Genomic DNA, 144179 nt, shown 5'->3' with positions numbered 1-144179 from the left:
TCCCTGTGTGTCTCCTTGTGCTCTTCTCCCCTTCCTCCTAATCCCCATGAGTACCCTTGTGCCTGTCTCCTTTGTCCTCTTGTCCTTGTGTCTCTTGTCCCCATGTGTCCCCTTGTGTCTATCTTCCTTGCCCACTAGTCCCCGTGTGTCCTCGTGTGTCAGTCATCCTTGCCCACTAGTCCCCATGTGTCCCCTTGTGTCGGTCTCCCTTGCCCACTAGTCCCCGTGTGTCCCCTTGTGTCAGTCTCCCTTGCAAACTAGTCCCCGTGTGTCCCCTTGTGTCTTGTCTCCTTGTGTCAGTCACCCTGGCCCACTAGTCAAGGGTGTCTCTGTGTTAATCTCCCTTGTCCCCTTGTGTCAGTCTCCCTTGCCCATAAGTCCCCTTGTGCCCTTCTCCCCTGCCTCCTTGCCCCGTATGTCTCTTTGTGCCTGTCTTCCTTGCTCCCTAGCCCCCCCGTGTCACCCTTGTGCCTGTCTCCCCTAGCCCCCTTGTGTCCTCCCTTGCTCCCTAGTCACGGTTTGACCCATGTCTTTCTCACTGCCCCTGTATGGGGCTGCATTACACTATGAGGGGGCTGCATTATGTTCTATGGGGGTTACATTATATTTATGGCATGGCTGCATTATACCTTTGTCGGGTGGCTGCATTATACTCTGTGGGGTGGCTGCATTATACTATATGGGGGCTGCGTTATACTGTATCAAGTACTATGGGGAATACATTATACTATATGAAGAACTATGGGGTGCATTATACTATGGGGAGTGAATTGTACTACATGGATGACTATGGCGGTGCATTATATTATATCGAGGACTGAGGAGTGTATTACACTATTTGGAGGACTGAGGAGTGTATTTTAATATATGGAGGACTATGAGGAGTGTATTATACTATATGGAGGACTGAGGAGTGTATAATACTATATGGAGGACTGAGGAGTGTATAATACTTTATGGAGGACTGAGGAAGGTATTATACTATATGAAGCACTATAAGACAAGTATTATACTATATGGAGGACTGAGGAGTGTACTATACTATATAAAGGACTGTGGAGTGTGTTTTAATATATGGATCAGTATGATTAGTGTATTATACTATATGGAGGATTGAGCAGTGTATTTTAATTTATGAAGGACTATGAGGAGTGTATTATACTATATGGAGGACTGAGGAGTGTATAATACTATATGGAGGACTGAGGAGGGTATTATACTTTATGGAGCACTATGAGGCAAGTATTATACTATATGGAGGACTGAGCAGTGTATTTTAATATATGGAGGACTATAGGGAGTGTATTATACTACTGTATATGGAGGACTATGGGTAGTGTATAATATATGGAGGACTGAGAAGTGTATATTAATAAATGGAGGACTATATGGAGTGTATAATAGTATATGGATGACTATGGGGAGTGTAATATGCTATATGGAGGGCAATGGGGAGTGTATTATACTATACTAGATGGTGGCCTGATATAGCACAGGCTACGTACTATATTGCACAGTGACGTAGTATATAACACAACCGACGTAGTATATAACAGCTACGTAGTATGTAACACAACGTACGTAGTATATAGCAGAGCTATGTAGTATATAACACAGCCACGTAGTATATAACATAGCCACGTAGTGTATTGCACTGCTACGTAGTGTATTGCACAGGCACTGTTTTGAATTCTGCTTTTGGGCTCCCTCCGGTGGTTGTAGGTGGTAATGCAGTTGTCTCTGGGCTGCAGTCCTGGACAGGTGTTTCTGCTAATTGCAGTTCTGACTGGGGTATTTAGGTGTGCAGGACTCATTAGTCCTTGCCAGTTGTCAATGTTTCTTGGGAAGTGTTGGAGCTCTGTCTGGCTTCTCCTGTTTAGCTGCCAATTCAGCAAAGATAAGTGTCTGTTTCTTTTTCTTTGGCACACAACCTGTGTGCTTGTTTTTTGTTTGTATTCCTGCTCTGAGTGTAGGAGTCTCTGGAGTTGCAGATATACGTTCCACGTCTTTAGTTAGATGGAGGAATTTTTTGTATAATCTGCCGTGGATATTTTTGGAAGGGTTTTAATACTGACCGCACAGCACGCTGTCCTATCCTTTCCTATTTTAGCTAGAGTGGCCCCTTGTGCTAAATCCTGTTTTCTGCCTGTGTTTGTCTTTCCTCTCCTACTCACAGCCAATATTTGTGGGGGGCTGCCTATCCTTTGGGGTTCTGCTCTAGGCAAGGTAGTATTCCTATTTCTATCTATAGGGGTATCTAGTCCTCCGGCTGTGACGAGGTGTCTAGGGTTTGTTAGGTACACCCCACGGCTACTTCTAGTTGCGGTGTTAAGATCAGGATTTGCGGTCAGTATAGTTACCACCTACTCCAGTGAAAGTTTTCTTGCTGCTCCAAGGTCACCGGATCATAACAAGGCACGTAGTATATTCGTCAGCCACGTAGTATAGCAGAGCCACGTAGTATATAACATAGCCACGTCGTATATCGTAGTATATTGCACTGCCACGTAGTATATAACAGAGCCACGTAGTATATTGCACAGTCGACGTAGTATATAACAGAACCGACACAGCCACATAGTATATTGCACAGCTACATAGTATATAGCACAGAGCACGTAGTATATTGGACAGTCACGTTGTACATTGCACAGTCATGTTGTATATTGCCCAGCTACATCGTGTATAGCACAGAGATGTAGTATATAACAGAGCCCACGCAGTATGTAACACAGCCCACGTAGTATATAGCAATGTGGGCACTATATGCATGGTCAAAAAAGACTTAAAATAAAAAAAAAACATATACTCACCTTCCGAAGACATCTTAAAGTCCTGGCGCCTGTGTGCGGTGCACGCGGCAGCTTCCTGTCCCAGGGTTGGTATGAGCGCAGGACCTGTGATGACGTCGCGGCCACATGACCGTAGCGTCATGGCAGGTCCTTCTCGCATGGCATCCTTGGCACCGGAACCTGCTGCTTGCACTGCCGAGGACAGCAGGCGATGTCGGAGGGTGAGAATAACCTTATTTTATTATTATTATTATTTGTAACATTAGATCATTTTACTAAAAAGTTGGTCACACAGGGTTAATAGCTGCGTTAACGGAGTGCATTACATCGCGGTCCGTTAACTCTGGCATTAACCCTGTGTGAGCGCTCAGCGCTGACTGCAGGGCAGTAAAGCAGCGGCCATTTCGCTGCCAGACTATGGCCGTCGCTGATTGGTCGTGGCAGTGGTCGTGGGCTTTTTGCCACGACCAATCAGCGACTTGGATTTCCATGACAGACAGAGGCCGCGACCAATGAATATCCGTGACAGAAAGACAGACAGACCGATGGAAGTGACCTTTAGACAATTCTATAGTAGATGGAGGACTATGGGGCACATTATATTATATGGAGGACTAACTAATAGCTACTAGACCTGTCTTTATTTTATTTATTTTTTTAAATACTGAAGTCTATTCGAAGTGGATGGTCATCTGGTAACTCGCGTGTTAATAGGTCATTTATTGAAGCTTTAAGCTGGTCATCCCCACCACAGGAGATTTCATTCACAGCACAGAAAAGTTTTTATTTCTAGAGTTTTTTTTTTCACATTTCAACTAGAATAAAATATGTGTCAGTGCAGTGTGTAATGAAAAAGTCTGTCATTAAGTGCCATATCCAATAGAAAAGAAAAAATGATCTAATAATAGGCGCTGTGACTGAGCGTGACCAATGTCAATGGAGGAACATGAGATCTGGTTTGAACAATACACAGCCAGTGTGTAATGTCAGTGCCAGTGTAGCTGCACGATTCCCCTTCGTTCTCCCGACAGGGGCACCGATAATCTCACTCACTCTTCTTTGGTCACCTCTGCATCTGCTTTCTCCCAGGACTTGTGCGCAGCGTTCAGATTTCCTGGAAGTATGCTTAGGGCATGAGCGCACTCTCCACTTCTGTAAGGATCAGCGTGTGCACTTCTGAAATGTCCCCAGCCAATAGCTAGGAGACATCAGATACTTAAGGTAAGCTCTAGTGATGAGCGAATATACTCATTACTCGAGATTTCTCGAGCACGCTTGAGTGTCCTCCAAGTATTTTTTAGTGCTCGGAGATTTAGTTTTCAGCGCTACAGCTGAATGATTTACATCTGTTAGCCAGCATAAGTACATGTGGGGATTCCCTTGCAATAGCAATTCCCTTGCCTATACTTAGTTGTGATCATGATTTTCCGTCTCCATTTTTGTACCTTTACCCTCTCCTGTCCAGTCTGAATCTGCACCTGCGATTATTTACCTGAATTCACCTTGTGTTCTTGATCCTGCCCTGTCTGTACCTTTTCCGGTATCTTCTCACCAGCCAGCCGAACAGTTAACCATTTCCTGGCTAGCCTGAGTCTTTGAGTCCATCCCTGGTTCCCTGCCCCTTTGGGGTCAGCTGCTTCGGCTGTGTGTATTGTCTTGGTGTAGCACCTGGCGCCCATCTGTGGCTCAAATCTAACCACACCCTCAGGGACTCTAGTGAAGAACCAGGTGGTTGCTTAGTTGTACACATCCAGGCTCTCCACAGTCTGTGGCACAGTGGTTCCACAACCACCAATCGTGACAGTTTACTCGGGCCATGGAACTGCTGACTACAATACTCCTCTGGTCCTGGAGTTATTTCTGGAGATGACCCGCCAAAGAGATCAGCAGGATAAAATCCTGTCTTATATGCAGACAGTAAACATTCGCTTAGATGCTCTGATGTCGGCTGATGGAACTGTTCCAGTCCAAGCTGCGGCAACCTCAGCAGTGAATATTCAGTCAGGAAGTCATGCACCTCGCCTTTCTGCACCACCACGTTTTGATGGGGATCCAAAGCAATGCCAAGGGTTTATCAACCAGTATTCGCTGCGCTTTGAACTGCCAGCTCACCAGTTCCCCTCTGGTCTGAAGAAAGTAGCCTTCTTAATGTCCCATCTTGGAAGAGAGGCTGTGGCATGGCTCAATCCCTTACCTGCAGGCCTTCCAAGGGGCATTCGGCAAAGTGTTTGATAAGCCAGTTCATGTCACCTTTGCTGCATCCTCCCTCCTAAAACGGCTCCAGGCAAGTCTGACTGTAAGCCAATATGCCTTGAGGTTCTGCACCCTTGTTTCTAAACTTGGCTGGACAAATGAGGTGCTGGAAGACACCTTCTGAGAGGGATTATCCAGAAGGATCAAGGATGAACTGATAGGTCGAGATATTATCGCTACTCTGGGTGACCTAATTTTCCTGGCTATCCATATCGATCTCAGGTTCCAGGAGCATGCCAGAAAGAAAGTACATGAGAGAAAACTGCTTCATCTGGCTACGTCCTTCCTGAGGCCACTCATTCTCCAGCTTTCTGCGGCCACAGTCTGTCCTGAGTCTATGCAGGTTGACCACATAAAGCTGGCAGAGCAATGACAATAGATCAATCGATCCAAAGCTTTGTGCTTCTACCATGGTAGCATGCATGGGACACTTCATCCTCTCTTGTTCCAAGAAGTAAAAAAACTCCCCAACCCAGGGTTGGTAGGAGAGGCTACCTTGGGCAAGAGTAATTCATCAGGAGGCAACAGAAAGAACCAGATAATCCCTAGATGCAGGCATCCTGATAAATGGATATCAGGATGCCTGCATCTAGGGATTATCTGGTTCTTTCTGTTGTCTCCTGATGAAACGTGTTACGGGGAAACGCGTCAAGGCTTTGGCTATCGGCTGGAAGCTAAGTTCCTTTGGGCTAACACCCTTTTATGTTTACAAGGCTGCCATTGTTTGTAGTTTTGGTGTGAGCTATGATGGGTTATTTATCATGATTTGAACCAGGTTATTTATTGTATGACCATCTTGTTTCAATATTTCCCCTCTGTCTATGATATTTGGAGTCCTTTCTACAGGTTCTATGTATTTATGTAGCAGTTATTTTAGCCAATACTGTTTAGGATTCTTTATGGCAATACGCCACTGCATTATTAGCTATTGTGTATTTTTTTGATATTAGCAATATATGCATGGGGAATGTTATTTCCGTACTAAACCCTTTTGTTAATAATTAAGCACTTTCTTTTCATCTCTTTTTTTTTGCTTATTGTTTTCCCACCTTCAGTGTTGCAGGTACTAACAGGGCTAGTTGGGGTCAGCCGCCGCGGAGTTGGGGCACCAAAATCGCTTCCATCAGGGTGCCAACCTCCACTGTTAGGAAGGGATAGCAGTAAAGTGTAGGGATATCGCTAGGCTATTGGTACGGTTTAGATCTATTCGGGATTCGGGATTAGGTATTTTTAATATTTATTTAATACAATTAATTTTTAAGGGATTACATGTCACACAGTTTAATATATTTTCCCTGTTTTTGTGGTATATATTTTTTTTGTCGGATCATGTGAAATGGCCCTTGATATATTGAGTACTTGGTAGGAGTCCTACGTCTTCTAAACTGTCCAGGGTCCTAGCTATTCTTAATATGACCCTGCTCAGCATGCTATTACCCAAGAACGCTCTGTGCTTAACAAAGGACTATATTTTTACCCCACCTCTAATTCTAAAGAATTTGGTTTGTTTCTTCACCTCCACTGAGTGACCAGAAAATTAACTTTAAAAAGACACTACTAATGCGAGTAAGAATACCTCCAGCAATATCACATCTAATCCCATATATTTATAATAGGACATAAATGCCTCTTATACTCATACAGATGTAAAACCTAAATGCTCTTTTTACCTCATTGAATAATAGGGTCACTGCATCTCGACGTTTCATAGCCTGGTAGAGGAAGATCTACTGTATGAAAAGACAGTATCCATCTGCCACCAACATAATGATAGCTTCACCCATAATGGAAGAAATTATATTAGAAACTTAAGTGAAAATCACAACATTGTTATTAGAGCAGCCGTCAAGGAGGGGGGGAATTTATTATTTAAGATAGTAAAGACTATTGTGATGCAGTGACCCATGTTACAGCCAGGGGGCACTGTATGTGCTCCTTAGGATACGTATGGAGGCGTATCTATAATGGTGATAATGAGTCAGTGTCCGGCATGATTGTAAATGGCCGGTATGTGTCACAGAGGGAGTCTGCGCTGTAAGCCTGTAATGTTGTTGTTCTGGGACCTGTAGTCCCACAAGTATTTGTATAGTTTCTAAAGGGAGGCTTGCAGGGTTAGCTGGAGAGCTGGGCGGGACTGGCTAACCGCACACACCACCCATCTATTGGAGTGGTTACAGCTACATAATGTGACCAGGGTTTGGGTCACATGTTCAGAGTGTGTGGACCAGAATGGTCAGTGTGTAAAGTCCTGTGTTGGAATGTCCTGGAGTGGACTGGATTCCTGGAAGCATATGGTGAGACCATGGACTGAAGGCTTGTGTGTGGGAAGTGCCTGGGACTGGACTTCCTGAATAGCGCACGGAGGGGCCTTACATGCAGAGCCTGGGACGGCTACTGTGTTGGGGAATCTACAGTTCCTACTGCTGGTCTGGACTATCTGAGGTGCCCTGGTCACAAGGATGGTGATCCCAGTGAGGCAGCTTTCCCCTGGGAACCAGGACTCACAGGAGTCAATGTGTGGAGCTGGAGCTCCTGTAAGGTAACTCCAGATAAAGAGGGTTACGGGCAGAGAAGTATCTAACATTGGAACAGACTGTCGGTGGTTAATGTGTTCTGTTGATGTAAATAATGAACTGTTCATGGTGCGGTTTATGATGTTTCATAAACCAGATAGGCGTGGTTTCTCACAAAAACAGTCTGAGTGCTTTAATCCCGTTGCCAAGCAAATGTCCCCAACCCACTCAGGTAGCACTATCTCACACTATATACGGGAAGCTTTACGTAATCTCTGACAGAATACTACTTACCATTGCATCATGGTCCAACCCCTTTCATAGTCAAACAATTGCATCAAATTATCAACGTATAACATTCATCTTGAATAAAAATGAAGTGGACTATTTATTCCAACATTATTTCCTCCAACATTAACACTTTGTCCCACTCAGACAGACCTATTATTAGAGGGATCCAATCACCAATTGAGAATTTATCCAAATACAGATAAAGAGTGCTCTCAGGGGGAGACACAAAATAGGAATCTTGTGGGTGTGATACCTTTTAATGGCTAACAAAAAATATAGTGAATGATTTTACAAAGCAATCTTTCGAGACTGCTTACGTCTCTTCAAAGGATAGTCCAAATACAGAAACATGTTTTATCCTCACCCATTTTTTTTAGGGATTCCACACAGTTAATCACAGAGCTCCAAAATCACTCCTGCACTGAAGATTCCAACAAATTATTTTCCTACAGTGTAAAGGAACCGCTATGGGGTTAAAGGGTGTTGGGGTTTATCTGGAGCCTGCCAGTTGGATTTGCTTGTGCCAAGTTTGTGCAAGATAGTCTGTTTGAGCCTGTGGCCTCAAACAGATGTTACCCCAGGCTCTCATATTTTAAGATTAGAACAGGAATGTGGCGCCCCAGGGTCATGGTCGTCACAGTGGCATTGCTTTTCCCACAGGGAGAGAGATGTCACGCTTGGAAGCGATGAAGGATGTCTTTCACCAGGTAATCACATACACACAACACGTTCACACTCCAGGCCAGAAGGAGCTATAAACCTGGTTTAGGGTGAACTCCCCTATAAATACATTCTGGTCTGGAGGGAAAGGGAGATATTTCAGTCAGACTGTCAGAGGACAGGAAAGAGAGCAGACAGACATAGAGTGTCAGAAGCTCTGAAGGGGCCATGTAGTCTGAGGTACTACAGCTGGAGAAAAAAAGAACTTAGAAAAAACGAACAACTTGTGGAAAGTGTGCAGGAGAGAAAAGGCACAGGAGAGTGATACCAGCGGAGCAGACCAGTGAATTAGCTACCTCCCTGGCTGGCGCAGATTCCGGTAGCCGGAAGACCGTGGCCGTGCTGAACTCTAAGTAGCATAGATGAAACCCGCAGGACAGCTAAACTTCAAGTTACCTGTCCGCCTTTACATCCAGGAGACACAGTGATACTTATAGGGCTCGGGTCGTGATAGAGGCCCTATAAAAAGGCCTGCTTCACCTGTCATACGGGTTGTGTCCTAACCATTATGGGAGACAGAGAGGAACTGTGAGGACCTTATCAGAAGCCATAGGCAGTAAGGGACTATAACACCACCACGCTTTGAAGAAGGCTTTCATCTCCACCTGGTGAAGGGGACTCTGGATTCGCTTCCAAGCTAGCTGGATCCTGCCTGTCCTGTGATGTTGTGCCCTGGACTGCGGTTGCCTGAAGCTTCAGTAAACCAGGTAAAGAGACTGCAAACCTGTGTCCTCATTCTTCACTGCACTTCTCACCATCTTCACTTACTCCCCGGGAGCCCTGAGGACATACTTCACCTGTGGGAAGTTATACCATCTAGCTGCCATACCATCACCCCAGAGGACTCCTTTAAGCAGCGTCGGTCCCTACTGACCAAATACCACAGGTGGCATCATGAACATAAACTTTATTCAATATCCCTTTTACATGGGCGCTCAGGGCCACGGACCGGGTCACCCCTGTGACATGTCCCCTTAAGTACTGGACCTAGTACTGAGTATCCCACGGCCCTGGCGGGCGACTCATTTTTGGCATCACAAACAGGATGAACCAACCCTTGGAAGTGGGTCATGCGCGCCTTAGAGACTGTGCTTAAAGGGACTCTGTCAGCTGAAATTGGCTGAAAATGTCCCGGAACACAGCGAAATACTTCCGGGACATAGTGCGTGGGTGCATGCTCAGTAATCCTTTTCAGCTTTGCCCGCAGTAGGGCAAAGCATACTGCTCGTGCACCACCGAAGACTGCATGGCGCACACTGGGACACTGGGAAGATAAAGGGTAGTATGCCCTGCACGTTCATAAATGTGCTCCAAAGGTGACCAGGTGGCCTGTACGTGACCCTGAGCCACAGTGCGCAGCTGTGCTTCGCTCACCAACATCCTTATCTGGCAAGGTAACATCCACACCTGCCCTCAACAGAGCACCAGTCACCTTGTGTTCAAAAGCCACTCAAACTGAAATTGAACAAAATTCAAGGAGCACCCATGAGCATTGATGAACTCTATGTTGTACCTGGTATACCTCCAAATGTGCAGGTACTACCATGGAAAAAGAAGAACTAAATCAGTAAAGATAATGTGACTATGGACTGTTGTAGAAGTTTGAAAGTTTTGTTTAACCTGGCCAGGTTTCCGTTACCCGTTCAGTTATTTGTTTCAAAGAACTGTAGAATCATGAACTGAGCATGATCAACACTTTACTGTATATAGTTGGCACTTCTTAAGGTGATTTCTACTGGTTTTACATAGAACTCTTAAAGGGACTGTTTCAAATGTTGCCTTAACGTTCATATTTGTTTCCAGAAACCTGAAGAAAAACCCATTTGGCGCAGCAGAACCTCGGGACTGGATACATGCCTTGTAGCCCGCCCAAAAACCACGTTGGGGGTTCATGACGGGTCCCTCGCATCGTTGCTGTTAACTGATTGACTTGAATATTAATTGCATATTAAATGCAGAGGAAAGAATAATAGAGTGTAAAGTGACTTGAAAAATGTTTGCACCCTTAAAGGGAATGTTCACTTGTTCCACTTTATTGAAGTGATAATGTTTGGTAGTATTCAAGATACCGTATATACTCGAGTATAAGCCGACCCGAGTATAAGCCGACCCCCCCTAATTTTGCCACAAAAAACTGGGAAAACTTAATGACTCGAGTATAAGCCTAGGGTGTGAAATGCAGCTGCTACCGGTAAATGTCAAAAGTAAAAATAGATACCAATAAAAGTAAAATTAATTGAGACATCAGTAGGTTAAGTGTTTTTGAATATCCATATTGAATCAGGAGCCCCATATAATGCTCCATAAAGTTTATGATGGCCCCATAAGATGTTCCATATTAAAATATGCCCCATGTAATCCTGCATAAGGGTTAATAAAGCCCCCATTAGATGCTCCATAGACACATTTGCCCCATGTAATGCTGCACAAATGCTGATTATGGCCCCATAAGATGCTCTATAAAGATATTTGCCCCATATAATGCTGCACAAACCTTGATTATGGCCCTATAAGATGCTCCATACAGACACTTGCCCCATATACCGTAATGCTCCACAAACAATTATGGCCCCATACAGACTTTTGCCCTATATAGTGCTGCACAAACGTTATGGCCTCATATAGTGCTGCACAAACGTTATGGCCCCATAGATGCTCTATACAAAACACTTGCCCCATATAGTGCTGCACAAAATTTATGGCCCCATATAGTGCTGCACAAAATTTATGGCCCCATATAGTGCTGCAGAAAAGTTATGGCCCCATATAGTGCGCAGAAACGTTATGGCCCCATATAGTGCTGCACAAACGTTATGGCCCCATATAGTGCTGCACAAACGTTATGGCCCCATATAGTGCTGCACAAAAGTTATGGCCCCATATAGTGCTGCACAAACGTTATGGCCCCATATAGTGCTGCACAAACTTTATGGCCCCATAGATGCTCCATACAAAGCACTTGCCCCATATAGTGCTGCACAAACGTTATGGCCCCATATAGTGCTGCACAAACGTTATGGCCCCATATAGTGCTGCACAAACTTTATAGCCCCATATAGTGCTGCACAAACGTTATGGCCTCATATAGTGCTGCACAAACGTTATGGCCCCATATAGTGCTGCACAAACGTTATGGCCCCATATAGTGCTGCACAAATGTTATGGCCCCATAAATGCTCCACACAGACACTTGCCCTATTTCCTGTTGCTGCGATAAAAAAAATTACATACCTCTCCGTCGCTCAGGCCCCCCGGCACTTTCAATAGTCACCTGCTCCTCGTTCCGGCGCCACTCCATGTTCGGTGACGTGGTTAGTGCGTTCCCTCTGACCAGAGCGTCACTACTGAAGATGGAGCGGCGCCGGAATGAGGAAAGGTGACTATCGTGCAGCGCTCCCCTCCCCGTTATACTCACCTGGTCCTGGCGCTGTGCAGTCCCTGGTTCCCCGATGCCGCAGCTTCATCCTGTACTGAGCGGTCACCGTTACTGCTCATTACAGTAATGAATATGCGGCTCCACCTCTATGGGAGGTGGAGCCACATATTCATTACTGTAATGAGCGGTACAATGTGTTTTTTTTACTTTATAAAAAATAGTTACATAACAAGTTGTTATGTTTAGATTTACTAAATAGGATTTATGCTTTTTTTTTTTAAATAAATGTTTAACCCCCTTAACGACCGCCGATACGCCTTTTAACGGCGGCAGTTAAGGGTACTTAAACCACAGCGCCGTTAATTAACGGCGCTGTGGAAAAAGTAAATAGCGCCCCCAGAGTCTGATTTTCTCCGGGGTCTCGGCTGCCAGGGGTAGCCGAGACCCCAGAGAACATGATTCGAGTTTTTTTTACCGACCCCGCTTTTGTGATTGCCGGTAATTAACTGTTTACCGGCGATCGCAAAAAAAACAAAAATGCGATTTCCCTTTTAATTTCTCTGTCCTCCGATGTGATCGCACATCAGAGGACAGAAAAATGGGGTCCCAGATAGCCCCCCAATACTCACCTGTCTCCCCCAGTGCTCCTCGTGGCTCCCAATGGGCGCCGCCATCTTTTTCCGGAAAAAAAAATGGCGCAGTGCGCCCGCTGGCCGGCACCGGGAGCATCTTTGGGGTCTCGGCTGCCGGGTGTAGCCGAGACCCCAAAGAACATGATCGGGGTCGGTGTATCTGTTTTGTGATCGCCGGTAATTAACTGTTTACCGGCGATCGCAAAAAAAAAAAAAAAGTGTGTAATTCTCTGTCCTCTGTTGTGATCGCACATCAGAGGACAGAGAAATAGGGGGATTGGGAGACCCTATTATACTTACCGGTTTCCCTGGGTCCTCCTGCGTCTTCTCCTGTCCGCCGGCGTCTTCTTTGGGAAACAAAATGGCGGGCGCATGTGCAGTGCGCCCGCCATCTGCCGGCCGGCAGGAGAAAGCAGTTGGGGCTAAAATTAGGATTAGGGCTAGGGTTAGGGCTAAATTTAGGGTTAGGGTTGGGGCTAAATTTAGGGTTAGGCTTCTTTCACACTTGCGTCGGTACGGGGCCGTCGCTATGCGTCGGCCCGACATACCGACGCACGTTGTGAAAATTGTGCACAACATGGGCAGCGGATGCAGTTTTTCAACGCATCCGCTGCCCAATCTATGTCATGGGGAGGAGGGGGCGGAGTTATGGCCACGCATGCGCGGTCGGACATGGCGGACGCGATGTACAAAAACGTTACACTGAACGATTTTTTGTGTGGACGGTCCGCCAAAACACAACTGATCCAGTGCACGTCGCGATCCATCGGCATTGCAAGTCTATGGGCAAAGAACGCATCCTGCGGGCACATTTGCAGGATTTGTTTTTTGCCCAAAACGACGGATTGTGACTGATGCCAAACGACGCAAGTGTGAAAGTAGCCTTAGGGCTAGGGTTAGGGTTGGGGCTAAAGTTAGGGCTAGGGTTAAGGTTGGAGCTAAAGTTAGGGTTAGGGCTAAATTTAGGGTTAGGGCTAGGGTTGGGGCTAAAGTTAGGGCTAGGGTTGCGGCTAAAGTTAGGGTTAGAGTTGGGATTACGATTAGGGTTTGGATTAGGGTTGGCATTAGGGTTACGCTTGGGATTAGGTATAGGTTGGATTAGGGTTAAGGTTAGGGTTGGGATTAGGGGTGTATTGGGATTAGGGTTAGGTTTGAGGTTAGGGTTGAGATTAGGATTAGGGGTGTGTTGGATTTAGGGTTTTGATTAGGGTTATGGTTAGGGTTGACATTAGGGTTGTTTTGGGGTAAGGGTTGTGATTATCGTTAGGGTTGTGATTAGGATTATGGATCGGGTTGGGATTAGGGTTGGAGTTAGAATTGGGGGGGTTTCCACTGTATAGGTACATCAGGGGGTCTCCAAACACGACAGCCAATTTTGCGCTCAAAAAGTCAAATAGTGCTCCCTCCCTTCTGAGCTCTGCCGTGCGCCCAAACAGTGTATTACCCCCACATATGGGGCATCAGCATACTCGGGATAAATTGGACAACAACTTTAGTGGTCCAATTTCTCCTGTTACCCTTGTGAAAATAAAAACTTTGGGGCTACAAAAAAAATTTTGTGAAAAATTTTTTTATTTTATTTTCACGACTCTGCATTCTAAACTTCTATGAAGCACTTGGGCATTCAAAGTTCTCACCACACATCTAGATAAGTTCCATGGGGGTCTAGTTTCCAAAATGGTGTCACTTGTGGAGGGTTTCTACTGTTTAGGCACATCAGGGGCTCTCCAAACGCGACATGGCGTCCGATCTCAATTCCAGCCAATTCTACATTGAAAAAGTAAAACGGCACTCCTTCTCTTCCAAGCTCTGCGGTGCGCCCAAACAGTGGATTACCCCCACATATGGGGTATTGACGTACTCAGGAGAAATTGCAGAACAACTTTTGTGGTCTAATTTCTCCTGTTACCCTTGTGGAAATAAAAATTTGGGGGCAAAAAGATCATTTTTGTGTAAACAAATGCGATTTTTTTTATTTTCACGCCTCTACGTTATAAACTTCTGTGAAGCACTTGGGGGTTCAAAGTGCTCACCACACATCTAGATAAGTTCCTTAAGGGGTCTAGTTTCCAAAATGGTGTCACTTGTGGGGGGTTTCCACTGTTTAGGCACATCAGGGGCTCTCTAAACGTGTCATGGCGTCCGATCTCAATTCCAGCCAATTCTGCATTGAAAAAGTCAAACGGCGCTCCTTCACTTCCAAGCTCTGTGGTGCGCCCAAAAAGTGGTTTACCCCCACATATTGGGTATTGGCGTGTTCAGGAGAAATTGCATAACAAAATTTATGGTTACATTTCTGTTTTTACGCATATGAAAATAAAAATGTTTGCAAAAAAAAGTTAAATGTTCATTTTTTCCTTCCACATTGTTTCAGTTCCTGTGAAGCACGTAAAGGGTTAATAAACTTCTTGAATGTGGTTTTGAGCACCTTGAGGGGTGCCGTTTTTAGAATGGTGTCACACTTGGTTATTTTCTATCATATAGACCCCTCAAAATGACTTCAAATGTGATGTGGTCCCTAAAAAAACATGGTGTTGTAAAAATGAGAAATTGCTGGTCAACTTTTAACCCTTATAACTCCCTAACAAAAAAAAAAATTTTGTTTCCAAAATTGTGCTGATGTAAAGTAGACATGTGGGAAATGTTATTTATTAACTATTTTTCGTGACATATCTCTCTGATTTAAGGACATAAAAATACAAAGTTTGAAAATTGCAAAATTTTAAAAATTTTCGCCATATTTCTGTTTTTTTCATAAATAATCGCAAGAAATATCGAAGAAATGTTACCACCATCATGAAGTACAATATGTCACAAAAAAACAATCTCAGAATCAGCGGGATCCGTTAAAGCGTTCCAGAGTTATAACCTCAAAGGGACAGTGGTCAGAATTGTAAAAATTGGCTCGGTCATTAAGTACCAAATTGGCTCTGTCACTAAGTGGTTAAAGCAGCCACTGGGGGCTTCCAATTTTAATTTGCAGGTCTGTAAGGGTCGTTGGATGACACAGTCTGCAAATATAACCACAAAAGAAGAAAGGGGTATGCACAAGCACAAATGGGATCACCAAAACAATAGTAAAGTACAAAGGGTATAAATTTTATTGAGAACACCACACAACAATATTAAAAACACTTAAAAACCCCCACCACATGGGTGGAGGTAACGGGTCCACAATATTTATAACAGATAATATCAGAGAAATACACGGACAAGCCGACTTTGGTAAGCAATAATATCAGTTTCACATATTCACAGGTCATAAATGGGCTGATGTTTGACAAGAGTGTAACCAAAATATATTAAACAAATTGTAAACGCCCACCTCAACCTATACGCATAAATTGAACAACACACTATAGTCCCCTATATTTGGCATACCTAGAGAGGGTACATGCAACAAACTGGGTATAACATTTTGGACCAATACCTCAATAGGCAAAAACGAAAATCTGTATATACATTGCACAAAAGTAATCGGAAGCCAATATGCCCCTGACCCTGAGTTCAGGGCAAAAGCGGATGATCTTAGACAAAGATTCATCTCCAGGGGGTACCCTGATCGGGTGCTGAGGGAGGCTTACCATCATGCGAGCAGACAAAACAGGGGAGCACTCCTAACACCACAAGATTAGAATGTGGGGACAGATAAAAGAACAAGATTGGTATTTTGACAATTGGGGCACCAATTGTCAAACAAATCCTCAAGAAACACTGGGATGTCTTGAGAATGGATGGGGACATCAAAGACATTGTGGGAGAGGGACCACAAATTATGTACAGAAGATGTAAGACCTTGATTGGTGCAAAGCCACTTCAGCTCACCGAAAGGGGAGACCTGGCTGCCTAAAATACCTATGGGGTGCTTCAAATGCGGTGTCTGTGTGGCCAGTGAATCCTTCCAGGGGGAATGGAATTCTACAATGAGAACACACAAAAATGTATAGAATTAAGGAACTTATCAATTGTAAGACCAAGGGGGTCAAATATAGAGCTGAGTGTGAGTGCGGCATGACATACATAAGGAAGACCATTGGGAAAGTCAGTAGAGGGTGGGGGAAAACTTGGGGACAGTCGGAATAAGAGGGATACACTAATTTCGAAACATGTAAATGAATTTCACGGAGGAGATAATAATAATAATAATCTTTATTTTTATATAGCGCTAACATATTCCGCAGCGCTTTACAGTTTGCACACATTATCATCACTGTCCCCGATGGGGCTCACAATCTAGAACCCCTATCAGTATGTCTTTGGAATGTGGGAGGAAACCAGAGTGCCCGGAGGAAACCCACGCAAACACGGAGAGAACATACAAACTCTTTGCAGATGTTGTCCTGGGTGGGTTTAGAACCCAGGACCCCAGCGCTGCAAGGCTGCTGTGCTAACCACTGCGCCACCGTGCTGCCCGGGAGATGTGAGGGTAATACGTTTTATGGGCATTGATAAGGTCCAAACACCTATTAGGGGAGAAGACTATGATAAGATGTTATTACAGATGGAGGCGAGGTGGATATTTCAACTGGACACCTGCAATCCCCGGGTGTTGAACGAACAATTCAATTATACAGTCATGGCCAAAAGTATTGACACCCCTGTAATTCTGTCAGATAATACTCATTTTCTTCCTGAAAATGATTGCAAGCACAAATTATGTGGTATTATTATCTTCATTTAATTTGTCTTAAATGAAAAAAACACAAAAAGAATTGTCCTAAAGCCAAATTGGATATAATTCCACACCAAACATAAAAAAGGGGGTGGACAAAAGTATTGGCACTGTTGGAAAAATCATGTGATGCTTCTCTAATTTGTGTAATTAACAGCACCTGTAACTTACCTGTGGCACCTAACAGGTGTTGGCAATAACTAAATCACACTTGCAGCCAGTTGACATGGATTAAAGTTGACTCAACCTCTGTCCTGTGTCCTTGTGTGTACCACATTGAGCATGGAGAAAAGAAAGAAGACCAAAGAACTGTCTGAGGACTTGAGAAACCAAATTGTGAGGAAGCATGAGCAATCTCAAGGCTACAGGTCCATCTCCAAAGACCTGAATGTTCCTGTGTCTACCGTGCGCAGTGTCATCAAGAAATTTAAAGCCCATGGCACTGTGGCTAACCTCCCTAGATGTGGACAGAAAAGAAAAATTGACAAGAGATTTCAATGCAAGATTGTGCGGATGTTGGATAAAGAACCTTGACTAACATCCAAACAAGTTCAAGCTGCCCTGCAGTCCGAGGGTACAACAGTGTCACCCGTACTATCCGTCGGCGTCTGAATGAAAAGGGACTGTATGGTAGGAGACCCAGGAAGACCCCACTTCTTACCCCGAGACATAAAAAAGCCAGGCTGGAGTTTGCCAAAACTTACCTAAAAAAGCCTAAATCGTTTTGGAAGAATGTTCTCTGGTCAGATGAGGCAAAAGTAGAGCTTTTTGGGCAAAGGCATCAACATAGAGTTTACAGGAGAAAAAAAAGAGTAATTCAAAGAAAAGAACACGGTCCCTACAGTCAAACAAGGCAGCGGTTCCCTGATGTTTTGGGGTTGCTTTGCTGCCTCTGGCACTGGACTGCTTGACCATGTGCATGGCATTATGAAGTCTGAAGACTACCAACAAATTTTGCAGCATAATGTAGGGCCCAGTGTGAGAAAGCTGGGTCTCCCTCAGAGGTCATTGGTCTTCCAGGAGGACAATGACCCAAAACACACTTCAAAAAGCACTAGAAAATGGTTTGAGAGAAAGCACTGGAGACTTCTAAGGTGGCCAGCAATGAGTCCAGACCTGAATCCCATAGAACACCTGTGGAGAGATCTAAAAATGTCAGTTTGGAGAAGGCACCCTTCAAATATCAGGGACCTCGAGCAGTTTGCCAAAGAAGAATGGTCTAAAATTCCAGCAGAGCATTGTAAGAAACTCATTGATGGTTACCGGAAGTGGTTGGTCGCAGTTATTTTGGCTAAAGGTTGTGCAACCATGTATTAGGCTGAGGGTGCCAATACTTTTGTCTGTCCCATTTCTGGAGTTTTGTGTGAAATGATCAATGTTTTGCGTTTTGCTTCATTCTCTTTTGTGTTTTTTCATTTAAGACAAATTAAATGAAGATAATAATACCAAAGCATTTGTGATTGCAGTCATTTTCAGGAAGAAACTGAGTATTATCTATCCCCCTTTCTTTTTCCTTCCACTCTCGCTTCTCCCTTCCTTTCCTTTATTGGGAGGGTTCACCCGTCTCCTTGAGACTACATCTGTGCGGAGACTAATGATCATAATCAATGTTTGATTACCTGCCTTTGAATATACCGGTATTGTGTTTGGATATTTTTGTGGCTGGTGCTAAATTTAGGAGCCCACCAATGAAAACAGAACATGTTATATTGTCTATTATGACAGATTATGAATTATGAGGAATAGGATCATATACCGTTCCTCAATTTCTGTTCTCCTTGTCATAACCTAGAAAACCTCAGTTCTCTATTATGAGGCAAATTACTGACGAGTGTATGCATGGAACCCAGTGACTATATAATTTGGACTTTTAATGTTGCCTACATGGGTATTGACACGATGGTATGAATGAAGTGATTGATTCCTTCCTTTCTGCCCCTTTTAGTAATGGGAGGAGATGATTATGGTGACTAAAAAGAAGAACCGAGAGCATTGGGGTGACTGGACACTTCCAATCACCCTTATGACTTTTGGCACATTAACTATACTGGGCGCCACTACGGGGAGGTGATACCTTGGTGTGCATGATGTGAGAGATGGCATGTGAGAGATGGCTTGTGATAGGGGGAGATGGCGTGTGAGAAATGGCATATGACGGGGAGATGGCGTGTGAGAGATGGCATATGACAGGGGAGATGGCATGTGAGAGATGGCATATGACAGGGGAGATGGCATGTGAGAGATTGCATATGACAGGGAAAATAGCATGGGAGTCATGGCATATGACAGGGGAGATGGCGTGTGAGAAATGGCATATGATGGGGGAGATGGCATGTGAGAGATGGCATATGAGAGGGGGGAGATGTCATGGGAGAGATGGCATATGACGGGGGAGATGGTGTGAGAGATGGCATATGACGGTGAGATGGTGTGTGTGAGAGATGGCATATGAGAGGGGAGATGGCGTGTGAGAGATGGCATATGACGGGGAGATGGTGTGTGAGAGATGGCATATGACGGGGAGATGGCGTGTGAGAGATGGCATATGACGGGGGAGATAGCATGTGAGAGATAGCATATGATGGGGGAGATGGCGTGTGAGAGATGGAATATGACAGGGGGGAGATATCATGTGAGAGATGGCATATGACGCAGAGATGACGTGTGACAGATGGCATATGATGGGGAGATGGCATGTGAGAGATGGCATATGACGGGGAGATGGCGTGTGAGAGATGGCATATGACGGGGAGATGGCATGTGAGAGATGGCATATGATGGGGGAAATGGCGTGTGAGAGATGGCATATGACCGGGGAGATGGCATGTGAGAGATGGCATATTGGATGGTTTATGAGAGAGGGCAAATAGCATATGAAACTTTGATTATTAGAGATGGCATGTCACCGGGGAGAGAGAGATTGTGTAGGACACATGGCCTGGGAGAGATGGCGTATGAGACATGGTATGTGAAATTGCATGTAACAAGGGGGTGGCATGTGAGAGAGGGGAGAGATGTATTGTGAAAGACGGCATATGATGGGGAGATGGCATGTGAGACATGGCATATGAGAAATTAAATAATTATTTCAAATAAATGAGTTTAAATAATAATTCAAATAAATATTTTTTTTCAGTTGTGTGTGTGTTTTTGTTTTTTTTATTACTGGGTTAGTAATGGGGGTGTCTGATTCATAACCCCAGGGCTTTTTGACAGCTGTTATTTTGGACAATTCATAATTGTTATCAACCCTAACTACCATTAACTTGATTGCCACCACTCCAGGGCAATCAGGAGGAGCTGGGCATTGTGCCAAAATTGGAGCATCAAATGTGATGCACCAATTCGTTTACAATTGACTGCTGGTAGTTGTAGGATGTGAAAAACAGCAGCTAACTTAATAAAGAATGGTTAAGTCTATGTTTGGCTTACACAAACTACATGCCCTTCTGATTCATAACAAGGAAAAGAAACTGCACAGATTGCGCCTCAATTCAGGACTCTATGCAAACAGATACAAAACAAAGCCAAAACCTGACAACCTCGACAACCACTCCATTCCAGACACAAAAGCATCTAACTGTGTCATTAATCTCTCAGATTATAAACCCAACAAAGTGGGGCTGGCCGTGCTTTCCAGAGGACTCTCATTTGTCCTTCTAAGGCCCTGGATAAAACTGAACTCTGCAGTGATATGGAACATTTTTTCAGGAGACTGCATCTGAGGGAATATTTCAATGATACAGAAGATTCAGAACCCACCTGGACTGAAGGAAAAGGGATCCTAACAACAAAGAAGAGGTCAGACTGGACACCCCCACCTGGATGCAACCCTCATTTGGATAATTATATAGACTCCTTCAGAGATTTGATAAAATCCACCATCATAGATACTAACAGGAGACAAGCATCCAACATCAGTGCCCAGGAGAGAAAGGCCATACAGTCTCTGAAAACCAACAAAGAAATCATCATCATCAAACTTGCTGACAAGGGTGGTGCAATAGTCATGATGAACACATCAGACTATATGAAGGAAGCAAACAGACAACTTATGGACATACGCTACTACAAAAAATTGGAGTCGGATCCTACACAGGACTGTTACAAGGAACTAAACAAATTGGTATCTTGTCTGCCCGACGAATCCATAAGAGCCAATGACCTGATACCAGAAAGTCCAAGAACAGGGACATTCTACATGCTTCCCCAAATCCACAAATCTGGAAATCCAGGAAGACCAATTATTTCATGTGTGGGCACCCTTACTGAGCAGGTATCTGGATGGGTAGAGGGTATTCTTAAACCCCTGGTAAAAGATACACCCAGCTTCATTCAGGACACAACTGACCTATTGAATAAACTATCAGCAATAGGTCCTCTACCAGAAGGAACCATCCTGGCCACCATGGATGTGGAATCTTTGTACTCCAATATCCCACACCAGGATGGATTAAATGCCTGCAAATTCTTCCTGGAAAACACAGGGACTGATGCAAATTCTGTGGTGAAACTTATAAAATTCATCCTTATCCACAATTACTTTGAATTTGACAAGAAGATCTATCTACAGGAGACTGGCACAGCAATGGGAAGTAAAATGGCCCCACAGTATGCAAATCTTTTCATGGCCAAGCTGGAAAGCGACTTTTTGTCCTCATGTCCCATCAGGCCTCTGGCGTACTACTACTACAGTGATGACATTTTAATCATCTGGACGGAGTCTGAGCCGCAGCTAAAGACGTTCCAAGAACAGTATAATCAATTTCATCCTACCATCAACTTGACACTCAACTACTCCTGTACTGAAATTAACTTTTTGGACACCATCATTAAGCTGCAGAACAATAAAATAGAGACATCACTGTATCAGAAGCCAATCGACCGTCCAACATACCTTAAATGGGACAGTTTCCATCCAAAACACATAAAAAACTCCATTGTCTACAGCCAAGCCATCAGATACAATCATATATGTTCCAACCCAATGGATAGGGATGAACACCTTGGTCGCCTCAGAAAGACCTTTTTGAATCAGGGCTACCATCCAAGAATAATTGAAAACCAGATTACAAGAGCCACCAGAATATCAAGGAATCACCTGCTACATTACAAAGCTAATGAAGAAAACAACCGGGTACCTCTAGTAGTTACCTACAATCCAAATCTGGAGGTGCTAAGGGGAGCTGCACGGAAATTACAACCTTTACTACAAAAAGATGCCCGCTTACAATCCATTTTTCCAGACCCCCCACTACTGTGTTTTAGGCAGCCCCCAAATCTAAGAAGCATCATTGTCAAGAGCTCCCTGTCCTCTCCAACAGCTACAGGAACCTTTCCTTGCAATCAGAAAAAATGTAAAACCTGTCCATTTATAATGACGACTGACAAGATAAAGATCCCCAATTCACATCAGGACTACAAGATACCAGGTACTTCCAGCTGCGACACTTCTAATGTGGTGTACCTAATTATTTGTACTAAATGTCCAACTGGGGGTCTGTATGTGGGGGAGACAGGGCAAAAGCTTAGAACAAGAATGAATTCTCACCGCCACACAATAAGAGAAAAAAGAATGGATCTACCTGTGGCAATACATTTTTGTCTCCCAAATCATAACATTATGGACATGAAATTACTTTTGTTAAAAGGTAGCTTCAAATCTAAGAGAGACAGAAGATTATGGGAATATAAACTGATGACGACCTTTGACAGTCTTAGTGGAGGAATGAATGTGTCGCATTGATTTATGTCTTTTTACATCAACTAAGGAACTTGCCCCTCAGACTATGAGGGGTCATCACAACAGAACCAGAGCCCAATCAGAGGACAATAAAACATTCCTTATCTAAGAACTGGTCCAATATTTATGGACATAACTGTTTATCACTCGTGGTAATTCTGCTTCATGTCACCTGTCTTATCCATGTTTTTTTTTCTTTTCTGTGCTATGTTGTGCATAAATATGTGATTCTTCAGAATTTCTTTTAGTCTTTGCCTGATGAAGAGACCTGTGTAGTCTCGAAAGCTTGCAATTTGTTACCATCTTTTCAGTTAGCCATTAAAAGGTGTCAACCACTGAGGACTCTCAATTTTAAATATTTTACAAACCGTGTGAACATACGAACATGTTCGCCATAGATTAGAATGGATGTACATGTGTGGAATGCCCGCTAGGGCCATGGGGATCTCGGTACCGGGTCCGGTACTTAAGGGGACGTGTCACGGGGGCAACCCGGTCTGTGGCCCTGGGCGCCCATGTAAAAGGGATGTTGATTAAAGTTTATGTTCGTGACACCACCTGTGGCATTTGGTCAGTAGGGACCGACGCTGCTTAAAGGGGTCCTCTGGGGTGATGGTATGGTAGCTAGATGGTATAACTTCCCACAGGTGGAGTAGGTCTCCAGGGCTCCTGGTGTACAGGTGAAGATGGTGAATGGTGTGATGAAGAACAAGGACACAGGTTTGCAATGTCTTTACCTGATTTACTGTAGCTTCAGGCAACCGCAGTCCAAGGCACCGGACAACAGGTACAGGCAGGGTCCGGCAGCTTGGAGGCGACTCCAGAGTCCTCTCACCAGGTGGAGATCAAAGCCTTCCTAAAAGTGCAGTGGTGATGTGGTTCCTTACTGCCTAAGGCTTCAAATAAGGTCCTCACAGTTCCTCTCCCCCAGAAAGGTTAGGGCACAACCCATATGACAGGTGAACTGGGCCGTTTTACAGGGTCTCTATCATGACCCGGGCCCTATAATTGTCCCTGTGTCTCCTGGGTATCAATGCGGACAGGTGATGTACAATCCAGCTGTCCTGCCGGTATCTGCTATGCCACTATATAGTTCAGCATGGCCACGGTCTTCTGGCTACCAGAATCTGCACTAGCCATGGTGGTACCCACTTCTCAGCTCTGTTCCACTGGCGCTATTCTCCTGCGCTTCTCCCTCCTGCAATCTCTTCCACAATCTGTTCGTCTTTCTTAATCCTTTCAATGTTTGAGCTGCAGCACCACTGGCTGCATGGCTCCAAACACGTTCCTATCCCCAGACTGCTCCAGTCTGCTGTCAGGCACTCTCTGCTCCCTTGGTCTCTCTCGACCAACTCCTACCTAACTTCCACTCCAGCCAGAATATACGAGGGTAGCTCCCCTTAATCCGGGTTCAGAGCTCCCCCTTCTGGCCTGGAGTGTGAATTTGTTGTATGTGAGATTTACCTGGTGAAAGTTATCCTTCATCGCCTCCAAGCGTGACATCACTCTCCCCGTGGGGAAAGCAATGCCACTGTGACGGCTAGGACCCTCAGGCGTCACGTGTATCTCCAGCACATGTAAAAATTGTGATTACATGTACCAGACACACTGAATTTGTGGAGGAGGCCTCACATGTTGTGTCCCCCCTCCTAGCTGACATGATGTTTGCCTCCTTCCTAAATGACATGTGTCTCCTCCTAGCTGACATGTGGGCTCCCTTCTTAAATGACGTGTCCCTCCTCCTAGCTGACATGACGTGTCCCTCCTCTCATAGCTGACATGACGTGTCCCTCCTCCTAGCTGAAATGACAGATCCCTCCTCCTAGCTGATATGATGTGTAGCTCCTTCCTAAATAACATGTGCCTCCGCCTAGCTGACATGACGTGTACTTCCTTTCTAAATGCCATGTCCTTCCTCCTAGCTGACATGACATGTACCTCCTTCCTAAATGACATGTGCCTCCGCCTAACTGACATGACTTGTACCTCTCTTCTCCTTGAAGTCTTACACACCATAGTTGCATGTCTTCTTTCTACAGACCCATAAAGAATCAGAATGATCATTCAGAAATGATGTATGGACGGTAAAAAAGTAGTAGTATAATATGGATACATTATTTTTTATTAGCACTCAAACGGTGATCACACAACATTTATATTTATTGATATGTTCATACACTAAAACATTACAGAAAGAGAAACATAGGTTACTACATAGAAAAATGTTTTTGTTTTTTTCGTATAAAGGTATACAATTTCTGGAAATTCAAGTTCAACAATGGTTTTAGCTGTAAATAAGTGCCTCTCCTCCTAACTTACATTTTGCATGCCGCCTCCTAGATGTCACGACATGTGCCTCCTCCTAGCTGTCACGACATGTACTTCCTCCTAGCTGTAACGACATGTGCCTCCTCCTAGCTGTCACGACATGTGCCTCCTCCTACCTGACACGAGAAGTGCTTCCTCCTAGCTGACAAGAAATGTGTCTTCTCCTAGCTGATACATGCCTCCTCCTAAATGACACGACATGTGCCTCCTCCTAGCTGACACATGTGCTTCCTTTTAACTGACACGACATGTGCCTCCTCCTAGCTGAAATGACATGTGCCTCCTCCTAGCTGACATGACATGTGTCTCCTCCTAGCTGTCACGACGTGCCTCCTCCTAGCTGTCACGACATGTGCTTCCTCCTAGCTGTCATGACATGTGCCTCCTAGCTGACGCATGTGCTTCGTCCTAGCTGACATGACATGTGCCTCCTCCTAGCTGACACGACATGTGCCTCCTCCTAGCTGTCATGACATGTGCCTCCTCCTAGCTGACACGACATGTGCCTCCTCCTAACTGACTCGACATGTGCTTCCTCTTAACTTACACATGTGCTTTCTCCTGACACATGTGCCTCCTCCTAGTTGACACGACATGTGCCTCCTTCTAGCTGACACAACATGTGCCTTCTCCTAGCTGACACATGTGCCTCCTCCTAGCTGATACATGTGCCTCCATCTAAATGACACAACATGTACCTCCTCCTAGCTGACACGACATGTGCTTCCTCCTAACTGACACGACATGTGCTTTCTCTTAACTGACACAACATGTGCCTCCTCCTAGCTGACACGACATGTGCCTCCTCCTAGCTGACACGACATGTGCTTCCTCTTAACTGACACATGTGCCTCCTCCTAGCTGACACGACATGTGCCTCCTCCTACCTGTTACGACATGTGCCTCCTACTAGCTGTCCCGACATGTGCTTCCTCCTAGCTGTCATGACATGTGCCTCCTCCTAGGTGACCGGAGCCACGGTTCTCAAGCTCTCAGAAGGAACAATAAACCGAGGCTCTCCTTCCTCCTCAGATGACACAACAGAGCGAGAAAGGGCATCAGCTCGAATGTTCTTCTCCCCAGCGAGATAATGGAGGGTGAAGTGGAATCGGGAGAAGAATAAGGACCATCTGGCCTGGCGAGAATTTGCAAATATAGCAAATTTTTGTGGTCTGTGAAAACTTGAAAGGGAAAACGAGCCCCCTCCAAGAGATGTCTCCACTCTGTGAAAGCCAATTTCATCACTAGCAACTCCCTGTCCCCGATGGAATAATTCCTCTCCGCTGGTGTGAAGGTCTTGGAGAAGAAGAAGCACGGATGCTTCCGACCTTGAGCATCCTTTTGGAAGAGGACTGCTCCAGCACCAACGGAAGAGGCATCCACCTCCATTATAAACGGCTTATCGACATCGGGACGATGTAGGATGGGAGCGCAAGCAAAATGAGACTTAGTAGAAGAAAAGGCCCTGGAGACCTCTTCAGACCACACTTTGGGATTTGCTCCCTTCTTGGTGAGGGCTACCAAGGGAGCTACCAGAGTTGAGAAGTGGGGAATGAACTGGCGGTAATAATTAATGAACCCCATAAAGCGCTGCACCGCCTTAAGAGAATGGGGCTCTTGCCAGTCCATCACAGCCTGTAGTTTGGCAGGATCCATAGCCAATCCCTGGGCGGAGATGATATAGCCCAGGAACGGTAAAGACTCCTGCTCAAACATACACTTCTCCAACTTTGCATAAAGAGAGTTTGCCCGTAGGAGGTCGAAGACTCTGCCAACATCTCTCCGGTGGGAGTCAATATCTGGAGAAAAGATGAGAATATCATCCAGATAGACTACAACCGAGGTGGAAAGCATATCCCGGAAGATGTCGTTGACAAAGTCTTGGAAAACGGCTGGGGCATTACAGAGCCCGAAGGGCATCACCAGATACTCATAGTGCCCATCTCTGGTGTTAAACGCTGTTTTCCATTCGTCCCCCTCACGGATGCGAATCAGGTTGTAAGCACCCCGCAGATCTAGTTTGGTAAACACCCTTGCTCCCCGAAGCCTATCGAAAAGCTCAGATATCAAGGGCAAAGGATACTTGTTCTTAACGGTGATAGCGTTAAGACCCCTGTAGTCTATGCATGGACGTAGTTCCCCATTCTTCTTCTGCACGAAAAAGAACCCTGCCCCAGCAGGTGACACTGACTTCCTGATGAACCCTCTTGCCAGATTCTCTTGAATGTACTGAGACATTGCCTCCATCTCCGGGAGAGATAATGGATAGACTCGACCCCGGGGAGGCTCAGCACCAGGCAAGAGATCAATAGGACAGTCATAGGGGCGATGGGTCGGAAGGGTCTCCGCCGCCTTTTTGGAGAACACGTCTGCATATGACCAATATTGCTTGGGGAGAGAGGATAGATCTGCGGGTACCTCTGTAGTAGCAACCTGAACGCACTCTCGGTGACACCTACTCCCACATGATTCACCCCATCCCAGAATTCTGCCTGAGGACCACTCGATGTGAGGAGAGTGGTACCGTAACCAAGATATCCCCAACAGGACCTCATCAATCCCCTCAGGAATGATGAGCAGAGATATAATCTCCTGATGGGATGGTGACATGGACAGAGTAAAAGGGATGGTCTGATGTGTTATCTGTGCGGGCAGTGTCGACCCATTCACCACTCGTACCGTTACTGGTTGAGGTAGCATAACCAGGGGTATTGCGTGACGTTGGGCGAAGGCAGAAGACATAAAATTGCCCTCCGCCCCAGAATCCACGCAGAGGTCTACCGAGTGGGAGGATGAGCCTAATGTTATTGTCCCCTTAAAGGATAATTTGGAGGCAAACGTCGCCGTGTCTAGTGCACCTCCACCTACTACCACTAGACGCTGACGTTTCCTCGACCGCTGGAGACATCTGGTGGCAAGATGTCCTGACTGTTGGCAAACATGACAAACCTGGAGTGCACGAGTGGTCCGGGACTTAGATCCCGCTCGTGACACTACTATAGGCTCATGGGACTCAGGAGCCTGGACTGGAGATTCCAAAGGTTTGGCGAAGGTGGGAGCCAGCCGAAACCTCTGCCTACACTGGGCTCGCTCTAACCTCCGCTCGTGAAAACGGAGGTCAATACGAGTGGATACTGTTATTAATTCCTCCAGTGTGGCGGGAATCTCCCTAGTGGCCAGGGCGTCCTTAACGTGGTCAGCCAGCCCCCTCCAAAATATAGGAATAAGGGCCTTATCCGACCACTCCAGCTCAGATGCTAAGGTGCGGAAGTGGACGACAAACTGGCTGACCAAGGACGAGCCCTGAGTCAATGCCAACAGTTGGAGCGCCGTATCATGGGTGACACGAGGTCCTAAAAAGACCTGTTTCAGAGTGCTCAGGAATAACGGAGCACTCTGCACCACATGATCGCCACGCTCCCACAGCGGCATAGCCCACTGCAACGCCCTGTCTGACAATAAAGATACGATAAAGCCCACCTTAGCCCGCTCTGTAGGGAAACGAGAGGCCAGAAGCTCGAGATGTATTGAGCACTGACTCACGAAACCCCTACAGGACTTACTGTCACCAGAAAATTTCTCTGATAGCGGGAGGCGAGATAGCGTCGGTACAGGGGCGGCAGTGGACAAGGTAGCTGCAGCCACACTTGCAGCCTGAACAGCGACAGCAGTAACATCCACAGCCGAGGTTGAACGCTCAAGAGCCGCCAACCTTCCCTCCAGCTGCTGGATGTACCGCTGTGAACGCTTATCGTCCATCATTACTAGCCAGACCTTGGCGCTAGTATTATGTTAGGACTGGCGGAACGCACCAAGTATAAGGTGTAATGGTATTAGGTGCGTTCGCCGTCCGAGGTCCACCGTGCAGGTGAAAACCCTGCTGCTAGTAGAGACGGACGAGATGGCGGTACAATATGAATACACACTTGGGTTAACTTCACCCAGTGTGAAGGAAGCGAACCCTGTTGAGTCACAGGGCCGCGGTACCGCACCAAGAGAATTGTTGTGAGTTCTGTTTTTGGGCTCCCTCTGGTGGTTACTGATGGTACTGGGTGATTTGTGTTCTGTTGTCTCTGGTGTCCACCTGTTCTATTAGGATTTGGGAGTTTCCTATTTTAACCGGGCTTTCTTGTCATTTCCCCGCCGGCTATCAAGGTTATCAGAGTGTTTTGTTACCTCAGCTTCTGGCTTCAGTAATCTTCAGGACAAGCTAAGTTTTTTTATTTTCTTGTTCCACGTTTTGATTTATTTTTTGTCTTGTCCAGCTTGCATATAATTGTTTCTTTGCTGCTGGTTGCTCTAGTGGGCTGTAATTGCTCCTCATGTTCCATGAGTTGGAACATGAGTTCAAGTAATTACAGGATGGTTTTTTTGAAGGGTTTTTTTGCTGACCGCGCAGTTTACTTTTGTATCCTCTGCTATCTAGTTTTAGCGGGCCTCATTTTGCTGCATCTGATTTCATACTGTGTATGTGCCTTCCTCTCATTTCACCGTCATTATATGTGGGGGGCTGCTATTTCTGTGGGGTATTTCTCTGGAGGCAAGAGAGGTCTGTGTTTCTTCTAATAGGGGAAGTTAGATCTTCGGCTGGTGCGAGACGTCTAGGATCAACGTAGGCACGTTCCCCGGCTATTGTTATTTGTGTGTTCAGGTTTAGGGTCGCGGTCAGCTCAGGTTCCATCACCCTAGAGCTCGTTGGTGCTTGTCCTTTTGTGATTCCCTGCCATTGGAATCATGACAGTATAGCCGGCCAAAAATGTTTGGGCTGAAGTAGGAGGAAAAGTAGTCTGAGGAAGTTTTTTTTTCTCCTCTGAGGTTGCTACCTAGCCCTAATTGCAGCCTGGCTGATTTTTTTTTCTTCCTCTTAATCCTTGAATGGCTCTGACCTTAGCTGTTTATCATGGACGTCCAGAGTTTAGCTTCCAGCTTGAATAATCTTGCTGCTAAGGTTCAAAATATACAAGATTTTGTTGTACATGCTCCTATGTCTGAACCTAGAATTCCTATTCCAGAGTTCTTTGCTGGAGATAGATCTAGTTTTCTGAATTTTAGGAACAATTGCAAGCTGTTCCTTTCTTTGAAATCTCGCTCTTCTGGAGACCCTGCTCAGCAGGTTAAGATTATTATATCTTTCCTGCGGGGTGACCCTCAAAATTGGGCATTTGCATTGGCACCAGGGGATCCTGCGTTACTTAATGTGGATGCGTTTTTTCTGGCATTGGGTTTGCTCTATGAGGAACCTAACCAAGAGATTCAGGCTGAAAAAGCTTTATTAGCTCTCTCTCAGGGGCAAGATGAAGCAGAAATATATTGTCAAAAATTTCGGAAATGGTCAGTGCTTACTCAGTGGAATGAGTGCGCCCTGGCTGCAAAGTTCAGAGATGGCCTTTCTGAGGCCATTAAAGATGTTATGGTGGGGTTCCCTGCGCCTACGGGTCTGAATGAGTCTATGACTATGGCTATTCAGATTGATCGGCGTTTACGGGAGCGCAAACCTGTGCACCATTTGGCGGTGTCTTCTGAACAGGCACTTGAGACAATGCAATGTGATAGAGTTCAGTCTAGAAGTGAACGGCAAAACTATAGGCGGAAAAATGGGTTGTGCTTTTATTGTGGTGATTCAGCTCATGTTATATCAGCATGCTCTAAACGCACAAAAAAGGTTGATAAGTCTGTTACCATTAGTACGTTACAGTCTAAGTTCATTCTGTCTGTGACTCTGATTTGCTCATTATCATCCATTTCCGTCGATGCCTATGTAGATTCAGGCGCTGCCCTGAGTCTTATGGATTGGTCATTTGCCAAGCGATGTGGGTTTAGTCTTGAGCCTCTGGAAGTCCCTATTCCTTTGAAGGGAATTGACTCTACACCTTTAGCTATGAATAAACCTCAGTACTGGACACAAGTGACTATGCGTATGACTCCCGTTCATCAAGAGGTGATTCGCTTCCTGGTGTTGTATAATTAACATGATGTTCTAGTACTTGGTCTGCCATGGTTACAAACTCATAATCCAGTCCTTGACTGGAAAACAATGTCTGTGTTAAGCTGGGGATGTCAGGGGGTTCATGATGATGCACCTCCGATTTCTATCGCTTCATCTACTCCTTCTGAGGTTCCTGTATTTTTGTCGGATTATCGGGATGTTTTTGAGGAGCCTAAGCTCAGTTCGCTTCCTCCTCACAGGGATTGCGATTGTGCTATAGATTTAATTCCTGGTAGTAAATTTCCTAAAGGTCGTTTGTTCAATCTGTCAGTGCCAGAGCATACTGCTATGCGGGATTATGTTAAGGAGTCCTTGGAAAAGGGACATATCCGTCCATCTTCGTCCCCTTTGGGAGCAGGTTTTTTTTTTGTGGCCAAGAAAGATGGGTCCTTGAGACCTTGTATAGATTATCGTCTTTTGAATAAGATTACCGTAAAATATCAGTATCCTTTGCCTTTGTTGACTGATTTGTTTGCTCGCATTAAGGGGGCTAAATGGTTCACTAAGATTGATCTCCGGGGTGCGTATAATCTTATACGAATAAAGCAAGGTGATGAGTGGAAAACCGCATTTAATACGCCTGAGGGCCATTTTGAGTATTTGGTAATGCCTTTCGGACTTTCTAATGCTCCTTCAGTCTTCCAGTCCTTTATGCACGATATTTTCCGTGAATATCTGGATAAATTTATGATTGTGTATTTGGATGATATTTTGGTTTTTTCTGATGACTGGGAGTCTCATGTTCAGCAGGTCAGGAAGGTGTTTCAGGTCCTGCGGGCTAATTTCTTGTTTGTAAAGGACTCAAAGTGTCTCTTTGGAGTCCAGAAGATTTCTTTCTTGGGGTATATTTTTTCCCCTTCTACTATTGAGATGGATCCCGTCAAGGTTCGGGCTATTTGTGACTGGACGCAGCCTGCATCTCTTAAGAGTTTGCAGAAGTTCTTGGGCTTTGCTAATTTCTATCGTCGTTTTATAACTAATTTTTCTAGTGTTGTTAGCCTTTGACGGATTTGACTAAGAAGGGTGCTGATGTTGCTGATTGGTCTCCTGCGGCTGTGGAGGCCTTTCAGGAACTTAAACGCCGGTTTTCTTCTGCTCCTGTGTTGCGTCAGCCTGATGTTTCGCTTCCTTTCCAAGTTGAGGTTGATGCTTCCGAGATTGGAGCGGGGGCGGTTTTGTCACAGAGAAGCTCCGATTGCTCGGTGATGAAGCCATGTGCGTTCTTTTCTAGAAAATTTTCGCCCGCTGAGCGGAATTATGATGTGGGTAATCGGGAACTTTTGGCCATGAAGTGGGCATTTGAGGAGTGGCGTCATTGGCTGGAGGGTGCTAGACATCGTGTGGTGGTCTTGACTGATCACAAAAATCTGATTTACCTTGAGTCTGCCAGGCGTCTGAATCCTAGACAGGCTCGTTGGTCACTGTTTTTCTCTCGTTTCAATTTTGTGGTTTCATACCTGCCAGGTTCAAAGAATGTGAAGGCGGATGCTCTTTCTAGGAGTTTTGTGCCTGACTCCCCTGGAAATTCTGAGCCCACTGGTATCCTTAGGGATGGGGTGATTTTGTCGGCCGTCTTCCCAGACTTGCGACGTGCTTTGCAGGAGTTTCAGGCGGGTAAACCTGATCGTTGTCCGCCTGAGAGACTGTTTGTTCCGGATAGCTGGACCAGTAGAGTCATCTCTGAGGTCCATTCTTCTGCGTTGGCAGGTCATCCTGGAATATTTGGTACTAGAGACTTGGTGGCCAGGTCTTTTTGGTGGCCTTCCTTGTCTAGGGATGTGCGTTCTTTTGTGCAGTCTTGTGAGGTTTGTGCTCGGGCTAAGCCTTGCTGTTCTCGAGCCAGTGGATTGTTGTCACCTTTGCCTATCCCGAAGAGGCCTTGGACGCACATTTCCATGGACTTTATTTCGGATCTCCCTGTCTCTCAAAAAATGTCCGTCATCTGGGTTGTGTGTGACCGCTTTTCTAAAATGGTTCATCTTGTACCCTTGCCTAAGTTGCCTTCCTCCTCTGAGTTGGTCCCTCTGTTTTTCCAGAACGTGGTTCGTTTGCATGGGATTCCGGAGAACATCGTTTCTGACAGGGGATCCCAGTTTGTGTCTAGATTTTGGCGGACGTTCTGTGCTAAAATGGGCATTGATTTGTCCTTTTCGTCTGCATTCCACCCTCAGACGAATGGCCAGACGGAGCGAACTAATCAGACCTTGGAAACTTATTTGAGGTGTTTTGTTTCTGCTGATCAGGATGACTGGGTTACCTTTTTGCCGCTGGCCGAGTTTGCCCTTAATAATCGGGCTAGTTCTGCTACCTTGGTTTCTCCTTTCTTTTGTAATTCGGGGTTTCATCCTCGTTTTTCCTCTGGTCAGGTGGAGCCTTCTGATTGTCCTGGAGTGGACATGGTGGTGGATAGGTTGCATCAGATTTGGAGTCATGTGGTGGACAATTTGAAGTTGTCCCAGGAGAAGGCTCAGCAGTTTGCTAATCGCCGTCGCCACGTGGGTCCTCGACTTCGTGTTGGGGACTTGGTGTGGTTGTCTTCTCGTTTTGTTCCTATGAAGGTCTCTTCTCCTAAGTTCAAGCCTCGGTTCATCGGTCCTTATAGGATCTTGGAAATTCTTAACCCTGTGTTGTTTCGTTTGGATCTCCCGGCATCGTTTGCTATTCATAATGTGTTCCATCGGTCGTTGTTGCGGAGGTATGAGGTACCTGTTGTTCCTTCGCCTGAGCCTCCTGCTCCGGTGCTGGTGGAGGGAGAATTGGAGTATGTTGTGGAGAAGATCTTGGATTCTCGTGTTTCCAGACGGAAACTCCAATATTTGGTCAAGTGGAAGGGTTATGGTCAGGAGGATAATTCTTGGGTGGTTGCCTCTGATGTTCATGCTGATGATTTGGTCCGCGCTTTTCATAGGGCTCATCCTGGTCGCCCTGGTGGTTCTCGTGAGGGTTCGGTGACCCCTCCTCAAGGGGGGGGGTACTGTTGTGAGTTCTGTTTTTGGGCTCCCTCTGGTGGTTACTGATGGTACTGGGTGATTTGTGTTCTGTTGTCTCTGGTGTCCACCTGTTCTATTAGGATTTGGGAGTTTCCTATTTAACCGGGCTTTCTTGTCATTTCCCCGCCGGCTATCAAGGTTATCAGAGTGTTTTGTTACCTCAGCTTCTGGCTTCAGTAATCTTCAGGACAAGCTAAGTTTTTTGATTTTCTTGTTCCACGTTTTGATTTATTTTTTGTCTTGTCCAGCTTGCATATAATTGTTTCTTTGCTGCTGGTTGCTCTAGTGGGCTGTAATTGCTCCTCATGTTCCATGAGTTGGAACATGAGTTCAAGTAATTACAGGACGGTTTTTTTGAAGGGTTTTTTTGCTGACCGCGCAGTTTACTTTTGTATCCTCTGCTATCTAGTTTTAGCGGGCCTCATTTTGCTGCATCTGATTTCATACTGTGTATGTGCCTTCCTCTCATTTCACCGTCATTATATGTGGGGGGCTGCTATTTCTGTGGGGTATTTCTCTGGAGGCAAGAGAGGTCTGTGTTTCTTCTAATAGGGGAAGTTAGATCTTCGGCTGGTGCGACACGTCTAGGATCAACGTAGGCACGTTCCCCGGCTATTGTTATTTGTGTGTTCAGGTTTAGGGTCGCGGTCAGCTCAGGTTCCATCACCCTAGAGCTCGTTGGTGCTTGTCCTTTTGTGATTCCCTGCCATTGGAATCATGACAGAGAATATATTTAGAGGCACGAGAGTGCGTGCGGTGCCGCACTGGCGGACGCCACTAACCACCCAGGCTTGGGTTAGGAAAGCGCAGAGAAAGCGCACGGCGCCGCACTGGCGGTCACAGCAATAAGACGCTGTAATGTGTGTACTGTGCTGATTGGCCATTTTTATGCGCTAAACGCTCTCATTTTTCATATTTCTAGTGCAGTAATGCAGTTCAAATTTCGTATTTCAAGTTTGTATGTTCTAGCGCTGCAGTGTTCTGCCTTATTTATTTAACCATATACGAGTTGGCGACTCTAGGTTCAGCACCTGTTCACACTTAGTCTATGTTTGGATGTGCAGGTCAGGTTTTTGAAATGTATTCTCTAGCCTTCTGATCGTGCACTCCGCCTTCTAGCCACAGGTGTTTTAATTACAGCAGGTCCAATACCCCTCCATAGAGAGAGAGAGAATTTTAGTCTAGGCAGAGGTTTCACATGTACCCATTCAGATGGAGACGTTTATTCTCAGCGAGGTAAGGCAAGCGTAGGACCTGGTATAAGAGAGATGCCGTAAAGTGGCTACCAGGTACACATAAAATTGGCCATTTTTATGCGCTAAACGCTCTCATTTTTCATATTTCTAGTGCAGTAATGCAGTTCAAATTTCGTATTTCAAGTTTGTATGTTCTAGCGCTGCAGTGTGCTGCCTTATTTATTTAACCATACATGCTTTGCACACACATGTTGGTTAGGGAAAGTAAGTGCCCTGGGCCCGTATAGTGGTAAGTTGGCCACTAGATGGGGGCATTATAGAACATAGACATAGTGATAGGTATAGTTAGAATAGGAGGGGCATGATGGGATAAGTATAGTATAGCTTCCTGTTTTAGTCAGTTGGGGCCTGGGCGTCCGTGCAGCTCATAACGGGGCTGGCTAGCCCAGGACATTTTGTGCCCCATAACGTTCCTTAGGAAGGATTAGGCCCGGGAAAGATATCCAGGGGGCCAGAACTAGAGAGAGGAAGAACACAACAACAGCAGAATCAGCAGTGCAGCATTAGTGGGAGTGCAGCTACTGAAAAGAAGAAGGCTGAGCCATTTGGAAGCAAAGTGCACCAAGATGTGGTAGACGTTTGCGTGGGGCTCCATTCTCAGAACCGGGGTGAAATGGCAGGGAATGCCCCCACAAAAGGCAGAAATACTGAACAGTAAGGACACTGTGGAACCGTATAGTATGGACCGCCCTGAATGCAGGCTAAGCGACAGGCAAGGGACAGAGACACCGATGCCCGTTGCTGTAACAATGTTTACCTTGGATGACAAGTTGCTGAGTAAAGATATTGAAGTTGAAGTGAAACCGGACTGTGACTCTTTATTCTTGGAATCGTCTGCAGAGGTAACTGTACCATGTCTGGAAGGCCCTGATGGCAGAGAGAAGCAGCACCAAGGTACTTTAAAGGAAGGGGTCCAGGGAGTGATACAGGGTCTGATATTGGCCATGGCTACCACTTTAGCACCCCTTGGACTTTCCTTCACCATCTTTCACATATTTGTCCCCCCTCTCATATGCCATCTCTGTTCCCTGTTATATGCCACCTCTCACATGTCACATCTCATTGGCATATCTTTCTCCCCTCATATACCATCTCTCATATGCCATCTCCCCTTCTCATATGGCAGGTCTCTCTCCCCTCTCACATGCATGGACCTTCATTGCCGCAGCCCTGATTCTTACTAATGGATGACGTCACCCGCCCTGCTCCTCTCTCCGCTGATCCTCCGGTCCATGCTGCTCATACAGTGCACGCTGCTCCATTGTCCTCTCTGTTCCTCTCGTCCTCACAGCTCCATCGTCCACGCCACTTTCGCTGCTACTCTGGTTCTCGCTGCTACTCTGGTTCAGTATCATGTCTAGATTATAGTGCAGTCACAAACAAAATGCCGCTGCTCTGTGATTCTAGTTTTTAGTCTTCCGCCTCCTTTTTGGGTGTTGTTAAACACAAAAAAGGGGAGGGAAATCGTGATGTCAGCAGTGACTTCCTTTAATATTAGCTTCAACAATTCTTCTTCTGAGGTCTCCAGAAATTCTTTTGTTCGTGCCATGATACACTGCCACAAACATGTCTCGTGAAGATCAAACATTGGTCCTGGTTCTTTAAAAAGTAACTAAACTTTTGCAGCATTTTTCATATTTGCAGGATCTGAAAGTCTATGCTCTGTATTGACTCTGTACTGCGCTGTGTGATGTGCATTACTGTCTTCTGAGCTGCACACTGTTCGGGATACAATTAAGCAATTGGTGGGGGTTTCAAGACCTGTACCCCTCACCAATATGCAGTCAATTAAAGTGCCTACCAAATATTAAAAAACACAAAGTTCTTTTACTCAGACTCTAACCTCGTCTTCAAATCATCTGCTAATCCACAATGTTTGCATTCTTTTTTTTACTCATATACATGTAATATTGGATCATTTTCCTCATTAAATGATAATATGTTTGACCCATTTATTTTATTTGGTTCTTTCTATTTACTTTTTCAATTATTTATATAGTATGTAGTATTAGATCATATTTATGTAGAAATATAGAAAACTAGCTGAAGAGCCCGGCATTGCCTGGGCATAGTAAATATCTGTGGTTAGTTATAGCACATCACTTCTCTTATTTTCCCATCACGCCTCTCATTTTCCCCTTCACATCTTTCATTTTCTCCCTTACACCTCTCATTTTCCCCCTCACTCCTCTTATTTTCCCCCTCACTCCTCTCATTCCCCCCTCACTCCTCTCATTCCCCCCTAACACTTGTCATTTCGACCTCACATCTGTCATTTTCCAATCACTCCACTATTTTCCCTCACTCCTCTCATTTTGCACTCACACCTTTTCATTTTCACCTCACACCCCTCATTTTCACCTCACACCTCTAATTTTCCCCTCAGTATATACATGTTTTTCATCTCCCTTATATATAGTATACACCTGTATGTCATCTCCTGTATATAGTATATACCTGTATGTCATCTCCCCTGTAAATAGTATATACAGTTAGGGCCAGAAATATTTGGACAGTGACACAATTTTCGCGAGTTGGGCTCTGCATGCCACCACATTTGATTTGAAATGAAACCTCTACAACAGAATTCAAGTGCAGATTGTAACGTTTAATTTGAAGGGTTGAACAAAAATATCTGATAGAAAATGTAGGAATTGTACACATTTCTTTACAAACACTCCACATTTTAGGAGGTCAAAAGTAATTGGACAAATAAACATAACCCAAACAAAATATTTTTATTTTCAATATTTTGTTGCAAATCCTTTGGAGGCAATCACTGCCTTAAGTCTGGAACCCATGGACATCACCAAACGCTGGGTTTCCTCCTTCTTAATGCTTTGCCAGGCCTTTACAGCCGCAGCCTTCAGGTCTTGCTTGTTTGTACGTCTTTCCGTCTTAAGTCTGGATTTGAGCAAGTGAAATGCATGCTCAATTGGGTTTAGATCTGGAGATTGACTTGGCCATTGCAGAATGTTCCACTTTTTGGCACTCATGAACTCCTGGGTAGCTTTGGATGTATGCTTGGGGTCATTGTCCATCTGTACTATGAAGCACCGTCCAATCAACTTTGCAGCATTTGGCTGAATCTGGGCTGAAAGTATATCCCGGTACACTTCAGAATTCATCCGGCTACTCTTGTCTGCTCTTATGTCATCAATAAACACAAGTGACCCAGTGCCATTGAAAGCCATGCATGCCCATGCCATGACGTTGCCTCCACCATGTTTTACAGAGGATGTGGTGTGCCTTGGATCATGTGCCGTTCCCTTTCTTCTCCAAACTTTTTTCTTCCCATCATTCTGGTACAGGTTGATCTTTGTCTCATCTGTCCATAGAATACTTTTCCAGAACTGAGCTGGCTTCTTGAGGTGTTTTTCTGCAAATTTAACTCTGGCCTGTCTATTTTTGTTATTGATGAATGGTTTGCATCTAGATGTGAACCCTTTGTATTTACTGTCATGGAGTCTTCTCTTTACTGTTGACTTAGAGACAGATACACCTACTTCACTGAGAGTGTTCTGGACTTCAGTTGATGTTGTGAACGGGTTCTTCTTCACCAAATTAAGTATGCGGCGATCATCCACCACTGTTGTCATCCGTGGACGCCCAGGCCTTTTTGAGTTCCCAAGCTCACCAGTCAATTCCTTTTTTCTCAGAATGTACCCAACTGTTGATTTTGCTACTCCAAGCATGTCTGCTATCTCTCTGATGGATTTTTTCTTTTTTTTCAGCCTCAGGATGTTCTGCTTCACCTCAATTGAGAGTTCCTTTGACCGCATGTTGTCTGCTCACAGCAACAGCTTCCAAATGCAAAACCACACACCTGGAATCCACCCCTGACCTTTTAACTACTTCATTGATTACAGGTTAACGAGGGAGACGCCGTCAGAGTTAACTGCAGCCCTTAGAGTCCATTGTCCAATTACTTTTGGTCCCTTGAAAAAGAGGACGCTATGCATTACAGAGCTATGATTCCTAAACCCTTTCTCCGATTTGGATGTGGAAACTATCATATTGCAGCTGGGAGTGTGCACTTTCAGCCCATATTATATATATATAATTGTATTTCTGAACATGTTTTTGTAAACAGCTAAAATAACAAAACTTGTGTCACTGTCCAAATATTTCTGGCCCTAACTGTACCTGCTATATGTCATCTCCCCTGTATATAGTATATACCAGTGTGTCATCTCCTCCTGTATATAGTATATACCTGTAGGGTTGAGCGAAACGGGTCGAAATTTTTCAAAAGTCGCCGACTTTTGGCAAGGTCGGGTTTCATGAAACCCGACCCGACCCCAGTGTGGGGTCGGCCATGAAGTCGGCGATCTTTTGAATCTAGAATCGGAATTCCGATACCGATTCCCGATATGTTTAAGATATCGGGAATTGGTATCGGAATTCAGATTTAAGTGTAAAATAAAGAATTAAAATAAAAAATATCGCAATACTTACCCTCTGACGCGCCCTGGTACTAACCGGGAACCTTCCTTCCTTAGAATCAGCTTTCCAGGACCCTGCGGTGACGTCGCGGCTTGTGATTGGCCGCGCGGCCGCCCATGTGACCGCTCGTGCGGCCAATCACAAGCCGCGACGTCACCCGCGACGTCACCGAAGGTCCTGGAAGGGCTGATTCTTAGGAAGGAAGGCTGCCGGAAAGAAGCAGGGCGCGTCCGAGGGTGAGTATATTCCTATTAGGTGGGGTCGGCCATGAAGTCGGCGATCTTTTGAATCTAGAATCGGAATTCCGATACCGATTCCCGATATGTTTAAGATATCGGGAATTGGTATCGGAATTCAGATTTAAGTGTAAAATAAAGAATTAAAATAAAAAATATCGCAATACTTACCCTCTGACGCGCCCTGGTACTAACCGGGAACCTTCCTTCCTTAGAATCAGCTTTCCAGGACCCTGCGGTGACGTCGCGGTGACGTCGCGGCTTGTGATTGGCCGCGCGGCCGCCCATGTGACCGCTCGTGCGGCCAATCACAAGCCGCGACGTCACCGCAATGTCACCGCAGGGTCCTGGAAGGCTGATTCTAAGGAAGGAAGGTTCCCGGTTAGTAGTAGGGCGCGTCAGAGGGTAAGTATTGCGATATTTTTTATTTTAATTCTTTATTTTACACTAAAATATGGATCGCAGGGCCTGAAGGAGAGTTTCCGCTCCTTCAGACCCTGGGAACCATGGAAACCCAATGCACTGCATTGGGTTTCGAGTTTCGTCCGACCCCGACCCCGACTTTTTTATAGGATCGGCCGATTTCACTCGACCCGACTTCGGGTGAAACCCGACCCGATCCTATAAAAGTAAAGGTCGCTCAACTCTATATACCTGTGTGTCATCTCCCCTGTATATAGTATATATGTGTGTGTCATCTCCACCTGTATATAGTATATACCTGTATGTCATCTCCTCCTGTATATAGTATATACCTGTGTGTTATCTCCCCTGTATATAGTATATATGTTTGTGTCATCTCCCCTGTATATAGTATATACCTGTATGTCATCTCCTGTATATAATATATAGCTGCATGTCATCTCCTCCTGTATATAGTATATACGTGTATGTCATCTCCCCTGTATATAGTATATACTTGTATGTCATCTCCTCCTGTATATAATATATAGCTGCATGTCATCTCCTCCTGTATATAGTATATACCTGTATGTCATCTCCTCCTGTGTATAATATATAGCTGTATATCATCTCCCCTGTATATAGTATATACCTGTATGCCATCTCCTCCTGGCTGTCAATTTGCCTCCAACACTTTTCCTTTCACTTTTTCCCCATTATGTAGATAGGGGCAAAATTGTTTGGTGAATTGGAACACGCGGGGTTAAAATTTCGCCTCACAACATAGCCTATGACTCTCTCGGGGTCCAGATGTGTGACTGTGCAAAATTTTGAGGCTGTAGCTGCGACGGTGCAGATGCCAATCCCGGACATACACGCACACATACACACACACATTCAGCTTTATATATTAGATTCTGAAGGCTTCATAAAGTTACAAGACACACTGTGTATAGGTATTATTTGGGTTTTATTTGCTTTTCAATAAAGGAGGTTTCATGGTAATTGCATCCATTTCCTAATCATCAATTAGTTCACCAAATTACTTTTCAATTCTCATGTAGACATAAGAGTTTAATTAGAACCTGTTGCATTTTTTTTTTTCAAATCTAACAACTTTAAGAGGAGGTGACTTTTATTCTGGATATTAATATGTCTTTCTCCCTTGATGTGCAACAAAAAATATTTCCCAAAGTAAGGGAATGGAAATATTCTCTAGCCTGTGTGAATTTTTTGATGTAAAACAAGATGAGATTTCTGATTAAAACATTTTCCACATTCTGAACATGAAAATGGTTTCTCCCCTGTGTGAATTCTCACATGTGTAATAAGACATGATTTGGTATAAAAACATTTCTCACATTCTGGACATGAAAATAGTTTCTCTCCTGTGTGAATTCTGTTATGTGCAATGAGATGTGATTTCTGATTAAAACACTTCCCACATTCTGAACATGAAAATGGCTTTTCCCCTGTGTGGATTCTCAGATGTGTAACAAGACATGATTTGCTATAAAAACATTTCCCACATTGTAAACATGAAAATGGCCTTTCCCCTGTGTGAATTATCAGATGTTGAACGAGAATTGTTTTCTGTGTAAAACACTTCCCACATTCTGAACATGGAAATGGCTTCTCCCCTGTGTGAATTCTCAGATGTGTAACAAGATTTGCTTTCCGAATAAAACATTTTCCACATTCTGAACATGAAAAGGGCTTCTCCTTTACATGAATTCTCTGATGGTGAGCAAGATCAGATATGTTAGTGCAACATTTCCCACATTCTGAACATGAAAATGGCTTCTCCCCTGTGTGAATTCTCTGATGTGTAACAAGATTTGATTTCCGATTAAAATATTTTCCACATTCAGAACACGAAAACGGCTTCTCTCCTGTGTGAATTTTTTGATGTCGAACAAGGTCTGAATTCTGAATAAAACATTTTCCACATTCTGAACATGAAAATGGCTTCTCCCCTGTGTGAGTTCTCTGATGCGTGACGAGATGTGATTTCTCTATAAAACATCTCTCACAATCTGAACATGAAAATGGTTTCTCCCCTGTGTGACTTCGCTGATGTCTAACCAGTTCTGATTTAATACTGTAACATTTCCCACATTCTGAACAGAAAAATGGCTTCTCCCCTGTGTGAATTTTCTGATGTCTAACAAGTTCTGATTTCTGAGAAAAACATTTTCGACATTCTGGACATGAATATCGTTTCTTTCTTTTGCATGGGCTTTGATGTTCAAGATCCTTTCTGTGAGTTTTATTAGACTTAACAGATTTCAATGAATTAGAAGATAGAAGCTGTTGAAGCGAATCAGATGACAGATTTTTACTGCGATGGGCTGCAGGTTTAGCTATGGTAATTTCGTGACCTTCATATGTTCCTGGTGTGACACAATGATCAACTGTCAAAAATAAAAGTAAAGTTATTATCTTTTTTCAATAACATTTCCATCATATTGTATTACTTATAGTGTATTACAGATTTTATTACATTTCCATAAAAAAAATTAAATGCAAATGGTCAACTAAGGTTACGCGTTTAGTTTTTTATTTCTATGTTAAGCTTACTACTTTATAGGTTCATGTTTTAATACAATATAGAACTTGTTCCTAATATGTTAACCAAGAAACATATATTTGAAGTCACCAAAGGGTTAATTTTAAAACTTAATGTTTATTAGTTTATAAATAAAACCACTTTAAATTTTCAGGAATGGTTACTGGAATAAAATGCATAAATGCTAACAAAAGTAAAAAGAAGCAGCAAAGTATAAAAGAAAGATTTTTCTTCAACACCAATTTCAGGATTTCAGTAGCATGATTATGGAGTAATTTGAAAATTCAACAGTACACCCCAAACTCAAAACCAAAAATTATTATTCATAAATTACTGACAAAAATAATAATTTACCATATAAAGTTAGTCCTATAGTGTCACTGTGTGCTATTGTGGTGTTTGGCTGCTAGATGGCTGCAGCATACCATAATTCTAAAGTGTATGTGCATAGGAAAAAAAGGGCCCTGAGGTGTGTGTTAAATGACAAAATTTTAGAAAATGTTAAAAAACTAATCCCTGTACAGGCCACTATTATCCAGACGTTACTTTTTACCCTTTGCTCACTTCAAATATATGTTCCTGATTGACATTTTAGGAACAAGTCCTATGTTGTATTAATTTATAAAGGAAGTGCAGCCCACTGCGTATGGGCGGAGTACTAATTACGGACAACTTGTGATTAACCCCTTTCCGACATTGGGCGTAATTGTACAACTGACATGTGCATGGAACAGCCGCAGGTGGAATTGCGATCCACCTGCGGCTATTAACTAGTTAAATGCTGCTGTCAAACTCTGACAGTGGCATTGAACACGCAATTCCTGCCTGCACGCCGGAAATTCGCCCATTGGTGACATCCGTCACGCGATCACGGGTCACCAATGGGTTGGCATGGCAACCAGAGGTCTCCTAAAGACCTATATACAATCCCATATACAATCTCTTGCCCACTCGTGCCGCTTACACCTAAAGAACATCTCTAGAATCCACCCTTTTCTCACCATGGAAACAACAAAAACCCTCACTGTCGCCCTGATCCACTCCCGCCTGGACTACTGTAACGCTCTATTAATTGGCCTTCCCCTCACGCATCTTTCACCTCTCCAGTCCATCCTTAATGCAGCAGCCAGGGTTGTCCATCTGGCTAATCGTTACTCGGATGCATCCGCTCTTCGCCAGTCATTACACTGGCTGCCCATTCATTACAGGTGTGAGGTACCAAGGGGAGAAGTACTAGAAAACAGATATGTTTCTCCCCGGTTCATTTCCTATGTTTCCAGATATTAATTGTAAAGCTGTTTTCAATGTAATCCGGTCCTGGTTTCTTTAGTGATCAGCGTGAAAAGAACTGGTGCCTCCCCTCCACACGTACAACCCAGGTTTTGACTATTGACACTATTGACTGTTTGCAGCTGATATCATCAAGAGCTGCTGGACTCTCACTCTCATCTGCTGGTCTGGGAAGCAGATACAGTAAGACTGTATGAACTTCTTTGTTATTTACAGGTTTATTTCGGAGCTAGAATCTTGTTGTTAGTTAGTGGCCAGACGGCCTTAGACATTTTATTTCATGTTTGATAAGTGCAACATTGTATGACAAGTGTGCACAATAAAATACACCTGGATCTTACCTGTGTGGACTCCATAGCCACCTGCTTGGGCCAAAGCAAAAGTCCCTGCTGAATCCTATCTCCCACACAGGATACAATTCAAAGTACTTGTTCTCACCCACAAAGCTCTCCACAGTGCGGCACCCCCTTACATCTCCTCCCTCATTTCAGTCTATCGGCCTAACCGACCGCTGCGCTCTGCAAATGACTTTCGACTAACCTCTGCACTAATCCGTACCTCCCACTCCCGACTCCAAGACTTCTCCCGTGCTGCACCAATCCTCTGGAATGCTCTACCCCAAGATATTAGGACCATCCACAATTTGCATAGTTTTAGGCGCTCGCTCAAAACACATTTGTTCAGAGCAGCCTATCACGTTCCCCAATCAGTCATTTTATGTTTGTGTGTGTAGCCCATTCACTATCTCCATCTATCCCCCACCCCATGAAGATGGCTGGACCATAATTGTAAATACATCATTGTAAATACACACCTCTACCTTGTATCTTCCCCACCTCATTGTAGATTGTAAGCTCTCACGAGCAGGGTCGTTTTATTTTGCTTTAATTATTGTATTGTTAACGTTGTTACTTACGTCTGTTGTGTTTGATACTGTTAAACTGTAAAGCGCTGTGGAATATGTTGGCGCTATATAAATAAAGCTTATAATTATTATTATTTATTATATGGTTGTCACTGCCTGATTGCTATGAGCGCCACCAGGTGGTCGTCGCTCATAGTAAGTGAATAATTCTACTACATACAGGCAACCTGATCATGAAGGAGTTAAATACTCATGTTTTAATGTGCCTGTGAACAATCTTTTTTGTGACTTTTTCAGTGGAAAATCATTAATGTGCCTGTAAGTCAGTGTTATTATATGTCCATTTCACACACTCCCAGACCACTACATGCTTACATGCTTTACAGCAAAGAGCAGGGGCATACGAGAGAAGAGTCGTCATGTACAAGTAAAGTTATGACTTATGGGCAAGTGTGTACCTTTTTTTATTAATTTTTTTTTTAGCAAAATTAAAATAAGGCCTTTATATTTGACAAAAGCTGATGGAAACTTTGGCTTCCGTTACAATTCTGAAATGTATTTCTTTTCAGTTCAAAGACATATCAAAGACATTTCAAATAATCATTGCAACATGTCCAATAAAAAAGTCAAAGAATAGAATAGCATACGAGGAGCCACGCAGTGTGGATTAGACATAGAGCAACCTTCCTGGATGTTTTATGGGGCATTACCCCTTCTTTAAACATCCAGGTGTAAAGAAGGGGCCATGCTGACCTGGCCAAGGACTGGAGTCCTGCAAATTGATCCAACCATCTCTACCATTGAGCAAACAAGTAGACGCTGACTGAGAAGAACCTGTGACTTCTCTACATTTAGTGGTCACTACTCACCTGTGTGGCTATCTGTAGGAATCTCCTCTTTACACCGCTCATTCCCCCTCACATATGTCTCTGTAGTATTAATATGGGGCAGATCTTTACCCTGAAACAAATATTGCAAATGTCACAGACAGATGAAGACGTTTGGTCAAATGATTTCAAAGATAAAAAAGATCAAATATTTGCAACTCTCCTGTATCAATCAAATGTATTTTTTCCTTTTTCCAACCAGCAGTCTCCATAACCAGAAAATTGTGAGAAGATCCAGACAACATCTAATGTCTATGATCAGCTTTATCCTACATACATTTTTGTCTCCCAAATCATAACATTATGGACATGAAATTATTTGTGTTAAAAGGTAGCTTCAAACCGCAGAGAGACAGAAGAGTCTGGGAATATAAACTGATGACGACCTTTGACAGTCTCACTGCAGGAATGAATGTGTCGCACGGATTTATGTCTTTTTACATCAACTAAGGAACTTGCCTCTCAGACCATGTGGGGTCGCCACAACAGAGACCCTAATCACAGGACAATAAAAAAATCCTTATCTAAGAATTGGCCCAATATTTATGGACATAACTGTTTATCTCCCATGGTAATTCTGCTTCATGTCACCTGTCTTGCCCATGGTTTTCCCCTTTTTTTTTTCCCATGCCATGTTGTGCATAAATATGTGATTCTTCAGAATTTGTTTTAGTCTTTGCCTGATGAAGAGACCTGAGTAGTCTCGAAAGCTTGCAATTTGTTACCATCTTTTCAGTTAGCCATTAAAAGGTATCAACCACTGAGGACTCTCAATTCTAAATATTTTTCAGCTTTATCCTGTCATCCCCACCAATTATAAAATATACACTGAATGGCCACATCAGTACAGTGCTGTACTTGGAGGGACAGACATTGCATGTATATACCAGGTTTATATCTTCTTGTTCTTTGGTGCACCTTACATGTAATATTCTGGTACATCTATATATATATTTTTTCACTTATTCCCCATTGATTTTCACTTTGCTCAGCACGTTATATATCACTGTTTTTTTAGTACATAATTTTTTCTCATATATCTTGCTTCTGGCACATGGCATATATGTAAGATATAGGTATATACTGTATATCTGTCATTATATCTTGTTTTATAACCCATAGCTTGATTATTTGGCTCCTCACTGTATACGGGGCAGCACGGTGGTGCAGTGGTTAGTACTGCAGCCTTGCAGCGCTGGAGTCCTGGGTTCAAACCCCACCAAGGACAACATCTGCAAAGAGTTTGTATGTTCTCTCCGTGTTTGCGTGGGTTTCCTCCGGGTACTCCGGTTTCCTCCCACATTCCAAAGACATACTGATAGGGAATTTAGATTGTGAGCCCCAACGGGGACAGCGATGATAATGTGTGCAAACTGTAAAGCGCTACGGAATATGTTGGCGCTATATAAAAATAAAAAATAAATAAAAATAAAAAATATAGCATTTGCACATGTGTGATTTTATTAGTGCATGTATTGCATCATTTTTTTAGCACATTGTTTTTTTGCACAACACTCTTATATACATACCGTAGATACATGTATAGTTCTTACCACTGTCCAAGTCTTATATGATTTTCTCATTTTTTTGTCCGTCCGGTCATATTTTTTATTATATACTTTTTGATTAATTTGTCCAAGTAGAGGCACATTATGTAGCGCCATTTGCCATATAATAAATAAAGGCATTCTTTTATATATGCTTATACGTCTTGGTCTTAATTTTGATATTTTATATTTTATATACTGTATATTGTCTACCATATTTGACTTCCAATTTTGGTGATTTTGTTCACCTCAATTTGCTGTAATCCATGGTTATGGGTCTAATTTCCACAAAGGGAAGCTACAACCATGAAAAGGCTGGAGTCTCTAATAAACTGGACATAAAGTGCATAATACTGCTGGATGAAATAACACTGAACACAAACCCTTCATAGGCTCCTACAAATATGGTAATAGGGGAGATTTAATTACACATTTTTTCCATCTACCTGATGATCCTGAGGAACATTAGAGTTTTCTTGCTTACAGTCCTGTAAAAGAAGAGGACGGGGACATCTCTCTGGTGTTGTCGTCTTAATGGATAGAACTGGAGGAAACACATACAGGGACGGAATTCATTCTTTACATACAGATAATTATAGGCCGTGTGTATTTAGTCCTGTCTATTACCTGGTGATGTGAGGGGCTGGGGAACCTCCATCATGATGTCCTTGTACAGATCTTTGTGTCCTTCTAAATACTCCCACTCCTCCATGGAGAAATAGACGGTGACATCCTGACACCTTATAGGAACCTGACACATACAATGATACCGTCATCCCCGGTCCCTCCATAGCGTTACTGTATAATGTCCCAGCATTCCCAGCAGTGTCACCTCTCCAGTCAGCAGCTCAATCATCTTGTTGGTGAGTTCTAGGATCTTCTGGTCATTGATGTCCTTGTGTATCGGGGGGTGAGGTGGAGGCCCTGTGATTGGGCTCAGGGGTCTTCCCCATCCCTCAAACAAAGGGGCCTGACAGCGCTCACTAGAGGTCTTCTTCACTACTGTGTAATCCTGGTTATGGAGAGACACATTAATAAAGCTCACAACAGACATTCCCAGAATCCTCACCTCTCCAGTTCTGTCCATCTGATATTCCCGTCTACTATATAATTGTCTAAGGGTCACTTCCGTCTGTCTGTCTTTCTGTCACGGATATTCATTGGTCGCGGCCTCTGTCTATCATGAAAATCCAAGTCGCTAATTGGTCGCGGCAAAACAGCCACGACCAATCAGCGATGGGCACTGTCCGGCGGCAAAATGGCCGCTCCTTCCTCCCTGCAGTCAGTGCCCGCTCCATAATCCCCTCCAGTCAGCGTTCACACAGGGTTAGTGGCAGCGCTAACGGACTGCGTTATGCCGCGGTGTAACGCACTCCTTTAACGCTGCTATTAATCCAGTGTGACCAACTTTTTACTATTGATGCAGCCTATGCAGCATCAAAAGTAAAAAGATCTAATGTTAAAAATAATAAAAAAAATAAAAAATCGTTATATACTCACTGTCCGTCGGCCCCTCGGATCCAGAACAGGCCTTTCCCGCTCCTCGCGACGCTCCGGTGACCGCTCCATGCATTGCGATCTCGCGAGTTGATGACGTAGTGGTCTAGTGGACCGCAATGCACTCTTGAGACCGGAGCGCGCGAGGAGCGTCGGTAACCGCTTCGCCTGGATCCGGAGGCCAACGAAAGGTGAGTATATAACAATTTTTTATTTTAATTCTTTTTTTTAACAGGGATATGATGCCCACATTGCTATATACTACGTGGGCTGTGCAATATACTACATGGGCTATGCAATATACTACATGGGCTATGCAATATACTACGTGGGCTGGGCAATATACTACGTGGGCTGGGCAATATACTACGTGGGCTTGGCAATATACTACGTGGGCTGGGCAATATACTACGTGGGCTGGGCAATATACTACGTGGGCTGTACAATATACTACGTGGGATGTACAATATACTACGTGGGCTATGCAATATACTACGTGGGCTGTGTAATATACTACGTGGGCTGTGCAATATACTGCGTGGGCTGTGCAATGTACTACGTGGAATGTGCAATATACTACGTGGGCTGTGCAATGTACTATGTGGGCTGTGCAATGTACTACGTGGGCTGTGCAATGTACTATGTGGGCTGTGCAATGTACTACGTGGGCTGTGCAATATACTGCGTGGCTCTGCAATATACTACGTGGGCTGTGCAATATACTACGTTGGCTGTGCAATATACTACGTGGCTGTGTTATACACTACGTGGCCTGTGTTACACACTACGTGGCCTGTTTTATAGACTATGTGGCCTGTGTTATATACTGCATGCGTGGGCTGTTATATACTACGTGGCTGTGTTATATGCTATGTGGGCTGTTATACACTCCGTGGGCTGTGCTATATACTACGTGGCTGTGCTATTTACTACGTGGGCTGTTATATACTGCGTGGCCAGCCACGAACAATCAGCGACAGGTGCAGTCCGGCCGCAATTTGAACCACGCTTCGCTAATTGGTTGCGGCTGGCCAAATCCTGTGTATTCAATGTATTATTCTAAAATCTTCATAAATAAACTACATACATATTCTAGAATACCCGATGCGTTAGAATTGGGCTACCATCTAGTAGATAACAATGATTTAAAGTGACATTAGTAGAATCTCTCACCTTTCCAGTAAGCCGGAAGAGCATCTCTAGGGTGAGGTGTAATATCTTCTCCACCATCTTGTCCCTGTCCCTATTCATCCTTGTAGGGTCACTCAGGAGAATTCTCTTATATAGATCTCCACTAAGAGGATCTGATATTGTATGAACCTGAATAGGAAGAAAATGAGCCAAAATCATAAACAGTACCATATAAAAACACAACTATAAGACATAATAATGAGAAACAAACAGTAAAGGAACATTCTTCCTTGTAAGGACTAAAACAATATTTGGCTATAATGAGCATTTGATCAAACAGATATTACAGAATCAGACTAAGGTTCCAGGTAGCATTGGAGCAGGAGCTGAAAGGTACTGGTTATGTTATAATTACTATTTCTATTTTTTCTTCATGTCTATCTACAATTAAAAACAATGTATTTTAGACCACACACAGTAACAGGAAGTATTGTCCTTGGTGGCGACAGCTGAATATGTCGTTGATAGATTCAACTCCCAGAAAACTCATTTGTGTCTCTTTTACATATCCTGAATTCGGCATCACTAATACAGGAGGGGGCAGGAATAGGCGAAGTAAATGGAGGCCCCCCCATGACTGTGCTTGGTCATGGGCTCCAGTTTTAAATAAAAATAGCCGCATTGATTGGACAATAGTAGGGTGGGAGGGGTTATGAGAGGGAAGGTGGGGGCTATATAGGTAAAAAGTGCGGGAAACTGGGCACACTTTTAGCTGGCAGTTCAGGATTTTAGTGAGAGCAGCCATCCACACAGCCTTTCTCCCTACCTGAAAAGGCCTGGTGAGCGATCAGCCATGGAGTCGGTGGATACTTTGGTGGGGCGCTTGAGAGATGCAGCCAGGTCCAGAAGAGGAGGATGGCTGGAAGAGCAGCTGGTGGCGCTGCTCGGAGCAGCGGGAGCACCGGAGCCCAGCAGCAGAAGAGGCCGGCGCACGAGGCCTCCGCAGCGACTCTCACCTGAGGTGAGCACGCGCGGCCGGCGCAGGCCTAGGAGCCCCTCCCGGGACCCTGCGGAGGCCGGGTGCAGCGGTGCGGCGTCCCCCCGCTGTGCTCCCTCCGGCAGGAATCCTCCTTGCCGGCCGGTTGGTGTGGGGAGCAGGAGAGGTGCGCAGCGTGGAAGAGCGACGCCGTGAGTGAGGACGGCAGCAGCGCGGCCCACAGCTCCGATGACCAGGAGTGCAGCGGCGGCAAGTCCGGAGCGCAGCCGCATGACGTCCGGGGCGGCGGGTACCGGCGGTACGAATGAAGGTGCGGCGAGCGGCGGAAGATGGACGGCAGGAGAAAGGCCAGGCAGAGGGCGTGCAGGAGGTCGGATGACGGCGGATGCTGCGGTGCAGGCGGCATCTGAGCTGAGGACGGCGGGAGACGAGCCCAGGCCCGGAGGAGCGGCGGGCAGTGGGACCCCACTGTCTGGCAGGCGGAGTGGTCGGGAACCTGAGAGGGAACAGAGGTCGGCGGAGCAAGTACGGTCCAGGTCCGGGAGAAGGTCGGTCGAACGTGGAGCAGCTGATGCTCAGGTCCCCCCTGGTGACGTGGAGGCCAGGGGCGCGGGCCGGGAGCAGCACGATGGTGCCGAAGAATCGTGGTCGGACGGAGAACCTGATGCTGGGGATGATCGGCTGGATGCGGGACGCACGGCTGGCAGGGACACAGCACCTGCGCAGCTCGGTGAGTACCATGCTATTTCTGACTTGTCGCCCAGAGGGGCTTATGGTGAGGGGGTTAGAGGTGATCAGGCGCCGGGTGGGCGGGCGCCGGACATTGGGGGGAGCAGCGGGGCGTCGGAGCCTGCGCTGCGGGATGTATTGCTGAGCGTGTCGCAATTGCTGAGTAGTTTACAGAGTGGGGTAGTGAGGGAAGCGGGGGTATCACCGGCCAGGGCTTGGCTACCTGGGGCCGGGGCTTTGGGTTCGTCTACAATGGATTCGGAAAGTCTGTTAGTGGGCGAACAGTCGCCATCAGTGTCTGGAGTGTCTGTATCCATGCAAACGGAGAAGAATAAAGGGGATACGGTAAAGTTGGATGATAGAGCAAAAGGCGAGGTATATGTGTGCTTTGAGGGGCCGTTGGAGGCTCATTTAAAAAAGGAGGTAAAAGAAAAGATTTGGCGCGATGATTACGTGGAGATTTTTTCTTTGCTGCCATTAGAAAAGTTTAATCTTGATAAGGGAAAAAAGGACGATAGTAAGAAAGAGGAAGAAGAGAAGAGGAGGTGGCGACTTATACCACAGACGTTCATTAATTGGTTGCAAGCATTCGCTATACTAGCGAGCGTAATAGGTGAAAAGGCCCCGGAGAATTGTTCCGGTTTATTTTGTTATCTTGATGCGATAGGTGAAGCGCATCGTACTTATGGCGGACAGGCTTGGTTACGCTATGATGAACAGTTCAGGCAGAGGAAAGCGGTAAGGCCTGAAATACGCTGGGATCAAAAGGACATCGGTCTCTGGTTAAAAGTGATGGCTCCTAGCAGATACGGGCAGTCCTTTCATGGGGGCGGAAGTAGCTCCGGACAACAGGCGGGACATAGCGGTAGTGGTCAGGGGGGACAGGGATCTAAAGAAAAATCAGGAACGTGCTGGCAATTCAATGAGGGCCAGTGTAAGTTTGGGAACACCTGTAGATTTAAACGTGTGTTCCCATTGTAGCGGAGTTTCGCATGGGGCTTCCAAATGTTTCAAAAAAGCAAGAGGCAAGCCGTCAGTGGGTGCCGGTCAAGGGGGAGACGCCAGTGAGGCTGGAAAGGATGGCCCCCTTTCTAAGTAGGTATCTGGATCGGGAGAAGGGCGGTGTTATTGCACGGGGTTTTGCGGAGGGTTTTCGTATCCCTCCTCCAGAACACGTTGTTCCGTTTTCAAAAAAAAATTTGAGGTCAGCAATGGCTCAGGCAAGTGTGGTGAATGATAAGTTGAGGAAGGAGGTGGAGTTGGGGAGAATGGCTGGTCCGTTTACTTGTTTGCCGATAGAGGGGCTGATCATCTCACCGTTGGGGGTGGTCCCCAAAAAAGAGCCGAATAAATTCCGTTTAATTCATCATTTGTCGTACCCAAAGGGGTTGTCTGTGAATGACGGCATTTCGCAGTTGTGTTCAGTTGTTTATACGTCGTTTGACATGGCGGTGCACTGGGTCCACTGTTACGGGCCAGGAGCTTTGTTGGCAAAGACGGATGTGGAGTTGGCTTTTCGTTTGCTTCCGATTCATCCGGATAGCATCCCGTTGTTGGGGATGTGTTGGAATGATGGTTACTATGTAGACAGATGTCTACCGATGGGTTGTTCCATTTCGTGTTCCTTGTTTGAGTCTTTTAGTACTTTTCTGGAATGGGTGGTTAGAGAAGTGGCTGGTGTTCCATTCGTCATTCATTATTTGGATGACTTTTTGTGCATAGGTCCTCCTGACTCGAATGTGTGCAGGAATATTTTGGCGGCTATGGAGTGGGTAGCGGATCATTTAGGCGTTCCCCTTGCTAGGGAAAAAACTGAGGGCCCTTGTACGGTGTTGAGCTTTCTTGGAATTCTGATAGACTCTGAAAACATGGAATGCAGGCTTCCGGAAGATAAATTGTTGGCGCTGAAGCAGGAAGTGAGTCGCGTGGCTAAGCTGAGGAAAGTGACATTGAAGGAATTACAGTCTCTGCTCGGTCGTTTGAATTTTGCATGTAGGATTATGCCCATGGGGCGCATATTTTGCCGAAGGTTGTCCAGGGCGACGGCGGGGGTGCGGTCCCCGCATCATTTCATTCGACTTGGTCAGGAGCACAAAAACGACTTGTTGGTATGGCATAATTTCTTGGAGCAATATAACGGTCGCTCGCTGATGCAGCAGCAGTTGGTGAGTAATTTTGATTGCGAGATCTACACGGACGCAGCTGGAAGTGTGGGTTATGGGGCCTATTGCGCAGGCCAATGGAGCGTTGGAGCCTGGCCGGACTGCTGGCACACGAGTGGTTTTTCAAAGAATCTGGCCTTGTTGGAGTTGTTTCCCATTGTGGTAGCGGTATTCATTTGGGGGGACGCGTTTGAAAATCGCAGGATCAGATTCCATTGTGACAACATGAGTGTCGTGTCTGTGATCAACTCGTTATCGGCATCGTCACCGCCCGTAATAAAATTAGTGAGAGAACTTGTCTTAAGATGTTTGAAGATCAATACGTGGATTTCTGTGGTTCATGTGCCTGGCGTTCAGAATTCGTTAGCGGATGCATTATCTCGTTTACAGGGGGAGCGTTTCTGGGAGTTGGCACCAGAAGCGGACGCAGCAGGAGCAGTATGCCCTTCGCACTTGTGGCAGATACCTATGGAGGAGCGGGACGTTTGATTCGGGCCTCGGTTACGAGTCAGACCTGGGCGTCTTATGAAGCTTCCTGGAATGTTTGGCAGAATTCTTTGGCGCAGTGGGGGGAATTGGTGTCTGACGAAGACAAGTCATTAGTGGTTTTGTCATTGGTGGGTAAGGCGGCGGATGCAGGTTGGTCGTTTTCGAAAGTAAACAAGTTGGTGACCGGGTTAGCTTTTGGTTTTAAGCTTGAGGGCTCAGTAGACGTGACAAAAAATTTTTTGGTGCGGCAGGCACTGAAGGGTTATAGGAGAGATGTTAGACGGGTGGATGGGCGCAGGCCTATTTCGTTTCAGGTGTTTGAACGTTTGGGTGGTGTTCTGGGTGATATATGCTGCTCTCATTTTGAAGCGGTGTTGTTTCGTTTGGCCTTTTCCTTTGCATTTTTTGGGGCGTTATGGATAGGTGAATTGGTGTCTCGTAGCAGGGTTCAAGCGGGTGGTTTATTGGCGCAAGATGTGGATTTCTGGTCTGGGAGCATCGTTTTTTGGATACGTCGTTCAAAGACGGATCAGACAGGGGTTGGAAAAAGAGTTGTGTTGGGTAAAGTTTCGGGGTCATTGATGTGCCCTGAACAATGTTTACGTGAGTATTGGTCTTTATGGTCGGGTCGTACGGGACCATTGTTGTGCCACCAGGACGGGGTCTTCTTGTCCCGTTTCCAATTTATAGCAATTCTGTATAAAAGTTTGAGGGTTTTGGGTTTTTCGCGGTCCGATTTCGGTTCGCATTCCTTCAGGATAGGGGCAGCGTCAGAGGCCGACACCCTGGGCTTGGGGTCGGATGTTATCAAGCGTATTGGGCGTTGGAGCTCAAGCCGTTATCAGTCCTATATCCGACACTAAAATGGTTGGTTTGTTTACATAAGTGGCCTTATGTTAACGGTTACTGTTATTGTATATTGCAGGTCGGGAGCCGTATCTCGTCTGGATTTTTGGACATTCTTTTGTCTATTGGGGGGCGCATCGGGCGGATGCCAGGCCGGACGGTATTCAATTGGGTCTCAGCCGAAAAGATGCGGTAGTTCGGTGGCTGGGTTTTCGAGGTATGGTGTGGAGCAGGGCGATTCCTTGTTTTTCTCGTGCGGTCCGTCTGGATAGAGCACCGGATATCGTGGTTTTTCATTTAGGAGGGAACGATTTAGTTTCCAAACCAGTGAGGGAGTTGATACGGGACATTCGTTCCGATTTTCTCCGGTTGTGGACGGCCTTCCCCGGTGTTCTAACTATATTGTCAGACATTGTTCCTCGGAAAAATTGGAGGGGTGCGCGATCAGTCAAGGGTATCAACAGGGCGCGGGTGAAGTTGAACAGGGCAATTGCCAAGTTTGTAGCCAAAAATGGTGGTATATGTGTTCGGCACTTTGATTTGGAGTCGGGTGTTGGTGAATATTGGAGGGACGACGGGGTGCACTTGAACGAGGTGGGGATTGATTTATGGGCCTTGTCCATTCAGGAAGGAATTGAAAAAGCGTTAGTGTCTTTGGGGCACTCGCGGGCCTGAGGTGTCAGGGCGGCGAGTTTGTGGCGGGGGTGGGGTTCTTGGAGTTTATGCGGATTCAGCGGCGAAGGAATTTGATGGAAATTCCGGACAGTTAAACGGGTTTGGTGTTCTGGCATTTTGGTTACAGGCTCTGGACGGGGTGTTTACCCTGGGAGCTGGTGGTGGTTTAATTGTTCCCAAAACGGGAATTATGGTGCCCCTGAGCTGGTGTTATGGCTGGGGGTAAATTGAGGTGTTTTACGTTTTTTGGTTTTTGCCAAAATAATTTGAAGCCAGAACTTTTTTCCCGGTGGGCTCCAAGAACCTCCCCTCGAATTATTTGCATAAAATTATGCTAATGTTTATTTAAATGTTTTTTGTTTGTTTGTTAATAAACTGGCCGCTGTGGCCATAATTATCCAAAGACATTGGAGTTACGTTTTTATTGGAATGTGGGTTTGCTTTTAGCAATGGTGGTTGGGGGGTTTGGAATGGTTAGTAAGGGAGCCATATTGGCCATACACGGTCATGCAGTTACCATGTTCACAAATAACTACTATTTGATGAGGATGACATTTTCATTTTATACAAAAATTTTAGTAACACACAATAATTCTAGATATTTTCCTCAACAAGTTGTGTATGTGCACAAGATGAAAGATCAATGGATGTTTTTTCTCAATCACAACAGACTGAACACAAGACCTTCAACGTCTTCTATACATCATAGGGGGGATCTCATGACACCTTCTCTCCATCTACCTGATGATCCTGAGGAACATTGGGATTTTCTTGTTTGCAGTCCTGTGGAAGAAGAGGAAGGGGACATCTCTCTGGTGTTGTCCTCTCACTGGATAGAACTGGAGGAAACACATACAGGGACTGAATTCATTCTTTACATACAGATAATTATAGGCTGTGTGTATTTAGTCCTGTCTATTACCTGGTGATGTGAGGGGCTGGGGAACCTCCATCATGACGTCCTTGTACAGATCTTTGTGTCCTTCTAAATACTCCCACTCCTCCATGGAGAAATAGACGGTGACATCCTGACACCTTATAGGAACCTGACACATACAATGATACCGTCATCCCCCGATCCCTCCATAGCGTTACTGTATAATGTCCCAGCATTCCCAGCAGTGTCACCTCTCCAGTCAGCAGCTCAATCATCTTGTAGGTGAGTTCTAGTATCGTCTGGTCCTTATGCATCAGCGGGTGAGGTGGAATTCCAATGATTGGGTTCACGCCTCTTTCCCATCCCTCAGATACAGTGGCCTTACAGAGATCACCATAGGTCTTCTTCACTACTGTGTAATCCTTGTTATGCAGAGACACATTAATAAATCTTACTACAGACATTCCCAGAGTCCTCACCTCTCCAGTTCTGTCCATCTGTTATTCCCATAGATAAGAATGATGTAATGTGACGTCATCAGAATCTCTCACCTTTCCAGTAAGCCGGAAGAGGATCTCTAGGGTGAGGTGTAATATCCTCTCCGCCATCTTGTCTCTGTCTCTATCCATCCTTGATGACTCACTGAGGAAAATTACCTTATATAGAAGATCTCCACTGAGAGGATCAAATAATGTAAGGACCTGAATGGGAAGCAGGTATGCCAACGTTAATCCTAAAGAATCCCATGTAATAATACAATTACTTGAGAAAATGAAGGGAAATATGAAGGAACATATTTTCTTCTCATAAGGATTAACACTGTCTCGGCCACTAATTGGCTCTACTGATTATATGTTAGAGCAGGAATTACAGAGGCTGAAGACCCAATTAGCGTGGAAACAGGAACTCTGAGTGATCTTTAGTGCGAGTTTTACTGTGTATTATTTTACAGCATACCGTTGTATGCATGGCTCTGCGTCTTCCCCTGTCATACTCACCCTCCTCGCACTGTCGTTGCATGTCTCTGCATCTCCGGTGTCCCAGCGCTGCAGCTCTTACTGTGCTCAGCGGTCACGTGTTACCACTCATTAATGTAATTAATATGTATTCCACGCTTCTGGGAGTGGAGACGCGTGCATATTCATTACTTTAATGAGCAGTACAACGTGACCACTGAGCACAGGAAGACCTGCCACGCCGGGACAGCGGAGATGCAGGGACGTGCAGCGACTGCGCGAGGAGGGTGAATATGATGTCACAGCTGCCAGCTCCTGCCGCTGCTCCCCCTCCCCCGCTGGCTTTCTGGACAATGATTCGTGAATAAGCCGATGGGGCATTTTCAGCACAAAAAAAGTGCTGAAAATCTTGGCTTATACACGAGTATATACGGTAAATGGTTATACGCAGTAAAAAATAGCTGTGTATGAGGCAATGGTAAGTGACAGAAGCCAAATAGTAAATTACTGCCACATTTTTATATTAAAGTAAAGGTCAAATTTCAATCATGTGCAAAAGTATGTATAAAGTACAGGGCAGTATGAGGCACCACAACAAATCAGTGGTACAAAATAGCAGAATATAGACAAGGAGGAGAATACCTGTGAGGTCTCTGAATGGAGGGGAGTGAAAATCCCAATCTGCGGAGAACCAGTTGTCATGGTACAGCCATCGGGTGACCAGGGGCTCCTTCCCTTTCCCTAACACTAGGGGGTACTCAAGCTCACCCTACTCCCCGGCATGCTTCTGAAGGTGAAGATGCTAGGGCCTCCACTCTTGCCTTATCTCCTGAGCTTGCCCTCTGTCTGTTCTCTTCCCCCACCCAGGGAAGAGGGGTGCTACTGTGCACTGTAGTACACCAACTCGACAAACAAGGCAACCAAACAGGGGTTAACAGAAAGCTCCAGGCATACAAAATGTTCACTCATATATGACAAAGGAATTACCACACATACAAACTAAGCAACAGTCACTGATAACTCCTCCAGCTCTCCTTCTCATATGAACTTCTCTCCCTCTGTTAGCCATGCAACAAAGGCTTGAGCTAAGTTTCATTGTTCCTTTCTTTGTCTGTCTCATGCTTGTCACTACCCCCTGTGTTGATACCATCTGCAGTGGTGAGGCTAGCGTTCTTGCTAACCAGTGCACTAGCCAGGGTACAGTGAGGTGACAGCTAGGGACTAGGCATGTGATGGTGGCAGGGATAAGGACCCACTTAGGGCAATAGGGAAGCTTAGGGATAGGCTCAGATTGTTGTTAGGTGGTGTCCCATCCCTCGCTCCATACTGTTAGGGCCTTCCACTCCCTTTTTCCATCCTGTTGTTTGTGTGTGTTGTGCCTTCCGCCGAACTTTCCCATCACGAATGTGACAGTTGTCAGGACATCGGCAGTGACGCCCCATCAAAAGAGCAGCCTGGAAGAAGAAGGGCTGCTCTGTAAATGTGAGGTCAAATAAAGAAGCAGAATCACCTGCAGGAGGGGTCCATGACATCTTTAAGCTGCTGATGGGCAGAACAGGCAGATAGTTAATTACCTGTCTGACTGTTCTGTCCCCACGAGACAAAAAGTAAAATAGTCCCACATAACCCTGATAAGCTTTCCTATGGGACATGAATAACGTATGTATTAAAAAAAAGGAAAAAAATGTGAAAAGCATTAGATACATGGCGTTTCTTTTTTACAAATGTTTAACCTCTTTGGTAATTATAATCTACTTATAATGTACAGGGATGGCATGGACACAGCACTAACTCCAATCCAGGCAATTTAACAACCTGCCACTGCCAAAACGCAACCACAGTATCTAGGGTGTACTAAGGTTCATGGAGAAGTGGTGTCCCTACATAAGCCACTGTTCCTGCCAGTGCGTGATTGTGAGGAGCTCCAAGGTTGCTATCGAAGCTGAAGGCCTCACAATCGCTGTGCACAAATGACTATTAGTCCCTGCCAGAAGTGGGGTCTATAAGAAAGTAGGGATCATACACTGCACTGCATAATTACTAAGTGATCAAAGGCTTGTATATTGTATGATCGCTCTATTAAGGCACCACTAGGGCCTTTTTATAAAAAAATTTCCCTGCTGGAGTCGTATCATTAATACATGTTCCCTTCCCCAAGGAATATACTTACCAGACACCGTCTTCTTCTGTTCTTGGCGCCGCCCCAATTTCCCTGCTGGAGTGATAACACTGATGCATGCTCCCTTCCCAAAGTAATATACTTACCAGAAGCAGTCTCCTTCTTCTGTTCTCGGCGCCGCCACAATTTCCCTTCAGGAGTGATATCGCTAATACATGCTCCCTTCCCAAAATAATATACTTACCAGAAGCAGTCTTCTTCTTCTGTTCTCGGCGCCGCCCCAATTTCCCTGCTGAAGTGGTATCACTAATACATGTTCCCTTCCCACGGTAATATACAGTAATGTGAAAAAGTTTTTGCCCCCTTCCCGATATCCTATTCTTTTTCATGTTTGTTACACTTAAATATTTCAGATCACCAAACAAATTTAAATATTAGGCAAAGATAGCACAAGTAAACACAAAATGCAGTTTTTAAATGAAGGTCTTTATTATTTAGGGAAAAATAAATCCAAACCTATGGGGCCCTGTGTGAAAAAGGGTTTGCCCCCCCACCACCTCCTTAAAACATAAATTATCTTTGGTTTATGACATCTTTGGTAAGCTGAGCTCAAATTCCTTAGCCACATCCAGGCTAAGAATAAGAAATCAAGAAACGGGCATCACTTTTTCAAAAAGCTGTACTTACCAGACACCTTCTTCTTCTTCTATTCTCGGCACCACCCCAGTCTTCTTCTGCAGATTGTGACCTGCTGATTACTTCAGTGTTTTAGAAGTCACAACTCAATGTAAGTCTATAAGAGCCAAAATGTGGTTCTCATATATTTATATTGAAAGCTTTTGACCATTAGCTCTGGTTTCCAGTCACTCAGATGTTGTGATCACAAAATAGCGGAACAGGAATCGGGTAGAGCAGAAGACAGACGGCTTCAGATATTAGTAATACCAGTCCGGCGGTAAAAGACGAAAAAAGAAATGCTGGAGTAGGCCTTTAAGTTTTGTAGAAAAAATGTAAAAAAAAATCTGTGTTAAAAGAAAAAACACAAAAATCACAATTTTACCAATAAGGTAAGGAAAATAAACACAGGAAAAAAATGCTAATATTCGTTATAGTGGCACCCATTATGACCTGTATTATGAAACTATCATTATTCTTGTCACCCTGACCGAATACCACAGGTGGAGTCACGAACATATCCCTTTAAAGACCTTTCCCTTTTACAACGGACCTCCCGAAGGCCACAGACCGGGTCAGTCACCGTGACATCCACCTTGAGAACCAAAGGGCCCGGTACAGAGTACCCCTAGCCCTTGGGGACGCTCCAATAAGAAAATGAGCGCAGCTGCTCTAATTTTTGTTGAATATTGCAGTTTGTGATGTGACGGAATGTATATATACCACCAGTTCCTCAATACCTCAATCCAGTCACCACCAAGTCCCCAATACCACATAAATACGAAAACTATGCTGCCACCACCTACCTCTTTTAAGTGGATTGGACACCCGTTTGGTAGCGTAAATTTGCGCGGAGTATGTGGCGGATCTCTCATAGAACAAGAAGAACAAAGCTAGCAAATTTATAATTTTGCTCCAGAAGAAATCGGCAGTGTTTGCAAAAGATACAAATAATATTACAAAAGAGACAGAATACAAATATGTACAAACAGTTATTAAATAAAATGGGATAAAAATCCGAAACTTACTAAATCTGAATCACAGGTATGATGTGTCAATAAAGGGGAGGAGAAATTCCAAATTATCAAGTACCACAACATGGTGTCTAGCTGTCTCTCCTGGCTCTGAATGCAAGCCAAAGATGCACGTTCCTGTTTCATGCTTCGGCCATAAAACTAGGAACTTCCACTTTGCTGACCTCACATATGGGCTGTTTTCTGGGAGGTACACATAACTTTGAAAATTATCAATAACTCCTGTTCTTCATATCTTTGGCCTGGAAGCTCACAGGCCAAAGGTATTGACATTATTTTTTCCCTTGCGATTTTACTGTTTTTTAGAGTCAACACACGGTATGTCTGTAATTTGCTTGTGGGCAGAAATTCATGGTGTGCAGCCAACTCTGGGGGTTGTGGTCGGTCACAATGGTGAAGGGTAACCGTTAGTGAGGAGCAAGTGTACTCATTGCTTGGGTTTTCCCAAGCACACTCAGGTGGTCTCCAAGTATTTGTAGGTGCTCGGAGATTTAGTTTTCATCGCGGCAGCTGAATGATTTACAGCTACTGCCCAGCTTGAATACATGTGGGGATTCCCTAGCAACCAGGCAACCTCCACATGTACTCAGCCTAGCTAGTAGCTGTAAATCATTCAGCTGCTTTGACAAAAACTAAATCTCCGAACACTAACAAATACTCAAAGACCACCCGAGCGTGCTCGAGAAAACCCGAGCAACGAGTACACTCCCTCATCACTAGTAACCGTACAAGTAGGGCTGCAAGCGTTGCAGTACCCATTCCATGACAAGGCACTCCTCTCTAGTGGAATAGGCCACTTCCCTCAGCAAGAGCTTCTGGCTTAGGTGCAACATGGGGTGCTCTTGGTTCCTTGAGTTGACCTAGCTAAGCACAGCAGTGAGGCCAAACTCGCTGGCGTCTGTCTGTATTAAGAACGGTCGACTGCACTCAACTGACCTTAGCACAGGGGAGCTGCTCAGGGCAGTCTTCAGAGCCCAAAAGGCCCCCTCACAGTCAGTTATCCAATCGACTGTATGGGGTAGGTTCCTCTTGGTGAGGTCCGTCAAGGGCTTTGCAGGGCTACCAAAGTTTTGTACAAAGTGCCTATAGTACCCTGCAGTGCTCAAGAAGGACATCACCTGCTTCTTAGTCCTGGGGGTGGGCCAGGAAGCAATAGCATCTACTTTCCCAGGCTCTGGCTTCAGAGTACTCCCGCCTAACTGGTGCCCCAGGTAGTCGACCTCACTCATGCCCATATGGCACTTTCCAGGCTTGATAGTCAAGCCTGCTTGGTGAATGCACCTGAGCACCTGCTGCAGATGCTCGAGGTGATCCTCCCAGGTGGGGCTGAAGACGGCAATGTCATCAGGTATGACACTACGCACCTTTCCAGTCCCTGGACAGGGTGTTGACCAGCTGCTGGAAAGTGGCAGGAGCATTCTTCATGCCAAAAGGCATGACCGTGGACTCATACAGTCCAAAGGGGGGTGATAAAGGCGGACTCAGGGGAATCTGCCCATATTCCCAGCTCAGATCCATATTGGATAGATAGCTTGCGTTAGCAAACCACTCAAGCAGCTCCTCGATGCGTGGCATTGGGTATGCTTCGTAGGCCGTTATGGCGTTGAGCCCCCTGTAGTCCACGCAGACCCGAGTGGTCCGATCCTTCTTTGGTTGCTCAGTGGATAGCACTGCAGCCTTGCAGCGCTGGAGTTTAAATCCCATCAAGGACAACATCTTCAAGGAGTTTTTATGTTCTCCCTGTGTTTGCGTGGGTTTCCTCCGGGTTCTCCGGTTTCCTCCCACATTCCAAAGACATACTGATGGGGAATTTAGATTGTGAGCCCCATTGGGGACAGCGATGATAATGTATGCAAACTGTAGAGTGCTGCGGAATATGCTAGCACTATATAAAAATATTATTATTATTTGGCACCAGGACTACAGATGAGGCCCACGCGCTCTTAGACCATTTAATCACCTCTAACTTCAGCATCTCATCGATCTCCTGGCTCTTGAGGTGCTGCACCTCGTCCAAGGTTCGATAGGATGTCCGCTGGATTGGGGTATGATTCCCGATTCATCATGAACTGTCGCACCTGAGCCGGACAAAGATGTGGGAACTGGTCTTTCACCATCAGGTCCTTTAGCTGCTCAAAGGTGGTCACTAACTGTCCTTAGACCCACTGTTCAAAGTAGGTTCTGAGCCAGTGCACCACATCGCTGTAGCTGTCATATGGTCCATGTTGGAGGTTCCTGAACTTTTTACGGTACACCTCGGGAGTCAATTGGTAAAGAGGTTTTTGGAGGGAAAACACATTCAGCTCTGCTAGTGCTGGCAGGCAATAAAACTCGCATTCCACACTGACCATTTGCCTGAAAGGAGGGGGGGTTGAAATTCACAGAGGGGGGGGGGGTTGTATGTAGGACTTGGTCCTACCGAAACCAATGGTGGGAGGAGTAGTAGGCCAGGTCTTGTTGTGCCCCAGAACAATGGAAAATAATTCATATCTTCCTGACAATCCTTCATAGTGAATGGCATAAAACCATAACCCATACTGTGGAGCTGCTGAACTATAGGAGGTTGAACAGAAGAGATGAAGCCCACGTTCTCCAGCACAGAGACTGTTATACTGTACGTGACTGTCAGAAACATTTAGTGGAAGGAAAGAATTCTTATCTCTGTATATAAGCCTGTGGGGGGAAAGAACTACATTTCCCATCAACCCCAGGAGTGAGACAGGAACAGAGAGGAGCCAGAGAAGTTTTTTCTGAAGTATCTGACAGAGAAGGAGCCTCCTCCCTCCTCCATTATATCTGAGGTCACTGACAGAGATAGTGCTTCCTCCATTATATCTGAGGTATCTGACAGAGATAGAGCTTCCTCCATTATATCTGCGGTCACTGACCGAGTGCTGTTCCCTCAGCCGTGGGCCCGGTCTCTCATGGACAGGGAGACCGGCGCTCCTCACGCGGCGCTATGTACCTCACTCACCCTGTCCTTGGCTTCAGACGATGAGCAGCTCCATTCTCTGCTAGGAACCTGCATCCCCTTGGCAGGTCTCCTGGAAATGCTCTTAGGAGGCACGCCCCGCTTCCTGCACATACTTTAAGCAGCAGGGCACCTGCTGTCTGTGGGCTGTCTGTGCTGTGATGGTCTGTGTAAACTTAAGGTCCTCACTTCCTTTGGGAGGTGCCTGAGCAACTTTGTGTTTTGTTCTTAGTTGCCGTTCTCAGGTCCCAGATCAGCACTTGCTTATTCTGTCTTGCCTGAACTAATATCCAGTGTTTTTTCCCTAGTGCCGTTGTCCCAAATACCTACCATCTACCTTCGGACACTGACGGTATTCTTGGGCAGTGGCGGATTATAATGAGGTCAATCTGGGCAGTAGCCCAGGGCCCAGTGGTGTGGGGGAGCCCTGGGCTACCGCTCTGATTGATTTTGGCTGCCATCAGGGCATTACTGCCCTGACTGGTGTATGGGGCCCGGTGGGCAGAGGGGGCCCACCACCCGCATTGAGCCCCGTCTCATCTGCTCACCAAGCCCCTACTGGCGATGATGCAGTTTAACGTAATTGACGTGCGGGCCCGCCCGCTGATGTCAGCCGCAGTGCACACGTCGCCGGCATCTGATGTCATTGTCAGTCGCTGGCAAATGCGTGCTTCAGCTGCGTGGAGGGAGCTTCGCCCGCTGCAGGAGCGCGGCCAGGTAAGAAGATTTTTTTGTTTTTGTTTTTTTTATTGAGAGCGGAGAGCTGGGGGGCCCGGGGCAGAATGCTGGAGACACAGAGCAGAATGCTGGAGACACGTGGGGTAGAGTGCAGGACATGCTGGGGGCAGAATGCTGGAGACACTGGGGGCAGAATGCTGGAGATGCTGGGGGCAGAATGCTGGAGATGCTGGGGGCAGAATGCTGGACACGCTGGGGGCAGAATGCTGGAGACGCTAGGGGCAGAATACTGGAGACACTGGGGGCAGAATGCTGGAGATGCTTGGGGCAGAATGCTGGAGACATTGGGGGCAGAATGCTGGAGACAGATGGGGCAGGATTGGAGAAAGATGGGGTAGGATGGGGAGATCATATGTGGCAGAATGAATACTCGTGAGGACAGGATGGGAGGATGGGAGAACATATGGCTGAAGCCAGGAATGACACACGGGGGCTAGGATGGGGGGGAATATTATTACCATAGGGGCTAATTAAGGGATATTATTACTGCAATGATGTATTTATTTTATTTTTTTAGTATACTGTTTTAAATGGGGGGGGGGGTTCTGTTACTGTGTAGAGTGATACTTTGTCGCCTTTTTTTCTTCATGTGGTGTAATGTGGAAGTTGGGAAAAATTAATGTGTTCTACAAGCGGAGCCCGAGATAACTGAGACGAGCCCTGGCTGGAAGAAGTGATGGCGATCTCTGCTGGATGAAAGATGAAGGGCTTCACCTAGAGATGTCAGTGGTGAGTGAGTGTGTTACCTATGCACTGACACTATACACTGTATACTATATACAGAGGTCCTGTGTATAATGTCACCAGTGATCACTGTACTACCTATACATTATATACAGAGATCCTGTGAATAATATCACCAGTGATCACTGTATTACCTGTTATGATGCAGCGATGTCCTTGCTGTGCAGTGAGAAGGCAGTGACCCATATAAAGTTCAAAATAAAGTCTTGTTTATTTTATAGCATACTCACAAACCGAAAACATAAGCAAACAAGTCCTTTGGTATGCAGCCGGGTAAAACAAAGACAGTCCACAATCCGTTGCCGTGAACGTATTACACCACTGTGTACGCTGGGGTGTCAGGCTTTTTAGGCTCTGCCTGGCCCGTGTTGCTCCACACGGAAAGAGCTCTTCATAAGCCTCCTGCTAGGTCTGACTCCCAGACCAATACTGACACACCCAAACTCTCTTGCAGGGTTTTTTTTTTTCCCTCCAGATTCTATGGCCATGGGCCACTATAAGATCTGGGCTGGAGGAAATGGACCGGCCCCACTACCTTCCTGCAGTCCGTTTCAAAAATAAAAGCCCATACCGGGTTTTTCTGAATAATTTCTGGGTCAAATAACTTGACCCAGTTCACACTCACTTTTATTCTTCCCTGTGTCTCACAGACAACCTGCTGTGAGCACAGGGCACTCCAGCGGATCTAATATGCTTCTAAGCACATCCTGGGGGATACATAGCGACCCTCGCATATGACACCGGTCACTGCCTCACATACCCCCCCCTCTGTTCAGACTTGTGGGGTTGAACATTTGTCAGCATACATGGTGCCCGTGACCGGGCATCGGCATTTCCCTGTGATTTCCCAGCCCGATGTTCCACAGAGAAGCTGAAGTTTTGTAGGGACAAGAACCATCTGGTGACACGGGCATTCCTCTCTTTTGCATTTCTCATCCAGACGAGGGTTGAATGGTCCTTTACCAACCGAAACTGACGCCCGAGCAAATAGTAGCGTAGGGACTCCAAGGCCCATTTAATCGCCAAGCACTCCTTCTCCACTACGCTATAATTTTTCTCTGCCGGGGTCAGTTTCCTGCTTAAATAGGTGACTGGATGCTCATCCCCGTTCACCTTTTGTGACAGCACCGCTCCTAAGCCTACCTCTGAGGCATCAGTTTGCACAATAAAGGTTTTCTTGAAGTCGGGGCTGATGAGGACCGGCTGTCCACACAACGCCGACTTCAGACACTGGAATGTTTCCTCTGCTTGAGGATTCCACTTGACCATCACCGTTTTCTTCCCTTTTAACAGGTCAGTTAGGGAAGCCGATTTACCTGCAAAATTGGGTATAAATCGACGGTAATACCCAATGATGCCAAGAAATGCCCTCACTTGTTTGGTACTTAAGGGCTTAGGCCAGTTTTGAATGGCCTCAATTTTGTTCACTTGAGGTTTGATAACCCCCCGGCCGATCACGTATCCTAAGTACCGGGCTTCCGTGAGACCTATCGCGCATTTCTTTGGGTTTGCTGTTAACCCTGCAGCTCTAAGAGACTCCAGCACTGCTTGTACCTGGGACAGATGTGTATCCCAGTCGGTACTAAAGATGACTATGTCATCCAAATAGGCCGATGCGTAATCTCTATGTGGTGCTAACACAATGTCCATCAGCCTCTGGAATGTGGCCGGAGCCCAATGTAAGCCAAAAAGTAAGACAACTTATTGATAGAGACCCTCTGGGGTTATAAAAGCAGTCTTTTCCTTCGCTGACTCTGTTAAGGGAACCTGCCAGTAACCTTTTGTGAGATCCAGCGTGGTGAAGTACTGGGCCTTCCCCAGTCTCTCAATTAGCTCGTCCACCCGTGGCATGGGATAGAGGTCAAATTTTGACACTTCATTTAACTTCCTAAAGTCATTACAGAAGCGTAATGACCCATCTGGTTTTGGTATTAGAACAATGGGGCTAGGCCACTCACTTCGGGACTCCTCAATGACTCCCAACTGAAGCATTTGCTTTACCTCGGCCACGATGGCTTGCCTTCGGGCTTCTGGCACTCAATACGGTTTCATCCGCACCTTTACCTGGGGCTCAGTGACAATGTCATGCTGAATCACTGAGGTTCGCCCCGGCAGCTCTGAGAATACATCCATATTCTGCTGTACCAAAGCTCGAGCCTCCCGCCGCTGCTGTTTTGTAAGGGCATCATTGACTTTTACCTCACAGCCGGCTGTGTCCTTGGCTAGTGCCAGAGGGACCTCCGATGGTATGACCGTAGTTGCCTCTGTGACCAAACATTTTCGGTCCTTCCAGGCCTTTAGCAGGTTTAGATGGTACAGCTGCTCGGGTTTTCTTTTCCTGGGTTGGTACACTTTGTAATTCACTTCCCCCACCTTCCCCCGTATCTCATAAGGCCCTTGCCACTTGGCCATGAGTTTACTCTCAGGGGTGGGTACTAGTACCAACACCCGGTCTCCTTCTTTAAAGGTGCTGACTGTGGCCCTTTTATTATATGTATGGCTCTGAGCGGCCTGGGCATCCAACAGATGCTCCTTTACTATGGGTCGCACCACCGCAATCCGATCCTGTATACTTGCCACATACTCGATGACACTCTTATGTGGAGTGGGCTCCTGTTCCCACGTCTCTTTGGCTACATCCAGAAGTCCCCTCGGGTGCCTGCCATACAATAACTCAAATGGGGAGAATCCCATGGAAGCCTGCGGTACCTCGCGTATGGCGAACATTAAATATGGCAATAACATATCCCAATCCCTCCCATCCTTGGCGACCACCTTTTTGAGCATGGCCTTGAGGGTTTTATTAAACCTTTCAACCAACCCGTTGGTTTGTGGATGGTACACTGACGTACGTAATAGTTTAATTTGGAGCAATTTACATAGCTCCTTAGTCACTTTAGACATAAAAGGAGTTCCCTGATCCGTAAGAATCTCCTTGGGTAGCCCAAGGCGACAAAACATGGCAAACAGTTCACGGGCTATTAATTTAGCCGAAGTGTGCCGGAGCGGTATCGCCTCTGGGTATCGGGTGGCGTAGTCTACGACTACTAATATGTGCTGGTGGCCCTGGGCGGATTTTACTATTGGTCCTACCAGATCCATCGCTATCCGCTCAAAAGGTACTTCTATGATGGGCAGAGGCACTAATGGACTCAGGTAGTTCGTGGTGGGTGAGGTTAGTTGACACTCAGGACATGTGTCACAGTACTTTGTAACCTCAGCGTAGACACCAGGCCAAAAAACCCTCTGTAATATGTGCTCTAACGTCTTTTTGGCCCCCAAGTGCCCCCCCAACATGTGAGTGTGAGCCATGTCGAGCACTGCCCGATGATAGGGTTTGGGCACTACCAGTTGTTCCACCACCTCATCCCGGAATTTTATCAACCCTGTACAGTAACTCCTGGTTGATCATCATCCGGGGAAACTCCTTTTCTGCACCAGGTTGTTGTGCCACCCCATTCACCTCGATTACTCTTTCCCTTGCCCGGGTCAGTGTGGGATCCTGGAACTGGGCAGTCCCAAACTTACCAGGTGACACCTCCAGCTCAGGAATTGGTGGATTCTCTTCCACTTCTCCTGCCAACACCTCTAGGGGGAACCTATCGGGATTACACACTGTCCCTATCGTGGCGACCCCTACGGCAGGTGTCCCTGACTCGGGATCTTCGGGTTCTGCATCCGGAATGCTTTTTATCCTGAGAGGGTTAACTCTGGTCTCCCAGAGGGACCAGAACAAGGGCAAGTCTTTACCCATCATGGTTCCATACGGAAGAGTCTTTACCACTCCCACCACATGTTTTATCTCTCCACATGGAGTGGAGAACGTGACCTCCGCAGTCGGGTACTCTCAGAAGTCCCCATGTATGCACACTACCCCCACCTTTCGTCCATTAGGACTGTCCCCAGCAACCAGGGACCCGTGTACCAGGGTCACCAAGCTCCCCGAGTCCAAGAGAGCATCCGTCTTGTACCCGTTAACGAGTACTCTGCACAGCTGAGGTTCGGTACCAGCAGGGTCTGTAGTGGCAATGCTGACTGGCTGGGCATACATAGACACCCGGCGGGTATACCCGCAGTCCATGGGTTCTGTTGTTAGGGGGCAATTAGCAACCACATGTCCAGGTTCTTGGCACCACCAACACGTAATGACTGTGGCAGGAGGTAACCTTGGGGCCAGTTTAGGGAACACCGGTCTGTGGTCACTCTCTTTCCGAGACAACCCCTCAAGCACGGACTCGGTCCAGTTTTGTCCCAGTGGAGGGTTGTGGACTTTTCTCAGACTCCTGAGCTGGCGGAGGCTTACATGATAGCCGAAGCGGAGCAGTGTCCCATATAAAGTCCTGGGTGGCCTTATATCACTCTATCAGACCTACAACCTGGTCCAGGGTACCCGGGTCCCCTTGACCCACCCCACGCTGTATGGCTGCTGGCAGAGCCCTCACCAGTCAGTCGACCACCACCCTCTCCACTATCTGACTTGTGGATAAATTCTCAGGTTGGAGCCACCGTTTCACAAGCTGCAGTAAGTAAAAAATCTGAGACCGGGCAGGCTGGGCTTCCAAAAAAGTCCAAGAAAACACCCGTTGAGCTCTCACATAAGTATTAACCCCCAGTCAGGCAAGGATCTCACCTTTTAGCTTAGAATAGTCCTGGGCATCCTCCCGACTGAGGTCAAAGTAGGCCTTTAGCGCATCACCCCTCAAGAACGGAGCCACAACTTCGGCCCACTGTGCTGCTGGCAGACTCTCCCGGTCTGCCGTGCGCTCATAGACGCTGAGGAAAGCTTCCACGTCATCTTCCGGACTCAATTTCCTCAAAGCAGAGCGGACCTTGTCTTGGGCATTGTAACATTTTGGGGTTGGTGCTGGAGGTGCCTCACGCAGGGCTGTAATTTGCTGCAGCAACAGGTTATTAGTTTGTTGCTGTTGTTGCTGTGTGAGGACCAGCTGCCTTAGGATCTCCTCCATTTTGTCTGTAGGCCTGAATTGTAATGTAGCAGGCTTAATAACAGACATGCAAATGGTGTTGGGGTATGCCTTAATTCACACTGCCCGCATTCTTCACCAAATGTCATGCAGCGATGTCCTTGCTGTGCAGTGAGAAGGCAGTGACCCATATAAAGTTCAAAATAAAGTCTCGTTTATTTTATAGTATACTCACAAACCGAAAACATAAGCAAACAAGTCCTTTGGTATGCAGCCGGGAAAAACAAAGACAGTCCACAATCCATTGCCGTGAACGTATTACACCACTGTGTACGCTGGGGTGTCAGGCTTTTTAGGCTCTGCCTGGCCCGTGTTGCTCCACACGGAAAGAGCTCCTCATAAGCCTCCTGCTAGGTCTGACTCCCAGACCAATACTGACACACCCAAACTCTCTTGCAGGGTTTTTTTTTTCCTCCAGATTCTATGGCCATGGGCCACTATAAGATCTGGGCTGGAGGAAACGGACCGACCCCACTACCTTCCTACAGACCGTTTCAAAAATAAAAGCCCATACCGGGTTTTCCTGAATAATTTCTGGGTCAAATAACTTGACCCAGTTCACACTCACTTTTATTCTTCCCTGTGTCTCACAGACAAACCGCTGTGAGCACAGGGCACTCCAGCGGATCTAATATGCCTCTAAGCACATCCTGGGGGATACATAGCGACCCTCGCATATGACACCGGTCACTGCCTCACACTGTACACTGACACTATACACTGTATACTATATACAGAGGTCCTGTGTATAATGTCACCAGTGATCACTGTATTACCTGTACACAGACACCTCATACTAAGTACAGATCTCCTCTGTATAATGGCACTTATGGTGACAGTATTTTTTTTATTACTGATCAGCATTGTAGTATTCAGTCACTATGTGTTGGTAATATGTGGTCTGGACATGGTGTTGCGGTATTTGTCACTTGTATGTGTTTTTTGGTCACTTTGTGGTGGTAATATGTGGTATGGTCATGGTATTGTGGTATTTGTTCCTTGTATGTGATATTATTCGATCACTGTGGTGGTAATATGTGGTCTGGACATGTTGTAGCGGTATTTGTTCCTTGTATGTGATATTATTGGTCATTTTAAAAATAAGTAAAAATATACCTAAATTGTATTGCATATTTTAACAAATATTTAATGGGTTACAGTAGAGTAGGGCCCGGCCAAAAGTGTCTACCGTGTTATGGTGACAGCTTAAAAAATCTTTTGGCCAAAACAAAAGCTGCCGGCTATATGTGTGATCTGGTGATGGGAACTGTTAATGTGTGATAGGTGAGAAGTCGAGTTTCACTCAGCAACTATTTTTCTGGAATAATCTGGTTCAGGTATATGATGACCCCTGTTGTGAATTCTGCTTTTGGGCTCCCTCCGGTGGTTGTAGGTGGTAATGCAGTTGTTCCTGAAGGGCAGTCTTGGTCAGGTGTTTCTGCTGATTGCAGTTCTGACTGGGGTATTTAGGTGTGCAGGATTCATTAGTCCTTGCCAGTTGTCCATGGTTCTGGGAGGAGTAGGTTCTCTGTCTGGTTCCTCTTGCCTTGCTGCTAATTCAGCAAAGATAAGTGTTTGTTTGTTTTTTCCTGTGGCACTCATGCTGTGTGCTAATAATTTTGTGCTATTCATTTGTTTTCTCTTGTCCAGCTTGATTGTGTCAGTGTTTTCTCAGTCTTGTTGGATTCTCAGAAGTTGCAGATATACGCTCCACATCTTTAGTTAGATGGTGGAATTTTTTGTATCATCTGCTGCGGATATTTTTTGGAAGGGTTTTAATACTGACCGCTTAGTATTCTGTCCTATCCTTTCCTATTTAGCTAGAAGTGGCCTCTTTTGCTAAATCCTGTTTCCTGCCTGCGTGTGTCTTTCCTCTATTACTCACAGTCAATATTTGTGGGGGGCTGCCTATCCTTTGGGGGTCTGCTCTGAGGCAAGGTAGAATTCCTACTTCCATCTATAGGGGTATTTAATCCTCCGGCTGTGTCGAGGTGTCTAGGATTTGTTAGGCACACCCCACGGCTACTTCTAGGTGCGGTGTTAAGTTCAGGATTTGCGGTCAGTATAGTTTCCACCAACTCCAGAGAAAGTTCCATGCGGCTCCAAGGCCACCAGATCATAACAGTACAACTGGCCAATAATGAGTTAAATGCATCTCAGAAGAAGGGAAGAAAGGTGTTGAGCCATTTTTTTTCTGTAGTCTGCTTTTCCTTCTCTTCCCTCTTTATCTCTGGGTGGCTGAAGAGTCTTGTGCTAGCATGGATGTTCAGGAATTAGCTTCTCGTGTAGACTAAGATTGACCTTCGGGGGGCATATAATCTTGTTCGTATTAAGCAGGGTGATGAATGGAAAACTGCGTTTAACACGCCCGAAGGCCATTTTGAATACCATGTGATGCCATTCGGACTCTCTAATGCTCCATCTGTTTTTCAGTCCTTCATGCATGATATCTTACGGAATTATCTTGATAAATTCTTGATTGTATATTTGGACGATATTTTGATTTTTTCCGATGATTGGGAGTTTCATGTGCAACAGGTCAGGATGGTATTTCAGATCCTTCGTGACAATGCCTTGTTTGTGAAAGGGTCTAAGTGTCTTTTTGGGGTGCAGAAGGTTTCTTTTTTGGGCTTTATTTTTTCTCCCTCGTCTATAGAGATGGATCCGGTTAAGGTTCAGGCCATTCATGATTGGATTCAAACCACATCCGTGAAGAGCCTTCAGAAATTTTTGGGTTTTGCAAATTTTTATCGCCGTTTCATTGCTAACTTCTCCAGCGTGGTTAAACCCTTGACCGATTTGACTAAGAAAGGCGCTGATGTGGTGAATTGCTCCTCTGCGGCTGTCTCTGCCTTTCAGGAGCTTAAACGCCGATTTACTTCTACTCCGGTGTTGCGCCAACCAGATGTTTTGCTTCTGTTTCAGGTTGAGATTGACGCTTCTGAGATTGGGGCAGGGGCCGTTTTGTCTCAGAGGGATTCTGTTGGTTCCGTGTTGAAGCCATGTGCCTTCTTTTCCCGTAAGTTTTCGCCTGCTGAACGCAATTATGATGTCGGCAATCGGGGGTTGTTGGCTATGAAGTGGGCGTTTGAGGAGTGGCGAGATTGGCTTGAGGGAGCTAAGCACCGTATTATGGTCTTGACCGATCATAAGAATCTGATTTACCTCGAGTCTGCCAAACGGCTGAACCCTAGACAGGCTCGATGGTCCTTATTTTTTTCCCGTTTTGATTTTGTGGTTTCATATCTTCCGGGTTCTAAGAATATTAAGGCTGATGCCCTCTCTAGGAGTTTTTTGCCTGATGCTCCTGAGGTCCTTGAACCGGTCGGCTTTCTGAAAGAAGGGGTGGTCCTTTCTGCCATTTCCCCTGATTTACGACGGGTCCTTCAGGAATTTCAGGCTGACAGACCTGACCGCTGTCCAGTGGGGAAACTGTTTGTTCCTGACAGATGGACTAGTAGAGTGATTTCTGAGGTTCACTGTTCTGTGTTGGCTGGTCTGTTATGATCTGGTGGCCTTGGAGCAGCATGAGACGTACTCTGGAGAAGGTGGCACCTGTACTGACCGCAAACCCTGAACTTAGCAGCGCAACTAGAAGTAGCCGTGGGGGGTACCTAACGCTCCCTAGACCCCTCGACATAGCCTAAGAATTAACTACCCCTAAAGACAGAAACAGGAAACCTATCTTGCCTCAGAGAAAATCCCCAAAGGATAGACAGCCCCCCACTAATATTGACTGTGAGAGGAGAGGGAAATAACATACGCAGACATGAAATCAGGATTTAGCATAAGAGGCCATACTAGCTAAAAAGAAAGGATAGAACAGAGTACTATACGGTCAGTATTAAAACACTAGAAAATATCCACCACAGAAAATACAAAAACACCACATTTGACTAAAGACATGGAGGGTATATCTGCATCTCCAGAGACACAGCTTGGCTGCAAAAAATCCTTCACAACAAAGCTGGACAAGACAAAACATGAAAAATGCACAGAACTATAAGGTCCACAGCAGGTGGACAGCAAAAACAAAGCCAGGACTTATCTTTGAAGAAAAGCACAGCAAACAGGAGAGACCAGAAGGGATGTGAATCCTCCAAAAACAATGGACAACTGGCACTGACTAAAGGAACAAGCAAGGCTATATAGCCCAGCCCAAATTGCAAAAAATAGATACACCTGATAAATGCTGCGATCCAACTACCGCAGCACTACCACTCATAACCACCGGAGGGGGCCCAAGAGCAGAATTCACAACACTGGTCATCCTGGTATTTTTGGTACCAGAGATTTGGTTGCTAGGTCCTTTTGGTGGCCTTCTTTGTCACGTGATGTGCGTTCTTTTGTGCAGTCCTGTGGGACTTGTGCGCGGGCCAAGCCTTGTTGTTCCCGTGCTAGTGGGTTGCTTTTGCCATTGCCGGTCCCTGAGAGGCCCTGGACGCATATTTCTATGGATTTTATTTCTGATCTTCCGGTTTCCCAGAAGATGTCTGTTATCTGGGTTGTTTGTGACCGGTTCTCTAAGATGGTTCATTTGGTGCCTTTGCCTAAATTGCCTTCCTCTTCAGATTTGGTTCCGTTGTTTTTTCAGCATGTGGTTCGTTTGCATGGTATTCCGGAGAATATTGTGTCCGACAGAGGTTCCCAGTTTGTTTCTAGGTTTTGGCGGGCCTTTTGTGCTAGGCTGGGCATTGATTTGTCTTTTTCTTCTGCATTTCATCCTCAGACAAATGGCCAGACCGAACAAACTAATCAGACTTTGGAGACTTATTTGAGATGCTTTCTGTCTGCTGATCAGGATGATTGGGTGGCCTTCTTGCCATTGGCCGAGTTTGCCCTTAATAATCGGGCTAGTTCGGCTACTTTGGTTTCGCCTTTCTTTTGTTATTTTGGTTTTCATCCTCGTTTTTCTTCTGGGCAGATTGAGCCTTCTGACTGTCCTGGTGTGGATTCTGTGGTTGACAGGTTGCAGCAGATTTGGGCTCATGTGGTGGACAATTTGGTGTTGTCTCAGGAGGAGGCTCAACGTTTTGCTAACCGTCGTCGGTGTGTTGGTTCCCGGCTTTGGGTTGGGGATCTGGTCTGGTTGTCTTCCCGTCATGTTCCTATGAAGGTTTCTTCCCCTAAGTTTAAGCCTCGGTTTATTGGTCCTTATAGGATTTCTGAGATTATTAATCCGGTGTCTTTTCGATTGGCGCTTCCGGCCTCTTTTGCTATCCATAATGTCTTCCATAGATCTTTATTGCGGAAATATGTGGTGCCCGTTGTTCCCTCTGTTGATCCTCCGGCCCCTGTGTTGGTTGATGGAGAGTTGGAGTATGTGGTTGAGAAGATTTTGGATTCTCGTTTTTCGAGGCGTTGGCTTCAGTACCTTGTCAAATGGAAGGGTTATGGCCAGGAGGATAATTCTTGGGTTTTTGCCTCAGATGTCCATGCTGCTGATTTGGTCCGTGCCTTTCATCTGGCTCGTCCTGATCGTTCTGGGGGCTCTGGTGAGGGTTCGGTGACCCCTCCTCAAGGGGGGGGTACTGTTGTGAATTCTGCTTTTGGGCTCCCTCCGGTGGTTGTAGGTGGTAATGCAGTTGTTCCTGAAGGGCAGCCTTGGTCAGGTGTTTCTGCTGATTGCAGTTCTGACTGGGGTATTTAGGTGTGCAGGATTCATTAGTCCTTGCCAGTTGTCCATGTTTCTGGGAGGAGTAGGTTCTCTGTCTGGTTCCTCTTGCCTTGCTGCTAATTCAGCAAAGATAAGTGTTTGTTTGTTATTTCCTGTGGCACTCATGCTGTGTGCTAATAATTTTGTGCTATTCATTTGTTTTCTCTTGTCCAGCTTGATTGTGTCAGTGTTTTCTCAGTCTTGTTGGATTCTCAGGAGTTGCAGATATACACTTCACATTTTTAGTTAGATGGTGGAATTTTTTGTATCATCTGCTGTGGATATTTTTTGGAAGGGTTTTAATACTGACCGCTTAGTATTCTGTCCTATCCTTTCCTATTTAGCTAGAAGTGGCCTCTTTTGCTAAATCCTGTTTCCTGCCTGCGTGTGTCTTTCCTCTATTACTCACAGTCAATATTTGTGGGGGGCTGCCTATCCTTTGGGGGTCTGCTCTGAGGCATGGTAGAATTCCTACTTCCATCTATAGGGGTATTTAGTCCTCCGGCTGTGTCGAGGTGTCTAGGATTTGTTAGGCACACCCCACGGCTACTTCTAGTTGCAATGTTAAGTTCAGGATTTGCGGTCAGTATAGTTTCCACCAACTCCAGAGAAAGTTCCATGCGGCTCCAAGGCCACCAGATCATAACAGACCACGTCGCATGACCCCGTAACATGACTGGGGCCCCACAGAGTCTGAAGAGCCCGGGGCCCTGGCTACCCTTAATCCACCCCTGTCCTTGGGCCCTGCTGGTTCTCATTTTTCGGTTCCCTGGACCTGTCGCTCCTCCTCTCCCAGTACAACTGTCCCGTTTGGGTCTGACCCTCTGGTCTCTGGAGCTGTTGCACGTAAGCTTCCTTTGCTGCGCCGGGTCTGTCTCTGTGTATAAGGGTTCGCTCACCGGAGCTCCCTCGGGAGTATTCTGTGTTTCAGCTCAGGGGGTTCTCGCTTGTAGGTTTACCTGCTTTATAACCTGAATAAAGCTTTGCTGATTCATGTGACATATTTGTCCAGCTGGTTCCTAGGATTCAACTTCCACAGAGTCCTCTGTGGTCTAGTGGGTTCACGAACCTTGCTCTGCCTGCCTTGGCGTGACACAGAGATAGAGCCGCCTCCATTATCTCTGAGGTCACTGACAGAGATAGAGCATCCTCCATTATCTCTGAGGTCACTGACAGAGATAGAGCCTCCTCCATTATATCTGAGGTCACCGACAGAGATACAGCCTCCTCCATTATCTCTGAGGTCACTGACAGAGATAAAGCCTACTCCTATTCCAAGCATTCCTATTTCCTCTATGAGAAAGCAGCCAACAGACATCTCAGCCGGTGGCTTGTTACCAGGAGAACAGAGTGATTTACATTCTAAAATCGGACATGACTGATGGACATGTCCCTTGACAATTCGCTACCCAGTGCCCCCATACATATTAGATTATCTGCTGAATCCGTTGATATTGGCAGTTGCAGCTGACATTAACGTAAAGGGGTGTCCAATATTCAGGCCACAAAATCACCGTATGTTAGATAGGAAAGTAAATAAATCATAAAATATAACCTTTATTATTAGCGTTAAAAACTTATTATTTTGTGTATATATAAAAAATTATAATCATGTCTCCAACAACAAGGTAATTTGTCTGTATTTTGAGGGGGGATGGGAAAATCACCCTAATATTTTGCTGTTATCTCCCTGCCGATGTGCGGATCTTGGCACCCTAAACGTGTTCAGGGGTGCGCCCACTCGTCAGCGGCTATCCCTCCCTCACTCTAAATGACCCTGTTGTAAAGATATAAGGTGCATTCCACGGTAAGGTACTATATGTTTATAATCAAGTCAAAAAGAACCTGAAGACTCACCTCTTCCGACAAGCCTACAGCCTGCAGTGATCCTCAACCTACTGAACTGCCGCACCACTAGCTCTACCCTCTCCTAGTGTATCCTCACCCATCCCCTGCAGACTATGAGCCCTCGCGGGCAGGGTCCTCCCTCCTTATGTACCTGTGTGCCTTGTTTTTTAGTCATGTTTATTGTATTTGTCTATATTTGCCCCCTTTGCACATGTAAAGTGCCATGGAATAAATGGCGCTATAAAAATTTATAATAATAATAACATAGTACCCTACTTCTAATACACAGTGGGAAAAAAAGTATTTAGTCAGCCACCAATTGTGCAAGTTCTCCCACTTAAAAAGATGAGAGAGGCCTGTAATTGACATCATAGGTAGACCACAACTATGAGAGTCAACATGAGAAAACAAATCCAGAAAATCACCTTGTCTGATATGGCAACATTTATTTTGTAAATTATGGTGGAAAATAAGTATTTGGTCATCTAAAAACATACAAGATTTCTGGCTTCACAGACCTGTAACTTCTTCTTTAAGAGGCTTCTCTGTCCTTTACTCTTTACCTGCAGTAATGGCACCTATTTTAACTTGTTATCAGTATAAAAGACACCTGTCCACAACCATAAACAGTCACCCTCCAAACTCCAATATGGTGAAGACCAAAAAGCTATTGAAGGACACCAGAAACAAAATTGCATCCCTGCACCAGGCTCGGAAGACTGAATCTGCAATAGGCAAGCAGCTTGGTGTGATGAAATCAATTGTGGGAGCAATAATAAGAAAATGGAAGACATACAAGATCTGGGGCTCCACGCAAGATCTCACCCCATGGGGTCAAAATGATCGCAAGAACGATGAGCAAAAATCCCGGAACCACACGTGGGATCTAGTGAATGACCTGCATAGAGCTGGGACCACCATAACATAACGTGTCCCCCTGCTTAAGCCAGTACATGTCTGGGCCCATCTGAAGTTTGCTAGAGAGCATTTGGATTATCCAGAAAAGCATTGGGAGAATGTCATATGGTCTGATGAAACCAAAGTAGAACTGTTTGGTAGAATCAAAACTCGTCATGTTTGGAGGAGACAGAATGCATCCAAAGAACACCATACCTACTGTGAAGCATGGGGGTGGCAACATCATGCTTTGGGGCTGTTTCTCTGCAAAGGGACCATGACAACTAATCCATGGACAATACAGACCAAAAGTTTGGACACACCTTCTCATTTTAAGATTTTTCTGTATTTTCATGACTATAAAAATTGTACATTCACACTGAAGGCTGTTGTGAATTCCGCTCTTGGGCTCCCTCCGGTGGTTGTAAGTGGCACTTTTGTGAGTTCTGCTCTTGGGCTCCCTCTTGTGGTTTCTAGTGGTATGGCTGCTCCTTGGAGTTAGCTGGAGTTATTGTATGACGAACCTAATTCTGTGGATCATGCGGAAAAAACCCTGTTGGCCTTGTGTCAAGGTCAGGAAGCGGCAGAGTTATACTGCCAGAAATTTAGAAAATGGTCTGTGCTCACTAAATGGAATGAAGAGGCTCTGGCTGCTATTTTCAGAAAAGGTCTTTCTGAAACCCTTAAAGATGTTATGGTGGGCTTTCCTACGCCTGCCGGTTTGAGCGAATCTATGTCTCTGGCCATTCAGATTGATCGGCGTCTGCGCGAGCGCAAAGCTGTGCACCATATGGCAGTATCCTCTGAGCAAAGTCCTGAACCTATGCAATGTGATAGGATTTTGACTAGAATAGAACGGCAGGAATTCAGACGTCAGAATAGGCTGTGTTTTTACTGTGGTGATTCGGCTCATGTTATCTCTGATTGCCCTAAGCGTACTAAGAGAGTCGCTAGGTCTGTTACCATTAGTACTATACAGCCTAAATTTCTCTTATCTGTGACCCTGATTTGCTCATTGTCGTCCTTTTCTGTCATGGCATTTGTGGATTCAGGCGCTGCCCTGAACTTAATAGACTTAGAATTCGCTAGGCGCTGTGGTTTTTCCTTGCAGCCTTTGCAGAGCCCTATTCCTTTGAGGGGCATTGATGCTACACCCTTGGCCAAGGATAAACCTCAGTACTGGACACAGATGACTATGTACATGGCTCCTGCACATCAGGAAGATTGCCGTTTTCTGGTGTTGCATAACCTGCATGATGTTGTTGTACTGGGATTTCCATGGTTACAGGAACATAATCCGGTGCTGGATTGGAAAACTATGTCGGTGACTAGTTGGGGTTGTCGAGGAGTACATAGTGACGTTCCTTTGATGTCAATTTCCTCTTCCCCCTCTTCTGAGGTCCCTGAGTTTTTGTCGGATTTCAAGGATGTATTTGATGAGCCCAAGTCCAGTTCCCTTCCTCAGCACAGGGACTGTGATTGTGCTATTAACTTGATTCCTGGTTGTAAGTTCCCTAAGGGCCGACTTTTCAATCTGTCTGTGCCAGAGCATGCCGCCATGCGGAGCTATGTTAAGGAATCTTTGGAGAAAGGGCATATTCGGCCCTCTTCGTCACCATTGGGAGCGGGTTTCTTTTTTGTTGCTAAGAAGGATGGCTCCTTGAGACCCTATATTGATTATCGTCTTCTTAATAAGATCACGGTCAAATTCCACTACCCCTTGCCTTTGCTTACTGATTTGTTTGCTCAGATTAAGGGGGCTAGTTGGTTTACTAAGATTGACCTCCGAGGGGCATATAAATCTTGTTCGTATTAAACAGGGTGACGAATGGAAAACTGCATTTAATACGCCCGAAGGCCATTTTGAATACCTTGTGATGCCATTTGGGCTCTCTAATGCTCCATCTGTGTTCCAGTCTTTCATGCATGATATTTTCCGCAATTATCTTGATAAATTCATGGTCGTATATTTGAATAATATTTTGATTTTTTCCGATTATTGGGAGTCTCATGTGAAGCAGGTCAGGATGGTGTTCCAGATCCTTCGTGATAATGCTTCATTTGTGAAGGGGTCTAAGTGCCTATTCGGAGTTCAGAAGGTCTCTTTTTTGGGTTTTATTTTTTCTCCCTCGTCTATAGAAATGGATCCTGTTAAGGTCCAAGCTATTCATGACTGGATCCAACCCACATCTGTGAAGGGTCTTCAAAAATGTTTGGGTTTTGCTAATTTCTATCGGCGTTTCATTGCCAACTTTTCCAGTGTGGTTAAGCCCCTTACAGATTTGACGAAGAAAGGCGCTGATGTGACGAATTGGTCCTCTGAGGCTGTTGAGGCCTTTCAGGAGCTTAAACGCCAATTTACTTCTGCCCCTGTGTTGCGTCAACCGGATGTTTCTCTTCCTTTTCAGGTTGAGGTCGACGCTTCTGAGATTGGGGCAGGGGCCGTTTTGTCTCAGAGGGAGTCTGATGGTTCTTTGATGAAACCGTGTGCTTTTTTTTTCCAGAAAGTTTTACGCAATTATGATATCGGCAATCGGGAGTTGTTGGCTATGAAGTGGGCGTTTGAGGAGTGGCGACATTGGCTTGAGGGAGCTAAACACCGTGTTGTGGTCCTGACCGATCATAAGAATCTGATTTACCTCGAGTCGGCCAAGCGGCTGAATCCTAGACAGGCTCGATGGTCCCTGTTTTTCTCCCGTTTTGATTTTGTGGTCTCGTATCTTCCGGGATCTAAGAATGTTAAGGCTGATGCCCTCTCTAGGAGTTTTTCGCCTGATTCTCCTGGAGTCCTTGAGCCAGTTGGCATTCTTAAGGAGGGGGTGATTCTTTCTGCATTCTCCCCTGATTTGCGGCGCGTGCTTCAGGAATTTCAGGCTGATAGGCCTGACCGCTGTCCAGTGGGGAAGCTGTTTGTTCCTGATAGATGGCTGGGCATCCTGGGATTTTTGGTACCAGAGATTTGGTTGCTAGGTCCTTTTGGTGGCCTTTGGTGACCTTGTCGCGCGATGTGCGTGCTTTTGTGCAGTCCTGTGGGACTTGCGCCCAGGCCAAGCCTTGCTGTTCCCGCACTAGTGGGTTGCTTTTGCCTTTGCCGGTCCCTGAGAGGCCCTGGACGCATATTTCCATGGATTTTATTTTGCATCTTCCTGTTTCCCAGAAGATGTCTGTTATCTGGGTTGTTTGTGACCGGTTCTCTAAAATGGTCCATCTGGTACCTTTGCCTAAGTTGCCTTCCTCCTCAGATCTGGTTCCATTATTTTTTCAGCATGTGGTTCGTTAGCATGGCATTCCGGAGAATATTGTGTCTGACAGAGGTTCTCAGTTTGTCTCTAGATTTTGGCAGGCCTTTTGTGCTAGGATGGGCATTGATTTGTCTTTTTCTTCGGCGTTTCATCCTCAGACTAATGGCCAAACTGAGCGAACTAATCAGACCTTGGAGACCTATTTGAGATGCTTTGTGTCTGCTGATCAGGATGATTGGGTGTCTTTCTTGCCATTGGCCGAGTTTGCCCTTAATAATCGGGCTAGTTCGGCTACTTTGGTTTCACCTTTCTTTTGTAATTTTGGTTTTCATCCTCGTTTTTCTTCTGGGCAGGTTGAGCCTTCTGATTGTCCTGGTGTTGATTCTGTGGTGGACAGGCTGCAGCAGATTTGGACTCATGTGGTGGACAATTTGACGTTGTCTCAGGAAAGGGCTCAGCGTTTTGCCAACTGCCGTCTGTGTGTTGGTCCCTGGCTTCGTGTGGGGGATTTGGTTTGGTTGTCTTCTCGTCATGTTCCTATGAAGGTTTCTTCTCCTAAGTTTAAGCCTCGGTTTATTGGTCCTTATAAAATTTCTGAAATTATTAATCCGGTGTCTTTTCGTTTGGCTCTTCCTGCCTCTTTTGCCATTCATAATGTTTTCCATAGATCTTTGTTGCGGAGATATGTGGTGCCCGTTGTTCCCTCGGTTGACCCTCCTGCCCCCGTGTTGGTTGAGGGAGAGTTGGAATATGAGGTTGAGAAGATTTTGGATTCTCGTTTTTCGAGGCGGAGGCTTCAGTATCTTGTCAAGTGGAAGGGTTATGGCCAGGAGGATAATTCTTGGGCTGTTGCCTCCGATGTCCATGCCACCGATTTGGTTCGTGCTTTTCACTTTGCTCGTCCTGATCGGCCTGGGGGCTCTGGTGAGGGTTCGGTGACCCCTCCTCAAGGGGGGGGGGGTACTGTTGTGAATTCCGCTCTTGGGCTCCCTCCGGTGGTTGTAAGTGGCACTTTTGTGAGTTCTGCTCTTGGGCTCCCTCTTGTGGTTTCTAGTGGTATGGCTGCTCCTTGGAGTTAGCTGTCATCAGCTGCCTCCACTTATCGTCTCTTCTGCTCGGCTATTTAAGTCTGGCTCTATCTTCAGCCATTGCCACTTGTAAATGGTTCCTGGTTGGATTCACATCTCTTTGGAGTTCCCTGATATCCTGACCAGTTCAGCTAAGCTAAGTTTTTGCTTGCCCTTTTCTGTCCATAGATTGTGGACTTATCCATTCTTTGCTTTCTATGTTTGTCCAGCTTATCAGTGTGAATTAATTCTGTCTTGCTGGAAGCTCTGGGAGGCAGATTTGCCCTCCACACCTTTAGTCAGGTGTGGAGATGTTTTGTAAACTCTGCGTGGATTTTTGTAGTGTTTTATACTGACCGCACAGTATTCCATCCTGTCCTATCTATTTAGTTAGACTGGCCTCCTGTGCTTATCCTGTTCTGTGTATGTCTTTTCCCTCTCCACTCACAGTCATTATTTGTGGGGGGCTAATCTATCCTTTGGGGATTTTCTCTGAGGCAAGATAGCTTTCCTGCTTCTATCTTTAGGGGTAGTTAGCTCTTAGGCTGTGACGAGATGCCTAGGGAGAGTTAGGAGCATTCCACGGCTACTTCTAGTGTTGTGTTGAGCTTAGGGACTGCGGTCAGTATAGTTACCACTTCCTTCAGAGCTCATTCCATGTTGCTCCTAGACCACCGTATCATAACAGAAGGCATCAAAACTATGAATTAACACATGTGGAATTATATACTTAACAAAAAAAATGTGAAGCAACTGAAAATATGACTTATATTCTCGGTCATTCAAAGTAGCCACCTTTTGCTTTGATGACTGCTTTTCACACTCTTGGCATTCTCTTGATGAGCTTCAAGAGGTAGTCACCGGAAATGGTTTTTACTTCACAGGTGTGCCCTGTCAGGTTTAATAAGTGGGATTTCTTGCCTTATAAATGGGGTTGCGACCATCAGTTGTGTTGTGCAGAAGTCTGGTGGATACACAGCTGATATTCCTACTGAATAGACTGTTAGAATTTGTTTTATGGCAAGAAAAAAGCAGCTAAGTATAGAAAAATGAGTGATCATCATTACTTTAAGAAATGAAGGTCAGTCAGACCGAAAAATTGGGAAAACTTTGAAAGGGTAACCAAGTGCAGTTGCAAAAACCATCAAGCGCTACAAAGAAATTGGCTCACATGAGGTCCGCCCCAGGGAAGGAAGACCAAGAGTCACCTCTGCTTCTGAGGATAAGTTTATCTGAGCCACCATCCTCAGAAATCGCAGGTTAACAGCAGCTCAGATTAGAGATCAGGTAAATGCCACACAGAGTTCAAGCAGCAGACACATTTCTACAACAACTGTTAAGAGGAGACTTTGTGCTGCAGGCCTTCATGGTAAATAGCTGCTAGGAAACCACTGCTAAGGACAGGCAACAAGCAGAAGAGACTTGTTTGGGCTAAAGAACACAAGGAGTGGACATTAGACCAGTGGAAATCTGTGCTTTGGTCTGATGAGTCCAAATTTGAGATCTTTGGTTCCAACCACTGTGTCTTTGTGCGACGCAGAAAAGGTGAATGGATGGACTCTACATGCCTGGTTCCCACCGTGAAGCATGGAGGAGGTGTGATGGTGTTGGGGTGCTTTGCTGTGACACTGTTGGGGATTTATTCAAAATTGAAGGCATACTGAACCAGCATGGCTACCACAGCATCTTGCAGCGGCATGCTATTCCATCCGGTTTGCATTTAGTTGGACCATAATTTATTTTTCAACAGGTCAATGACCCCAAACACACCTCCAGGTTGTGTAAGGGCTATTTGACCAAGAAGGAGAGTGATGGGGTGCTACGCCACAGTCACCAGATCTGAACCCAATTGAAATGGTTTGGGGTGAGCTGGACCGCAGAGTGAAGGCAAAAGGGCCAACAAGTGCTAAGCATCTCTGGGAACTCCTTCAAGATTGTTGTAAGACCATTTCCAGTGACTACCTTTTGAAGCTCATCAAGAGAATGCCAAGAGTGTGCAAAGCAGTCATCAAAGCAAAAGGTGGCTACTTTGAAGAAGCTGGAATATAAGACATATTTTCAGTTGTTTCACACTTTTTTGTTAAGTATATAATTCCACTCCACATGTGTTAATTCATAGTTTTGATGCCTTCAGTGTGAATGTACAATTTTCATAGTCATGAAAATACAGAAAAATCTTTAAATGAGAAGGTGGGTCCAAACTTTTGGTCTGTACTGTACATAAAAGAATGAATGGGGCTATGCATTGTGAGATTTTGAGTGCAAACCTCCTTCCATCAGCAAGGGCATTGAAGATGAAACGTGGATGGGTCTTTCAGCATGATAATGATCCCAAGCACACCGCCAGGGCAATGAAGGAGTGGCTTCATTAGAAGCATATGAAGGTCTTGGAGTGGCCTAGGCAGTCTCCAGATCTCAAGCCCATAGAAAACCTTTGGAGGGAGTTTAAAAGTCCATGTTGCCCAGCGACAGGCCCAAAACATCACTGCTCTATAGGAGATCTTCATGGAGGAATGGGCCAACATACCACCAACAGTGTCTGCCAACCTTGTGAAGACTCATAGGAAACGTTTGACCTCTGTCAATGCCAACAATGGATACATAACAAAATATTGAGATGAACTTTTGTTAACCCCTTCATGACCTTGGGATTTTTCGTTTTTGCGTGTTCGTTTTTCGCTCCCCTCCTTCCCAGAGCCATAACTTTTTTATTTTTCCGTCAATTTGGCCATGTAAGTGTAAGGGCTTATTTTTTGCGGGACGAGTTGTACTTTTGAACGACATCATTGGTTTTAGCATGTCATGTACTAGAAAACGGGAAAAAAATTCCAAGTGCGGTGAAATTGCAAAAAAAGTGCAGTCCCACACTTGTTTTTTGTTTGGCTTTTTTGCTAGGTTCACTAAATGCTAAAAATGACCTGACATTATGATTCTCCAGGTCAGTACGAGTTCATAGACACCAAACATGACTAGGTTATTTTTTACCTAAGTGGTGAAAAAAAATTCCAAACTTTGCTAAAAAAAAAAAAATGCGCCATATTCCGATACCCATAGCGTCTCCATTTTTCATGATCTGGGGTCGGTTGAGGGCTTATTTTTTGCGTGCCCGAGATGACGTTTTTAATGATAGCTTTTCGGTGCAGATACGTTCTTTTGATCGCCCGTTATTGCATTTTAATGCAATGTCGCGGCGACCAAAAAAACGTAATTCTGGCGTTTCAAATTTTTTTCCCGGTACGCTGTTTAGCGATCAGGTTAATGCTATTTTTTAGTTGATAGATCGGGCGATTCGGAGCGCGGCGATACCAAATATGCGTAGATTTTATATTTTTTTTTATTGATTTATTTTGATTGGGGCGAAAGGGGGGTGATTTAAACTTTTATATTTTTTTTATTTTTTTAACATTTTTTTCAACTTTTTTTTTTTACTTTTGCCATGCTTCAATAGCCTCCATGGGAGGCTAGAAGCAGGCACAACTCGATCACCTCTGCTACATATCATCGATCTGCTGATCGCTGCTATGTAGCAGAAATGGAGGTGTGCTGTGAGCGCCGACCACAGGGTGGCGCTCACAGCCACCGGCGATCAGTAACCATAGAGGTCTCAAGGACCTTTATGGTTACAATGGAGATGCATCGCCGACCCCCGATCATGTGACGGGGGTCGGTAATGACGTCATTTCCGGCCGCCCGGCCGGAAGCGGTAGTTAAATGCCGCTGTCTGCGTTTGATAGCGGCATTTAACTAGTTAATAGATGCGGGCAGATCGCGATTCTGCCGGCGCCTATTGCGGGCACATGTCAGCTGTTCAAAACAGCTGACATGTCCCGGCTTTGATGCGGGCTCACCGCGGAGCCCTGCATCAAAGCAGGGGATCTGACCTCGGACGTACTATCCCGTCCGAGGTCAGAATGGGGTTAATGACCAAATACTTATTTTCCACCATAATTTGCAAAATAAATCTTGCCAAATCAGACAAGGTGATTGACTGGATTTGTTTTGTCATTTTGACTCTCATAGTTGTGGTCTACCTATAATGTTAATTACAGGCCTCTCTCATCTTTTTAAGTGGGAGAACTTGCACAATTGGTGGCTGACTAAATACTTTTTTCCCTGCTGTGTATATATATGGAGCGCCCCCAGACACAGGGCCACACGTTCTCAGTACCGGGCCTCTCTGGTTCGGTTCTGAGGCTGTCACGGTGGCTAGACCCGGTCCGCGACCCTGCTAAGGGGCGTCCAATAAAGGGAATACAGTCTATCAGGGATTCGTGACGCCACCTGTGGTGTTCGGTCAGGGTGACCGACGCTGCTGTGGGGTTCCCTGGGGTGATGGAATGGCAGCTGGACGGTATACCTTCCCACAGGTGAAGTATGTCCCCAGGGCTTCCCAGTAAGGTGGATGGTGATGGTGTGAGGTACAGTCAATAACGAGGACACAAGGTTGCAGTCTCTTTACCTCTTTACTGAAGACTTCAGGATCCGCAATCCAGAGCACGTTTAACAGGGCTATCTGAGACCGGCCGGTCCGATGGGCACTTCCAGAATTCCCTTTGCAGGTGGAAATCGTTGCCTACCAATAGCGCCTGTGTGTTGTAGTGCTACCCTGCTGAGCATTCGGAATAGTCCTCACAACTTCTGTTCTCGTTCGTTCTTTCTAATGTGTTCCAGATGTTTCTAGTTCAACGTCCCCCAGGTATGTTATGGCTAGGACGCACCCTTATGACGGGAAGGCCTGAAGTTCTTCCGGGACCCTAGAGACGCCCCTCTCCCACTGTTGCCCCCTATGTCTTCGTAGGTGTTTAGGTGAGACAGCCAACCTATAATTAACTGTCCTGCGGAGTTTGAAGTAAAGCGTAGAGTCAGTTACTCCCTCGGTGTTCCAGCCACCGGCTACGCGCCTCAGTGGGATGTTGCCTCGGTCTCACGGCACGACTCTTACTGGCTCTCCTTTGTGCTTGATCTCGTTTCTCACTGTTCCACAATATCCTTTGCTTCGTGTCTCTTTCTTAGGATACTGCCGTGGGGTGTGCAGGCGCGGTTCCGTAACGTTCTATTCTGGTCGCTAGGTGCCTGCCAGGTTCCCACGCCTGACAGGGACCCCCCTGTGTCTTCTCCCTGCAACACCCCCTGCCACGGGATGTTGCCTGAATCCAACCCAGTCAGCTTCTGACTAACTTCCTATCCAACCCCTAGTTTTACCAGTGTGAGGAGTGGCCCAATAAATAAAGCCCTTTGCTCCCCCTAGTGGCCGGAGTGTGAAGTGTAATGTGTGCTGGTGATACCTGGTCAGTAGAATTCCTTCAGTGCCATCAGACGTACCATCACTCCCCTTAGTGGCAGAGTGTCATACTGCAATGACCAGATCTCTGGGGCGCTGTATATATATATATATATATATATATATATATATATATATATATATATATATATATATATATATATATATATATATATATATATATATATATATATATATATATATATATTACCCAAGGATTCTATATACCAAGGGATCAAATATTACAGTGAGGTTGCTGAACCTGTAGATCTCAGTAAAAAGGAGAAAGTACATAGGAGTCAAATACCATGAATATTATGATGAGATAGCCATAAATAAATCTGGCCAGGACCTATCCAGGTCATCGAGCTTATATAGTAGATTTCTCTCATGGGTTGGAAGAACAGGGAAAAAGGTGCCAACCCAATAATGCAGTCTGGAGAAGAGCGGAGGATCACAGAAAACAGCCAAATTGCAACTGCTCATTGGGACCAGCAGGAGATACACTTCTCATATGGTAGATCCACTTATCCTCCTTCTGTAATATTAACTGTTCCCAATCCCCCCCCAGTAGGTGGTGTAACTACTTCCATTACCATGAAGTGACAACAGTCCAAGTCCACACCATGTACATCTCTAACGTGCCTTAAAATAGGAGTATCTCGGGCATTATTGATATCTCCGATGTGTTTCCCCACTCTCCTCCGTAGCCCTCTTCTGGAATTGCATGTACCCAACATGCTTCTATTAGGATGTTCAGCTCATAATACAAATAACCACTCCTCATACATTTATCATACCCCCTACCATCCTGGATCCATGTGACATTCCAAGATTAGGAAGCCTGCTCCAGGGCAGTGGCATGTACCTATTTCACCTACATCGCTGGCCTTCGCCATTTCCAATATTATAGGTGCAATGACGTCACTAGGTACGTGCATAGAATTCATGGTCAAGGCGCATAAAGGCAGTCACAGAACGGCATGCCTCCCATCGTTTAAAGACAGAAAGTGAGAAAAGTATTGAGGCACTGGCAAAGTATTTGTGCCCCTCAGTGTTCCCAGCCACTATGATACCCCTATGCTGGCCCCCGCCAAGTATGATGCCAGCAAAAATGACCCCTAAACTTAGTGAGTGAATGTCTCCACAGGACCCACCACAAGCTTAGTATAATGCCTTCACAGTGCCCACAACACAGTATGATGCCACCATAGTGCCTGACGGCTTCCCAGTAGTGATGAGCAAAGATGCTTGAATAAGGTGTTATCCTCCACGTTCGGGTGCTAACCGAGTCTCTTCTGTGGCTCCAAAAATATGTTTAAGTCCCCGCGGCTGCTTGAAAGCCTCAACACATGCTGGGATTGTCTGTTTTTTAGGCAAGACCTGCAGCCCCGGGGACACGAACATACTATTTGAGCACGCCAAAGTCACTCAGCACTCATCTTATTCGAGCATGCTCGCTCATCACCGGGCAGCACGGTGGCTGAGTAGTTAGCAGCACTGGAGTCCTGGGTTCAAATCCCACCAAGGACAACATCTGCAAGGAGTTTGTATGTTCTCCCCGTGTTTGCATGGGTTTCCTCCGGGTACTCCGGTTTCCTCCCACATTCCAAAGACATACTGATAGGGAATTTAGATTGTGATCCCCATCGGGGACAGCAATGATAATGTGGAATATGTTAGCGCTATATCAAAATAAAGATTATTATTATTATCACTACTTCCCATGCCATCATTGTTTTCAAGTGTGTTTGTATGTGGCCCCCTAACTCACAGACCTCATGGTCTATTAGCGCTGTGCCCCTGGATGTCTATATCACCACAGAGGATTTTATTACTCCATGTAGCATTCTGAGTGGGGTTGAGCGCGCACCATCCTGTTTGGGGGATGCGTCACTGTGGGGGGGCATTATACTGTGTGGGAGGCACCTTACCAGCGCTCAATGAGTTAATGTGGCCTCCGCCCAGTAATGGGGAATCTCCAGCACCTACCTCCACCTGCAGAGCCGCACACCACATATATGTAGTGATGGGTCATTCCTGAATGATCCGGTACAAAACGCCGGCTTCCTTCTGGAAACAATGGGAGCCAGCACCCCGGTGACAGCCACTTATAGTCTCCGAATGGTTCTCACCAGAGTGGGTAAAATGACAATGTTTGGCAGTCAAAACCCCTCCCAGCCAGCACTTCATTGGCTACCTGGGGGTGGGACGGGTTTTAGCTGCAATGATTTTACTTTAAATATGTAGAGGTGAACACAAATGTAATAGAGATCCACTTGGAATCCAAAAGAGCTGACAGATTATGGTGAAAGAAGAGATCCTGATCACAAAGAGAACCAGACTGCCCATCACTAGATATATGGCTGATCTGTGTGTACAGGACCTTATGATGTCACAGACTGAGGCCCCTGATCATGTGACCCCTGACTCCTCCCCTCCTGTGACCTCATCACAGGTCCTGTATGCTCAGAACAGCCATATATGTGGTGTGCGGCTCTGCAGGTGGAGGTAGGTGCTGGAGATTCCCCATTACTGGGTGCAGGGGACATTAACCCCCTCAGTGCTGTGATATTCCTAGTCTCACTCCCATAAAACTTACTGACGGCCGTGTATGTGGGTTATTTATGGGTAATAAAGGGAACCTGCCATGTCTCCGAACGCTATTAACCTGCAGATATAGGATTAATATACAAAACCCGGCTACTGGGAGAAAATTAACTTTATTCCTCCCAGCAGCCTCTGACTCTCAGTCATGGGGGAGTGCTGGTACAGCTTGTTACTGCTCCGTATACAGTCAAGCACTGACTGACAGCCATTTCTGCAGCAATTCAGTGCATTTGTGTTCTATCCCCACCAATCGAGCGCTCATGCCTCAGTGGTTTCCTTCAGTCTCTGGTTTCATTGCTGCAATGACCATATTGGTTGCTGTGGTGATACCCAGTATGTCTGTGATGTGACTGTTCTGCTCCACGATGGTTCACAGAGATCTGTGCCTCCACATGCTGCCACCACCGCTGCCGCCAGTGATTAATAGATAATGTTCATTTGAAGCAGTGACGTGTTTTCATCTCAAACATGGAGGAGGACATTTGATAAGATGACAAACAGCTATATCAGCCATTACTATAAGTGGTACCAGGCTACTGTTTTATAGGTGACATTTTGTTATAGCGTGAACAGCATCAAAAATAAATTACGAAAGTTGTTCCTTTACCTCCTGCCTCCACCTGAATTGAAAACTCCTTTTGTTACGTTTGTATGTTTATAGCAACATATTGAACACATTATTTGAACGTATGTGAGGTGCAAATCATGGAAACAAACGCCCCTTATGAGTGATCAAAACAGACGGACACAATATCTTGTATAGAAATAGATCGGACAAACTATTTTAAAGGGATTATTGATCACACACAATAAATCTCCCCCACCCAAATTCTCCCCACATGCATTAAACATCCCCACTCCAATTCTCCCCACACACAATAAATCCCTCACATTCCCCCTCTAGTTCTCCCCCTACACAATAAATTCCCCCATCCCCACTCCAATTCTCCCCACACAATAAATCCCCCCATCCCCACGCTAATTCTCCTCCCACACATTAAATCCCCATCCCCACTCCAATTCTACCCCACACATTTAATCCCCCATCCCCACTCCAATTCTCCCCACACACAATAAATCCCCCATCCCCACTCCAATTCTCCCCCACACAATAAATCCCCCCATTCCCACTCCAATTCTCCCTCTACATATTAAATCCCCACTTCAGTTCTCACCCCACACATTAAATCCCCCCATCCCCACTCCAATTCTCCCCACACACAATAAATCTCCCCAACCCCACTCCAATTCTCCCTCCACACATTTAATCCCCATCCCCACTCCAATTCTCCCCACACACAATAAATCTCCCCATCCCCACTCCAATTCTCCCACACACACAATAAATCCCCCCATGCCCACTCCAATTCTCCCCTCACACAATAAATCCCCCCATCCACACTCCAATTCTCCCCCACACATTAAACCCCCCATCCCCACTCCAATTCTCCCCCAACACAATAAATCCCCCATCCCCACTCCAATTCTCCCCCACACATTTAATCCTCCATCCCCACTCCAATTCTCCCCCAACACAATAAATCCCCCATCCCCACTCCAATTCTCCCCCAACACAATAAATCCCCCATCCACACTCCAATTCTCCCCCACACATTAAACCCCCCCATCCCCACTCCAATTCTCCCCCAACACAATAAATCCCCCATCCCCACTCCAATTCTCCCCCACACATTTAATCCTCCATCCCCACTCCAATTCTCCCCACACACAATAAATCTCCCCATCCCCACTCCAATTCTCCCACACACAATAAATCCCCCCATGCCCACTCCAATTCTCCCCTCACACAATAAATCCCCCAATCCCCACTCCAATTCTCACCACACACAATAATTCCCCCATCCCCACTCCAATTCTCCCCCAACAGAATAAATCCCCCATCCCCACTCCAATTCTCCCCCCACACATTTAATCCCCCATCCCCACTCCAATTCTCCCCTCACACAATAAATCCCCCATCCCCACTCCAATTCTCCCCTTACAATAAATCCCCCCATCCCCACTCTACTTCTCCACCCACACATTAAATCCCCCATCCCCACTCCAATTCTCCCCCACACATTAAATTCTCCCATCCCCACTCCAATTCTCCCCCCACACATTTAATCCCCCATCCCCACTCCAATTCTTCCCACACACAATAAATCTCCCCATCCCCACTGAAATTCTCCCCTCACAATAAATCCTCCCATGCCCACTCCAATTCTTCCCTCGCACAATAAATCCCCCCATCCCAATCAAATTCTCCCCACACATTAAATTCCCCCCCCCCCTGTGCACTTAATCTTCAGTGTCTTCAGCGCCACTGGAACACTTACCACCCATCTATGTCTCTGCAGCGCCAGCGAGTGATGTCAGCAGTGTGATCACATGATCTGATCATGCTGCTGGCATCGCTCTGACCCGGCAGTCAGAGCTTCTGTTGTACTCGCGTCTGTAAGATGCGAGTACAATTGAACACTGGGAGCCGGTTAGCTGCAGCTTCTCTGTGCTGGCTGTCATATTTATAATAAAAACCCAAATTTGCTTGCTACAGATGTATATTTTCTTAACATTTTAATAAGCCCATTCAGTTGTTGCCTTCAAGGATGACCCTGCTTGTAATTTTTGGAAGGCTTTGCACTCTGCATAACTTTTAGGAGTGTAGCAGTACCACTATACTTTGCTCACAAAAACTGAATGAGGTACTACAGTTGGTGCCCTCAATGGTGAATGGATAACCTTGCTTGTAATTTTTGGCAGTCTTTGCACTTAGTGCATAGCCTTTATGAGTCCAGGAGTGCCACTACATGACAATTTGAACAGAATGAATATGAGGCCTCTCTGTATGACTAAAACAGTGGGTACCTCAGTCCCTCATACATCACATTTTTGGCAGTTATTTCTTCCTTCATAAATTACCCTGAAATTTCCAATTTTTTACTTAAAATTGCAGTTTTGGTTTACTTACATTATTATTTTTATTTTTTAAAAATCCCTTTTAAATTTTGCCTTATATAAAAGTAATTGTACAGGAAAGAATGTTTCTTAACTTTTTTTCCTGTAAACTCCAATTTCTTGTCAATTTTTAATGTCTATTCTTGTCAGTGCTTAAAGTGGAGTATTAATGTGACATGATTGTTCTCAGCAGCCATCTGGGAGTCGGAGATACTTCCAGGGGTCTTCCCCATCCTGTTCTCCTTAATTTCATCGCTTTTTCCATCCATTTCAAAATTTCCACTGCCCCAAGAACTCTTTGTAGGGTCTGCTGAAAAAATGCTCGGATTTCTCATTAACTCCCATTATACTTGTTACTCGAAACAAGCACTAGAGAATTAGAATTTGCTTGGTTCGAGTAACAAGCATCCAATCATTTTAGTCCTCACTCGTCTCTACTAGTAATTGTATTATAAAACCAAAAACACATGGGCACATGGTTTTATAATTGTTATCTTGTTTCTACAAGACTGGGGAGTTCACCACTCCTCTGTGGGTCATTTGCATTGTAGCTGTTCCATCTCGCATGTTCAACGTGGATATTTTCTCTCTGAGCCCTGTTCATACAGGTACTATATAGATGATCAGGTTTTTAATACATCAGATAGGGATTATATACATTAGACAGGACTGCTCTATTAAGGGTATACCTTGGCGATTGGTGGAGCAGCTTAACATACTTTTTTTGCAAAAAAACGTATTAACTAAATACCCTGTATTTTTTCATTTTTTGACTAGCACTTGCTTATTTACTGTGATTTTTTTTTACAACAGAGTATTTTTTGACCTCTCTGTGCTCTTTTGTGTTTTCTAGTAATTGTATTATTACATGAGATTCTTTATGATGTTACATCTGCCCATCTTCTCCATATTCAGGTCCCTACAATATCGGATTCTCTCAGAGGAGATCTTCTATATAAGAGAATTTTCCAAATTGACCCTGTGAAGAATGGACAGGAACAGGGACAAGATGGCGGAGAGGATATTACACCTCACCCTAGAGATCCTCTTCCGGCTTACTGGAGAGGTGAGAGATTCTGATGACATCACATTACATCAGCGGTCCCCAACCTTTTTGACCTTGAGAGCCACATTTAGCACTGAAAGAGGGTCGCGAGCCACATTCAGCTCCTGAGAGGTGGTCACAAGCAACATTCTGCTTCTGTCCCCCTCAAAGTTGTGTCAACCAAAGCCACCATTGCGGGTATAATGATATCCGAAGCTTTTCCACAGAAATCACTCGAAAGCAGTACACTGAGATCCAGAGGTTCCCACAATGCCCCAATTCAGTATTATCCCATTTATCCCATCCCTCATTCACACCTGATTGCCCTTAACTGGGGATATATTCACATGCAGGAGTCTGCTATAGACTCAGTCTGCTGCAAATCATCTTTTAACTTCCATCTTTTAAATTACATCTTTTTAATTATGATTCTGAATTAGACTGAATTCTAGAATGCATTTGGCTACTCATCACTACTACAATATTATCATCATCTGCACCATCTAATCGAACTGTTCTCCTCTTCCCACAGGTATGCACTGACTTTACCCAGCTCTCCCTGGCTCCCGAATGTCTCTATATATTGCACTGACTTTTCTATGCTTCCCCTGGATCTGAGTGTCTTGATGCAGCACATATAATCCTTTTAGTATGCTTTCTTACCTATCAGCTTGTTTCCATGACCTGTTTTCATGTATCTCATTGTGTGATCCTGGCATCTCTTTGAGTGGTCAGTCTTACCCCTCCCTCACTTTATGACCTTTGCTTAACTCTCTACATCTGGTCTCCCATACCCAGCGACCTCCTCATTCACACCTGATTGCCCTTAACTGGGGATATATTCACATGCAGGAGTCTGCTATAGACTCAGTCTGCTGCAAATCATCTTTTAACTTCCATCTTTTAAATTACATCTTTTTAATTATGATTCTGAATTAGACTGAATTCTAGAATGCATTTGGCTACTCATCACTACTACAATATTATCATCATCTGCACCATCTAATCGAGCTGTTCTCCTCTTCCCACAGGTATGCACTGACTTTACCCAGCTCTCCCTGGCTCCCGAATGTCTCTGTATACTGCATTGATTTTCCATGGTATGCACTGACTTTACCCAGCTCTCCCTGGCTCCCGAATGTCTCTGTATACTGCTTTGATTTTCCATGGTATGCACTGACTTTACCCAGCTCTCCCTGGCTCCCGAATGTCTCTGTATACTGCATTGATTTTCCATGGTATGCACTGACTTTACCCAGCTCTCCCTGGCTCCCGAATGTCTCTGTATACTGCATTGATTTTCCATGGTATGCACTGACTTTACCCAGCTCTCCCTGGCTCCCGAATGTCTCTGTATACTGCATTGATTTTCCATGGTATGCACTGACTTTACCCAGCTCTCCCTGGCTCCCGAATGTCTCTATATATTGCACTGACTTTTCTATGCTTCCCCTGGATCTGAGTGTCTTGGTGCAGCACATATAATCCTTTTAGTATGCTTTCTTACCTATCAGCTTGTTTCCATGACCTGTTTTCATGTATCCCATTGTGTGATCCTGGCATCTCTTTGAGTGGTCAGTCTTACCCCTCCCTCACTTTATGACCTTTGCTTAACTCTCTACATCTGGTCTCCCATACCAAGCCACCTCCTCATTCACACCTGATTGCCCTTAACTGGGGATATATTCACATGCAGGAGTCTGCTATAGACTCAGTCTGCTGCAAATCATCTTTTAACTTCCATCTTTTAAATTACATCTTTTTAATTATGATTCTGAATTGGACTGGAATTGACTGGAAGGTAACAGAACACCGACCACTACAATGTTTCGGTTTCTTTTCTCTTTCACCCCCATACTACTTTCCTTCTTACAATCTCCTGTAATCCCTCCACCTAGTAAGGAACTAGTCATTTCTTCCTCCATACTCCCCAGCCATCTCACCTTCTCCTCAGAACTGTTCCTCCACATACAATCCTTTTTATCCAGACACACACGGCCGCATCATGTCCTATCCTGCTCCCACCTTCTAATGATCTGTCTGCTACTCCTCATTGCTGGTGACATATCCCCAAATCCCGGCCCTCCCCAATTCATCCCCACACTCGTTTCTAACCCCCTGCCACGATCCTCCGCACGTTTTCCCAACCACGACAACCTCATACCCATTCATCCAGCCCCCACTCCCCCGCTCCCCCTACTTGGAGCACTATGGAACGCACGCTCCATCTGCAACAAACTGCCATTTATCCATGCCCTCTTCATCAATAAACAAACTCTCCTTCCTCGGCCTCACCGAAACCTGGCTCACCCCCTCTGACTTGGCCTCTCCAGCTGCGCTCTCCTATGGCGGATTCCACTTCTCTCACACCCCTCGCCCCAGCAACAAACGCGGTGGAGGAGTTGGCTTGCTCCTGTCCGACACCTGCTCCTTCACTCCAATCCCGCTACCACCCTCCACTACTCTTCCCTCGTTTGAGGTGCACTCTGTCCGCATCTATTCCCCTTCCAACCTCCAGCTGGCTGTCATCTACCGCCCACCAGAACTAGCCATCTCCACCTTTCTCGACCACTTCACCACCTCGCTACTTCATTTCCTCTCTGTTGACATCTCCACTATCATCATGGGTGATTTCAATGTCCCCATTGACACTTTCACCTCAGCTACCTCTAAACTTTTATCACTGACTGCCTCCTTCGGCCTCACTCAATGGTCCTCTGAGGCCACTCACAAAGATGGCCACACGCTGGACCTCATCTTCACCCGCCTCTGCTCCCTTACTAACCTCACTAACACACCCCTCCCCCTGTCTGACCACAACCTACTGACATTCTCATCCCTCTCCTCTCCTAGTGTGCAACCCCCACTCCACAAACTCACTCACCCTCGCAGAAATCTCAAACATCTCAACTTACAATCACTCTCTGAGTCCCTTCTCCCTCTCACAGACATAGCTTCCCTTCATGACACAGATGCTGCTGCCACTTTTTATAACATCACAATAACAGCAACACTCGATTCGGCCGCCCCACTCATGCATAGTAAAACTCGTACAATTAACAGGCAGCCCTGGCTGACCAGCCTGACCAAAGAATTGAGACGGGCTTCCAGGATTGCTGAGCGGAGATGGAAGCGATCCCACTCTGCCGACCACTTCACTGCATACAAGCAGTCCCTCGCCAGCTTCAAGTCTGCGCTCACTGCCGCAAAACAAACTTACTTCTCATCCCTCATATCCTCCCTGTTCCACAACCCTAAACAGCTTTTCAACACTTTCAATTCTCTACTCCGTCCCCCCGCACCTCCTCCCTCCCCCCTCATTTCTGCTGATGACTTCGCCTCTTTCTTTAAACAGAAGATCGATACGATCAGAGAAAGCTTTGGCCCACAGCGCCCACTGCCCCTCTTAGCTGCTCAACCCTGCTCCTCCAAAACCAGCTTCTCCACCATGACAGAAGATCAGCTCTCCACCCTCCTGTCAAGATCACACCTCACCACCTGCACGCTTGACCTGCTCCCATCCCACCTCATCCCTAACCTTTCCACGGTCTTCATCCCAACCCTAACGCACCTCTTCAACCTCTCACTCACAACAGGTGTCTTTCCCTCATCCTTCAAGCATGCCAAGATCACACCCATCCTCAAAAAGCCCTCCCTCGACCCATCCTCTGTGTCTAGCTATCGCCCGATATCTCTTCTCCCTTATGCCTCCAAATTGCTGGAGCAACACGTCCATCTTGAACTGTCCTCCCACTTCTCCTCCTGCTCCCTCTTTGATCGGTTACAATCAGGCTTCCGTTCCCATCACTCAACTGAAACTGCCCTAACTAAAGTCACCAATGACCTACTAACTGCCAGGAGCAAGCGACACTACTCTGTCCTCCTTCTCCTGGACTTGTCTTCTGCCTTTGACACTGTAGACCACTCCCTTTTGCTACAAATCCTCTCATCCCTTGGCATCACAGACTTGGCCCTTTCCTGGATCTCGTCATATCTGACAGACCGAACATTCAGTGTCTCCCTCCCCCACACCACCTCCTCACTTCGCCCCTTGTCAGTCGGTGTTCCTCAAGGCTCTGTTCTAGGACCCCTACTCTTCTCCATCTACACTTTTGGCCTGGGACAGCTCATAGAATCCCACGGTATGCAGTACCATCTCTACGCTGACGACACGCAGATCTACCTCTCCGGACCTGACCTCTCCTCCTTGCTTACCAAAATCCCGCACTGTCTGTCTGCCATTTCAGCCTTCTTTTCTGCTCGCTTTCTACAACTGAACATGGACAAAACAGAATTCATCATCTTTCCCCCATCTCACTCTACCCCTCCACCAGACCTATCCATCAATGTCAATGGCTGCTCACTATCCCCAGTCCCACACGCCCGGTGCCTCGGGGTGATCCTCGACTCTGCCCTCTCTTTCAAGCCACATATCCAAGCCCTTGCCTCCTCCTGTCGTCTCAAACTCAAAAATATTTCCCGGATCCGTGCTTTCCTTGACCGCAACACTGCAAAAACGCTAGTGCATGCCCTTATCATCTCCCGCCTCGACTACTGCAACCTCCTACTCTCTGGACTCCCCTCTAGCACTCTGGCACCACTCCAATCCATCCTACACTCTGCTGCCCGACTAATCCACCTGTCCCCCCGCTATTCCCCAGCCTCTCCCCTGTGCCAAGCCCTTCACTGGCTTCCTATCGCCCAGAGACTCCAGTTCAAAACCCTCACACTGACATACAAAGCCATCCACAACCTGTCTCCTCCATACATCTGTGACATGGTCTCCCGGTACCTACCTACACGCGACCTCATCTCTTCTTCCCATAACCGCATCCAAGACTTCTCCCGTGCTTCCCCCATACTCTGGAACTCTCTACCCCAACACATCAGACTCGCGCCTACCATAGAAACCTTCAAAAAGAACCTGAAGACTCATCTCTTCCAACAAGCCTACAGCCTGCAGTGATCCTCAACCTACTGAACAGCCGCACAGCCAGCTCTTCCCTCTCCTAGTGTATCCTCACCCACCCCCTGCAGACTGTGAGCCCTCGCGGGCAGGGTCCCCCCTCCTTATGTACTCGTGTGCCTTGTTATCTGCTCATGTTTAATGTATTTGTCTATATTTACCCCGTATTCACATGTAAAGCGCCATGGAATAAATGGCGCTATAAAAATGTATAATAATAATAATAATCCCATCAAGGACTCCCAACACACTCCTCTAATAGGTAGAACCTCCTCTAATAGGTAGTATCATCCTCCAGCATACCATACCTAAAACATCTCTAAACCCCTAAGACCAGTATATGTGCATCCAGATCTGATCTTCTGTGCTGGGCTACTAAGAAATTCACAATTTTGAGATGTACTCTTCATACCTGTTTGCTAGTGTCGGGATCACACTCAGTCGGAGCAGCCTTTGGAAGTGGGGAATCACCAGAAATAATACACAAGACACGTCTTGTATAGTGTATCACTGGGAAGTCTCTGAAGCACGCCTGCCTTCACTTTGCTATCCCTTCTTTATATAGTTGTTTCAGTAGGTTTAGTGGTTATACAAGTTTTGCATGTTTAAACAAAGAGACAAAACAGGAAAGAAAGAAAAGAAAACAGTTTCGTGGGCGGCAGTTTCACAACAAACAGTACAAAGGCAATTCCACAGACAAGAAAAACAGGATTTCATACTATAGCTAAAATGTCCTTGAATGGACAGGTCAATATTTATCACAAATTCTTTTTTTTTTATTTTTGTTCATTGAGGTAATCATTTTTGTTCTGCTCTTCACAATCCCCCCTTTGACATATTCCATTCAAAACCTTGTCGATCATTTTAGTCATTCTTTTTGTGATATTACAAAAAAAAACTTTATATTCTCGCATCCATTACACAAAATTTATTTGTGCATACCGAGATACCCTTGAGTACAACCTTGAATAATACATATATAATTACAATAACCATAACTGTATGTATTAGGCTTTGCATAATCCCGGTAACCCACCCACCGATCCCTCTGAACCAATTGGCCGGGTTAAGAAAAGAAAAGGTATCTGACCACCAGCTATCCTTATTTTGGTCATTGTCTTTGTCATACTGATCCCTGAGTCGTTGTACGTCTTTTAATTTAAATCTCATACTCCTAGTACTATTCGGGTCTATATAATGACAGCAGGTGGGTCCGATGATTTGACACATACCCCCTTGTGAGGCAGTTAGGTAATCCAATACCAGGGTATGTTGGTTAGTGACTATTATAAGCTGATTCTGTACAGCTATACTAGTATTTAATATGTCCAATATATCCCAAATCTGATCATCTAGATAATCCGTGGCTCTAACTAATTTATCCCACATTTGTGTTAACATAGGATAAATAAAAATGGTACTAGCAATTTTGTTGGGAATTCCCATTTGTACTATATGCGGCCTCCCCGAGGGACGTGGTGAGTTATCTGCAGCTCTTTTATACAGTGTGTGCTTGGGCACGGCTTGCATATTCACTTGTTTATTTGAAATTATGAAAGTAGCCGGGGTTAGTCGTCCTAATGTACAAGTACCCTTTATACCTACGGGAAGCCATTTATATGCTCCTTCTCCGCATATCCAAAATGTACCCTCAGGCAGATCCCACAAAGCTGAGTGCTGCAATACCAATCTGTGAGCCAAATCCACAAAACTAGATACATTCTGAAGCATACACCAAGAGGGTTTTTGTCCCAAGGGGCTACAGTACCCGGCTGCGGGATTCCCACATACATGCATTCCGTTGACATACTCATTGGATTCATTACAAACCAGGTTCCCCGGCTTACTTGTACAACTGTTTGCATCACCTTGGGGGAACAACTCAGAATGTTCCCATTTTCTATTATGTATGTATCTTTCCAATACTGTAGGTTTGAAAGCATCAGAGGAAGGGGTGGTTGTACTGAAACTGAGCTGTAGATTTTCAGTGGGGACCTGTCCTAAATCAGTTAATCCAGTCTTATTCCTAGGTACCCATTTTCCTCCCTTGAATGCTAAATATTGTAAGTTGTCTATTTTTCCTGTAAGATTGCCCTGCCACCAAGGAAATTCTACCCATCCCACAATTGGTATGGCGATTGTAGTATTCCATAGTCTAGTATTGCCAGGTTGGTTGTTGGCCAGGTTGTCTGAACAATTAGGCCAAGCGAATATTTCTTCAGCTGACACGGGAACTGCTAGAAAAGGTATACTTGTGGCTGATACTGGTGAATGGGTACAGATCCAACAATCTGCCAGGGGTTGCGTATTATTTAACAAGTCATGCACTAATTTTCTATGATGTTGTACGAATCTATTGTTCAAAGGGGCTAGAGAATTCAGTCTTTCCCATGCCTCCGTTGAGGTTAACATTATTAACATCAATATCATGAGTCTTATACTGCTTTTTTGCAATGGCTTGCATGTATCCATGATGCCTTTCCTTCAAGCTTGACTGCTGTTGGAGTTGTTAACAGGACTTGGAAAGGTCCGTCAAATCTCGGTTCCAGAGTCTTTCTGGTGTGTCTTTTCACGTAGACTTGATCACCAGGTTCCAACTTGTGGCCTCCTTCGAGATTTTCTGGATCTGGAAGGGAAGCAAAAACTTGCGAATGCACTTTAGTTAAACGTTTTTGTAATTCTTGTACATAAGCAGTTAAAGTCTCAGTATTCAACATCAGTTGTTGTGGAAAATAACAACCCAAATTTGCTGCTCTACCAAAAAGAATCTCATGTGGTGACAGCTTAGCCTTCCCCCTTGGGGTGTTTCGGATGGAATACAGGGCAAGTGGTAGACACTCGGTCCAAGGCTTTCCTGTTTCTGCCATGGCCTTCTGGATTTTTAATTTTATTGTCCCATTTAATCTTTCCACTTTACCTGAACTCTGTGGATGATATGGAGTGTGAAACTGGTTTTCTACTCCCAACATTTTCATAACATTCTGGAATATTTCCCCAGTAAAATGGGTACCCCTATCTGACTCGATCACCTCAGGCATGCCGTAACGGGGTATCAGTTCATGTGCTATTTTAATGGCAGTAGTTTTTGCTGAGGCTTTACGAACTGGATAAGCCTCTGGCCACCCTGAGAACATGTCCACACACACAAGCACATATTCGTATCCATTGTACCTAGGAAATTGGATGTAGTCGATCTGGAGTCTTTGAAAGGGATACAGTGGTCTTACATGATGCTTGGTTGGGGTTTTAATGGCCTGACCTGGATTGTGTGCCAGGCATATAGCGCATGCAGCACACATGTTCCGAGCAAAATTACCAAAACCTGGAGCCAACCACCTTTCTTTTACCTTGAGCGTCATACCATTTGCCGACACATGCGTGGGTAGGTGGAGGTCACTTGCCACTGCGGGGTACCAGGCTCTGGGTAAACACAACAAAGTTCCTTTTTTCCATAATCCTTGCTGATCTTCTGCCCCTTTTTTCTGCCACTGCCCTCGTTCTTCGTCGTCTACCTGTTTCTGAGCTTCCTTCAATCTTTCCTCATCATCTTCAGAGCTATCTAGTGTGTGGTGTTGTGAATTCTGTGGCTGAATTCACTCCTGTGGTCACAAGTGGTACTGCAGCTTCTGAGCTTCCTCCCTCAGGTGTTCTGGTGAGCTCGTTAACTGCTTCATTACTTAACTCCGCCTGATGCTGCTATCCTTGCTCCTTGTCAATGTTTCAGTGTTGGATCTGAGCTTCTCCTGATTGTTCCTGTGACCTGCTGCTCTGTATAGCTAAGTGCTTTTTGCTTTTTTGTTGCTTTTTTCCTGTCCAGCTTATCTTTTGTTTTGCTGGAAGCTCTGAGACGCAAAGGGTGTACCGCCGTGCCGTTAGTTTGGCACGGTGGGTTTTTTTTGCCCCCTTTGCGTGGTTTTGCTTTAGGGTTTTTTGTAGACTGCAAAGTTCGCTTTACTGTCCTCGCTCTGTCCTAGAATATCGGGCCCCACTTTGCTGAATCTATTTCATCCCTACGTTTTGTCTTTTCATCTTACTCACAGTCATTATATGTGGGGGGCTGCCTTTTCCTTTGGGGAATTTCTCTGGGGCAAGTCAGGCCTATTTTTCTATCTTCAGGCTAGCTAGTTTCTTAGGCTGTGCCGAGTTGCCTAGGTAGTTGTTAGGCGCAATCCACAGCCGCTTTTAGTTGTGTTTAGGATAGGATCAGGTGTGCAGTCTACAGAGTTTCCACGTCTCAGAGCTCGTTCTTGTATTTTTGGGTATTTGTCAGATCACTGTGTGCGCTCTGATCGCTAAGCACACTGTGTTTCTGGATTGCCTTCATAACACCTGTCATTAGCAAACATAACAGTGTGGGCATGATGTAAGGGTTTACGTGCTGCCTGTTTTGCTGCCTTATCGGCTTTATCGTTACCCCTGGCTTCCTCGGTGTCGAGTCTCACATGTGCAGCTACCTTATCACCGCTATTTCTTTAGTTTCTTGTGCTGCCTCCAGAATCTGTCTAATGAGGGAGGCATGTTTAACAGGTTGGCCTGAAGCAGTCATATAACCTCTGGCTCTCCATATTATGCCAAAATCGAAAATAATGCCATGTGCATATCTAGAATCAGTGTATATGTTTGCTGTCTGATCTTTGGCTATTTTTAGAGCTTCAACTAATGCCGTAAGTTCTGCTTTTTGTGCAGACTGATTAGCAGGGAGAGGTTCTGCTTTCAGCACTTCATGCTGAGTTACTACCGCATAACCTGTATGAAATTGTCCATTCATATCTGCATATCTACTGCCATCTATGAAAAGTTCAAATGTAGCATTACAGAGTGGCTTGTCACGTACATTACATAAGCCCTGAGTCTCTTGTTCCATTAATTGTACACAATCATGCATTGACTTTGATGGGTCAAAGGAGTTGGAGAGTGCAGTTTCCTCAGGTATGGTACCCCCCTCAGACTCTAAAGGGAGCAAAGACGCGAGATTAAGAGTCTGAATCCTGGCAAAGGAAATGTTGGGCGGCAGTAGTAGGGAACATTGGAGACGGAGGTGTCTGGCCATTGAAATATGTTTAGGTTGGACCTGGTTAAGAATGCCATGTACATCATGAGTGGTCTGAACTAGAAGTGGGTGATCAAGAACAATCTCAGAAGCTTTATCTAATAACAGTGAAATTGCGGCTACTACTCTTACACAAGAAGGTGCGGCTCTAGCTACAGGGTCCAGATGAGCTGATATGTATGCCACAGGTCTCTGTTTGTTTCCATGTTTTTGTGTGAGCACCCCTGTAGCATGTGAGGATATCTCAGCTGCCATCAATTGAAAAGGTTTAGTGTAGTCTGGGAGTCCCAAAGCCGGAGCTGATACCAGTGCTGTTTTCAAAGAGGAAAATGACTGTTTAGCCTCTTCACTGAGTGAATATGGTGTGTTGGCAATACAGTCATATAAAGGCTGCATGAGTTGACTTGCATGTATGATCCACTGTCTACAGTGTGAAACAATACCTAGGAAAGCACGCAGCTGTTTGTGATTCCTGGGTTTAAGCATGTTACGTATGGCTTCCGTACGTTGAGGTGTGAGGTGTCTGATGCCCTGTGATATGCAGTGACCTAAAAACACGACTGTTTGTTGACAAGCCTGGAGTTTCTGTCTATTTACTTTACAGCCTTCTTGCGCTAGGAAAATTAAGAAATTAACAGTTGAGGTAACTGCCGTCTGCTCATCAGGGCAACAAATAAGTAAGTCATCTACATACTGTAGAATGACTACTCCTGGTTCTGGGATGAAATTTTTTAGCACGGTCTGCATTGCTTCAGAGTACAAAGTTGGTGAGTGTACCATACCTTGTGGCAATCTTGTCCATGCTAATTGTTTACCCTTGAATGTAAAGGCAAACAAATGCCAACAGTTCTTATGTAGTGGCACAGAAAAAAATGCGTTTGATAAGTCAATTACCGTAAAATATGCAGCAGTGCTGGGAATTTGAGACAGTAAGGTATGAGGATTCGGTACCACAGGGGTGACCGGTGCCAAAACCTTATTGATTTCCCGTAAGTCGTGCACCATGCGATATTTCACCATAGTTTCTTTGGAGGACACTTTCTTTTTAACAGGATATAAGGGTGTATTGGCGGGTGACCTGATTTCTACCAAAACACCTTGTAACACATAATCCTGAATTTGTTGAGAAATCGCCTGTTCTTGCTGGGCGCTGATGGGGTATTGCCTAAGCTGAGGTAATATGGTTCCCGGGGCAGTTTCTAACAGTATAGGAGCTACTGATAAAAATCCTACATCAGTGTCTCCTTTTGCCCATAGGCTGTCAGGAACCCGAGACAAGTCAATTTTTGCTTGTTGAGTGTAAATTTCGGGAAAATCCTCCATTGCCTGTATTCTAACATATGGTTCCAGAGTTTCTGCATCTTCAGGGATGGTCAGCATAACTGTGCCATCTTCTCTAAAATGGATGTTTGCATGCATTTTACTTAAGACATCAGTACCCAACAAGCAGGTAGGTGCACCTTTAGCAAATAAAAATTTGGATACAAAAGTTTTAGGGCCAAAGCTCACATTTAAGGCTATGTTCACACTTTGCAGATTCCACTGCGGATTTTTCCGCAGCAGAATTCCAAAATCCGCAGTGAAAACCGCAGCGCGTTTTCACTGCGGATTTATCGCGGTTTTTACTGCGTTTTCTTCTGCGGATTTTCAACTGCAGTTTTCTATTGGAGCAGCTGAAAATCCGCAGAAAAGAAGTGACATGCTGCGGAATGTAATCCGCAGCGTTTCCGCGCGGATTTTTCTGCAGCATGTGCACAGCGTTTTTTGTTTCCCATAGGTTTACATTGAAATGTAAACTCATGGGAAACTGCTGCGGATCCGCAGCGGTCAAATCCGCTGCGGATCCGCAGCAAAATCCGCAAAGTGTGAATATAGCCTAAAGGTTTTGTAAAGGGCAACGCCTGAATTTTACCATCATACCCTTCTGCATATGTAACCTTTGAGGATATATTGTCAGGATATGGTAAAAAGTCCTGATTTAAAATGGAGGATGTTGCTCCCGTATATCAGAAAAGGTACATTTTTACCCTCAACTTCAACTTGTATTATTGGTCTTCTAGAAGGAAGAGAGACCTGCATAACTTTCAGTCATTCTGAGCTGTCTGTTTGATCAGGCACTGGGTTATTTATCCTATTTTTGGGTACAAAGGTTCCTGAATCTATATCTGCTTTTCTCTTCCTACATTCCCTTTGGAAATGTCCTGGCTTCTTACAGTAATGACAAGTAAACTTTTGATTAGCAGAGCCAGTATTAGCCTGTGCAATTCTTACTGGCTTAGAATTTTCTCTTAAGTCCATTTCTATCCCTACAGCTTTCTGTCTAGCCAGGTGTGGGTCTTCCAAGGTTCTCCAATCAGGGGTTGCGGCCTTAAGCTTTTCCTTCACTTTTGGAGACAATCCATCTATAAAGGTTTTTGTAACTAACCTCATCATTCCTGGAGCGGTTAGATCCATGCCTTCATCTCTGAAATTATTTTCTACACTTAGATAATATTCGTCTACTGATTGTCCAGATTTCTGAGCCACCACTCCCGTTGTTCCTCTCTGCCTCTGTCTCTCCCTCATGAAAACCATTAAGTGATCTACAAATTGTGTACCTGATTCTATCGTTTGTAAGGCACCATCTCCTGCTTGGGGCCTATGTACCTGTAGATTTGCTAATAGCTCCTGGAAGAGTCCAGGAGTCATTTTCATTCTACATAATTCTTCTCCATCTGCCCAAACTCCAGCGTGAGTCTGCATAATTTGCTGTATATATTGTGCAAATCTAACTGGACACTGGGTGGGATCTGGTGCGTTATGCAAGAGAGACATGCCTTCAGCGGGGGACCAAGGGAAATATTCTCGAGTTTGGTGATATCTAGTTCCCATTACTCCGTCAGCACCAGGTTCCCTAAAGGGTCTTGGTACTACCCTAACAGGGGCAAGTACAGCGCCATGTCTAGGTGTACCACAGGCTAGGCAATCATTTCTCCAGTCTGGAATTTGTTGTCCACAGTGCGGACATACCCATCCTCCTGGTCCGGCTAAACTTTGAGGTGGTGTTTGGAGAAAAGATGGGGCATGTGGGTTAAGGTATGGGGGTGGGGTATTTTTAGATTCCACATTTTGTTTTTCTCCACAGCCTGTGGGTCTAATACACCACTTTTTACTCTGTTGATTATATGTCCATCCCTCATTTTCTGCTACCCTAGAGACATCAATCAATGCTTGGATCTGATCTATCCATTTCTTGTCTCTGATTATGCCTTTTTTCCTTTCCTGAATTCCTTCCCATAGTTTTCTACTAAAAGCTTCTGCCCTAGTAACTCCAAACTTACTAAAAATCTTTTTCAGCCCCTTAGTGGCATCTTCACCACTTCTCTCCTTTATGATAGTATAGATATCTAATTCTTCTGGTTCCGACTTTGTTTGCTTATTCCCCATTTTCTTATCCTGAGCTTTCTTGCCCTAGGTGGCGTTTGGGTATGAGAATACCTCGTTACCTTCTTCCTAAGGAGGTAGGATGTCTTTTTCTTGCCCTAGGTGGCGTTTGGGTATGAGAATACCTCGTTACCTTCTTCCTAAGGAGCTAGGATGTTTAAACTGTGTTGATGTAAGAAAATCCTGATTCCTACACCTATAGCAAACAACACAAATGCAACCAGACAGAAAAAGAAAAAGAACATACAACGTATCTTGTCCCAGGCTAATTTATCTGTCCTGGGCTTATACTATCACATACAACGTATTCTTGTCCCAGGCTAATTTATCTGTCCTGGGCTCATACTATCATACACTTATCCGTCACCAGGTTTTTGTCAAAGACAGGATCAGAGATTGAACATAGGCGCGGAGGTCTCCCCGAAAGGATGCAACCACGTTGCCCAGTGGGACAGTCACTTCTTCTGTTTCAACCCCCTGGGCGGCTTATAGGGCTATTCCCAACTTCCACACACCTTCTATTCACATTCACTCTCATTCAATGCCGTACTCCGTGAGGTGATCAATTCCTAAATAGTTCAAGAACCCGAGCTATAGGTATCCTCCTCTACTAGAACTACCCGCTAAAGAACACGACACAGAAAATCTTATGGACAGTGCAGGGCAGATATAAGAGATCTAACAGTGTCTCTTACCTGGCCAGGTTTTTGTTCATCTGCCGTCCATTATCCCAGATTCTCTTTTCGTTCGTATTCTGCCGGTGTTCTTGAAGGAATACACAGACCTCGGGTCCCTGTTCGGGCGCCAGGAAATGTCGGGATCACACTCAGTCGGAGCAGCCTTTGGAAGTGGGGAATCACCAGAAATAATACACAAGACACGTCTTGTATAGTGTATCACTGGGAAGTCTCTGAAGCACGCCTGCCTTCACTTTGCTATCCCTTCTTTATATATGAAAAGGGAGTGTGGAAACCACACAATAAAACGACCAATAATGGGTATATTATTAATGTAAAAAAGTTTTTATTGATACAAAAAAATACATAAATATGAATACGGTACAATAGAAAAATATATATACAGATCCTTGAACTACAATTGAACAAGCAGAAAAAGATGGTAGCGACCACTGCAACAGATCGCCACTATACAAAAAAGGACACGCAGCCCGGAAACCCAGACAAGATAATAAAAATATATGTACTGGTAACTAGACACATATAATGACTCGACGTCTAGATGGTAAATATTAGAAGCACCTGTCTAGCTATGAACAACACATGCAGCGAGTGGGGTCTCACATGAGACTGTATACCACAGTGGGTCATTTATAATGCTGCATAGCTAATCTAAAATACACCTGCAAAAACTACATCCAGAAGAGGAAATCCATATAACCGATGAAATCAAGCATCAGACTATAAACCATACCAAGAACTTTCAATCCTACATGGATTTAACAGGGCCATAGTGACAGTGTGCTAGAGCCCTTCGGCAAAGCCGTATATGAGAAAAGTCACCCTATCTGAGACAGTATATGAACACCCTTACACAAACATAATCATGCGGCTAATGGCTGCATGTCAAAGATATCAATAGGCAAAGTTGCCACGGGCACAGCTGCTAGTTACCTGAGCGTGGGGACATGTCAGGTGTTAGGGTCCGGAGTGCGCGTCCACCCGACGCGCGTTTCGGAGCGGAAGCTCCTTCGTCAGGGGGCGTGCCGGCTGATGTCGATGACGGAGTTTATGTACCAGCGAGGTTAGTGATCGCTGGAGCGAGAGCCGGAGATGACGCAGGCGCTGCCATGGATATCGGAGACGCCGGGCGGCGGCGGCGTCATGCACGGAAGTCACCATGGTGACCACCAATGCATACTGACGCCGCAAGCCGCCGGGGGCCACCGACCCATGCGTGCATGCGTGCAGGCCGCGCTCCAAGCGATCAAACCGGGCACAATAAAGATGGCGGTAGATTTTCCTACAGAGGATACAACTCTATCACCTTAAAAGGAAATACACCAAGAAGGACGGAGACTAAGTGAAGACAAAGTGGGGAAGGGAGAAGGAAGAAAAGGGGAGGGGGGAGGGGGGGAGTGAATGGTCTATTAAGTTATCACAACCGCCATACGCGGGGAAAGTTACATTTATCCTGTATACCTAAGCCCTGATCATACGGGATCCACAGTATGTGATCCAAGAACAATCTAAAGGTCACTATAGCCAAATCTAACCAGCCTCCCCAACTAATTGCCGATATAGCAGGCATATTACCCCAGATAATACTAAACGCTAGATAAGACAGAATGAGATAAGCAAAAAATAATGAAAAATAAAACCAGAAAAATAACAAAAAAGAAAATACTAAATATGCAATGAAACAAAATATGAAATAAAACATAAAAATAATAATATAATAAACCCCACAATAATTAAAGTGTATTACTACACAAAATCCAAACATCCTGCAAAGAAACAAAAGAAAGAAACAAAATATCTAGAAAGAATATAATAAATATGAATAATTAAATGCAACGTATTCTTCTGATCTTTATCTCCGTGTATCTTGTATGGCCTCCAAAAAAGGAAAACTTGGGTATCATTGTCATGTCACATCACCATGGCATAATAGTAAGAGCATCTAAAAATAAAACAATTAAAAATTAGTAAAAACAAATATAGGGGCGACTGTCCAGAAGATCACCACCACTTGCACCAAAACACAGAATCAGAGAAAAGGAGCAAAACTGATGGTTTCATTTAATCCATGGGGGTGGATAGTATTAAGGGTCCACATCCACCTTGATTCGAGCTGTGCCAACCTTTGGGAGATATTGCCCCCCCTGATGCCCACTTCTATCATATCAATTCCTTTAACCATCAGGCCACTACTCACACAATTATGGTGTGACCTGAAATGCCTCGGAATCGTTTTTAACGAATTAGGGTCCAAAGCTCGTGCTGCTGCTTCGATCCCAAGGACATGTTCGCGTACCCTCGTTTTTAGCTGTCTAGTTGTCAATCCCACATAAATTAGTGGGCAAGGGCATACCGCATAATAAATTACGTTCCTTGATGTACACGTAATGGCCTTTGTGATCTTAAAGCTTTTAAGTCCTGAAGAGTCTACAAAAGTGTCATCCCTAGAGATGTTGCAACATGCCACGCATCTACCACAAGTGCGACAGCCCCCCCTAGGTTTATTCCGTGGATCATTTAAAAATGTCCTGGGTGGATTCTCAACATAGTGGCTCCGCACTAGGTGGTCGCGTATGTTCTTGGACCTCCTAAAGGTAATGGATGGATGATTGGGTAAAAATTTGGCCAATATTCCGTCTGTTCTAAGAATCGGTCAGGCCCGTTCCAGAGCGTTTCTTATTTCTCCTGCTCTCGAGTTGTAACTGGTAATGAACCTAACAACTTCGGAATCACTACCATCCGCACGGTTATCATACAGCAGTGAGTGCCTATTGCTATATTTCGCTCTAAAGTATGCTCTTTTAATGGACCGACTGCTGTAACCCCTCTCTTTAAAACGGCATTTAAGATCTTTCGCCTGAATTTCGAACTCGGAGTCGGTGGAACAGATCCGTCGTATCCGCAAAAACTGGCCGATCGGGACAGCCTGTACCATATGGGACGGATGAGAGGAAGACGAGTGGAGTAACATATTAGTAGCAGTTGGCTTTCTATATATTGTTGTTTGTATTGTATCCATGCAATCTCTCTTAAGAGTCACATCAAGGAATTCCATACTTGATCTATTACATGTGGCTGTGAGTCTGATGTTCAGAGAGTTAACATTTAGAGTGGTCACAAATTGCATGAAGGAGACGCTACTACCCTGCCAGATAACAAGAATGTCATCTATGTAGCGCGCCCAAAGTAGGGCACGCTCCATAGATGACGGACCATCTGACCGTAGGAGGTCCCTTTCCCACAGCCCCAGGAACAGGTTTGCATATGAGGGCGCAAAAGCCGCCCCCATTGCTGTTCCCTGGAGCTGTAGGAAATAGGACCCCCTAAACGTAAAGAAATTGTGGGTAAGGGCAAAATAAAGGACCTCCAAAAGGAACGTAACAAAGTCTGGGGACCAATTGGATGTGGACAAAAAGAAATGAGTGGCTGCCAAGCCATCGCTATGTCGAATGCTCGTATATAAGGATTCCACATCCATGGCCCCCATGACTGTGTCCGTCCCCAGTTTCAGGTCATCAATTCTACGTAGTAATTGGTTTGTGTCCTTCAAAAAAGAAGGAAGCTCTTCCACAAGAGGTTGAAGGATCGAATCGATCCATTTATTTATCTGTTCGAGGTAACTCCCATTCCCCGACACAATGGGTCGTCCAGGTGGAATGGACATGTTTTTATGTGTCTTAGGGAGTAGGTAGAAGGTAGGTATTGTAGGTTCGGCGACCACCAATGTCGAAAATAATTCCTTTGTGATCGTCCCTCTTTCCACACCCCTTTGGAGGATCTCCCTGAGTTGCAAACAGTAGGCGGACAAGGGGTTATACGTCAACTTTTTATAACAAATGGAATTAGATAATTGACGCATGGCCTCCCTTTCATACATGACCTTAGGCCATAGTACAATATTACCCCCCTTGTCCGCCGGCTTTATCACAACATCAGGGAGATCCCTAAGATGTTTAAGTCGTAATCTCTCCTGTCTAGACAAATTATCATTCTTAATAGATTGAGGAATTCTCATTATTTCCTCACTGATCACTTTCACAAATGTCTCAATAGCGCTACAACTCGATAGGGGTGGAAACTTCTTTGAACGCACCCGTATAGCAGGTGGGATCCTACCTCCTTCCACTGTCTCGTGTTCCCTGGATAGCTCCTCAAGGATTCTCAAGGCCGACTGTTCGCTTTCTGTAGGGAACAAATCATGAATACTATTATCAAAAAAATGTCGTTTAAATAATAAAGACCGGGCGAATAGATGTAAATCTTTAATGACCGTAAAACGGTCGATACCCGCAGTCGGAGAAAATGATAGGCCCCTTTGTAGAAGCGAACAGTCGGCCTGGGACAAGGGGTAGGTGCTCAGATTAATTACCTTATTGTCCTCCCTTGGAGCTTCAACATTGCGGACTTTTTGCCTCCTGTAAGGATGATAATTTTGTCTTCTAGTTCCATTATAGGATGCTCCCGACCGTGTGACCACAGATGAAGCTGATCCATCCGACTGTGAGCCATACGATGAGATAGACGTATTAGATGCACTACGTGTTATAGCATGGTTTTGGACCGATGGTTTCCTCCATTGATACACATTCTGAGATTGATAATCTTTTAAGTCTCTATTTAGTTTAGATGTCTGCATGTCACTAATGCGTTTAACAGTAGACTCAACTGCTTTGTCCATCTGTGTGTCATACTTTTTTAGTTGCTCCTCTGAACACTTGTCACGTAACTCTGATAGGACCACATCAATCTCTTTATCAAGTCCTTCAATGGTTTTTGAATTAAGTCCAATCAGTAGCTTCATTAAGACACCCGAGCAGACTCCACAGGCCTCCTCCCATTTATTAACAAACTCCATGTCATCCACCGGAAAGGTTGGCACAACTCGAACCCGGAGGCCCCTAGGAATCATATTCCTGGCGAGATATTTCTCCAGGAACAATCTATTCCACCAGAGTCTAGTGCGTTTTAGTAGTAGTTTTTTCATCGATTCAAATAAAATGTCACTACTGTGATCCTGGATTGATGCGCTGCCTGCCCCATCCTGTCCAAAGACCTGTTCGATCTGTCCCAGCCAGGATTGTTCCCTGGCCCTAAAATCCATAATACCTGAAAATATACCTGTGCAGAACACAGAAAGAAATAGCAAAATAATAAAGGTATTACCCAACAACATCACAACGTATCACCAGTATAATCACTATGTTGTCAAAATATTGGATATATGTGCACCCAGTCGTAAAGCAACTAAACATGAAAAGGGAGTGTGGAAACCACACAATAAAACGACCAATAATGGGTATATTATTAATGTAAAAAAGTTTTGATTGATACAAAAAAATACATAAATATGAATACGGTACAATAGAAAAATATATATACAGATCCTTGAACTACAATTGAACAAGCAGAAAAAGATGGTAGCGACCACTGCAACAGATCGCCACTATACAAAAAAGGACGCGCAGCCCGGAAACCCAGACAAGATAATAAAAATATATGTATTGGTAACTAGACACATATAATGACTCGACGTCTAGATGGTAAATATTAGAAGCACCTGTCTAGCTATGAACAACACATGCAGCGAGTGGGGTCTCACATGAGACTGTATACCACAGTGGGTCATTTATAATGCTGCATAGCTAATCTAAAATACACCTGCAAAAACTACATCCAGAAGAGGAAATCCATATAACCGATGAAATCAAGCATCAGACTATAAACCATACCAAGAACTTTCAATCCTACATGGATTTAACAGGGCCATAGTGACAGTGTGCTAGAGCCCTTCGGCAAAGCCGTATATGAGAAAAGTCACCCTATCTGAGACAGTATATGAACACCCTTACACAAACATAATCATGCGGCTAATGGCTGCATGTCAAAGATATCAATAGGCAAAGTTGCCACGGGCACAGCTGCTAGTTACCTGAGCGTGGGGACATGTCAGGTGTCAGGGTCCGGAGTGCGCGTCCGCCCGACGCGCGTTTCGGAGCGGAAGCTCCTTCGTCAGGGGGCGTGCCGGCTGATGTCGATGACGGAGTTTATGTACCAGCGAGGTTAGTGATCGCTGGAGCGAGAGCCGGAGATGACGCAGGCGCTGCCATGGATATCGGAGACGCCGGGCGGCGGCGGCGTCATGCACGGAAGTCACCATGGTGACCACCAATGCATACTGACGCCGCAAGCCGCCGGGGGCCACCGACCCATGCGTGCATGCGTGCAGGCCGCGCTCCAAGCGATCAAACCGGGCACAATAAAGATGGCGGTAGATTTTCCTACAGAGGATACAACTCTATCACCTTAAAAGGAAATACACCAAGAAGGACGGAGACTAAGTGAAGACAAAGTGGGGAAGGGAGAAGGAAGAAAAGGGGAGGGGGGAGGGGGGGGTGAATGGTCTATTAAGTTATCACAACCGCCATACGCGGGGAAAGTTACATTTATCCTGTATACCTAAGCCCTGATCATACGGGATCCACAGTATGTGATCCAAGAACAATCTAAAGGTCACTATAGCCAAATCTAACCAGCCTCCCCAACTAATTGCCGATATAGCAGGCATATTACCCCAGATAATACTAAACGCTAGATAAGACAGAATGAGATAAGCAAAAAATAATGAAAAATAAAACCAGAAAAATAACAAAAAAGAAAATACTAAATATGCAATGAAACAAAATATGAAATAAAACATAAAAATAATAATATAATAAACCCCACAATAATTAAAGTGTATTACTACACAAAATCCAAACATCCTGCAAAGAAACAAAAGAAAGAAACAAAATATCTAGAAAGAATATAATAAATATGAATAATTAAATGCAACGTATTCTTCTGATCTTTATCTCCGTGTATCTTGTATGGCCTCCAAAAAAGGAAAACTTGGGTATCATTGTCATGTCACATCACCATGGCATAATAGTAAGAGCATCTAAAAATAAAACAATTAAAAATTAGTAAAAACAAATATAGGGGCGACTGTCCAGAAGATCACCACCACTTGCACCAAAACACAGAATCAGAGAAAAGGAGCAAAACTGATGGTTTCATTTAATCCATGGGGGTGGATAGTATTAAGGGTCCACATCCACCTTGATTCGAGCTGTGCCAACCTTTGGGAGATATTGCCCCCCCTGATGCCCACTTCTATCATATCAATTCCTTTAACCATCAGGCCACTACTCACACAATTATGGTGTGACCTGAAATGCCTCGGAATCGTTTTTAACGAATTAGGGTCCAAAGCTCGTGCTGCTGCTTCGATCCCAAGGACATGTTCGCGTACCCTCGTTTTTAGCTGTCTAGTTGTCAATCCCACATAAATTAGTGGGCAAGGGCATACCGCATAATAAATTACGTTCCTTGATGTACACGTAATGGCCTTTGTGATCTTAAAGCTTTTAAGTCCTGAAGAGTCTACAAAAGTGTCATCCCTAGAGATGTTGCAACATGCCACGCATCTACCACAAGTGCGACAGCCCCCCCTAGGTTTATTCCGTGGATCATTTAAAAATGTCCTGGGTGGATTCTCAACATAGTGGCTCCGCACTAGGTGGTCGCGTATGTTCTTGGACCTCCTAAAGGTAATGGATGGATGATTGGGTAAAAATTTGGCCAATATTCCGTCTGTTCTAAGAATCAGCCAGGCCCGTTCCAGAGCGTTTCTTATTTCTCCTGCTCTCGAGTTGTAACTGGTAATGAACCTAACAACTTCGGAATCACTACCATCCGCACGGTTATCATACAGCAGTGAGTGCCTATTGCTATATTTCGCTCTAAAGTATGCTCTTTTAATGGCCCGACTGCTGTAACCCCTCTCTTTAAAACGGCATTTAAGATCTTTCGCCTGAATTTCGAACTCGGAGTCGGTGGAACAGATCCGTCGTATCCGCAAAAACTGGCCGATCGGGACAGCCTGTACCATATGGGACGGATGAGAGGAAGACGAGTGGAGTAACATATTAGTAGCAGTTGGCTTTCTATATATTGTTGTTTGTATTGTATCCATGCAATCTCTCTTAAGAGTCACATCAAGGAATTCCATACTTGATCTATTACATGTGGCTGTGAGTCTGATGTTCAGAGAGTTAACATTTAGAGTGGTCACAAATTGCATGAAGGAGACGCTACTACCCTGCCAGATAACAAGAATGTCATCTATGTAGCGCGCCCAAAGTAGGGCACGCTCCATAGATGACGGACCATCTGACCGTAGGAGGTCCCTTTCCCACAGCCCCAGGAACAGGTTTGCATATGAGGGCGCAAAAGCCGCCCCCATTGCTGTTCCCTGGAGCTGTAGGGAATAGGACCCCCTAAACGTAAAGAAATTGTGGGTAAGGGCAAAATTAAGGACCTCCAAAAGGAACGTAACAAAGTCTGGGGACCAATTGGATGTGGACAAAAAGAAATGAGTGGCTGCCAAGCCATCGCTATGTCGAATGCTCGTATATAAGGATTCCACATCCATGGCCCCCATGACTGTGTCCGTCCCCAGTTTCAGGTCATCAACTCTACGTAGTAATTGGTTTGTGTCCTTCAAAAAAGAAGGAAGCTCTTCCACAAGAGGTTGAAGGATCGAATCGATCCATTTATTTATCTGTTCGAGGTAACTCCCATTCCCCGACACAATGGGTCGTCCAGGTGGAATGGACATGTTTTTATGTGTCTTAGGGAGTAGGTAGAAGGTAGGTATTGTAGGTTCGGCGACCACCAATGTCGAAAATAATTCCTTTGTGATCGTCCCTCTTTCCACACCCCTTTGGAGGATCTCCCTGAGTTGCAAACAGTAGGCGGACAAGGGGTTATACGTCAACTTTTTATAACAAATGGAATTAGATAATTGACGCATGGCCTCCCTTTCATACATGACCTTAGGCCATAGTACAATATTACCCCCCTTGTCCGCCGGCTTTATCACAACATCAGGGAGATCCCTAAGATGTTTAAGTCGTAATCTCTCCTGTCTAGACAAATTATCATTCTTAATAGATTGAGGAATTCTCATTATTTCCTCACTGATCACTTTCACAAATGTCTCAATAGCGCTACAACTCGATAGGGGTGGAAACTTCTTTGAACGCACCCGTATAGCAGGTGGGATCCTACCTCCTTCCACTGTCTCGTGTTCCCTGGATAGCTCCTCAAGGATTCTCAAGGCCGACTGTTCGCTTTCTGTAGGGAACAAATCATGAATACTATTATCAAAAAAATGTCGTTTAAATAATAAAGACCGGGCGAATAGATGTAAATCTTTAATGACCGTAAAACGGTCGATACCCGCAGTCGGAGAAAATGATAGGCCCCTTTGTAGAAGCGAACAGTCGGCCTGGGACAAGGGGTAGGTGCTCAGATTAATTACCTTATTGTCCTCCCTTGGAGCTTCAACATTGCGGACTTTTTGCCTCCTGTAAGGATGATAATTTTGTCTTCTAGTTCTGTTATAGGATGCTCCCGACCGTGTGACCACAGATGAAGCTGATCCATCCGACTGTGAGCCATACGATGAGATAGACGTATTAGATGCACTACGTGTTATAGCATGGTTTTGGACCGATGGTTTCCTCCATTGATACACATTCTGAGATTGATAATCTTTTAAGTCTCTATTTAGTTTAGATGTCTGCATGTCACTAATGCGTTTAACAGTAGACTCAACTGCTTTGTCCATCTGTGTGTCATACTTTTTTAGTTGCTCCTCTGAACACTTGTCACGTAACTCTGATAGGACCACATCAATCTCTTTATCAAGTCCTTCAATGGTTTTTGAATTAAGTCCAATCAGTAGCTTCATTAAGACACCCGAGCAGACTCCACAGGCCTCCTCCCATTTATTAACAAACTCCATGTCATCCACAACAAAGGTTGGCACAACTCGAACCCGGAGGCCACTAGGAATCATATTCCTGGCGAGATATTTCTCCAGGAACAATCTATTCCACCAGAGTCTAGTGCGTTTTAGTAGTAGTTTTTTCATCGATTCAAATAAAATGTCACTACTTTGGGCGCGCTACATAGATGACATTCTTGTTATCTGGCAGGGTAGTAGCGTCTCCCTCATGCAATTTGTGACCACTCTAAATGTTAACTCTCTGAACATCAGACTCACAGCCACATGTAATAGATCAAGTATGGAATTCCTTGATGTGACTCTTAAGAGAGATTGCATGGATACAATACAAACAACAATATATAGAAAGCCAACTGCTACTAATATGTTACTCCACTCGTCTTCCTCTCATCCGTCCCATATGGTACAGGCTGTCCCGATCGGCCAGTTTTTGCGGATACGACGGATCTGTTCCACCGACTCCGAGTTCGAAATTCAGGCGAAAGATCTTAAATGCCGTTTTAAAGAGAGGGGTTACAGCAGTCGGGCCATTAAAAGAGCATACTTTAGAGCGAAATATAGCAATAGGCACTCACTGCTGTATGATAACCGTGCGGATGGTAGTGATTCCGAAGTTGTTAGGTTCATTACCAGTTACAACTCGAGAGCAGGAGAAATAAGAAACGCTCTGGAACGGGCCTGGCCGATTCTTAGAACAGACGGAATATTGGCCAAATTTTTACCCAATCATCCATCCATTACCTTTAGGAGGTCCAAGAACATACGCGACCACCTAGTGCGGAGCCACTATGTTGAGAATCCACCCAGGACATTTTTAAATGATCCACGGAATAAACCTAGGGGGGGCTGTCGCACTTGTGGTAGATGCGTGGCATGTTGCAACATCTCTAGGGATGACACTTTTGTAGACTCTTCAGGACTTAAAAGCTTTAAGATCACAAAGGCCATTACGTGTACATCAAGGAACGTAATTTATTATGCGGTATGCCCTTGCCCACTAATTTATGTGGGATTGACAACTAGACAGCTAAAAACGAGGGTACGCGAACATGTCCTTGGGATCGAAGCAGCAGCACGAGCTTTGGACCCTAATTCGTTAAAAACGATTCCGAGGCATTTCAGGTCACACCATAATTGTGTGAGTAGTGGCCTGATGGTTAAAGGAATTGATATGATAGAAGTGGGCATCAGGGGGGGCAATATCTCCCAAAGGTTGGCACAGCTCGAATCAAGGTGGATGTGGACCCTTAATACTATCCACCCCCATGGATTAAATGAAACCATCAGTTTTGCTCCTTTTCTCTGATTCTGTGTTTTGGTGCAAGTGGTGGTGATCTTCTGGACAGTCGCCCCTATATTTGTTTTTACTAATTTTTAATTGTTTTATTTTTAGATGCTCTTACTATTATGCCATGGTGATGTGACATGACAATGATACCCAAGTTTTCCTTTTTTGGAGGCCATACAAGATACACGGAGATAAAGATCAGAAGAATACGTTGCATTTAATTATTCATATTTATTATATTCTTTCTAGATATTTTGTTTCTTTCTTTTGTTTCTTTGCAGGATGTTTGGATTTTGTGTAGTAATACACTTTAATTATTGTGGGGTTTATTATATTATTATTTTTATGTTTTATTTCATATTTTGTTTCATTGCATATTTAGTATTTTCTTTTTTGTTATTTTTCTGGTTTTATTTTTCATTATTTTTTGCTTATCTCATTCTGTCTTATCTAGCGTTTAGTATTATCTGGGGTAATATGCCTGCTATATCGGCAATTAGTTGGGGAGGCTGGTTAGATTTGGCTATAGTGACCTTTAGATTGTTCTTGGATCACATACTGTGGATCCCGTATGATCAGGGCTTAGGTATACAGGATAAATGTAACTTTCCCCGCGTATGGCGGTTGTGATAACTTAATAGACCATTCACTCCCCCCCTCCCCCCTCCCCTTTTCTTCCTTCTCCCTTCCCCACTTTGTCTTCACTTAGTCTCCGTCCTTCTTGGTGTATTTCCTTTTAAGGTGATAGAGTTGTATCCTCTGTAGGAAAATCTACCGCCATCTTTATTGTGCCCGGTTTGATCGCTTGGAGCGCGGCCTGCACGCATGCACGCATGGGTCGGTGGCCCCCGGCGGCTTGCGGCGTCAGTATGCATTGGTGGTCACCATGGTGACTTCCGTGCATGACGCCGCCGCCGCCCGGCGTCTCCGATATCCATGGCAGCGCCTGCGTCATCTCCGGCTCTCGCTCCAGCGATCACTAACCTCGCTGGTACATAAACTCCGTCATCGACATCAGCCGGCACGCCCCCTGACGAAGGAGCTTCCGCTCCGAAACGCGCGTCGGGCGGACGCGCACTCCGGACCCTGACACCTGACATGTCCCCACGCTCAGGTAACTAGCAGCTGTGCCCGTGGCAACTTTGCCTATTGATATCTTTGACATGCAGCCATTAGCCGCATGATTATGTTTGTGTAAGGGTGTTCATATACTGTCTCAGATAGGGTGACTTTTCTCATATACGGCTTTGCCGAAGGGCTCTAGCACACTGTCACTATGGCCCTGTTAAATCCATGTAGGATTGAAAGTTCTTGGTATGGTTTATAGTCTGATGCTTGATTTCATCGGTTATATGGATTTCCTCTTCTGGATGTAGTTTTTGCAGGTGTATTTTAGATTAGCTATGCAGCATTATAAATGACCCACTGTGGTATACAGTCTCATGTGAGACCCCACTCGCTGCATGTGTTGTTCATAGCTAGACAGGTGCTTCTAATATTTACCATCTAGACGTCGAGTCATTATATGTGTCTAGTTACCAGTACATATATTTTTATTATCTTGTCTGGGTTTCCGGGCTGCGCGTCCTTTTTTGTATAGTGGCGATCTGTTGCAGTGGTCGCTACCATCTTTTTCTGCTTGTTCAATTGTAGTTCAAGGATCTGTATATATATTTTTCTATTGTACCGTATTCATATTTATGTATTTTTTTGTATCAATAAAAACTTTTTTACATTAATAATATACCCATTATTGGTCGTTTTATTGTGTGGTTTCCACACTCCCTTTTCATGTTTAGTTGCTTTACGACTGGGTGCACATATATCCAATATTTTGACAACATAGTGATTATACTGGTGATATGTTGTGATGTTGTTGGGTAATACCTTTATTATTTTGCCCTTCTTTATATAGTTGTTTCAGTAGGTTTAGTGGTTATACAAGTTTTGCATGTTTAAACAAAGAGACAAAACAGGAAAGAAAGAAAAGAAAAGAAAACAGTTTCGTGGGCGGCAGTTTCACAACAAACAGTACAAAGGCAATTCCACAGACAAGAAAAACAGGATTTCATACTATAGCTAAAATGTCCTTGAATGGACAGGTCAATATTTATCACAAATTCTTTTTTTTTTTATTTTTGTTCATTGAGGTAATCATTTTTGTTCTGCTCTTCACAGCTAGACCTGGAGCTAATGCACCAAGCTGGCAGACAGTCGCGAGCCACAATTCCTGGGACCGTGAGCCACATGTGGCTCCCGAGCTACAGGTTGGGGACCCCTGCATTACATCATTCTTATCTATGGGAATAACAAATGAACAGAACTGGAGAGGTGAGGACTCTGGAAATGTCTGTAGTGAGATTTATTAATGTGTCTCTCCATAACCAGGATTACACAGTAGTGAAGAAGACCTATAGTGAACTCTGTAAGGCCACTGTATCTGAGGGATGGGAAAGAGGAGTGAACCCAATCATTGGACTTCCACCTCACCCGCTGATGCATAAGGACCAGACGATACTAGAACTCACTTACAAGATGATTGAGCTGCTGTCTGGAGAGGTGACACTGCTGGGAATTCTGTGACATTATACAGTAATGTTATTAAGAGATCTGTGGATGACCGTGTGATTGTATGTGTCAGGTTCCTATAAGGTGTCAGGATGTCACCGTCTACTTCTCCATGGAGGAGTGGGAGTATTTAGAAGAACACAAAGATCAGTACAAGGACGCCATGATGGAGGTTCCCCAGCACCTCACATCACCAGGTAATAGACAGAACTAAATACACACTGCCTATAATTATCTGTATGTAAAGAATGAATTCAGTCCCTGTATGTGTTTCCTCTAGTTATTTCCAGTAAGAGGACAACACCAGAGAGATGTCCCCATCCTCTTCTTCCACAATACTGTAAGCAAGAAAATCCCAATGTTCCTCAGGACCATCAGGTAGATGGAGAGAAGGTGTCATGAGGTCTCCCCTATGATGTTTAGAAGGCTGTGAAGATCTTGTGCTCAGTATTGTTTTATCCACCAGTATTATGCACTGAATGACCAATATATTAGAAATATCCGTTCATTCTTGGTTGAAACCTTCCTGTACAATGGACACAGGACTCCAGAGTCCAGCATAAAATTACAAGATCAGTTTTCAATGTGAATGCACACTGGAACGGGAAGATTGCACCAGTGCATGTTAATTGATAATATATTAACCCAGACATTTCTTCAATAATTGCCATTTGCCCTTTTACGTGCAGTGTCTAGATTATACTGAGAATGTTGTGATTGAAGAAAAGCATCCAATGTAAGAGCATCTTGTGCACATAAACAACTTGTCAAGGAAGATATCAAGAACCGTTCTGAGGAACAGGTTGCGTAAATTGCAGCTAAACAAAGCACTGGTGATCAGCTAACTTGTCCAAATTCACTAGGTGTTGATTCACATAAATGGGCTATAGCAACTGATGACCAGTGCCATTGCTGTCTAAAGGGAAAAAAAGGAAAAACTTAATTGGAGAAAAGAGAGCAAAAGTTATTATTGAGCAGTGGAAAAACCTGGTCACATGAATTCAGATTTATGTTGCACTGTCCTGATGAGAGTGTGAGAATTTGGCACAAACAGCATGTTTCCATTTATTCTTTATTATCAGGTAACAACATATCAGGCTGTTGGAGGTGGAGTAATTTTGCAGGGAATGTTTCCATGGCTCTTACTTGGTCCTCTGATAACTGTTGATGGATGTTTGTACACTGGAGTTTAATTAACCGTTTTTGGCCTTCTGAGTTCATCACTTCATATTAACCGCCATTTACCCTATGTAGAAGGACAGTGCACCATGCCACATTGGTCACATAGTCATGGATTGCTTCCAAGAACATGACAGTGTTGTTTTTCCTGTTTTGCCGGCCTTCACAGTCCCCAGATTATAATGCCATAGAGCATTTCTGGAAGAAGGTAGAGCGGTTTGTTCAGAGTATGTCAGACTCTCCATCTAGTTTGCATCATGTATAAGAAGTCATCATATCAGTGTGGGCCAATAGTCGTACGGAATTATTTCAACACCTAGTACAATTTAAGATTCTTCTTCTCCTGATCTCACGCCTGCCTTATTAGACACTTCTTCTCCTGATCTCACGCCTGCCTTATTAGAAAACACCAGTGATTGTCTTACCGCTGTCTCTAGCATCATGTCCTCCCTCTATCTGAAACTAAACCTGTCAAAAACTGAACTCCTCGTGTTTTCTCCCTCTACTAACCTACCTTTGCCTGACATTGCCATCTCCGTTTGCGGTTCCACCATTACTCCAAAGCAACATGCCCGCTGCCTTGGGGTCATCCTTGATTCTGACCTTTCATTCACCCCCCACATCCGATCACTGGCTCGCTCTTCTTACCTGCATCTCAAAAACATTTCTAGAATTCGCCCTTTTCTTACTTTCGACTCTGCAAAAACTCTTACTGTTTCACTTATTCATTCTCGTCTGGACTATTGTAACTCTCTACTAATCGGCCTCCCTCTTACCAAACTCTCCCCGCTCCAATCTGTCCTGAATGCTGCTGCCAGGATCATATTCCTCACCAACCGTTACACCGATGCCTCTACCTTGTGCCAGTCATTACACTGGTTACCCATCCACTCAAGAATCCAGTACAAAACTACTACCCTCATCCACAAAGCACTCCATGGCTCAGCACCACCCTACATCTCCTCTCTGGTCTCAGTCTACCACCCTACCCGTGCCCTCCGCTCCGCTGATGACCTCAGGTTAGCATCCTCAATAATCAGAACCTCCCACTCCCGTCTCCAAGACTTTACACGTGCTGCGCCGATTCTTTGGAATGCACTACCTAGGATAATACGATTAATCCCCAATCCCCACAGTTTTAAGCGTGCCCTAAAAACTCATTTGTTCAGACTGGCCTACCGCCTCAATGCATTAACCTAACGATCCCTGTGTGGCCTATATTAAAAAAAAAAAAAAAAAAAAAAATTAATTAACTGGTTCATGCAGCTTTACATGAACACCCAAGCCTTACACTATGGCTGGTCCGAATAACTATAGCAATTGTTACCATCCACCTCTCGTGTCTCCCCTTTTCCTCATAGTTTGTAAGCTTACGAGCAGGGCCCTCACTCCTCTTGGTATCTGTTTTGAACTGTATTTCTGTTATGCTGTAGTGTCTATTGTATGTACAAGTCCCCTCTATAATTTGTAAAGCGCTGCGGAATATGTTGGCGCTATATAAATAAAAATTATTATTATTATTAAGATTCAATCAATAGCTGAGATTCTGAAGGTCAGAAGAGGTCCAATACAATACTACAACTACAGTAAAGCGACCATTCATTGTATGTTTTATACTTGGTGGAGATGACAGGATAAAACTGATCATAGAGATTAGATGTCAGGATCTTCTCACAATCTCTGGTTATGGAGACTGCTGGTTACAATTAGTAGCCGACAGGTTGAACTTATGCAGGAGACCTGCAGCTATATGATAACTACTGCTGCTAAGGCATTTTTGATCATTATGTTCATTTATGATCTTTTCCGTTGTTCAAAATCATTTCACATGACTTCTCCATCTGTGACTTGTAAATATTTGTTTTAGGGTGAAGATCTGACCTATAATAATACTACAGAGATGTGCGTGAGGAGTGTTGAGCGTTGTAAGGAGAAGATTCCTGCAGATGATGACTCAGGTGAGTATTGACCACTAGATGTCAAATTTTTTCTCAATCACTGGCTTGTAGAATTCTGTGTACCTTTTTTTAGGTTCACATGGCATTTTTTTCATGTGGATTTTACTCATAAAAGTTCCTTTTTTAAAGAAAAATTTCTTGCACTGTTCTGTATGGAGATACTTAGGCATTAAAAGTACTGTCTAACAGTTAACGTGCTCAGTGGCTGTCTCTAAATATAGTTTTGAAGCTTGTTCTTTTCGCAGATTCTAATTCAGGACCAATGAGAAACCGAGATAAAAACATTACCGACTAACCATAGGATGCGCTGTCATATATGAGAATTTTCTCAGCCTAAAAACCTCAATAGCATTCTTCTTTATATGCAAAATATACTGGTGTGTACAGATATGTCTCTATACACTGGTACAATATAAGTGTAAAAACTTAAGAGAGTTACTGTTAATTATAAAGCTCCTATACAATTACAATAACTATAAACATACATTTGACATATTATTAGTCATCCGTAAAACACATGAATAAATATGGCACAATTGCTTTTATATCGCTCACTTTTTAGAGTGATAAAAAACTCATAATTCAGAACTTTGTTTTCCCTTTCAGTAAAAGGGCACATAACTGAATCCAAATGGACTCAATAATAATCAATGGGGCCACTCTACATCCGTCTGCTTCAGTTATGAAACAGTTCAGTTTTGAACATGAATTCTGATTGTTTCTAAAATGGAACAGACAAACAAAACTCCAGAATCCAAATGTGAACACAGCCTATGGCTGTACAGCAGACGGTGAGATACATGTCCCTTTGTAATGTCATCTATGGTTCAAACTCTCCAAGTCACCCCATTCAAGCAAATGGGACTGTAAAAAATCAGCTGATACCAGTCAGAAACAATACATGTGTCATCGGAGTGCGGTCCATTTTTCACTGACCAGTTGGTAAGGAAAGCTTTCATAATTTTTCAATATGTTTTTTATATATGAGAAAAAAACAGATGTCAGATAGATAAAAAAAAACTGACACGTAGATCAACAATGGATCCATCACATTGAAAAGCCAGTAAGTTTTTATATATAATTTTATATCTGATAAAATATATATCTGATAAAAGTATATCTGATTGAGGATTAACCCCTTAGCGACCGCCGATACACCTTTTAACGGCGGCCGCTAAGGGTACTTAAACCACAGCGCCGTTAATTAACGGCGCTGTGGAAAAAGTCAATAGCGCCCCCCAGAGGCCGATTTTCTCCGGGGTCTCGGCTGCCGGGGGTAGCCGAGACCCCAGAGAACATGATTCGGGGGTTTTTTAACCCACCCCGCATTTGCGATCGCCGGTAATTAACCGTTTACCGGCGGTCGCAAAAAAAAAAAACGCGATCTCTTTTTAATTTCTCTGTCCTCCGATGTGATCGCACATCGGAGGACAGAGAAAAGGGGTCCCAGGTGGCCCCCTAATACTCACCTAGCTCCCCCGATGCTCCTCGTGTCTCCCGGTGGGCACCGCCATCTTCAAAATGGCGGGCGCATGCGCAGTGCGCCCGCCGGCCGGCACCGGGAGAATCTTTGGGGTCTCGGCTGCCGGGGGTAGCCGAGACCCCAAAGAGCATGATCGGGGTCGGTATTACCGACCCCTGTTTTGCGATCGCCGGTAATTAACTGTTTACCGGCGACCGCAAAAAAAAAAAAAAAAAGTAAAGTGTAATTCTCTGTCCTCTGATGTGATCGCACATCAGAGGACAGAGAAATAGGGGGATTCGGGGACCCTAGCATACTCACCTAGGTCCCTGGATCCTCTTGCTGCTCCTCCTGGCCGCCGGCAGAAGAACATGGCGGGCGCATGCCCAGTGCGCCCGCCATCTGTCTCCATCTGCCGGCCGGCAGGAGAACAGCAGTTGGGGCTAAAATTAGGGTTAGGGGTAGGGTTAGGGGTAGGGTTAGGGGTAGGGTTAGGGGTAGGGTTAGCGGTAGGGTTAGGGGTAGGGGTAGGGTTAGGGCTAGGGTTAGGGCTAGGGTTGGGGCTAAATTTAGGGTTAGGGTTGGGGCTAAATTTAGGGTTAGGCTTCTTTCACACTTACGTCGGTACGGGGCCGTCGCAATGCGTCGGCCCGACATACCGACGCACGTTGTGAAAATTGTGCACAACGTGGGCAGCAGCTGTAGTTTTTCAACGCATCCGCTGCCCAATCTATGTCCTGGGGAGGAGGGGGCGGAGTTACGGCCACGCATGCGCGGTCAGAAATGGCGGATGCGACGTACAAAAAAACGTTTCATTGAACGTTTTTTTGTGCCGACGCTCCGCCAAAACACAACTGATCCAGTGCACGACGGACGCGACGTGTGGCCATCCGTCACGATCCGTCGGCAATACAAGTCTATGGGCAAAAAACGCATCCTGCGGGCACATTTGCAGGATCCATTTCTTGTCCAAAACGACGGATTGCGACGGAATGCCAAACAACGCAAGTGTGAAAGTAGCCTTAGGGTTAGGGTTGGGGCTAAAGTTAGGGCTAGGGTTGGGGCTAAAGTTAGGGTTAGAGCTGGGATTAGGGTTAGGGTTTGGATTAGGGTTGGTATTAGGGTTAGGGTTGGCATTAGGGTTACGCTTGGGATTAGGGTTAGGTTTGGGATTAGGGTTAAGGTTAGGCTTGTGATTAGGGGTGTATTGGGATTAGGGTTAGGTTTGAGGTTAGGGTTGAGATTAGGATTAGGGGTGTGTTGGATTTAGGGTTTTGATTAGGGTTATGGTTAGGGTTGACATTAGGGTTGTTTTGGGGTAAGGGTTGTGATTATGGTTAGGGTTAGTGATTAGGATTATGGATCAGGTTGGGATTAGGGTTAGGGGTGTGTTGGGGTTAGGGTTGGAGCTAGAATTGGGGGGTTTCCACTGTTTAGGTACATCAGGGGGTCTCCAAACACGACAGCCAATTTTGCGCTCAAAAAGTCAAATGGTGCTCCCTCCCTTCTGAGCTCTGCCGTGCGCCCAAACAGTGGGTTACCCCCACATATGGGGCATCAGCGTACTCGGGATAAATTGGACAACAACTTCTGGGGTCCAATTTCTCTTGTTACCCTTGTGAAAATAAAAACTTGGGGGCTACAATATCTTTTTTGTGAAAAAAAAAAATATTTTTTATTTTCACGACTCTGCATTCTAAACTTCTGTGAAGCACTTGGGCATTCAAGGTTCTCACCACACATCTAGATAAGTTCCATGGGGGGTCTAGTTTCCAAAATGGTGTCACTTGTGGGGGGTTTCCACTGTTTAGGCACATCAGGGGCTCTCCAAACGCGACATGGCGTCCGATCTCAATTCCAGCCAATTCTACATTGAAAAAGTAAAACGGCACTCCTTCTCTTCCAAGCTCTGCGGTGCGCCCTAACAGTGGTTTACCCCCACATATTGGGTATCGGCGTACTCAGGAGAAATTGCACAACAACTTTTGTGGTCTAATTTCTCCTGTTACCCTTGTGAAAATAAGAATTTGTGGGCGAAAAGATCATTTTTGTGTAAACAAAAGCGATTTTTTATTTTCACGGCTCTACGTTATAAACTTCTGTGAAGCACTTGGGGGTTCAAAGTGCTCACCACACATCTAGATAAGTTCCTTAAGGGGTCTAGTTTCCAAAATGGTGTCACTTGTGGGGAGTTTCCACTGTTTAGGCACATCAGGGGCTCTCTAAACGTGACATGGCGTCCGATCTCAATTCCAGCCAATTCTGCATTGAAAAAGTCAAACGGCGCTCCTTCACTTCTAAGTTCTGCGGTGCGCCCTAACAGTGGTTTACCCCTACATATGGGGTATTGGCGTATTCAGGAGAAATTGCATAACAAAATTTATGGTTACATTTCTGTTTTTACACTTGTGAAAATAAAAAAAATGGTTCTGAATTAAGATGTTTGCAAAAAAAAGTTAAATGTTCATTTTTTCCTTCCACATTGTTTCAGTTCCTGTGAAGCACGTAAAGGGTTAATAAACTTCTTGAATGTGGTTTTGAGAACCTTGAGGGGTGTAGTTTTTAGAATGGTGTCACACTTCATTATTTTCTATCATATAGACCCCTCAAAATGACTTCAAATGTGATGTGGTCCCTAAAAAAAATGGTGTTGTAAAAATGAGAAATTGCTGGTCAACTTTTAACCCTTATAACTCCCTAACAAAAAAAAAATTTTGTTTCCAAAATTGTGCTGATGTAAAGTAGACATGTGGGAAATGTTATTTATTAACTATTTTTCGTGACATATCTCTCTGATTTAAGGGCATAAAAATAAAAAGTTTGAAAATTGCAAAATTTTAAAAATTTTCGCCATATTTCCGTTTTTTTCATAAATAATCGCAAGTAATATCGAAGAAATGTTACCACTAACATGAAGTACAATATGTCACGAAAAAACAATCTCAGAATCAGCGGGATCCATTGAAGCGTTCCAGAGTTATAACCTTATAAAGTGACAGTGGTCAGAATTGCAAAAATTGGCCTGGTCATTAAGTACCAAATTGGCTCTGTCACTAAGGGGTTAAGATAATATATATAACTGGATATAATTGGTGACAGGCACAAGGAAACATAAACCTATAGAAAAGACGGCTTCAGAAGAGCTGTGAACAATTGAAACAGTACAACCTGGTGGCGTAATTTAATCTAATTGTCTCTGCTTTGTAGTCCGCTATCTTACGCATGACGTCTGAAATATACACTTTCACATAACCCAGGCCTTTTAGGCCCTTGTGCAAATCATATGGAGGATCTCAAATAAATTAACTTTTACAAGTTTATTTCAAAATTGCAAAGTAAGATATGAAAAATGCACCGTATTGTAATTATAATTGTTTGCAAAAAGTAAGCTACTAGGTCTTTTAGGCCAGGGTCAGGGCCAGGGTTATGCATTCTAGGGTTAATAATCGAATTGCATTAAAATGTGTAAGGAAATATTATAAAATATATGATATACAGTATTTTCCAGGCAGTGTTATTAAAAAAAAAATCTGTTTTATTCTTGGCAGATGACTGTACCAAGAGCCCAGGGGGATTTCTGATATTTTCAGATTTCATAGCAGAAGATCATGGTATTATACCAGATACATGTGAAGAAAATGCCATTATCCCAGATAAGCCTCAAGTCCTTCAAAGAAAAAATATTTCATCTAATCCTTTTCAACAAGTCATTTCTTCTGCTTCATCAAACACTAATGTACTAAACAACAGTCACAGCAGGACTGCTGAACATCAAATGGCTCACATTACAGAGAAGCCATTTTCATGTTCAGAATGTGGGAAATGTTATAATGAGAAATACCAACTTGTGACACATCAGAGAATTCACACAGGGGGTAAGCCATTTTCATGTTTGGAATGTGGGAAATGTTTTAAGTGGAATACAAATCTTATTATACATCAGAGAATTCATACAGGGGAAAAGCCATACTGTTGTTCAGAATGTGGTAAATGTTTTACAGAGAAAACAAATCTTTTTAAACATCAGAAAATTCACACAGGGGAGAAGGCATTTTCATGTTCAGAATGTGGGAAATGTTTTACAGAGAAAACAAATCTTGTTAAACATCAAAAAATTCACACTGGGGAGAAGCCCTTTTCATGTTTGGAATGTGGAAAATGTTTTAAAGAGAAAACAAATCTTGTTATTCATCAGAGAATTCACACAGGGGAGATGCCATATTCTTGTTCACAATGTGGGAAATGCTTTACAGAGAAAACAAATCTTGTTATACATCAGAGAAGTCACACAGGAGAGAAGCCATTCTCATGTTCAGAATGTGGGAAATGTTTCACAAAGAAAACAAATCTTGTTACACATCAGAGAACTCACACTAGGGAGAAGCCATTTTCATGTTCACAATGTGGGAAATGTTTTAATCAGAAATCAAATCTTGTTGCACATCAGAGAATTCACACAGGAGAGAAGCCATTTTCATGTTCAGAGTGTGGGAAATGTTTTCTAAATAAACCATCCCTTGTTTCACATCTTAAAATTCACACAGGAAAGAAGCCATATTCATGTTCAGAATGTGGGAAGTGTTTTAATCAAAAGTCAAATGTTATTAGACATCAAAGAACTCACACAGGGAAGTAGCCATTTTCTTTTTTTACAATTTAATTGACAAATATCTACAAGAATACACATTATAGTCAAGTAAAGACACATGTCTACAAGAGAAGGGGAATGTTAGTTATGTAGAGCACTAAATGATCATTAAAAAATATATACAATTACCTTTTGTTTTGGAAGAGCAACTAATATCCAAATAATACACCTGAAGCTATTATTAAACTGGGTCACATTGCCTACGCGCTGTCAGGATTCAAACCCAGCAGCTCCTGTGCACCAGACAGCAGCTCTTCCCTCTGAGCTATTTAGCTCGATTGACAGCTCTGTGCTAACCCAAATATTTATACCTATGTTGTTGCTGATGTCTCCACCCTGAGTTTCTGATTGTCTCCATCCTTATTGAACACCCTATTTAAACCTGGCTTTGCTCTCCTTTCCTTGTGTGATTATTGAGCTACCAGCTTCTAGTCAAGCTCCCTTCCACCTGCTGCTTCTTCAAACGATATTGCTGCTCCTGATATCGACCCCTGGCTTCCTTGACTACGATTCCTGCTTATTCCTTCACACGGCATTGCAGTTCCTGTATACCGAATCCTTGGCTCAGGTGCAGTCATGGAAAATATTCACCACATGCACATTATGATGCCCCTGATGGATTATTCCCCCATACAATATGATGCTCCCACAGTGGATGCTAATAATGGAAATAATTATTGTATAGCTATTATTTAATTTGTCAATATTGCTTGTTATTCAATTAATATGTTCTTTCTAGTATGTATATATGTAAGCTACGTTGTACTTTTCTCTGTTGAACTGTGAAAATGTTTTGATAAGAATGACTTGTCTGTAAGTGACGAACAATGTTGACTGATGAGAAGAGTGGGTTTTTTATACACCAATTAATTGTTGCTAATGTGCAAAATATTTTGGTTTCAGCGAGTGCAGAAACCTCACAGCTGTGAGAATTTTGATTTAAAGGGAACCTGTTAACTGACTCCAAACCTGACTGACTGTCCAAACCATTGGCAGTATGAATCAGAGCCTGACTCTTCAATTTCAGCCAGGTATATTTTTTTCTCTGAAATTCTCTGCCATTTTGGAGAAAACATACTTTAAAGATCTCCCTGGAGTCAAGACTAGTCCAGCTTCTCCCAGCTCTGCTCCAGGTGATTGATAGGTTTCTCCCATAGTCACCCTCTGCTAGATTTTCCCAGAGCTGTTTGAAGTGATTGACAGGTCTCTCACTATGGGAGAGACTTGTCAATCACCTGTCACAGCATTGAGAAAATCTGGACAGGGGCAGAGCCTGACTAGTCTCATCTCTTGCTACGGTCACCAGTTGGATTTTTAAAGTACGGTATATGTTCTGTTGTGAGTTCTGTTTTTGGGCTCCCTCTGGTGGTTACTGATGGTACTGGGTGACTTGTCTTTCCTGGGTTTCTGGGTTCCACCTGTTCCATCAGCATATGGGAGTTTCCTATTTAACCTGGCTTTGCTGGCATTTCCTTGCCGGTTATCAATGTATCCAGTGTGTCTTGTTACCTCTGCTCCCTGCTCCTAGAACCTTCTGGACAAGCTAAGTTTGGATTTTCCTGTTTTGTGTTTTGCTTAATTTGGTTTTTAGTCCAGCCTGCAGATATGTGATTCTCTGCTGCTGGTTGCTCTAGTGGGCTGAAATTGCTTTTCATGTACCATGAGTTGGCACATGAGTTCAAGTAATTTCAGGATGGTTTTTTGAAGGGTTTTTCGCTGACCGCGCAGTTCACTTTTGTATCCTCTGCTATCTAGCTTTAGCGGGCCTCATTTTGCTGAAACTGTTTTCATACTACGTATGTGCTTTCCTCTCATTTCACCGTCATTATATGTGGGGGGCTGCTATTTGCTGTGGGGTATTTCTCTGGAGGCAAGAGAGGTCTGTGTTTCTTCTGATAGGGGAAGTTAGATCTTCGGCTGGAGCGAGACGTCTAGGATCATCGTAGGCACGTTCCCCGGCTACTTTTATTTGTGTGTTAGGTTCAGGGTCGCGGTCAGCTCAGGTTCCATCGCCCTAGAGCTTGTTTGTATCTGTGCTTGTCCTTTTTGTGATCCCCTGCCATTGGGATCATGACAATGTTCTCTGAAACTGAAGAGCATTTGAGAGAAAAATATACCGGGCTGCAATTATGCAGCTTGGCTCTAATTCATGCTGACTGCAGTTTGGGCACCATGAATCAAATGACAGGTTCCCTTTTAAATACTGTAGGCTTTAGGTAACAAACTAGACTAGTCTCCATAGACAGTTATTTATTTTTATCTCTTCCTTTATCCTATCCCTTTATCATTGTACCTCTTATCTTAAATAAATTTCTTTTTCTACAAATCACTTGTGAAAATCAGGTCTTTGCTAGCAGAGCAAATTTTCATATCAATGCCCACCCTAAGTTCCATCTCACACACTATGATTCTTTATACAGTACCTTCACGCACATTACACAGCCCCCACAGTGCTACTCAAAAAAGTATGGTGCCCACACAATACAGTATAAGACCACCACAGTGCGCCTACTAGAGTATGAGGCCTACACAGTGCCCCAACTACAGTATGAGACCATTTCCTTTCTCCCTAGTACAGTATGTCACCCCTAATACAGTTGAATTCCCCCACAGTGAATCTCAATACATTTTGAAGCCATAACCTTGCTCCTCAGTACAGTAAGAGTACCCTACCATGCTCTCCAATACAATGATTACCCTAAAATGCCCCCTAACACAGTATGGTGTACTCTCCTCACCTTGCAGAAAAATGTACTATCCAAAAAGTATCTATCATTGTTCACACAATCCAATGACCTAGTCTGTGCTATATGTGGACTGTGCTCTGTGCAACAGGCATGATCTAGTGACATCGTCACATCTGCTGCTCTGGAAATCAGACACAGAGGCTGAATGGGTCAGAACGAGCTGAAGGCTCCTGCTCCACCATTGTTTTCAGCTATATCTGCAGTCTGAGAAAACATGAATATTTCAAATTGGAACGCTCGCGTAGTGGGCAGGGCCATTCAGTAACAGGCTCTCCTTCTCATAGCGGCTGTGTGGGCTCCTCTCATAGCACCTTATTATTTTCATTCTTGATTATCATCATGTTAATGTCTTCATTTCCTGCAATGTGAATGTATCGTATTTTTAAGATTATAAGATGTGGAGCGCCCCCAGACACAGGGCCACGCGTTCTCGGTACCGGGCCTCTCTGGTTCGGTTCTGAAGCTGTCATGGTGGCTAGACCCGGTCCATGACCCTACTAAGGGGCGTCCAATAAAGGTGGTACAGTCTGTCAGGGATTCGTGACGCCACCTGTGGTGTTCGGTCAGGGCGACCGACGCTGCTGTGGGGTCCGCTGGGGTGATGGAATGGCAGCTGGATGGTATACCTTCCCACAGGTGAAGTATGTCCCCAGGGCTTCCCAGTAAGGTGGATGGTGATGGTGTGAGGTACAGTCAATAACGAGGACACAAGGTTGAAGTCTCTTTACCTCTTTACTGAAGACTTCAGGATCCGCAATCCAGAGCACGCTTAGCAGGGCTATCTGAGACCGGCCGGTCCAATGGGCACTTCCAGAATTCCCTTTGCAGGTGGAAATCGTTGCCTACCAATAGCGCCTGTGTGTTGTAGTGCTACCCTGCTGAGCATTCGGAATAGTCCTCACAACTTCTGTTCTCGTTCATTCGTTCATTCTTTCTAATATGTTCCAGATGTTTCTAGTTCAACGTCCCCCAGGTATGTTATGGCTAGGACGCACCCGTATGACGGGAAGGCCTGGAGGTCTTCAGGGACCCTAGAGTCGCCCCTCTCCCACTGTTGCCCCCTATATCTTCGTAGGTGTTTAGGTTAGACGGCCAACCTATAATTAACTGTCCTGCGGAGTTTGAAGTAAGGCGTAGAGTCAGTTACTCCCTCGGTGTTCCGGCCACCGGCTACGCGCCTCAGTAGGATTTTGCCTCGGTCTCACGGCACGACTCCTACTGGTTCTCCTTTGTGCTTGATCTCGTTTCTCACTGTCTCTTAATATCCTTCGCTTCGTGTCTCTTTCTTAGGATACCGCCGCGGGGTGTGCAGGCGCGGTTCCGTAACGTTCTGTTCTGGTCGCTAGGTACCTGCCAGGTTCCCACGCCTGACAGGGACCCCCCTGTGTCTTCTCCCTGCAACACCCCCTGCCACGGGATGTTGCCTGAATCCAACCCAGTCAGCTTCTGACTAACGTTCTATCCAACCCCTAGTTTTACCAGTGTGATGAGGGGCCCAATAAAGAAAGCCTTTTGCTCCCCCTAGTGGCCGGAGTGTGAAGTGTAATGTGTACTGGTGATACCTGGTCAGTGGAATTCCTTTAGTGCCATCAGACGTACCATCATTCCCCTTAGTGGCAGAGTGTCATACTGCAACGACCAGATCTCTGGGGCGCTGCAGATGCACTTATTTTCCCCCCAAATTTGGGGGAAAAATGGGGGTGCATCTTATAATACGGATATACCTTTCCGATTACGCTGGAGCAGGGTCCCAGGGTTGCTGCTGGAGTAGGCAAGAGTGGAGCGTTGCTCCAGGCCGCAGGCTGTGATGAGGGGGTGTTCCGATGTGCGCCTCTGTGGGTAAAAATGGCTGCGGTGCTCTGTGGTGCGGGGGACTCCTCCAGCATTTTGTGAAAGCCCGGAGCCCCCTGCACATCCATTAATGCAATGTGGTGGCCTCCAGGAAAAAGACCACCGGGACCAGCGCATGCTCAGATTGAGATCTCGGCAATGCAACACCGAACACCCGCAGCAGCGCACATTGGAACACCCCCTCATCCCTGCCTGCAGCAATGCTCAACTCTTGCCTCCTCCAGAAGCAACCCTGGGACCCCACTTCACTGCAGCCACTACCTCTAGTAAGTAATAAGACGCATGGAGTATAAGAGGAACCACCATTTTATTTAAAAAAAGGGTTTTTTCCTATGTTTCTCCAAAATCTTGGGTGCGTCTTATAATCCGCAAAATACGGTATTTAACGTTAGGAACGTTGCAGAATGTGTGCAGAACTTTCCTCATCAAAACCAGACTTACTTGCCAGGAAATCCACTTGCGTGTTTCTAGCTTTTTTCGCGGTTTTATCGCGTATTTGTTGCATTTTTTCCGTGGTTTTCATGCGTTTTTTCCCATGCATCCAAATGCAATTCTATAGTGGCAAAAACACAGATTTTCCACAAAATTAATGAACATGCTGCATTTTTTTCCGCAACGCGTTTCCGTAGCAGAAAAAAATGCAGCATGGGCACAACAATTGCGGAATGCCATTAAAAATAATGGGATGCTATATGCCAGGTGTCATAAGTAATGAGTTCAAGACGCAGAGTTTTGTGCATCATGAACTCACTAGTTAAGACACATGACCTGTTGAGTATAGTTCTGCTTTGTATTACCGCCATTTTCTCTTCAGTCTGCGACACAGATTATTCCGACTGAAGAGATTATGGAGAAAATACAAGTTATATTTCTTTTTTGCCACCTCATAGCTCTATACCGAACACACAAAAGCTGCACTCTTGTACTTAATAACTACTGGAGCTTTGAGTTGGCAAAACAATATAGTGTGCGGCACAGTGTTTTATTAGGCGCACGGTGTGTGTTGCCGGCGGCGAAATACACAAATAACCAAACATTATTGGGGGCAAAAAACATTATTATTTATTTTGTTAACAATAAAAAAATTTAACTGCGCCTGCTTGGGGTAGAGTGACGGAACTTTGGGGTGTGTAGCTGTGAGGCCTGGGTAAGTGTGGATGACGCAGGGGTGGCAGGAGAAGGAGCAATTAAAATAGTGGGGTCTGGGAGTTCGGGGATAGGGCTTGACGCATGAGAAGAAGAGAGACACACTGGTAGGGTGAGACAAACCTGACAGTACAGACACATTGGGAGGTGAGGGGGAAGAATTAAGATAGCCCGCTGTTTCTTTTTCCCTTTTTGGGATCGGCACTGCGGTCTGGGGAGCCTAGGTGGGCTCATTTCGTGCGGCTTGGTCATAGTGGCCAACCTGTCAGGGTCCGTGTGCTGCTGCTGCTGCATGGTTGTGGTTGGAGGTTGGAAGGCCATGCCAGGGTCCTGCTGCTGCATGGTGGTGGGTAAGGCCATGCCAGGGTCCTGCTGCTGTTGCATGGTTGTGGTGCTGAAGGCCATTCCAGGGTCCTGCTGCTGTTGCATGGTTGGGGTGCGGAAGGCCATGCCAGGGTCCTGCTGCTGCATGGTGGAGGCAGTGGAGGAGGTCCAAGCAGGAGCAGCAGTTGTCATGGAGTTGGCGGTGGGCTGTCCAACAGCACTCGGCATGGTGGTAGTACTGTAGTGGTGTCCGGCAGTGCTTGGAATGGAGGTGGCTGTGCAGTGGTATGCAGCAGAGCTCGCCATTGAGGTCAAGCGTGACAGTGTTGGCACAGGTGGATATGCCACCACTGTCTGCTGAAAATACCGACTCTGCTGCATAGCCTGCAGGTAAGCAGCATTGCAGGCCTGCATGACACTAAGCTGGAGATCAGGAGTAAGGTGTTCCGACATGGCCTGTTCAATTTGATTTAAAAAAAATAATGTGCTGGCCTCTGGAGGACGGCTTTCACTTGGTCAAGGCTTTTGGTGACCTCCTGGATACGTGTATTCATATGGTTTATGGCAGTATCCAGTCGGTCACCCATCGCCTTGAGTCCATCATGAAAGACCGAGCTCAAGTGCAAAAACTCGGGCATGAGTGACCTGTCCGAGGCCCTCTGCCGCTGCCAGGAAGAGCCCAAAAAAAAGAGGCAGAGGACTGGGACAGGGGAACACCTGATGGACCAGCTTCCTGGTCTCCAGTCTGTCTGGCAGGCCCACTTGCTGCAGCACTGCTAGAAGGCTGGGATGGGCCTGTGGCTGATTGATGAAGGACCGCTCCAGAACCAGGGTCAAGAGTGCTGCTCCATGTGCTGTGAAAAAAAGAAGAAAAAACCACATTACTACAAAACATTTACAATAGTATAGTGCCAACTCCTGTGGACTAGAAAAATACAGATTAGGCAATCCAACACAACCCATTACACCACAAAAAATACTTACGTTCTCTGGGCAAGGACCGGTCACAAAAATGCAATGATGCGGCGATACTTGTATTTGCGGATCCTTGCTCCAGAACCACTAGGAACCCGGTTCTCTTGATGAAGGTCCTTGTTGAAGCGATCCTTCATCGAACGCCAACGTGTTTTGACTTTGAGCACTGTTGAAAAATATAAATAATGGTTAGACAATGCATTTTTGACCGTGATCACACAACTGTGTATGATGAGAGAAACTCCTGAGAATTTCTCTCATCACACACAGTTGTGTGTTCCCGGCCAAGGTCACTGCTGCAGCACACCGCATTGCAATACTTACAAAATGCATTTCGGACCCGAGTCAGGGCGTTGTCCCAGCCATGCCGTATCGCTTTGGCCACCTCATTCCATAGCCGCCGGAACATCACGTTGTCAGAGTGCTGCGGAACGGGTGTCCCACAACAGGACTCGCTCATGGACAAGGGAGATGAGGAGGTAATTTTCAATAATGTCCTCATCACGTTCTGCAACCTAAAAAACAAAGACATTAAGGTGGGAGAGATTAACGTAAGGAAAAGAGAGAAGACAGAGACAGAAAACTGGCATGAATATTGAATTCCAAGAAAAAAAAGGAGTCAAGAAGTAAAAGGTAAAGAAAGAGGAAAGTAAAGTCAGGATTCAATAGTCAGCCAGGTATACGTACACGCTGCCGCCTTGCCACCTGAGCGTCTCCACGCTGCTCCTGCTCAGCTTCTGCCACAGTGGAAGAACTGCTCTAAAAAAAGGAGAAAAAAAAATTGACACGTGTAGATGTAACAGTGAATACTTACCAATCTGAGGAGGTGAGTACTCACTTCACTGACATGTTCGGCTTGTGCAGGCCCAGGCCGTTGCTCCTCAGAAGAAGAAGATGACATTCTGATTCATGCAGAAAGAAAGAAATGACAGAAATTAGGACCTATAGAGATAGAAAATACAGACATTGGCTAGGATATACTCACATTGTTCAGAGTCTTGTTTCCCCAAAGGTGCTTTCCTCTGTCTGGTCTGCTTCCCAGTCTGCTGCATAGTGACCTGCCAATGCCCACTCCCTCCTCTTATCAGTTTGTATGTGGGGGGTGGCTAATCAGTGTCTAGACATGTTTTTCTGTGGTGCTACGCAAGTGTTCACAAACGCATTTGCTTGCGAACGCATGCGTTCACATAGACCGTAATGCTTTTTTTGCCGCATTCCTCCCGCTAACAACAGCATACGTTTCTAGGCGGCAAATTGACGCCTCAAAAATTACTGCATGTAGCATTTACCGCGCCAAACCACAGACAACGAAACGACGCATGCGTCGTCAAACGCAGCAAAACGCAACCAATCGCAGACATCTTCTTCCCTAATGTTAAAGATAGGAATACACGACACATGCGGAAAATTGCGGCACAAACGCTTCAGACACAACCACAAATGTGAAACCAGCCTAAGAATACACATCTGTTAAAATCGGCTGTTTGCCCACTTTGATGTCAGTTCTGATGCCCAGAACTCATTTAGGCCAGGTTAGTGGGTCCTGGGTTTGATGTGAAGCATCAGTATGCATTAATATATATGTGAGATCAGTGGCCCAAAGTCATTTAACCCTTTAAAAACACCAGTTACTTATTCAAATGACCAAAATCGACTGTCTCCCCACTTTGATGCCAGTTCTGATGCCCAGAACCCATTTGGGCCAGGCTGGAGATAACTGGTTTTGATGTGGGGCTCCCTGTTCTATATGCCTGCACTATGATATCAGTTGCCCAAAGTAATTTAACCCTTTCATTAACGCCCTTCGGTGCCCACTTTGATGCCCATTTTTGTGCCAGTTTTATTGTTTTTGTAGCTGTTTTTAAGTGAATTCACATCAGGGCTCCTCACTGCATTGTATGTTATTATTGTGATGATTATTTTTTGTTGTTAAACCTATACAAAACAGAAAAGAAAAAACTGCCGAATAAGAAACTGCCGAATAAGAAACCAACTTCAGCTCCGAATAAGAAACGGACGAATAAAGGTATGTTTCCATGGTCAGGAATGCCTCAGTATTTGTTCAGGATTTGACGCAGGTAAAATCTGCACCAAATTTGCATCTGAGATCAATGGCAGGTCACCTGCGTTTTTGATGCATTTTTTTACATGCGTTTTTGATGTGTTTTTTTCCACATGCGTTTTTTCATTGCATGCATTTTTTTGTCACTTTAAATAAAACTAATTGAAAGTTGGCTTCTGGGAAGGAAAAAAACGTAATTTCCTTTTTGCAGATATATTGGGATATGTTCCCACGGCCAGTAAACGCTGCAGGTCCGTACATCTGCGTTTTTCATGCTTTTTTTTCCATGTGGATTTGTGTGTGTTTTTGTAAGCTAAATAAAGATATACAAAAGAAAATTGTGATGTATTTCCTTGTCCAACCTCTTCTTTTACAATATTCCATTGAAGAATAATGTTTACACACAGATAGATAGACAGATAGGTAGGTAGGTAGATAGACAGATAATAGATCGATATGGGATAGATAGGTAGATAGATACAGTAGATAGGTAGATAGATAGGTAGGTAGATAGATAGATAATAGATCGATATGAGATAGATAGATAATAGATGCGATAGATACCATAGATATATCGATGGATAGATAATAGATAGATACGATAGACAGATGTATCAATAGATAGATAATATATATATATATAGATATATAGATCCAGGGCCGGACTGGCCATCGGGCAGTTCTGGCAAATGCCAGAAGGGCCGGTGGCAGTAGTGGGCCGCTCGAGTGTGCCGCTGTCGGCACCCCCCCCCGCTCTCGGCACACTCCCCCCGCTGTTGGCACACTCCCCCCGCTGTCAGCACACTCCCCCCACTCTCGGCACACTCCCCCCGCTCCCAGCACACTCCCCGGCACCCCGCATTCAACTATACCGGCGTCTATGATGCCGGTACAGTTGAATGCAATGATGGAGGAGAGAGCGCCTGCTGACGCTTCCTCTCCCATCATTCCCCACTCTGCCTCTGACACTGCGGGTGTGCGATGACGTCATATAATCGCGCACCTGCTATGTGTCAGGCGGGCAGGCTGCAGCTGCTGAGACCGGAGCCTGGAGCAGTGCGGGGCAAGAGGAAAGGTGAGTAGAGTGTTTTTTTCCTTATATAAACATCAATGAGTGATAACTGGATTGTGGGGCTATGGGGGGGGGGCTGTATTACATTCTATGGGGGCTGTGCTGCATTACATTCTATGGGGCAGTGCTGCGTTACATTCTATGGGGGCTGGCTGCATTACATTCTATGGGAGCTGTGCTGTATTACATTCTATGGGTGCTGTGCTGTATTACATTCTATGGGGGCTGTGCTGTATTACATTCTATGGGGACTGAGCTGTATTACATTCTATGAGGGCTGTGCTGTATTACATTCTATGGGGGCTGGCTGCAGTACATTCTATGGGGCTGTGCTGCATTACATTCTATGGGGGCTGGCTGCATTACATTCTATGGGGCTGTGCTGCATTACATTCTATGGGGGCTGCCTGCATTACATTCTATGGGGCTGTGCTGTATTACATTCTATGGGGGCTGGCTGCATTACATTCTATGGGGCCTGTGCTGCATTACATTCTATGGGGGCTGGCTGTATTACACTCAATGGGGCTGTGCTGCATTACATTCTATGGGGCTGTGCTGCATTACATTCTATGGGGGCTGGCTGTATTACACTCTATGGGGCTGTGCTGCATTACATTCTATGGGGCTGTGCTGCATTACATTCTATGGGGCTGTGCTGCATTACATTCTATGGGTGCTGGCTGCATTACATTCTATGGGAGCTGTGCTTTATTACATTCTATGGTGGCTGTGCTGTATTATATTCTATGGGGGCTGTGCTGTATTACATTCTATGGGGGCTGTGCTGCATTACATTCTATGGAGGCTGTGCTGTATTCTATGGGGGCTGTGCTGCATTACATTCTATGGGGGCTGGCTGCATTACATTCTATGGGGGCTGGCT

General features: G+C 45.0%; 2 protein-coding genes across 5 annotated transcripts; one reads left to right on the top strand and one right to left on the bottom strand.

Moving 5' to 3' along the window:
• Window positions 1–41588: 41588 nt before the first annotated feature.
• On the bottom strand, window positions 41589–91789 carry LOC138664062 (zinc finger protein 852-like). Of its 2 annotated transcripts, XM_069750480.1 has the most exons (12): window positions 91403–91789; window positions 60960–61294; window positions 57749–57898; window positions 57449–57619; window positions 57243–57366; window positions 57062–57159; window positions 50465–50611; window positions 48627–48806; window positions 48422–48545; window positions 48241–48338; window positions 46230–46320; window positions 41589–43050 (listed from the first exon to the last, which is right to left on the bottom strand). In XM_069750480.1, exons 3-12 carry the CDS (start codon window positions 57824–57826, stop codon window positions 41852–41854), a joined length of 2310 nt encoding a protein of 769 aa, XP_069606581.1. In that variant the 5' UTR covers window positions 57827–57898; window positions 60960–61294; window positions 91403–91789; the 3' UTR covers window positions 41589–41851. The 2 variants fall into 2 exon arrangements, with proteins under 2 accessions (XP_069606581.1, XP_069606580.1); XM_069750479.1 differs by lacking the exon at window positions 60960–61294 and having other exon boundaries at window positions 91403–91566.
• Window positions 91790–91871: 82 nt separating this feature from the next.
• Window positions 91872–135439, top strand: LOC138664072 (gastrula zinc finger protein XlCGF26.1-like). Of its 3 annotated transcripts, none has more exons than XM_069750497.1 (7): window positions 91872–91921; window positions 95894–96044; window positions 123690–123860; window positions 123943–124066; window positions 124150–124247; window positions 126916–127006; window positions 132017–135439. In XM_069750497.1, exons 2-7 carry the CDS (start codon window positions 95967–95969, stop codon window positions 133102–133104), a joined length of 1650 nt encoding a protein of 549 aa, XP_069606598.1. In that variant the 5' UTR covers window positions 91872–91921; window positions 95894–95966; the 3' UTR covers window positions 133105–135439. The 3 variants fall into 3 exon arrangements, with proteins under 3 accessions (XP_069606598.1, XP_069606599.1, XP_069606600.1); XM_069750498.1 differs by lacking the exon at window positions 91872–91921 and adding an exon at window positions 97055–97123 and having other exon boundaries at window positions 95965–96044; window positions 132017–133232; XM_069750499.1 differs by lacking the exons at window positions 91872–91921; window positions 95894–96044 and adding an exon at window positions 97333–97399 and having other exon boundaries at window positions 132017–133232.
• Window positions 135440–144179: the final 8740 nt, after the last annotated feature.

The sequence above is a fragment of the Ranitomeya imitator genome, chromosome 2 (assembly GCF_032444005.1).
Source record: "Ranitomeya imitator isolate aRanImi1 chromosome 2, aRanImi1.pri, whole genome shotgun sequence".
NCBI classification, from domain to species: Eukaryota; Metazoa; Chordata; class Amphibia; order Anura; family Dendrobatidae; genus Ranitomeya; species Ranitomeya imitator.
The sequence above is the reverse complement of the archived record's forward strand: the minus strand, read 5'-3'. Positions and strand labels throughout refer to the sequence as shown.

Bases quoted from the DNA above. Each gene is read 5' to 3' on its own strand.
- LOC138664062 (XM_069750479.1), bottom strand. From the start codon at position 91,429: ATGTGGTGTGCGGCTCTGCAGGTGGAG. The intron at 57,899-91,402 runs GTAGGTGCTGGA...CTTCCCATTCAG, and splicing joins GTGCGGCTCTGCAGGTGGAG to GTCCTTACATTATTTGATCC. The intron at 57,160-57,242 runs GTAATAGACAGG...TGTTTCCTCCAG, and splicing joins CCAGCCCCTCACATCACCAG to TTCTATCCAGTGAGAGGACA.
- LOC138664072 (XM_069750497.1), top strand. From the start codon at position 95,967: ATGGACAGGAACAGGGACAAGATGGCGGAGAGGATATTACACCTCACC. The intron at 123,861-123,942 runs GTGACACTGCTG...TGTATGTGTCAG, and splicing joins TTGAGCTGCTGTCTGGAGAG to GTTCCTATAAGGTGTCAGGA. The intron at 124,067-124,149 runs GTAATAGACAGA...TGTTTCCTCTAG, and splicing joins CCAGCACCTCACATCACCAG to TTATTTCCAGTAAGAGGACA.